Source organism: Dromiciops gliroides, chromosome 3 (genome assembly GCF_019393635.1).
Source record: "Dromiciops gliroides isolate mDroGli1 chromosome 3, mDroGli1.pri, whole genome shotgun sequence".
In the NCBI taxonomy this organism is placed as follows: Eukaryota; Metazoa; Chordata; class Mammalia; order Microbiotheria; family Microbiotheriidae; genus Dromiciops; species Dromiciops gliroides.
Window position 1 is genome coordinate 611,024,776 of NC_057863.1, and position 144,179 is coordinate 611,168,954.

The window sequence follows — 144,179 nt, forward strand, 5'->3', positions numbered from 1 at the left end:
TGATTATTATTATAATATTACTGTTGCTATGTAGTTTGTTCTGATTCTGCCCTGTTCCCTTTGTACCAGTTCATTTAAGTTTCCCCAGGTTTTTCTGAAATCAATCCCTTCATAGTTTCTTATATCAAAATAGTATTTTATCACATTCATAGACCAAAACTTGTTTTTACCATTCTCTAATTCATGAGCATCTCCTTAGTTCCCAATTCTTTGCTACCACAAAAAGAGCTGCTATAAATATCTTTGTACATTTGGGTCCCTTTCCTTTTTCTTTGATCTCTTTAGGATAGAGACCCAGCAGTAATATTGCTGGATCAAAGGGTATGCATAGTATTATAGCCCTTTGGGTATAGTTCCAAATTGTTCTCCAGAATAGTTGGAGTAGTTCACAAGTCCACCAACAGTTCATTAGTGACTCTATTTCCCTATATCTCCTTTAGGATTTGTCATTTTCTCTTTCCTTATGGTCATGAAGTGGTACCTGAGAGTTGTTTTAATTTGCATTTCCCAAATTATTAGTGATTTAGAACATTTTTCATATGATTATTGATATTGATAACTTTGATTTCTTTCTCTGAAAACTGGCTGTTCATATTCTTTGACAATCAATTGGTGAATGGCTTCTATTTTTTTCAGCTTGGTTCAGTTCTCTATATATTTGAGAAATGAGAACTTTATCAGATGAACTTGCTCAGTTTCCTGCTTTTTTTTCTAATTTGGGCTGTATTGATTTTATTTGTGCAAAACCTTTTTAATTTTATGTATTGACGATCTCTTAAGGTCCCTTGTACAATATCTCCTGAATCCTTCCCCTAGTTACTATTCACACAGCCACCCCTAGTCAGTCTCTTATCACCTCTTGACTGAACTATTGTAATAATATTTTTCTAGTTGTACTCCCAACTCAAGTCTCTCTCCACTCTAATCTAGTCTCCACACAGATGCTAAATTTATATTCCTGAAACATAAGACTTACCTATGTCACTTCCCCCACTCAAGTATTTTCAGTGGCTCTCTCTTGCCTCCAGGATCAAATACAAACTCCTTTGTTTGGCATTTAAAGTTCTTCACAGTCTCCTCCAAACTCTCTTTCTAGTCTGCTTTCACATTACTCTTCCTCCATGTCAGTCTCATGTGACCAAATTGGCTCACTGGCCATTCTCTATAAATGCCCAGGCTCTGTTCCATGTCTAGAATTCTTTCCCTCCTTATCTCAACCTTTTGGAATACCTAGCTCGCTTCAGATCTCAGCTCCCTCCCACAAGAGACCTCTTCTCATTCACCAGTTGTTAGTGTCATTCCTCACCCCCAATATCTTGGGTTTATTTTATATATTTTGCATTTGTCTGTGGACATGTTTCTCCACCCCACCCCCAATAGAATGTAAACTTCCTTGAGACCAGGTACTGTTGGGGGTTTGTCTCTATCTCCAGCACCTAGTACAGGGTAGCTGTTTAATCAATGCCAGTCAAATTGCTGAATCCCACAACATCAGAAGTAATGTGGTATAGTTAAATGAGTTCTCCATCTAGCAGGCAAAGAACCAGGATTTATATCCTGACTCTACTACTGGGTGACTTTGGGTAAGTCATTTAATTTCCCTGGAAGTCAGAAAGACCTGAGTTCGAATGTGGCCTCAGAGATTTCCAAGCTGTGTGACTTGGGTAAGTCACCTGACCACTGACTGCCTCAGTTTCCTTATCTGTAAAATGGGAAAGCTAATAACAACCTCTTTCTCCCAGGGTTTTTGTGAGGATTAAATGAGATGATATTTGTCAAGTGCTTTTGTAAACCTAAAAGCACTAATAAATGCTAGTTATTATTATTAATCTTATCATTATTATTATAACTCTGTAAAATAAGGGGGTTGGACTAGATAATCTTTAAGCTCCTTTCCACTTCCAAATCCTTTAGATTTAAGTGATTCTACATGATCCAACTCCAAACTCAGAGAGTCTTTGATTCCTTCTTTAATTTTTTCATTTTAATTTTTACTATTTCCTGCCTGGTCCGGTTAGAACACCCCATTATTTTCCCTAGCTTACTGCTATACCAAGGGTGAATTTTTTCTAGGACTAAAGTAATTAAGAAGAACAGGATGAAAAAAAAATCAGATCTACAGAAAAGATAGAATGACCAAGTAAGAGAATAGAAAAATCCTATCCCAAGACACCCCAGTGAAGATGTATCCTGAAATGTGGACCCCATACTGACCTCATCTCCCTGGGGGATCTGACCATTTGTAGATCTGTCCCAGAAGAATGGGTGGCTAGGTGACACCATAGTGCACAGAAGTACGGGGCCTGGAGTCAGGAAGAAGCTGTGTGACCCTGGGCAAGTCACTTTACCCTGTTTGCCTCAGTTTCCTCATCTGAAAAATGAACTAGAAAAGGAAATGGCAAACCCCTCCAGTATCTTATCTATCTATCTATCTATCTATCTATCTATCTATCTATCTATCTATCTATCTATCTATCTATCTATCTATCTATCTATTTATTTTTGTGGGGCAATGGGGGTTAAGTGACTTGCCCAAGGTCACATAGCTAGTAAGTGTCAAGTGTCTGAGGCCGGATTTGAACTCAGGAACTCCTGACTCCAGGGCTGATGCTTTATCCACTGCACCACCTAGCTGCCCCCTTATTTTTAATTTTTTTATTTATTCATTTATTCATTCATTCATTTATTTATTCATTCATTCATTCATTTGCTTGTTTGTTTGTTTATTTATTTCCAGTATCTTTACCAAGAAAACTCCGAAGGATTGGATACCCAACTGAAAAATGACTAAACAACTATGCTTGCTATGCTCTCTGCACTGTGGAAAGAGTCCTTGACCCCAAGGATCTTACATTCCATGGGGGAGATGCCATTTAAACAAATAGGAATGTCCAAGATTCACCTAGACTAGGTGGAAAGTAACTTAGAGGGGAATGATATAGCAGGTGGGAAAGAAAACTGGAAAGACTTCCTGTAAGAGGAGGCATTTGGGTTGACTCTTGAAGGAAGCCAGGAGTCAGAGGGGAAGAGGGAGAATACTGCAGGCCTGGGGGACACATATATCCATGGGTCGACAAGTATTTATTAAGTTCCTACTATGTTCTAGGCAAGGTGCCAAGTGCTGGGGGTATAAGGAAAAGTCAAATCAATTCCCCCCTCAAGAATCTCAGTCTAAAGTGGGTGGGGAGGAGAGAATATGCTAATAACATATACAAATAAGCTGTTTACAGGATAAATGGGAGCTGATCCACCGAGGGGAAAGCACCAGCAATAACAGGGAGGATCAAGATAGGCTTCTTACAGAAGGTGGGGTTTGAATTGAGACTGAAGGAAACCAGACGTGGGGAACAGTCCAGGAAAATGCTCAGATGCTGGGAGATGGAACAGCCAAGAGGCCAGTGTCTGGGGATGGAAGAGAACATCAGGGGCAGGGTGGTTATGAGGTGGAAGGTGACTGGAAATGTAGGTAGGAATCAAGACCTTACGTTGGTCTTAGAGTTTATCGAGCAAAGGGTAACATGATCTCCGTTTGGTCTCTGAGATACTCGGCTCCCAGAGTTCATAGACCTGCTACACCTTTTCCCCTCTATTGCAGCGACCAAATCAAGTCAGGTCAATGTGCAATTATTAAACACCTACTGTGTTTCAGGCACTGTGCTAAATGCCAAGGTTACAAATACAAGCAGAGGGGCAGCTAGGTGGTGCAGTGTATAAAGTGCCAGCCCTGGATTCAGGAGGACCTGAGTTCAAATCCGGCCTCAGACACTTGACACTTACTAGCTGTGTGACCCTGGGCAAGTCACTTAACCCTCATTGCCCCCACCAAAAAAAATTAAAATAAAAAATCCCCCCCAAAACCAAAAACAAAACAAATACAAGCAGAAAGAGATTTTCTTTCAAAACTATCCTTAGGGTCTTACTTCCTGTTTCTTTTCTTTTTCTAGGGTCCCACATTCCATACTGCAAAGGTAATTCCTCCTCACCCCAAACCTGAACTCTTTTTGTAAGGGGACAGAGAATACAAATTTAGAAATGATACAGAAAAATGAAGGTGCTGCCAACTGGGTAGGAAAGAAATGGACATATTTTGGGGGGACTTACAGCTCTTTTTCCCCCACCCCATGAGCTGACTCATCTATTCTATTCTCTCAAGCTAAGCATTCTTCCCTCTGCAGCCCCTTTCCCCTCCACCCCACCCCCTACATGAGTTACACTCCAGGGTGTTGCTCCTGCTTGGCCCTAAATGAAAATGATTTTATCTAATACTAAGCTTTACACTTAAAACCTCTCAAATAGGGAGGGCTTTCCCCTACCTTCTTTTCCAGAGGAGTCCCAGTCTAACCCACTTTTCCCAAGCCCTCTCAGACTCAGAAGCACAACTAATCAATAAGGTCTTACTCACGCTAGTCTTCATTTCTATGAGAATTCTTGAGTTCTGAGAGTTCCCAGACCTTCTCATTCACGAGGGTGAAGCCACAGTCTCTGACCCACCCACCACTGCAGCCAGTAAGAAAGAACAGGCCTTTGAAATCAAGTTCTTACTCATTACTACCTTGCTAAGCAGCCCCCATTCCCACCCCAAGCCAAAAGAAAGAAAAAGGAAATGGTAATGGGGGGACAGTGGACAGGTAAGGGTGACCTTTCACTCAAAGCCATGCAAATGCTCCCCAGAGACCGCAAAGAGACCCACTCTCTTTCCTTACAATCACTAAGCTGGCACAAATCCTTAAGTATCTTATTGGTCTAATGAACCCCCACCCTATCTATCTGACTCTGGTCTTTTCTTACTATAAAGCCTCACCATCTTGTTGAAAAAGAAACTCATGGTCCATTCCTAGGATCATAGATGGAGAGCTAAAAGGGAACTCAGAGGTCATCTATTTTACCCCCTCCCCATTTTAAAGAGGGGAAAACTGTTGGCCCAAGACCCCACAGGTAATACATGTCATAGGCAGTATTTGAACACAGTTTTATTTGATTCCAGAGCAAGGACCTTTCCATTGCACCAGACTGTGTTACAAGACACCTCAGCCGAGCTTTCTCTTCTTTTCTGTTTGAAAGCTAGTGCTTATTCCAGGCCCTTCCATCGGTTCCTGGAACCAGGACAATTGTTCACCTTGAGTCTTTCGCATGATCATATTTCTACCTGTTTCTGCTAAGTGATTGATTCATCCTTCTTTAGTACCAATGTTCAAATGAAAACCCCTCACAAGATTACCCTAGACACATGCAGGTACCATACAATGGCTGGGTGACTGCTTGTCAGAGATGTTGCTGAGGGCATTCTTGATCAAGGGTGAATTACCTCTGAGGTTCCTTTCCAAAGCTGAAGGTTGTGTAATCTATGAACCTCTGAATGCCCAAGGCTGGGTGACCTCTGACATAAACCCTCCCGAGAGAAGAGAGAAGGGCTCAGAAGGCTTTGTCAAAGATGGAGCTGTCAGTGACCTTGTGACACAGTCATCACCATCCAGACCTTTGGCATTTGTGTCTAAGGCCTCAGGCAGCTTGTAGCCTGGCCCAAGGCACAGTGACTTTCCCCAGGTTCATACACGACACACAGTAACATACACGGACATGCAGGGGAAGCTGGCCCCAGGTTATCAGATTCCCTAGAGCTCCACCGTTATGTGACAATAAAGGTTATTGGTGCTCTCCTTTCATTCTCCCTCCTTTCAACATATGCAGCTCAATCAACCAAGTATAATGGGCCAACCCAGAGAGCTGGGATTTCCCTGCCTTTGTCTGCTGTTCTTGGTCTGCCTTAGAATAGGAAAGAAGCTATTGCCCCCATTTGGGATTTTACCTTTCTGCATTTTCCTCCCTACTGGTAATAATAATACAATATCTGGAGGGGTCCATGTTTCATGGATTGCTTTCATCACCACCACCACCACCACCTTTACCATCACCACTCTCACCACCATCACCACCACCACCACCTTTACCATCACCACTCTCACCACCATCACCACCACCACCACCTTTACCATCACCACTCTCATCACCATCACCACCACCACCACCACCTTTACCATCACCACTATCACCACCATCACCACCACCACCACCTTTACCATCACCACTATCACCACCATCACCACCACCACCACCTTTACCATCACCACTATCACCACCATCACCACCACCACCACCTTTACCATCACCACTATCACCAAAACCACCATTATCATCACTAACATTTATATCGCACTTACTATGTGCCAGGCTCTGTGCCAAGTGCTTTATAATTATTATTTCATTTGATATATACCGTAATCTTGGGAGGTAGGTGCTATTGCAAGGGCAGCTACGTGGGGCAGTGGATATCAAACTCAGGTCAGTAAGACCTGAGTCAAATCTGACCTCAGACACTTACTAACTGTCTGACTCTGGGCAAGTCACCTAACCCTGTTTGCCTCAGTTTCCTTGTTTGTTAAATGAGCTGGAGAAGGAAATGGCAAAATCTCTCTAGTATCTTTGCTAAGAAAAACCCAAATGGGGTCACAAAGAGCTGGACATGAAGAAAAATGACTAAACAACAATAGGTACAATTATTATCTCTATTTTACAGATGAGGAAATTGAGGCAAAGAGAGTTTTAAGTGACTTGCCCAAGGTCACACAGCTATTAAGTGTCTGTAGCTGAATTTGAACTCAGGTCTTCCTGACTCCAGGTTCAGTGCTCCATCCGATGAATAAAAGGGGGAAAATCATTTCAAGGGGTATGAGGTAGATGACAGCATATTAATTACAATGACATGCTGGGGAAAGTGCATAATAGACACCACCGAGGACTCATATGACTGGGAAGGGAGGTGGACCAGTCATGTAGTAAGAATGAGAGACAATCAATGCATGATTTGAACGTTAGCCCTGAGTCTATATTTAAAGGGCCAGATCCCCCATGGAGGAATACTGTGAGTATGGGGGTGAAAATGACAGAGGAGCAGAAGGGATAGAGGAGGAGTTCCAAAATGTGCTCGCCCAGCATCAAAGTCCAGTAGCAAATGCATGCAGTTCCCAGCCACATTAAGGGAAAGGGGTTCAGTTTTTTTCTTCCCTTTCGTGCGTGCTGGGTCTATGTCCCCCGTGAGCAGTAGCAGATGCTGTCCTAGCTCTCTGACCTATCCCTCCCTATCCCCCATCATTCTCTGCTGCTTTCCAGCTTTAGCTTCATTGAGCAGCAGCCCAGAGGGGACCAACAGCCCAGGGAGGCCCTCCCTGATGGGCCACAACAGGAGCTGAGCAGGGATGGAGAAAGAAGGTCAGCTGGAAGAGTTCAGGGTGGAGTCCAAGAGCCCTCCATGTAGGGGGCCATGAAGCTGACTGGAGTCTGGGGTGGGGAAAATTGTCTTTAGTGGCAGCAGTCATGAGAAGCCTGAAACCACCAGAGAGTGATGGGAAGCCAAAGGACCGGTAATCATCAGCAGGCATTCGGCTACTGAGGTGGGGTAGGAGGGAAGGGAGGCATGCCAAAGGTCATTAATGCAAGGGCATAAGGACCTCCAAAGGCCATCCCATGGGGCACTTAATCCACTCTACTTTGGAACTCCTGCCCTGGGGCTTAGCCATCCACGGTGGTGAGTGAACAAATACAAATTCACACAACCTGCTGTTATGCACATAACCTGCAGGCCCTAGACCAGATCTTGCTTCCTATCCTCCTCCACAGTCACCACCCTCCCCAACCAATTCCTTCCCATCTGATCTGCTGCCTCATGGTGCTTAGCACATAGTAAGCGCTTAATAAATGCATCCATTGCTTCATCCAGATGAAGAAAAAAGATGAACAAATTGTCCTTTTGAAACTTATTAGCTCTGTGACTTGGATGAAGCAGTTTTAATCTCTTGGATCCCTATTTTCCTCATCTGTAAAAGTGGGGTAAAAACCAATCGGCAATCGATTGCACATGTATAACCTATATCAGATTGCTTACCATCTCAGGAAGGGGAGAAAAGAGGGAGGAAGGGAGGGATAGAATTTGGGAACTTAAAACTTAAAAAAAAACCCACTTCAAATTGTTTTGATGTGAATGGGGAAAAAATAAAATATTATATAAAAAATCAGCCAGCAAGTATTTACTACACACCTACTATGTGCTAGCCAATGTTTTAGGTACGGGGGCTACAAGCACAAAGGATGCAACAATCCCTGCTCGCAATGATCTCACCTCCCAACAGGGGAGACAAATGGATATAAACTATAGATGGCATAAATATCAAATTAATAGATGCATATACACACATAGTAGTTAAATACAAGGTAATTTGAGAGGGAAGGCGCCAGCATTGGGGGGATCAGGAAGGATTTATGCAGAAAATAGTGTTTGATCTGCATCTTAAAGGAAGAGGTCTCTGTGGGGTGGAGAGAGGGAAGGGAGTGCAGTTCAGTACAAAATAATATTTGCATGACCTCCCTCACAAGGTAGGGGGGAGGAAAGCATTTTTTCGAACCTTATAAGCCCTTCTGGAAGTGAGCATGGTTATGCCTATGCTCACGTTCAGGCAAGAGTCCAAGGGACTGGATATCTAAATGGAATAGAGATCCTAGGTGGTGGGGGTGTCGTGCTGTGGTGATTATTGAATCAGAGAACCTGAGTCTGAATCTTGGCTCTGCTACTCACCAGCTGTGACTTTGGGCAAGCCTCTCTGGACCCCAGCTTCCTCATCTGTAAAATGTGGGTACCATGCTTCAAGGGAGCTGCAATGTCCAGTCTTGGGGCCAATGAACAAATGATGAAACTCACTTCCTGCCTCTTAGCAGAGAGGATGGGCACCAAGGGTGTGGAATATCACATCAGTAGTCATAGTTGCTTTGTGGATTATTTTTGCTGTTTTGGGGAGAGTGGGGGTTCCAAGGGAAGATTCATTTGGGGGGAGGGTGGATAGGAGGAGATGATTATGACATAAAAACCAAAAGGGATCAGAGAACTTAATGCCAAATAGGTCTGAAGGGGTTGAGTTGGAGATCTCTCAGGTCCCTTCCATCTCTAAGGTTTTGATGATACGACTTGACAAAAAGGTGAATGTCATCATTCAATTCACTCCACATAGAGGCTATGATACATTCTTTTGAGCCAGAGCTTCTGATCCCCCTGGATCATCTGCATTAGGCTCAGTGTTGGACAGCTCCCTCCCGGGGCCAGGGATGCCTATGTTGGCAATGGCTGAGTCCAAGTGGTGGTGCACACATACAGGGAGCAAGCACCAGGGCAGGATCTCAAGCCCAAGAGTAATAGATGGCTGTCCGTATATAGAGTGACAATTTGTCCTTGGATTTTCAGAGACAGTTCTGATTTCAAGGATAGTAAGTGTACCTTTTAAAGAAGTTGGGGAGGGGCAGGGAGGATTTATCTTTTGTTAGCCCAGGAGTCCTGATCTTTGGGTTCAGATAATACGATCACCATATCAGTGTACAATGCATTAAAATAGGGTGCAGAGAAGGCTTCTCAGCACAAAACATCTCTGCATCTCAGGGGTCACAGTGCCTGAAATTCCCTTCATTTGATGACTGTAATTCTGACCTAGGAAGGCTCTGCAAGCCATAAAAACTTTCTCTCTCTCTCTCTCTCTCTCTCTCTCTCTCTCTCTCTCTCTCTCTCTCTCTCTCTTTTTCTCCCCTCTCTCTTCTCTCTCTCTCCCTTCCTTCCTTCCTTCCTTTCATTTTTCACTTAACAGTATTTCATTTTTTCCCAATTACATGTAAAGATAGTTTTCAACATTCATTTCTGTAAGATTTGGGGTTCCAAATTTTTCTTCCTCCCCTTGACTTTCCCAAGAAGACAGCAAGCAACCTCATATATGTTATGCAGAACAATCATGTTAAACATATTTCCACTTTAATCATGTTGTGAAAGAAAAATCAGAACAAAAGGAAAAAACCATGAAAACTTTCCCTTTTTCCTCTCTCTTTCTCGTTCCTTCTTTCTTTTCTTTCTCTCTTCCTTATCTCCTCCCTCCCTCCTTTCCTTTCATTCTTCCTTTCTTCCTACCTTCCTTTCTCCCACCTTCCTTTCTCCCTTCCTTCCTTTCCCTTTTCTTTCTTTCCATGTATTCATTTATTTACTTGCTTACTTGCTTGTTGTTATAGGCTGGGTTTTTCTATCTCATTGATCTGCAAGGGAGCTTTGATCTGCTCCATTTCCAACCCAGGCTGGTTGCTGCTCTCCTTGGTCAGCCTGGTGGGCTTCCACTCCCAGGGGCTCCCCGTAGTGATGTTGGACTTAATGAGGATACCAGATTGACTTTAGCTATACTGAGCCCAAAACTCCTGAGATCAAGCAGTCCACTGCCTCAGCCTTCCTAGTATCAAGGATTATAGTTAACTTAATTTAAATAATAATATACGGGTGAGGGAGGAGATAAAGGGAGGGAGAGAATTTGGAACTGAAAAAAATGTTTAAATTAACAAAAAAAAGGGTTTATAAATGCTTTAAAATTTTTTTATACCTCAGTCATTTCCTTCCTTAACACCCATTCCCACCTCTGTTTACAGACTGAATACTTTCCTGTAATGAAGAAAAAATAGTTAAGCTAAAGGAACAGATACAGTGATCCCTATAAATGGGAACATTCTGCCCCTATAGTGGGGCGGCATAAAGGAGAGGTTCATCTTCATCTGTTCTTTGGAGTCAAGATTAGTTATTACAGTCACTCAGCATCTGAATTCTTTTGCATGTTTTCTTCACTTATCTGCTTCTAATAATAACAATTGTTCTAACATTTCTACGGAACTTTAAGCATCATAAATCCAGAGATGGAAGGAACCTGAGAGGTCATCTAGTCCAGGGGTGTAGAAACTCAAACTAAAACAGATCCTTGCTGGCTGAACATCGACTTAGAAAACCACAAGTTACCATTATCTGTGTTGTATTTCAGCAGATAGAGTGCCAGGCTTGAAGTCAGGAAGACTCATCTTTTTTTAGTTCAAATTCAGCCTCGGACTTACTAGCTGGTCAAGTTGCTTAACTTCTGTTTGCCTCAGTTTCTTCCTTCATCCATAAAGTGGGGCTAATAATAGCATCTACCTCCTAGAGTTGTGAAGATCAAATGAGATAACAGTTGTAAAATACTTAGCACGGTGTTTGGCACATAGTAAGTGCTGTATAAATGTTAGTTATTATTATCCTTGTTGAATTGACTCATTTATTTTCTTAAACATGTTCCAATTGCATTTTAATGTGGTACAGATTGAACTTTGCTGGTCCACAAGTTTGACACCTCTGATCTAGTCTAACCCTCTCATTTTATAGATGAGGAAACTGAGGCAGACGGCGGTTAAGTGACTTGTTCAGGGTCACACAGATGGTAAGTGCCTGAGGCAGGATTTGAACACAGGTCTTACTGATTCCCACTCCAGCACTCTATCCAATATATCACACTGCCTCTCAAGATTTGCAAAAAGCTTTAGTAGTTGTTGGCAAATGTGAGGCAGCTAGGTGGTACCATGGATAGGGTATTGAATCTGGATTCAGAAGGACCTAAGTTCAAATACTATTTCAGACACATCAGCTGTGTGACTTTGGCCAAGTCAAAATCTGACTCAGTTTCCTCATCTGTTAAAGAAGAAAGAGAAAATAATAGTTTCAGGGTTGTTGTAAGGATCAAATGAGAGAACTTTTATGTTTCTTTATTATTTTTCTTTTTTTACATTTATTATTTTTACTCTTTTAGTTCTGATCGTTTTCCTCCATAGCATCTATGCATTTCACCTTTCCTGTTTCTCTTAATTTTTCACATTTGTTACTTTCACTGCACAAGAATATTTCATCATATTCAAATGCCAGTTTGTTCAGCCATTGTTCCTCCTGCCATCCCATTTTTAGTTCTTTGATACCACAGAAAAAGCTGCTATCCATATTTTGGTGTATATGGGACTGTTTTTTTTTCTGTCTTTGACATCCTTGGGGAATGTCAGGCAATGGACTTAGTGGATTAAACAGCATGAATACTTTAGTCACATTTCCCTCATAATTACAGATTGTTTTCCAAAACACTTGAATTAAGTCACAGTTTCAATAACAGTGTATGAGAGTGCCTGTCTCCCTACAGTCCCACCAACATAAGCCAGAGAAGTTTCCAATGTGCATAAAATCTGACTCCAGTCCACCTTTCTATCCTAATGGAGGAAGCTAGGTGATGCAGTGGGTAGAATGCTGAATCTGAGTTCAAATCTCTCCTCACTTCATTTTGGATTGCTTCAGTTTCCCTACCTATAAAGTAGGGATAATAATAGAACCTACTTCCCAGGGTTGTCGGGTGGATCAAATTGGAGGCTATTTATAAAGTGCACAGTGCCTTGCACATAGTAGGTGCTTAATAAATTATTCTCTCCTTCCTATTTTTCCTTGGAACCATTCTGGGGGCAGGGAGGGCAAGGATTATAGCTATCACCATCATCACTACCACCACCACCATACTCCTCCTCCTTCACACTTTATTGGTGAAGAAACAGTCTCAATGAGGTTGCCCATCGCTTATGAAGTTAGTAAGCACTAGAGCTAGGGCATGCATCCAAGGCCTGGCACACAGAATCACAGATTCTCAGAGTTGGCAGGGGCCTCAGTGGTCATCTAGCCCAAGCTATATCCCCAAATAGAAATCATACTCTAATATGGAAATATGGTTTTCATGATCTCACGTGTATAACGAGTATCATATTGCTTGTCTTTTCAGTGAGTGGGGGAGGGACTGAAGCCAGGGAGAGAATTTGGAACTCAAATTTTTAAAAAAGTGAATGTTAAAAATGAATGAAGGGGGGCAGCTAGATGGCGCAGTGGATAAAGCACTGGCCCTGGATTCAGGAGTACCTGAGTTCAAATCCAGCCTCAGACACTTAACACTCACTAGCTGTGTGACCCTGGGCAAGTCACTTAACCCCAATTGCCTCACTAAAAAAAAAAAAAACAAAGAAAAATGAATGAAGGGGCAGTTAAGTGGCTCAGTGGATAGATCACCAGCCTGGAAGTCAGGAAGACTGGAGTTTGAATCTCACCTTAAACACTTACTAGCTGTGGGACCCATAGCAAATCATTTAACCCTGATTACCTCCAAAAAAAATTTAAATGAATGAATAAATATTTTTGAAAATAGAAGCCAAACTGACATACCTAATAAGTGGTCCTTGAGACTTCTTTTTTTTTTGGGGGGGGGGTCCTCCTGAATCCAGGGTCAGTGCTTTATCCACTGTGCCACCTAGCTGCCCCCTCCTTGAGACTTCTGACTCCAAGACTAGGACTGTTTCTGCTTTATCACACTAAGTAAGCAGAGGAGGCAAATCAGGCTGGGAGAAGGAAGGTGACTGGCCCAAGGTCACACAGCAAGTTCATAGCAGGCCATATGCCCCTCAGATCCTGTCAGGTAAAAGAATTCTTTCTTCTGCCCATGGGCATGGCCAGCCCTGAGAGGGAGAGTCTGTAGTGGCATCAGCATTCTTGGGCTCAGACTGGCTGAGTATGGGCCAGGTCCTAGTGTGGCCTTTTGCACTGCAGCAACTCCCAGGGGTGCTGGCTGGGAAGGGCTGCAGCTCCCTGGCCTGTCAGGAGAGCCAGCCCTCTGCCTTCCCCACTGACAGCTTCCTGACAGGACTGCTTCCCATCCTCTGCCAGGTCAGCAGTGCCTGGCTGCTGGAGCAGACAGGGCCTCTGGCCTCCAGAGCTCTCTTGGGAGGCCCAGAGAGGTGGGGGCCTGACTGTTGCTGGAAGCCAGCTGCCTGTCAAGGGGCAAGGCCCTGTGGGCTGGAGAGATGCCACAGGCGGGGGCTGGGAGGGCTGTCAGGCTGAAGACAACAGAGCAGGATGGCAGCTGGAAGGGAAAGGTCCCCTGTGGGGGCTCTGTCTGACCACTGACCCTTATCAGCCTCAAGACAAGCCTAGGATATGCATGTGTGACCAGCTGGTTGAGAGTGGGACAGAAAGCCAGACCATCTCGTGGCTGGCCATTGGCTACATGGTATGAAGACCTCCCTGAGGTGCAGCATCCAAACAGAATGGAGATTGCCTGAGGATCTAGTAGCTTGGGGTTCTAGCAGGAATCCTGGGGGTCTAGGTAACTTGAGTCAAAGTGGCAGGGATGCCCAAGAAGGGCTTGGTAACTTCTGGCTTTGGGGCTGAAGTTGGCATTCAGATCTACTCAGGAGGCATGACGGTTGGCACCATGCCCTACTGCTCATGAGAAGGACCAGGTGGCTCCTGGGAGAGACTCATTTTTAGGTATTTCCCAGGGTTGTTGTGTTCTATATTTGAGGAAGTGGAAAAGTGAAATGAAAGGAGGGATGGATTTGAAGTCAGAAGGTCCTGGATTCATTTTCTGGTTCTGCCACTGTGTGACCTTAGGCAAGTCATTTCTTTACCCCTCTGGGGCTCTATGTCTTCATTAGTAACACAAGATAGATAGTTGGACTAGAAGATCCCAAAGGGATTTTTTCAATTCCAAATCCCATGAATTTAATTTTAGGTGATACTTCTCTCTTTTAGTTTGGGAGAGAAAAAGGGTGGTGGTGGAAAGGAAATGATTTAGTTAACCAAGAGGTTAATAGTGAGAGGGGTGAGCTTCCCCATGAATGGAAAGTCTGCTTGGGTTCTAGAAGGAGCAAATCAATCCAATCCAACTGATTCAGGTGGGCAAATCCCCAAACCTCCTGCAGATGTTCTGAGGTAGAAAGCCCCATTCTCTTCAGGTGGTGGGGGGAGGACCACAGACTTTCAGGCCTGGAGTCTTGAGGCTTACTAAGGCAGAGAACTTTACCTAGATAGAATGGCTTGGCAGTCCTGCTCAGACCAACACTGATCATAGAATCTCAGAGTCAAAAGAGACCTACCTAAGTGATCCCAACCCTAACATATTCCATCTGTAAAGAAATTCACCAGGTTAATCAACTCCTGGCTGACTCGCCAAAAACTGTGGGGACCAATTTTTAATTGGGAAGTGTTAGCTAAGCGGCTTGCTGCAATATTGGGGCAAGGAAGGAGACCGGCAGCCTCCCTCAAAACGGAGCAGGATTTTTTTGGGGGGCGGGGTTTGTGGGGCAATAAGGATTAAGTGACTTGCCTAGGGTCACACAGCTAGTAAGTGTCAAGTGTCTGAGGCTGGATTTGAACTCAGGTCCTCCTGAATCCAGGGCCGGTGCTTTATCCACTGTGCCATCTAGCTGCCCCCAGCAGGATTTATTTTAACAAGAACGAACTTAAAAAACAACAACAACAACACAAACAGGATCAATAGGATCAAGGGAAAGGAAATAAAATGGGGAAAGGAAAATTATACAACCTGAAAAAACACCACTTGCCGATGCCTACATGGGCCTGGCAAAATTATAATGATTGGAAGCCTAGTGAGGGCAGTCATGTGACTGTCAGAGTGGCCAGCCAATTGGCTGGGGGCTGTGTGGTAATGACATGAAGTGCCAGCGCCATGACAACTGCTACAACTAGTGGGTGGAGCACCGTGCAGTTAGTGGAGCCCCAGGCCAGTGCACACCAAGGTTTTTTAAAAAAATTCTAGCCAAAAGATGGGGTCATAAAAACCTCAAATAACAATTAATTCTTTACACATCTCATCTCCCATGTTTGTGTAGGATGCATGCTGGATTTACTCTCCCAACCCTGATTCATGCTAGCAGATGAGGTCTCGAGACAATTGTTCCTATGTGTCCCCCATAAGGTTCTAAGGGGAAACTAGGTGACAAAGTGGATACAGTGCTGGGCTTGGAGTCAGGAAGATTCATCTTTGTGAGTTAATATCCAGCCTCAGCCACTTACTAGCTGTGTGACCCTGAGCAAGTCACTTTACCCCATTTGCTTCAGTTTCCTCATCTGTAAAATGAGCCAGAGAAGAAAATGGCAAACCGTTCCAGTATATCTGCCAAAAGAACTGAAAATGGGATCACAGAGTGGGACATGACTGAGGCGACTGGACAACAACAACGACAACAAGGTTCTAAGGGTAGCTTTAAGGGTTGGGGTGGGGGACTGCATGGGATGTCTTTCTAGTACTAGAGCCTATAAAACCCCTCTAGTGTACTTCCCCCAATGCTTAGCAGCTAATATCAATTACTGAGCCATACTTTTAGTTAGCATCAGTTACTAAAGAGGCATGATAATATCTCCCCAAATCCCCCTAAAAGTCTGTGACTTGCTTTCTCACAAGTATGCACAGACTCTAGGAGAACGTGGGTTTAAGTGAGAGAATAGATGTAGCAAAGCATTAGCTCCTAGCTCCTAGTTGCTGGGTCCTTTTCAAGTCTCCTTTATGGAATACTCCCAAAGTTCCCCATAGCCATTAGGTAGCTTGTCTATTGGGTTCCTTGTAGAATCCTGAAACTGTCTTTCCTCAGTGTATCTAAGTTGTCATCTCCACATGCAGACATTCATTTCATCAATGCCAGGACTGAGATGCCAATGAAATAATTCAAGTCCTCTGGCTGTCTCAAGTTTACAAGTCAAGGATGGGGAAAATGAGATTAAGGCAAAGGCTCTTCTCCTTCCCTGGGGTCCTCACCAAGCAATTCCTTCTCAGGAGCGAGGTCAAGACTGTCCTTCCTGGTGGGCTGCTGGTTCTGATCCTAGATTCCAAATTAGTTGACTGGTCTTATAAATGTTCCACTGGGCATGATGGATTTTCTCACCCAATTCAAACAGACTTCCCCTAGTTACTGAGTTAGCCCCCTGGCTGATTGATTCAATTGAGGTGCGCTCTCATCGGACAAAGATAATAGACTAAGTGTAGTGGGACAATTGACTGAATTTTCTCTCCTCTGCCTCATAGAATCCATAGCTTATAACACACCTACTATGTTCAAAGTAATTGGGCGAGGGGCACTAAATAAATACTGTGGGAATCAGGAAAGGCATCTTGTAGGAGGTGGCTCATTGGAGCTAAGCCTTGAAGGGAGAATGGGGTTTCAAGAGGCAAAGGTGAGGGGAGGAAGATAGGATGTTATGCCACATAGGGGGACAGAAATTAGGCCAATCTGTCTGTGTCGCTAAGTCCTGAGGCACAGCCCAGAGGGGCAATGGAAGATCTGAGAAGGGAATAGGAATAAAGTGAAGATCTCACTTCTAGGCACAAGTAACCACAGTGGGCTTCAAGGAGGAGATGAGACTTGAAGGCTAGATCTTGAAAGATGGATATCTTCACCCTCAATACTAGCCAGGTGAGTTTAAAGTCCATTTTTTTCCAGGGCAATGAGGGTTAAGTGACTTGCCCAGGGTCACACAGCTAGTAAGTGTCAAGTGTCTGAGGCTGGATTTGAACTCAGGTCCTCCTGAATCCAGGGCCAGTGCTTTATCCACTGTGCCACCTAGCTGCCCCCTGGAATCCATTTTGATTTAGATAATGACTAAAAAGAAAGGAAGAGAAAAATGTCCAGAAAAAGAAGAGCTGAGAAGGGGGAAGCTGGAGGTACATGGAGAACATGGAAAGAGTGGTTCCTTTCACCTCCATTGAATCCCTGGGATTGTTGTGGGCTGGTTGTGGCAGAAGACACAGAGCATGAGCTGCCCTTGCATGGGATTCTTAGTTCTATTACAGAGAGCTTTCTAGGTTCTGAATCTTCCCTGCCTCCCATCCAAGAGAGCTGGGGAGGCTTTTGTTGTGGAAGAGGACAATGGGCTTTGTGAAAGGCGATTATCCCATGAAGCAAAGAGAGAGGAGGGAATGGAGAGAGAGCTGGGGACAGATCTACTAGGTCTGAACTTAGAGAGATGGGTCCGTTCAGGGACAAGTCTGGCCCCTATCTTTGGAAGGGAGCCCCAGACCTTAACCTGGGGTCCAGGGATACATTTAAAGGGGCCTGTGAATGTGGATAGGAAAAAATTACATTTCTCACTAATTTCTGATATTTAGCATTTCTTTCAGTGAATTAAAAAACCCCAACATTATGCTGAGAAGGGGTCCATAGGCTTCATCAAAGGAATACCCAAAACAAAAAAGGTAAGAACTCCCTGATCTACAGAAAGATTGGGATCCTTTGGAGAACTCCCTCATGGATAGCAGTGCAGAGCAAGACCTGGGCTGGAAGTTGGATGTCCTTGGGTGTCAATCCTAGCTTTTATAGATCACTTCCTGTCACATAATTTATGGTTTAACAAAGTGTGTGCAAGGGGGCGGGGGAGGGTTTCTGTTCCCCACATGTGCCATTCCATTTTGGACACTTACTGCCTGGGGGATCTGTGGCAAGTCACTTAATCTTGGGGCTCCATTTTCTCTCTTGTAAATGGAGGGTGATGGACTATATGACCTCTGAGTTCCATTTCCCTTCTAGATTTATGATCCTCTGATTGCCCATCTACATGCTATTCTTACATGAAATCTTTTTTCTTGATTCCCCCTCCACTCTTTCCCTACCAGTTGCTAGTGCCTTCTGACTAAAATCACCACGGATGTGCTTTGTGTGCATTTAGCATATGCTTATATGTATGTACGCCACATGTCTCCTCAATAGAATGGAAGCGACTTGAGGACAGAAGTTGTTTTTGTCTTTGTATCCATAGTAACCTAGCATAGGACTTGATACAGAGAACATTTGTTGATTTGTTGATCACTATGTGACAACCTAGGCAAGTCACTTCCTGGGCCTCCGTTTCTTCATCTGGGGAATGGGATAATAATATCTGCCCTGGCTCCTGAATAGGAGACCTGTGAAGATGGAATGAGGTAAATGGATGAGAAAGTGACTTTTGGAGAACGATTTTAGAAAGTGAATATTTTTACCCAAGAGACTAAACAGCTCTGCAGCTGGAAGTGTCAGCGGGATACCTGTAGCCACACTCTCTGGGTTGGTGAGATGTTGCATTTCAGTAGGAGGGATCTTATCTCTAGTCCAGAGATCCCTGGGTTTCTTCAGTCCTGGAGTTTGCACCTCTTCACAATTCTTCTGATTCTTAGCTCCCCGAGTTCCCATCAGATGCCAGCCTTGGGTCCATGAACCTCTTCTCTTGCTTGGCTGGTGACCTCTCATCATGATACAATCTAAGAGCCTTATTTCTGGGGCTTCTTTAAGTCTCACCACTCATAGCTGGTGGTCCTACCCTTGGGTCAGTCAACTCGGCTCTGACCTCTAGGGATCCTGACCTGAGCTCTGTAAATCTTACCTTGATCTCTGGGAATGCCTGATGTGATGTTGACCTCCTGGCTTGCTGACTTCATTTCCTATGGACTTCACCTGCCCTCTTCTCAATCCATCTTGCTGCGTTTCTGACCCTCCCACCCAACCTCTGCTGGGTAAACTTATTCCTTGGACTGATGGCTCCCTTTGTTGAATGGTTGGTTGCTGATACGACCCTGAGCTGTTCCAATTCGGACTACCATCTGCCCCCATTCCCCTGTTAGTCTCCCTCCCTGTCTTCCTTCCCGCCCTCCCCAGGGTGCTGAGGTTCTTTTCTTTCCCTCAGCTTGTCCCTTGACAGATCCCACATCTGTGTTCAAACCCTACGGCGGGGCTCCAGCTCCAGCCCCTCCTCTTCCCAGTACGCAGAGGGCCTGTGGAGTAGAGGATGAAGCTGTCTCTGACAGGGGAAACTAAAGATGTAAACGGGAGCATGAAATCCCGGGTGACAGCCGTGACCACTCTGGCACCAACCATTAAATAGGGAGTTTTAACTGCACAGAAAATACACCTGGGGCACTTGTATAAATCTTTCTTAACATCACACGCACATACGCTAAGGCGCACACACGTGCGCGCGTGCACACACACACACACACACACACACACACACACACACAGTCCTTCACAGATAGATTTGCAAGAATATGAAACCTGGAAGGGACCTGTGAGACCATCAAGTCCAATTCCCTCAATTTAAAAAGGGGGACCTGGAGAGGATAAGTCATTTCCTAGTGACTCAATGGCAAAGGATCATGGGATTTAGAATTGGAAGGGACTTTAGAGAGCATTCCGATCTTATTTCTTTTTTTGTAGAGGAAGAAACTGAGGGTCTGAGAGGTGATAAGATTTGACCAAGGAAGTTGGATTTGGATTTATGTCCTCTGATGACAAATCCAGCTGGATCTTAAGCCTTTTGACTCCCAATTAAGGATTCTTTCTAGATCAAAACTCTAGTATACATACATGTATACTATACATGTATGTAATCCATACATGTAATGTCCCATCACTCTTCTGGCTTATACATCATATGACCCCAGATTTCTTCATACCTTATATCTGAATTATAACTAAGGGACAACATGTCCTAGCAAAGACTGTGCTAGAAGATAATAGCTAGTGTTTATATGGCACTTTAAGGCATGCAAAGCACTTTACAAACATCTCATTTGAGCCTCACAACAATGCTGGTGCTATTACTATTATCATTTTTTTTTTGCAGGGCAGTGAGGGTTAAGTGACTTGCCCAGGGTCACACAGCTAGTGTCAAGTGTCTGAGGCTGTATTTGAACTCAGGTCCTCCTGAATCCAAGGTCAGTGCTTTATCTACTGCGCCACCCAGCTGCCCCACTATTATCATTTTTTAAGATGAGGAAAATGAGGCAAGCAGAGATTGAGTGACTTACCCAAGCTAAGATAGCTAGTTAGCTCCTGAGGCTGGGTTTGAACACAATTCTTCCTGACTCCAGGTCCAGGACTCTCTCTACTGAGCCACCACCTCATTACCAGGTTCAAATCCTGTCTCCAATACTGACAAGCTGTGTGATCATGGACAAATCTCTGTGCCTTAGTTTGTCCAGAAAATGGGAATAATGGGAATAATAATACAGCTAAGCACCTACCCCTGAAGGGTTGTTGTGGAAGCTCAAATGAGACAGCGGATATAAAGTGCTTTTCTATTTTAATTATTTTTTTGTTCATTCCACACCATCCTGAAGCCCTCAGAAATTTCAGCTCATGCCCCAGTTTGTCTGGGTCACTGTGGGTCATGTCAGGGGGAAAGGGTGCATGTCATGCCGATCTAACCTTGCCCATTTGCACTGAAGGACTTGTTTAGGGCCCATTTGGTGGTGGGGAATCAAACTGGCTTCAGAAGTTGGGAGCTATAAAATGAGGCATAGGAAGGTCAGCCCTTGGAATGCCCTCTCAGGACTTCCAAACTCTCCCATGTTTTGTGACCTCATGAAGGTGCAGAGGTTGCTGGCATTGTGGCTTTTACAGCAAGATGAACAATAATATGCTCCTTTTTCTACTTCTGGGATCCACAATTTTAACTGTTTCCTGCAATGGGACTTGCTGCACCAAGCCACCCCCCATCCTTTATAAAGAGGGTTGGGCATTCAGGGACAGTGTCTGTGACCCTGTTCCCTTAGCCTTTAAGTCTCACTTTCTCTTTGCTAGCCTCCTTAGCTACCTGTAGATGTTGCCTGATCTCAACTCTCTGTAACTGGATACGGATGAGTTGCTTGTGCTTCTAGCACCATGGACAGAACCCCGTGTTTGGTTGTTTTATTTTGTTTCATTTAATTTCGTTTTTATTTGGGGGGGGGGAGGATGGGGGTTGGGGTGGGAGGCTAGACATGCTCTTGCGTCCTGACTCTGTCACCAACTCCCCGAGTGACCTCAGGCGGATCATTTTTTTCCTTTCTGAGCCTCAGTTTCCTCATGTGTAAAATGACAGGGTTGGACTAGATGGCTCTCAGGTGCCTTTTGGCTTTGACATTCTTTGAATTTGATTGTTGGCAGGCAAGCAAACAGGGAGACCTGGTGCCCGCCCCTTGGGGTGCCTGTACGCTAAGACCCACCCTCCCCCACCCCCAGGCCTGCAATCTCCTTTCCACCAGGGACTCATTGAAAAGAAATGACCAGCTTGCCAGAGGACTTCAAAGATAGCGTTTGATGACTTTTTAGCAGCTTCAGCAAAACTCTCATTTGAATTTCAGGGGCTGCTATGTGATTTCTTTCCTCAGTGACAGCTCGGAGGGGCTGGCTCAGGCTGGGGCTGTCACTGAGCCATACCTCTCCCCTCTTTCTCTACACTCCCTCGTAGGAAAGGGAAAACATTGAAAGAAAATGTGGACCCAGTGAGGCACACACAAAGATGCCAGAAGCAACTTGAGTGGGAGGGACAGAGACCAAGAGATAGGAGAGGAGACCTCTGAGAAGGGGGCAGACACTCAGAGGAAGATACTGAGTAAGAGGGGGAAGGGAAACCAGACTAAGAAAGTGCCAGGACAGAAAATAGAGACACCCATACAAAAAGCCAGAGACTTCAAGCAAAGGAGAGACGGAAATACATCAGAGACAGTCAGTCAACAAGCATTTATTGATCACTTCTCATGTGTATGCCAGACACTGGATAGGCAAAAGGGTCTTTGGTCTGAGAGATATTTCCAATGACCATCCATTTATTTATGACCCACCAGCTTATTAATAAAATGATCAAATTATCCAGAAACTATGTCAAAGAAAGGCAAAAAACGAAGTCCCTGATTCCAGGGAGCTCACATTCTAGTGGGAACAGCAGTGTGTGTGTGTGTGTGTGTGTGTGTGTGTGTGTGTGTGTGTGTGTGTGTGTGTGTGTGTGTGTGTAAATCATACCCATAAGATAAATACAAATGAAAGGAGTCAGAGATGGAAACACACAGGAAGACTGAGAGTGAGGGAGACCAAGCAGGACAAATCACAGAGAAAAAAAAACACAAACTGAGAGAGACCAAGAAATACACCAAAAGAGGCAGGAAAAAGAGACAAGAAGGGACATAGAGATATCAAGAGAGACAGAGAAATCGGAAGAGATAGGGAGAGACAATGAGAGACCAGCAGATAGGAAGGAGTGAGAGAGCAGGGAAGAGGAAGAGGAAGTCTTGAGCTGCATGAAGAGGAGAAAAGAGAGACAGAAATGCTCCCTGCCCCCCCCCAAGAATTCTGCGCTCCAGTGATCAGAGGCAGTGATTGAAAGTCTGAAACTTGGGGCAGCAAGGTGGTGCAGTGGGTAGAGCACCAGCCCTGGAGTTAGGTAGACCTGAGTTCAAATTTGACCTTAGATACTTACTAGCTTTTGACCCTGGGGGAGTCACTTAACCCTGATTGCCTCCCCCCCAAAAATACACTCTAGAATTTTCCATATCAAATTGCTTGTCCTCTCAGGCAGGAAATGTTGAAAACTATTTTTACATGTAATTGGAAAAAAATGAAATACTGTTTATGAAAGTTTGAATGCCAAAGCTGAGGGGACTCTGGCCTGGTTGTTCTCACAGTCTAATCAGAACCAAAGGAGGGACCTTCTGGCCCCTCATCAGCCTGTCCTTCCATTCATAACTTGAAAACATTAGATGAGTTCTGGGCATGGTTTGGGTGCATGCTCTGTCAAAGCATCACCCCGCCCTGTATCTGTCTCCTTAAGAGGGAGTGGGAATAGAGGGATGAACAGAGAGAAGGAAAGAAGTTGGACACTAAAGTGCTTTCTCTCTCTTTGCTCGCTCCAAGATCTACCATAGAACAGACAACCTTGGTTTCTCCTGGCATCTCTTCCTAAGGTGGGAGGTGGGAGGTGGGGAGGAGGGTGCCAGGGCTGGAAGACCCATGCAGAAACAATTCTTGCCTCCTGATTGCCAAGCTGTTGGGCATCAAAGGAACACCAGAGTCTTATGCCCTCTGAGCCTGGTAGTTGGGGTCTATGGGTGCTGCCACCTATCAATCAGTAAATCAATAAACATATATTTAGTATCTGCTATGTGCCAGGCACTGACTGTACTAAGTACTGGAGATACAAAAAGAAGCAAAAGATAGTCCCAGCCCATAAGGAGTTCCAATTTTAATAGGGTAGACAAGAAGAAAACAAATACATACGAACAAGCCATATACAGGTGGTATGAGAATAGGAAATAATTAACAGTGAGAAGGCACTAGAATTAAGAAGGGGGGCAGCTAGGTGGCGCAGTGGATAGAGCCCTGGATTCAGCAGGACCTGAGTTCAAATCTGGCCTCAGACACAACACTTACTAGCTGTGTGACCCTGGGCAAGTCACTTAACCCTCATTACCCTGCCCCCCCAAAAAAAAAAGGGTTGGGAAAGGCTTCATGGGAAAGTAGGATTTTAGTTGGCCCTTGGAGGAAGCCAGGGAAAACAGGAGAGTGAGATGAGATGCAGAGGCATCGGGGACAGCCAGAGAAAATGCCCAGAGCCAAGAAATGGAGTGTCTTGTTCTTGGAACAGTCAGGAGGCCAGTGTCATTGGATGGAAGGGTACCTGGTGAGGAGCAAGATGTAAGAAGTCTGGAAATATAGGAGGGGACTACGTTAGGAAGGGCTTTGAATGCCAAGTAGAGCGTTTTGTATTTGATCCTGGAGGCAATAGGGAGCCAAGCTGATTGAAGAGGGTGTGTGTGTGTGTGTGTGTGTGTGTGTGTGTGTGTGTGTGTGTGTGTGTGTGTGTGTGTGTGTGATAGTCAGACCTGAGCTTTGGGAAAATCGCTTTGGTTGTTAAGTGGAGGATGGATTGGGGTGAGAAGAGACTTGAGGCAGGCAGGCCCACCAGCCATGGGGCTGTGCAATAACCCAGGTGTGAGGTGATAAGAGCCTGCACCAGGTGGCCGCTCAGAGGAGATCTGGGGACATATCTGAGAGATGTTGCAAAAGCAAGATCAACAGGCCTTGGCAACAGCTTAGAAATAAAAGGGGAAAGATTGTGAGGAGTCCAGGGTGACTGGATTCAGGGAGCCTGAGGGCCTGGGAGGATGGTGATGCCCCTAGCAATAACAGGGAAGGAGGGAAGGGGGCGGTGTGGAGGGGGGGAAAGATAACGACTCTGGTTTTGGACATATGGAGTTTGAGGTGTCTGTGAAGCGTCTCCTCGGAGGTGCCTGGAAGGCAGTTGGAGACGCATGACTGCAGGATAAATCAGCCTGAGAATCATCAGCATAGAGATGACAATGCAATCCACGAGACCAACTGAGCACACTAAGCGAAGTGGATGTGAAGCAGAAAGGGGCCCAGGACAGAGCCATGGGGGAACCTACAGTTACCAGGTGCGACTTGGATTAAGGATCCAGCAAAGGAGCCTGAGAAAGAGCAGCCCCACAGGGAGGAGGAGAAGCAGGACAGCGGCGTCCTGGAAATTCAGTGGGACAAGAGCATGGAGGAGGAGAGGGAGGACTCTTGGGTGTGAAGATATGGAGAGAGCCAGGAACCTGGTGGAGCACTCTCCAGCCTATGACCAGCCCCTCCCTCACAGCCAGGTGGGCAAGCCCCCTCCCCCAGCTCTTTCTATAAGACAGGGAGGAATGAGAAAGTGGAGATGAGAATCACTGAATGACAGGACCCAATGGACTCCTAGGGGATAGAATATCCAAACAGAGAATGTCAGTGTTTTCCAGGAACTCGGACATTTCTAGGCCTAACTCTTCACTCTACAAATGAGGTAATTGAAGTCCTAAAGAGTTTAACTCCTAGGAAATGGCAGAGATGGAATGCAGTCAATCAACAAAGCATTCATTAGGCACCTACTATATGCCAGACACAGTGCTGGGATGGAGAACACAAAGACAAAGAAATGAAACAGCCCCTGACTTCAGGGGACTTACATTCTATTTGTGGGAAACAGCATGAAGTAAACATAGTTGACATATGTAAATGAAAGGTGTATTGAGTGCAGGGTGGGGGGAGAGCACTAGAAATTGAGAGAATCAGGAAAGAGGTCCCATAGAGGAAGTGATGCTTAATCTGAGGTCTGAGAGAAAATGAGATTCTAAGAGATCCAAGGACACAGGGCTTGTGCCAAGTGACAAAGATGGGAGATTAGGGATTACAAGTAGGTCAGTTTGGCCAGAAGAAAGCATGTGAGAGAGAGAGAGGGAGGGAAGAAGGCATGTGTGACAAGGCTGGAAAGGTAGGCTGTGATGGGGTTTTAAATGCTAAAGAAGAGAATTTGTATTAGATCCTAGAGGCAATAGGAGCTCTTTGGAATAGGGGAGTGTCATGGTCAGATTTGCACAGGGATGTCAACCTGATATCTGTGTGGAAGATGGATTGAAGAGGGGAAGAGACTCAAGGCAGGGAGACCCAAGTCCAGGTGAGAAGTGGTGATTATGGCAGGTGAGAGTGGAGAAGAGAGGCATGTGAGATGTGCGGAGGTAGAATTGGAAAGACTTGGCCAATGACTGGATAAGACAAGTGAGGGGGGAGTGAGGAGTAGACAATGACAGAAGTTAGGAATGGATGATTGGAAGGATTGGTGGCACCCTCATCAGTAATAGGGAAGTTTGGAAGAGGAGCGGGTAGGAGGACATTGGTGATGGAGAATCAGACTTAGGAGAGAAACCAGAGATGGGTATATAGATTGGGGAGTTGTCACCTAGATTTGTTCTTGTATTCATGTGTCATCTACTTCTTCTTGTTGAGTCATTTCAATTCCGTACAACTCTGTGACTCCATTTGGGGTTTTCTTAGCAAAGATCCTGGAGTGGTTTGCCATTTCTTCCTCCAGCACATTTTGCAGATGAAGACCTGAGGCAAACAGGGTCACACAGCTAGCAAATGTCTGAGGCTAGATTTGAACTCATCAAGTTGAATCTTCCTTACTCCAAGCCGAGTGCTCTATCTATCCATTGCACCACTTAGCTGCCCCATCATTTCCTCAACACCCCTCTAATCTATGTGTTATTGTGTTATGCGATGGCCCCTTGGTCTCCCTATTGGTGCCCATAGGTCTCCCTTGGTCACTCATAGGTGTTCCACTTCTATCATCAAGACTTCTAACCTGGGGCAGCTAGGTGGCACAGTGGATAGAGCACCAGCCCTGGAATCAGGAGGACCTGAGTTCAAATGTGACCTCAGACACTTAACACTTACTAGTTGTGTGACCCTGGGCAAGTCATTTAACCCCAATTGCCTCACCAAAAAAAAAAAGACTTCTAACCTTCATTATATCACAACATCCTATTCTTTCTTCTCTCCCTATGCCTTCTCCTGCCTCCAAGATCTCCATTTCATCCTCACTATGACCTTTCCCTCTCAATCTTTTATCTCTCCAGGCTGAAACCCCTCCTCTGCTTCACTTTCCCCTGCTTAGCTATTGTGACCCTATAGTTAACCACTTCAGTGTTGCAGTGCCTGCTACTCTCAAATACCTCCTCATCCAGCAGCCCCTCCCATGCCCCACCAGTGAAAGCCCCTGCCCTTGCTGGCATTTAGAGCTCCTCTAGACCAAAGCTGAACCCCTTCAACCCACTCCTGCCAAATCTACACCGGGGGGCGGGCTAGATGAATCACAGGGTTACAGATGATTAGAACCTTGGTGATTACCTATTCCTACCATTTAATAGATGAGCAAACTGACACCCAGAGGAAGTGGTTTTTCCAAAGCCATACAGTAAAACCCAGGATCCTACCAGATCCTGTGACTCCCACACCACCGTACCCTGCAGACCCCGGCATATTCTCTTCTTCAAGGTCACAGGTAAGTGAAGGCCTGGTCACATTCATGCCTGCGTCCGGCTAATCCCTGCATCAGGGGCCGACTCCCTTCAAGGTTGTAGCTGGACAAATATAGCTGTGGATTCGTGTGGCCGCCTTCCTTTCATTGAGTCCCTTTGCCCTTCTTTCTCCCGTCACAGTTCACTTGTTTGTAACCCTTTTAAAATTTTTGTTGATGACTTTAAAAAAATATATTCATTTCCAAATATATTCCTTCCCCATAGTTCTATTCCTTGTGATAAAGATTAAAAGGGGAAAAGGCATTTCAGCAGAACCAGCACATGACAGCATATGCAACATCCCATGCTCTTAATGTCCCCTCCCCCTTAATGAAGACAGGGAGGTGTATTTTCTCAGTCGTTGCAATTACACTGCCTCGAGTTTCCAGGATCCTTGTCCTAGGCATTACACAGAGTTTTCCTGGTTCTCCTTGTTTTGCTGTGCATCCCATCTCCCCTTCTTTGAAATCTTTATTCAGTTTTTTCTTACAGCACGATTATGTCCAGTTATTTTGTGCATCCCAGTTTTAGCCATTTCCCAACCCACCGGCATCTACTTTGCTTCTGGTGTGCTGCTCTGAATACACTGGGCATCATTGAGCTTGCTTAGGTGCTGGACAGAGCCCAGATGGAGATCCACCATCTCTTGCTCCCACCTGCTCCCCAGCATCTAACCCTTCCATTCTAATCCTTACTGTTTCTCAACTAGGATTTCTCCCAAGATTCCAACTCATTTGCTCCAATGTGGCCTTCTTTCTCCCATTATCAGCTGCAAGTATCCCCCACCCCTGCCCCAGTCTCCACCAGTCAATCATCTCTTGTCAGTTGTTCCTCCACAGTCCACTTTCCCTCCCTCTTGCAGCTGCTGTGGACCTTTGGAGTGAGGGGCAAAACTTACATGGGAAGCTATTTCAGAGCAGTCTAAAGGGGACAGTCCCTGAAGGCGCCTTCCCTAAGGTGGTGAGTGGTGGCAAATATGTTGGGGTGAGGGGAAGCTGCCCTTGGACTCAGATCAAAGCTGCAGGGAGGCCTCAAAGGACGCCAACGGTTCTCTTTGATGTTCTCCTCACCACCTGTGCTGGGATCGGCGCCACTACTGGGCACATTCCCCTCCCCTCTCAGGTACTCTGGGCTCTCCAAATAGCTCTGACTGAACATAATGGCAGTGGACCAACTGCACACAAACGGGTGCCTTCCTGGAAAGCAGCGTGCAAATCAAAGGAGGTCGATTTGGGAATCTTATTTTCCTACTGACTTCTACCCAATTTTGCAGATGTGTTCCTGCGTTTTAAAAAGACTGTTGGGCCCAAGACAAAATAAAGATCACATTTGAGAGCTTTAAAAAATGGAGGTTTAATTAAGGCAAACCATTGTCCGATAAAATATTCATCACAATAAGTCATAGATGAATACAGGAGCTGAGGATGATGGTGAGACCCAACAGCTACAGCTGCTCAGGCCACGGATTTGCATTTGAGCAATACTTGGAGTAAAAGAGGCATTTTAAAAGACTGGAAGAGAGGAGGAGCCAGGTATAGGTTCCATTGTTACCTCTTAAATCCCCAATTCCTTGTTTTAAGTCTAGCCCCAGAGGCTGGCAAAGACAAGGTAAAGATGCTTTCCTCGACCCTTCCAACCAAAGGTGCTGTCTCAATCTTGGCTCATAGCATATCTCTCTGTACTAGAATCCACTTTGTGACCTGTATTTGTGGAGGAAGCCGATAGTTTGGATGAACTGGGTTCTGGGCCTTAAGTCAGAATGTGGAGGCCTTGAATGTCAGGCAGAGTTTCGGCAAGGCAGTTGGCAAAAGGGAATATGGCTCTTGAGCTGGGGAGTAACAGAGTGAAAGTGTCATGTTAGGAAAAAAATTAGTCTGGCTAAGGATGGGGGACAGATGGGAGGGAAGAAAGATGGAAAGCAGAGGGATTAGCTAGAAGGTGGTCCCAGTAAACCAGGCACATGACAGCGAGGGTCTGGGCTAACTGGAATGTTCAAGGAACAGGGAACTGTGGTGAGCTGAATTTTCGGATTAACTGAGGATTAAAGCTGAAAATCCTTTTTGCCTCAGCCTTTGTTGAAAATCTTTCTAAAATGTGGTAGTAATTTCTTGACTTGAGTTGGGAGTGTGGTACGGTGGAAAAGGCAGTGTGGGTTTGGAGTCAAGAGCATCTACATTAAAGTCTCCCTTCTGATCTCTGTGGGCCTCGGTTTCTTCACCTGTGAAATGAGGGTACTGGGTTCGCCAGAGGGGTCAAACCTGTGCCCCCAGATTGGAATGTCATCGGGAAATGTTTTAACAAAAAAAATTACAAGTAGGGGAGGTTTAATTTGTGGTTTTCTGAGTTAATTATTTCTTTTTTGAGTTTGGCAGTTATGGGGCTAGCCAATTTTTAATGCTAGGTGCAGGTTACACTTTCTTTCTTTTCTTTTCTTTTTTTTTTTGTGGGGCAATGGGGGTTAAGTGACTTGCCCAGAGTCACACAGCTAGTATGTGTCAAGTGTCCGAGGCCGGATTTGAACTCAGGTGCTCCTAAATCCAGGGCCGGTGCTTTATCCACTCCGCCACCTAGCTGCCCCCTTTATCTTTCTTTTAAGTCCGTACAAGGCCATAAAGGTTCACTGACTCTCCTGTACATCTCTGGGGATGTCTCCTCACCTCAATGGACCAGAGCCCCATTGTTCAGCTTTGCCATTTCCAATCCATTTTTCTGAGGATCCCCTAATGATAGAACTCTCCAAATGCGGGAGCCAGAAGGGACTCTAGGGAATAGCTAATCCAATCTAATTTTACAGAATTAGGACCCAGGGAGAAGGGACTTGTCCAAGGTCATATTGTTAAGTGTTCTTTCCAGCACTGCTCCATGCTGCCTCCTCTTCACAGACAGATGAGAAATGCCTTCAGGGGGGCAGTGCCTCTTATTCTCAAGTGGCCCTCAGTATCGTGCTTGGACTCATGTTCTCTGGTACAGAATGGATACCTTACACACCCGCACTTCCTTGAAATGCTTCTCTCCTTCAGGGCTTAACTCAGGTGCACCTCCCTCCTTCCCTCCCTCCTCCCCTGGTCCTCTTTGCTGAAAACATTCTCTACTGACCTGGGGATTCCCGAAGCACTATGATGTCCAGGCCTCTTCTTTGCCCCATCACCTTTTACCTTGTTATCCCACTTATTCCTCCATGTGTCATACCCTCCCAGGAGACGGACCAGAAGCTCTCTGAAGGCAGAGGCTGGGGCTGGTTCTTTGTTTTGTTCTCCCCCTGCATCCTCACACCTAGCATAGTGCCTTGAACCAAGCAGGAACCTAATAACTGTTTGCTCAGTTGAATGAGCACCCGTCAATGGGCCATGGAGCCCAAGTCTCATAGTCCCCTTCATACTACAGCTGCTTTTATTCATTTCACCTGACTTCTTTATGTCGAGAAAGGCAGCTCTGAAGCCAGCTCTTTCTAATGGGAATGTTTGATTCTGCCTGGCTCCTGCATGGGGCGCAAAGGTGGGGAGGTCTCTCTTCTTCTCGGCACCAGAGCCCCCCTGCTCAGCTTTGCCACTTCCAATCCATTTTTCTCAGGACCCCCTAATGCTAGACCTGTGTCATCTTCCCTGGAGGGGCACAGTGGGTTTCTGCAGTGACCTTGTCCTGATATGTTCAATCCAATGTTCTCTGGCATCACCAGGGAGTAGGTGGTGTGAAAAAAAGCCAGCAGGAAGGGCTTGTTATGAGACCAAGCAAACAGCATTTGATGGGGATAGTAGGGGGAGCTCCCTGCTCCATGTGCATTGCTCTGAGCCTCCCGCTCATCTCTTTACAGGGGAGAGAAAAAGAACAAGCCAAGCTTCTGATAGAACCAGCACCGGTCGTCATGGTGCCACATGGTCAAGAAGCAGTAACGTTCGATTCCACAAACCTCTTTAAAGAGCCTACTGTGTGAAAGCTCCCCATCTCGGCTATCCTGGTACAGCAGCCACTTGGGCGGGGACATCAATGTCAGAAAACACTCCATCAACTAACGAGCACATGGCTGATGCCAAGAGTGAAGATGAAGCAAACGAGTGTAGGTACCTTCCTCATGACCACTGTCCATCACCTCCCCCAGCATGCTGGGAGCTCAGCTTTGTTCAGTTCCCGCTCCCTCCCCCCCTCCCCCCCAGTGCTTTTCTGCAATATATTGTTCTTGTGGAAGCAGTCCTGCAGTTAGGCAGGTTCTGCCTGTATGTGCCCCACCTTCTCTGCCCTCACAGAGCTTCCCGTCAGCTTTACACATGAAACAAGGAGCCGCCAATAGGAAGCCTCTAAATAATGAAGAGTTGTTGGGCTGTGTGGTCACCTATGCAGAGGCAAGGACGGACTAGAGAACGGTGGAGTTTGGGAATCTATCAGTCTCATGAAAAGTCGGACAACGATGGCCAGGGGTTCAATTAGTCTGTGCCATCTTGGCAGCACAGCTCTGGATGTGGCCCAGCTCTACCTCAACCCCAGGCTCTTCTGCCCTGTCTGCTGACCACCACCTTATGATGAACCAGACCAAAGCCACCAGGCCTGTCCAGTGGGAATCCTTTTGTGAGGAGAAATGACAAGGCAGAGCAGAGCCATGGGAGCAGAACAGAGCTGAGAGCAATGCTTACTTTCCAATGGCTATACTTTGGTTCTTTCGTCTCAACCAATGCAGGTCTCACACAAGGAAGAAGCTGCAATCAAGCCTATGCAGAATTTACCTTGTCCACCATATGGCTCTTCCAGGAACAACTGGTAGGTAGGTAAGCTGTGCAGTTCCCTTGGTGCAGGGCCTGCCGATCTTACATTTGGACAATTTAGGAGCAATCTGACTTGGCTTTGGGAACTGCCCTGGCCCACACCGCCACCTGAGGCGTGGATGGCCTCTTTCTTCCCTGAGCACTAAGCCTCACACAGAGGCAATGTCTGCAGCTTGTTCCCTTTCTCTCTCTCTCTCTCTGAGCCTGGCCCAAGTCTGACCAGCTTGGGGATATTCTATCACAATATGACAGATAATTAACCACCTCACTCTCTGACAAGTCCCTAAATCCCAAATCCTGCTAATGCCTCCCCCTATGCCAAACCCGCCCTTTTCCTGAGTATTCTGGGGACACGAATGGAGCTGAGCAGATCTCTGGAGCAGGTGCGGCAGTAAAGCAGGAGCCAGTCCCGGAGCCTTCCCCTGCCCCTTCCCTCCCCTCCCCCTCATTGTTAGCAGAGGTGTGCTCTCCCACAACCACCTGGTTCTACCAGAGGAGCTGGCTGGCAGCTCCCTTCACCTGAGAAAGGACCACACATGGCCCTCAGTGGATGAATGATGAAGTCTCCCTTTCCAAGGTCTTGCCGCTGGCTTCCTGGGGAGGTGACAGCAGCAAGGGTAGCAAGGGGGAAAAGCAGCTCATCAGAGGCCCCTTCTCCTCCTTCAGTGCTTACACCTGACTGAGGGCAGGGACCACATATGACCTCCTGTCATCTAGAGCACCCAGCCCTGCTCCATTGCCCGATCATTAGCCTTCCATTCTCCATAAGCCAGAAGCCGCCGGGGGTGCTCCATGAAGGAAAGCACTGTATTCCTCAGAGAGGATTTTAATCACCATGGGAACACAACATCCACATTCCAGCCTCTGGTCCATGCAGAGCCGGAAGCTTTAAGAAGGTTGTTGAATCTGGGGCTTCTGAGGCAGATGAGACAGACTATTCTAAAGAAGAGAAAAAAGACTTCTTAGTCTCCTGGCTGCTCTGCCGCCCTCCTGGTCCCACTTCCATGTGCGCCGTGCTTAGAAGCAATGCCTCACCCTCCCACGGCAATCCTTGCTACCTGATCGTCTAATTGCCTTCTCCCTGAAGTAGTTCTGTATGACGGCCAAACCCCGACCCACAAGAGCTCCCTAATTGAGCCCCGTTACTTCCCCTTGAATTAGATCCTGCACTGCCTTCTCACGGCTGCTTTTCCATCAATGATCAGACCTAGCATGGGAGTCCGGAGTAGACAAATCTCTGATTCTCTTTCCTGAAATGCCACATGTTCTTCAGAAAATGCCCAGTCCCTCCCTAAGCTGGGGGGGATGGATTATTTAGAATAACATCCAAGGAGGACAGGAGGAAGGGTGGAGTTGAGGGGAAAGGGCAACCCTCAGTGGGGCAATGTGTATTCAGACTCAGCATCCTCTGTAGAACCAGGGCTTCTACCACCCCTGCTCAGCAAAGTCACTCAGTTTCAGAATGAAACAGAATATAGACAGAGGCCCAATAGTAGGTTTTGCAGCTACCATTTGCTGCTGCCAGATCGGTAAGGGCTCCTGAGGCAGGCCAGATGAAGGACCGAGCCTCTCAGTCTGCACTTGCTCAACCCGCCACAGGCCCAATGATTCTGCTGAAGGCTACCAGGCTCCTGTCTGAAAGTCTCTCTCTGCCAGGACTCCAGCAAGGTCTTTTCCAAAGGCTCACGTGGAACCCAAATTTACGTCTGAAATGCACAAGCGACTCATGTCGCCCCCTTTCTCATCACCTCAACTATGCACCTTTTCCTTTGTTCTATCCCCCTTCAGCCAGTCAGAGGCAGCACTCCATGGCCTGTGTGCTGCTGCTTGCACAAAGTGGCTGGTGTGGGTTCTCTGGGCTCGGTACCAGGCTCCTCAATGCATGTCACTCCATGACGCTGATGTTCCAGGTCACTCTCGGCTGCTCAAGGACTTTCCAAGCCTGGGAGCTCTGGGACTGGGGAAGCCTCGGTGGGGCCTTCCCACCAAAGCCACTGCTAAGTCTTAAAGGCTTGAGCACCACCTTCTGGCCATCATCAGTTTTGAAGGCTGGATCCTTTGGAGACTTCACCTGTTTGCTGATCCGAGTGGGCCATTCAATCCCCCTCAGCACCAGCACAGGGAGAAGCATCGGAGGCGCTGCCCCCAGGGGCAGGGCCACTCTGATAACTTCCCTCCCCAGAGCCAACCAGTCAGCCCACGGACAGGTGTGCAGCATTCACAGCCACACACTGAGCAGCAGCCGCAAAAAGAGCTTCACGTCTAAGCAAAAGAGGCTCCTGCTTCTGCGCACAGCTGGGCACAACGGCTCTATCTCCTGCTGGAGTTGGTGCCAGGAAGAGGGATGAAGTGGACATCGCTCTCTGGAGGGAAGTGAGACCTGGGCTGGAGCAGGGATCACGGCTCAGCGTGTAAACACTGCACGGGCAGAGTCCAACCTTTCGGCACAAGGAATGGAAGATAAATGCTAGGCGCTCCCTCCAAACTGCAGGAGCCTACATCCATCTAATTGCACTTCATAATGGAGTCAACAAACCATTAATTATCAGATTATATTTTAGGAAACGGCAGATAAAAGGCTTTGGGAAATGTAGTCGTAGAGGGGCCATGGCCCCAGCAACAAGAGAGGCATACCAAATGGGCTCTGGCAGCAGCCCGAGCCCCAAGGCTTTGAGAACCCTTCCCAAGGAGGTGAGGAGCCGTGGGCCCATGGGCGGCCACAGCTGCCACTCACATGACAGTGGGGCAAGAAGGATCCTACTCCCTCCAATTCAGCAGCCAACATCTTATCAGATGCCTACAAGGAAGGAACCTGGCACTCCAGTGATTTCCCCGTCCTCCACTGGGGAGGGGGGAAGATGGCACAAATGAAAGGGACAACTTGAAGGGCTACTGTGACCCAGGACACATTCCAAGGAAGGTTCCAAAGGCTCAGGAGAGAGCCAGCTGGGGCTGCCTCTGCAGCTGGTATAGCCCAATAGAAAACACTCCACACCCTTTGTTCTGGGAGGGAGAGAGAGATTACTGCACCAAGCGAGGAAAGAGAGCCCATTACTGGATGGTTGGCTGTAGTCATCACCATGAGCTCTGGGCTAAGGAAAGGTGCCCAAGGCCCAGGTCAAAGGGGAGTGCAGTTGAGTGAGGGGGGCGGGATGCAGATGGCCTCCTGATCCCCACTTACCAAGGCAGGAACAGAGAAACAAGCAGCAGAAGGAGACACTGGACAGGTGGGATCAGCAAGGATGGGCAGGGTAGAACAGGCCCGGGCTGGAGGTGCCTGATGCCTTGCTAAGGAATTTCATACAAAGATCTTTTAAAAAAATCTGTCTGGCCATGTCCATTCTGTCTATTGGGGGCTGCCTGTAATCACAATGCTCATTGGGCATGGGTTGTGGAAGCAACACTTGATTTTAGGCCGAAAGCAGTTGGGGAGAGGCCAGGCTGGGGTCGGCGTCACCGCCCGAGACACTGAGTGTTTCAGAACATTCTGGGCTCTGTGGCACAACCTCCTAAGCCTGCACAGCTCAGAACTCTACCTAAAGGCTGTCACTGCATGGTGACATCTCACAGAGGCTCCTGAGCAGTTTTTACTTGGCCTCTCCACAGATGAGGGTCACGGTTCCATCCAGTAAGTCCTCCACTGTCACTGCCACCAGCTCCGAGCTGGCCTGAGGAGTCTGGGAGTCCGGCAACGTCACAAACACCTGGGATCCAGCCAGAGGGGTCTCCTCCAATGTGATCACCTGCTCGGCCGCCGCTCCGGGCTCCGGAGCCTGGATCACCTGTAAAGGAGATGACAGACTGGGGCTCTGGGAAAGGCTGCGGGCAGCCTTTCTCAGCCATTTCTTAAGCTCCATCTCATTTCAGCCTCACGCTGTAATGATCATATTTGTTCTCTCACCTGAGGAGAGCAATTACAAAATGCATGTGCCTAATGGGAAACTCCAAGCCTAATATGCTAGTGATGCAACCAGGAAGGCAGACAAACAATTTAAATACCTCTGCACATCAAATTGCTATAATTTGGCTCTGTGTGCCATCTCAGAGCACACAGACTCTGTGATTACATGCTAGTGAGTACCCGTACACAGGCTGTTTTGTGTCTCAAGGGCCAGACCACAGTTATTTCTGCCACATGAAAGGCAGACAGTCAACAGTGGTCGGCCTCCCCAACTCATCTGCTTAAAACCATGGACACGTGGATCACTTTCCTGGATTTTCCAAAACGGTGGTGGTCTACACAATGATTGCTACTGAAAAAGGGTACACTAAGCCAACCTTGAGGGAAGTAAGGTGGTGCCATAGTGCATAGAGCCCAGGCCTGGAATCCCAAAGATTCTTCTTTGTGAGTTCAAATCCAGCCTCAGATACTTACAAGCTGTGTGACCCTGGGCAAGTCACTTAACAACATCTCCCTCAGTTTCCTCATCTGTAAAATGAGCTGGAGAAGGACATGGTAAACCGCTTCAGTATCTCTTCCAAGAAAACTCTAAATGGGGCCACAGAGAGTCAGACATGACTGAAAATGAGTGAACAACAACTACAAAAACCAACCTTGAAGGCTCAGATGATCGGGACACTCATGTCATAGAAAGTGGGACTATAGAAATCAACCCGTCCAACTCCCTCACCTCATAAAGGAGGAAACTGAGCCCCAGAGAAGGGGAGTGACTTGTCCAGTGTTTCATTGGTAGTGAACAAGTGTTCTTCCTCCAAAACCAGAGCCTGTTGGGGGTAGGCATACAGGCAATACTATTTCTTATAAGCCAGGAGACAGACACAGGGAACCGGAGAGAGGAAAGCACAGCACACATTGTGCAGTGTCTCTGTCTGGGGAATGTGATGCGCGGAGCGTCCCCTGATAAGCAGGGGCTGCCTCGGTCCTGCCTCAGTGCAATGTTCATCTTGTCAAGAAATGTTCAAAGCCGTACAGGTGGTGAACATGATTCCGCCTCCTTCTGGACTCTTGGTTATCTACCACAAAGATCGAGCCTGACTGAAAGCCACAGGGAAAACAAGGAGAGAAGACGTGAAAACCCAACAGACGGAGGAAACAGTCCTTGAAAAGCGCTGAAGCCCATCGCTCTTAGAGTGCCAAGCTAAAATAGAAGCAGCCCAAGGCCTTCCAACTCTGTGCCCCACCCTGCTCATATGTGTGGAGCTGGAGGGGCAGTGGGAGAGGGACAGAAGTCAGGGAGGCTGGGTTCCACAGGCCACAGCCACATCTGAGCTTCCGAAGCCAAAATATGAATATCGGGGAACCTGCTTCACCGGGAGGTTCAAATGAAGTAAGATAACAAAGCACTCGACAGATCATGAACCACTTCAGAAATGCCATGATTACAACAACAAATCACGCCGTCCCTTGGGAGTTGGCAAGGCCCTTTCCTTACGTGCATTCTCCTTCTTGTTGGAGCTTTATAACAAGCCCGTGAAGCAGGTGTTATTATCATCCACTATTATACACTGGAGGGGTCACCCAGCCAGGCCAGTAAGTGTCAGAGGTGGGCTCTGATCCAAGGTTTTCCTCACTGTAAATCAAACGCTCTAACTATGTACTATGCTATACCACCCCCGAACCTCAAGAATGGTGGGATCTCGGGGGCAGCGAGGTGGCGAAGTGGATAAAGCACGGGCCTTGGATTCAGGAGGACCTGAGTTCAAATCTGGCCTCAGACACTTGACACTTACTAGCTGTGTGACCCTGGGCAAGTCACTTAACCCTCATTGCCCCGCCCCCCCCCCCAAAAAGCATGAAGAATGGTGGGATCTCGATAAGCTGAAGATATGCCCAGGACTCCAAGATCCAATCACATCCCTTCCAAGGTGGAAGGACTTCAGCGGTCATCTAGTCCAGCCAGCACAGGAATCTCTTCTGGAATTTTCCCAACAAGTGGCCCCTGAGCCTCCAATACCTGCTAAGTTGGGCTATTCTCCTTTTGGGCCCCACAAGACATTACAAAGGTTTTCCTTCCATCAAGCTAAAGTCTGGGCTGCCCGCCCCCCCTGCCCTGGTCTTGCCCTCTGGGACCAAGCGGGAGAGGTCCTTTGGACACAGGCATCAGCTACAGTCCAAGTTCCTTCAGCCCAGTCACATGTGAGGTGGTCTGCAGTCCTCTCACTCCCGGCTTGTCCTATGACCCTACTCCAGTTGGTCACTGTCCTAAAATAGGGAGCCCAGAGTTGGACACCCTGTGTGACTCTCCTCTGCCCTCCTCCCCTCCCACCTCGCTCCCAAGCTCCAGCCCACAGTTCATTGTCGCTAGATGCTCTGACTCAGTCAGTATGAACGTCCTGGGCTCAAGGAGTCCAGGAGTCACCCACCTGTGTAGCTTCTGACATTCCTTGACAAGCAGGAACAATGTGCTAAGGCAGGGGGGGAAGAAATGCTCATTCACTTGTACAGGACCCTCTGGGGTCCAAGTTCTAGCATCCGAGAGCAGGATACGAAGGCACAGGAGCTCCTCGGCCTCGCGTGTAAGGATCTCCACATTTGGGTAATGGAAAGAGACATCATGGTACGGTGGGAATAGAGGCCGGATGTGGAGTCAGGGAGGCCTGGTCTGATCCTGGTTCTGGGGCCTACTTGGCTACAGTACCCCAGGAAGTAGCTTAGCCATCACAAGCCAACTGGGTCTTGTGTAAAGCGAGGATAAACCGCATAAGCCGCAGCCATTCACATAGGGCCCGAATGAGATCCTGGTCACAAAGAGCCTTGTGGGTGCTCTAGACACACTTGCTGTGACTATTCCAGCCTCCTTTCCCCTCCACTCTGCCTTTGAAAAGTCTCTCTTTCCAGGCTGGGGCGCCACATTCCCTGTTCCTCGCAGACGAGTGATTTTTCTCTCCCTCTTCAGAGGGGTTTTCCCAGGACACTCTTCCCAGATCCCCCTCTATCTCCTCAATCATCATATGAACAAGACAACATAAAATGCTCATTCTTGATCTTGTCAAGCCCCACTAGGCTGCAGTGGGACAGACGACTGTGAGGACAGAGGATGTGCTGCTGTTGGTCCTTATCTGCCAACCACCCATTGACCCTTAACTAGCTTGGAATAAGAGAACCTGAAGTATAGGAAGAAACACGGGGGGTCAGGTCCAAGAAGCTCTTGAAGGTGCCCAGTGTTGTTCTCCCTCACTGTGCCAACCCTTGGCACTCTGGCTTCCAAGTCAATGCTCCTCTGACTGCCATTTTCAAAGTCCCCTGGTCCTCCGGGCCTCTAGGAAGCATGTGACCTTGCTGACCCTTCACTCTCCTGAGTCCTCTCCCGGTTCTCTTTCTACTTCATCAGCTCCAGAGGCTTTCTTCCTCACTTTGGCCATTAAAACCCTCCACAACCTGGTACCAACCTAGCTTTGCAGACCTACAAGACGTTTCTCCCCTGTCATCTGTGACCCTCTCTATTCCTCACTCGTGCCCTCCTACCTTTGGTGTCTGGGCTTTCACACGGGCTGTGGTACATGGAGAACACACTGCCACCCCAGCACCGCCACCTCCACACACCCCCATCGTGGCTGCCGCTGTGCAAACCCCATTCTCCATCTTATTCCCATCCTCCTCCATACGAGTGCCCTTGGGAGCGGTGCTCTCTGCAGTCCCTGATGCAGAGGTAACTAGCAAACTTCCATCTAATGCCTTTTCTTGCTCCCTCTACATTCCTGTACTCAGGGAGTAGCTTCCTCCTGACGACAGAGCTTCCCTGGCCACCCGGGCCACCTTCCGGGCCCTGGCCGCTCACACTCCCTGAAGAATGGTCAGTAGCGCTCCTAATCTCCCCCCAGCCTGCCACCATCACACAATAATCTCTCCTCCTTTGAGAGCCACTCGATCCATATCCATCACCCAGTCAAGATTCTGGTGTTGGTTGTCTGCTGACCTCTAGGACATTGTCCTTCCTTAGTGAGTTCAGTGCCTCTCTCCTCATTTTATTAGACTTCAACATACATATTCATAGTCCCTCAACTTCCCACTTCCTCAATCTACTCATTTTCCATGACTTATTTCTACCCTCCACTCCAGTCCATAGGATGCTTATACTTAGGATCTTGCAAATCTACACAAGTTCTACTTCCACGCTCATGAACTCTGGTTACTTTTTCTGATTATAATCTTTTTTCATTCCACCTTTCCCTCTGCCTTGAATTCCCTAACCCTGTTCTTTGGCCTCACTGTGACCTTCAATCCTGCATCTGAGGGTGGTCCGCCCCTGAGGTCTTGCTAGGCCATCACCCCTGCACTAACTACACTCTCCTCCCTGCCCACCTCAACCCCTTGGTGAACCGCTCAGCTATGTACCACACTCTTCTTAAGTCTCTGTCCCCTTGTGCTGCCAAAGGTCCTGCCCTGCCCAACCTCAGCCTTGGATCACTCCCCCATCTACTGCCTTTGCTCCTACTCCCACACTGCTGACCAAAGCAGGAGAAAATCACGAAGCTGTGTTGACCAGGTCCATGGAGAGAGAGGCACAGAGCTCCCTGATTTCAAAGCCCTCTTGTTTGGCTTTTAAAGCCCTTGCCCCTTCTCATCCCTACCCTCCCAGGAGCTCCTCACACACAACATACCATCTCCGACTCCAAGCACTCTCACTGGTATCCCTGGGTGTGGGACAATGTTCCCCCTCCTCTCCCCCACGGCAGGCCTGTCTTCCAAGTCTGTGAGAAGCCTTTCCCAGTCCTCCTCTGTGGATCCCCTAATTCATCCAGCCTGTCGCTTGTCTGTCTGTAGCTGTTTACACGTGGTCTCCCCCATGAGGCCGTGAGCTCCTCCAGGGCAGGGACTGCTCTGTACCTTTCTTTGTCTCCACAGAATTTAGCCCAGTGGTTGGCACACAGTAGGTGCTTCATAAATGCTTGTTGACTCAATGTGCTTGGAATGCCTCAAGAGTCTCCCTTTTCCTTTCAGCGGCAGCTCAAGTTGCTCACGATGCCCCAAGCTACCTTGTCCTGACCTCTGTGTATTTGTCTTGCCTCGGTTTATGTTCACGTGGCACGTGTATGCATGCCCTTCTCTCCCTCTCAGAACGTAAGCACCCTGAGGGTAGGGGCCCTGCCATTCTTTGCCCTTTCATGTCCAGCACTGAGCAGCATGCAGCACACCGGAGGCCCTACTGCCTCAGGCTGACGCCTCACTGGCTCCCTCTGTTCAGTCACCACTGTGCAGGTGCTCTTGGATGCAGGATCCCCAGTGCCAGGCCTGCACTACCAACCAGACCCTTCAAACTGAGTATCTCACAGACGTCTCAAACTCAACACACTCAGAACAGAAACCATGATCTTTCCCCGCCAAAGACTGGCCGGCTTCTGCTAAGGGTCCTGTCCTTCCAGTCTTGTGAGTCAGCCACCGTGGGGCTTACTTGACCTCTTACACCTTACCTTATACCTTGACCTCTTACTCTCCCTCCACCTCACGTATCTGGTCTATCCCGTCATGTTGTGCCTGCACAGCAGCCCTAGCGCATGCCCCTTCTCTCTGCTCGCAGGGCCAGCTCTGGCCTCATCACCCCTCCCCTGCCTGTACCCCTGTTGCCAAAGGGACTCCGTGCTTGTGTCACCGCCAGGTCCAACAACCCCGTGGCTCCCTCTTCCCTCTGGATAGAGATGAACTGCTCTCTTGTTTCTAAGCCCTGCAGACCCGCTGCCTTGCCTTTCCAGCCTCATTCTACACAAATCCCCTTCTCACACTTAACAATGGCCAAAACGAGCCCCATCTCCCATTTCTGTGGCCTTGCTCCGCCTGCCCCAGGTCTATAATGCACGGCCTCCTCACCAAATGCCAGCCCCCCGCACGATGCCTCTGCTGCTTCCCCAGCCAGTGCCCTTCCCCGCCGCACATTATCTATTTTTAATTTCTTCTGCAGGTGCTAAGAGATGTGTGTATAGTCTCCCCCATGGGCCACAAGCTACTAGAGATCAAGGGCTGCTGCACGTTTGCCTTCATGTCCCCGCCCCTGAGCACACAGCAGGTGTTTAATAAATACTTGTTGGTTGTATTTTCTTGAACAATCTGCTTGTGTTCTTTCCTTCACTGTCCTCTGTGGACCCACATGGTTTGATATGACTCTGGGAATTACCTGCACCATCTGGGTGGCAGCGGTTGCGACCTGGGCTTCAGTGACCACGACGTTCCCATGTTCAGACTCAAAGTGCGCTTCTAGCTGGGTCTGGGAGGTGAAGAGCTCTCCACACATCTCGCAAGGGAACGTGTTCTCAGTCTGCCGGAAGTGCTCAGTGGCCACGTGGTGCTGCAGGGCTCCGGGGAAGCGGAAAGACGCTGTACAGTACAGGCACCTGAACGGCTGGGAACCTGGAGGACAAGGAGGGACGAGAGGTTGAGCGGAAAGGTAGAAGCGACGGCCACCACGGAGCAAGTTCTCCCAAAGAGGCATCATTTCACACCAGAGACAAAGGAAGAGGAGGAAAAAGAAAGTCTGAAAGGGGAGGAATGGACAGACGGGTCTCTACTTGAGACTGAGGCATGCTTCACGAGAGCAACACTGACCTGAATGCCGGCACTTGGCATGAACTTGAAGCAAAGCCAGTGTGGGAAAGAGCTCCTGGCAGGTCTCACACTCGTGGAACTTCACGTCTGGGAAGGAGACGAGAGAACAAGAAGTAGGCATGCAGAATGACAGAAGGAACCCCAAGGGCACCCAGCAGTCCAGGGCAGGATGCCTGAAATCTGCCGGGATCTTCCTGTGACCCCTGGGTGGACAAGAATGGAGGCGTAATCAGCTCAGGCAGTCTCCCAGTGGGTCCCCTGGGCCAGCCTCCCCACCCCTCCCCAAGCCCTCACCTGCATGCTCTGCCTTGACATGCTTCTTGTGAGCAGCTGTGCTGGCAAAGGTCTTGTCGCAGGAGCTGCACTGCAGTGAAGAGAACTTAGAGGACCTGTGGTTCTGGGCGGCAAACACATCTGGGTGGTGGGTCCGATTGTGATACCACAAACCAGACAATTGCTGTGAATAAGTGAGGGAAGGGTCAGCCTGAAAATGTGTTAGGAGGAGAGGGTCCCAGGTCTTGGGCAGAAATCCACTCACGGCACTTTCCCCAGTGGGTCGGAGAGGGGAGTCGGGGTGGGCTCTGAAGTCTCTTCGCCTGACCCTGTAATTGTGGGGTGGGGGTGGGGGGATAGCAAAGGGGCCCTCGCTGGGCAGATGCTCACCTGCCCAGCTCCCACTGCAGCTTCCTGAGCAGCCCTTCTCCAAGCCCTGAAAAGCCTGCCCACCATAACGAGGCCCGTGTTCTCTTTTTCCAGGTTGAGTGTTTAAAGGGCATGTTTTTTTTTTTAAGGTTTGCAAAGTACTTTTAAAAATTGTTTTTAAATTTTTCTCAATTACATGTAAAGACATTTTTGAGTTCCAAATTTTTCTCCCACCTTCCCTTCCCTCCCCTCTCCCAAGGCCAGCAAGTAATTTGATACATCACTATCATGGGCTAAAGGGGATCTTAATTCAGATTAACAGGCTATTTTATATGATTAAAAAGGCAGATTCACAACTGAGCTAACCTCATAATAGTTCTAGATCATTTGAAATTCCCCTAATCAAATTTGGCTTTAATCACTTATTTGCCATGTGACCCTGGGCAAGTCACTAGACAGGTTTCCCCTCACTTTCCTCTTCTGTAAAATGGAGATAACAGCACCCCACCCCCACCCCAGAGCATTGTGAGCTCAAATGAGATAATAGTGCTGCATCTGGCGTATAGTAGGTGCTACATAAATGCTAGTTCCCTTCCCTTCCTAAGTTCTGACACTGATCTTGGCCTTAGTCCAAAGGCATCTAGACTCCTTCCCTCAGTTGCACATGTATAACCCATATCTGATAGCTCACTACCTCAGGGAGGGGGGAGGGGAAGTGGAGGGGAGGAAGGAGGAAAAGAGAGAGGGATAAAATCTGGAACTCAAAACTTTAAATAAATAAATAAAAGACTCCTTCCCTCCCCTAGTCTCAAAACTCCATACAGCCATTATATTCTAGAGCACATGTACATCCAGGCAAGAAAGCAGATCTTGCCATTATTTCACAGTGGAAAAGCTGGGCTGAATTCTCAGAGACAGGGGAGCAGCAGAACTGTCTCATTTTCTGCCCCTTTTAAGTATAGCTCCAGTCCCCTGTCCTGCACTTGCTCTCCTCAGAGTAGCTGAGCCTCAGCCTCCAGGAGGATGAGGCTGGAGCCCACAAACCACAGGGCAAAGGCAGCCGGGGCTGGCGCACTTACCTGGTAGGCCTTGTCGCAGATGCCACAGCTGAAAGGCTTCCCTCCCACATGGGTCACCATATGTCGCTCCAGCAGGGACGGGGCGCTGAAGATTTTCCCACACGTTTGGCAGGGATGGTACTCCTTGGAATGGACCTCATGAATGTGATTGCGATGATCTTGCAGGGTGGGAAAACTCATTCTACACTTCTTGCAATCATAGGGATCATCTATATCTGATGCCCAAAAACAAGGCATAGAAAAGGAATGGGAGACAGTGACTGAAGAAGAAAAGCTGCAGGTACCGAACGGCGAGAAAACAAGGAGACAAAACTTGCAGCAATCCTGTCACTACACAATCAAAAACCCATGTTCAAGCATCTCCTGCAAACCCAAATCCCAGCACTGCAGAGTGAACAGAGATCCCCACATTTGCTCCCCTGCTCCCAGGTCCTCCCACAAGGTGATCCAACACTCCCACTCTTTCAAAGATGACCACCCAAAGGTGTTTCCACAACATCTGGGGATGGCCTATTTTCTACTGGACAACAACTCTGCAGGTGTGAAAACAGCTGATCTCAATTCCTCAGGCCTGGTCCTCCTATTCCATGTGACCATGGCTTCCCAAGCAGTTGCCAGCCCTGCTGGCCCCTCTCTGCCCTCCATGGGCTTCCAAGTCCACTGTGCTTACATTCCGAGTCCATGCCCTTGAGAAGGCCTCTCTGACTAGGGGAAGGGAATGTCCAGCTACCACAGCTAACTTGGCAAAGGTGCCTTTCCCCTTCTTCTGTATGGACCAATATTCAAATCAATCAATCAATAAGCATTTCCTAAATACTTCCCATGAGCCAGGCTCTGTGCCTGATTACTGGAGGTAAAGAAATTCGTTCTAAGAATCAATGAAGCAGTCAAGAGGCCTTTTAAAAACATAACTTGAAAAAGTACATCGTGGAGTAAGAAGCACGGGTTTGAGCCCCAGCCCTGACATTTAGGAGGTACACGGCCCTGGCAGAGACCCCTACCTTCTCAGACTAGGATTCCTCACCCCTTATAAGCCTTAGAAAGTCCAGGAAACATGGGCCTGTGGAGGAGTAGATTACTCTTGCTTCTCTTCCATCGGCCTATTGCTCACAGCACTTCACCGGGAGCCCCTGTGCACTGTCTCACACCCTCCTGTCCCATAGTTATTTGTCTATTGTCCTGGCCCCACTAGACTCCTAGCTCCCTGAGAGGACGGCCCAGGCTGTGTGTCCTGTTCATCTCCACTGCTTGCAGCAGAGCCTGGTACCTAGTAGGCCTTTGACAAGTGCTTGCTGAATTCAAATGACCGAGGGAGGTTTGCTTCCCCCTGAAGCAAAAAGGGGGCAACAACCGTTCCTTCCTTTTTCTATAGTGAATGAAATGCAGGCTGGATCTCCTTTGAAGTGTCTGGGGGCCCAGGCCCCCAGCACAGTCCTCCTCCAACTCTTCCTTCTGGGGGCCCTTGGGCTCCAGAGGCTCCCACAAGGCTCAGCAGGCTGGCAAGGCCCAGGGACAGAGCTGGAGCACCCTGAAGACCACTGGCTCATCACCAAAAGGAGGGCCATTAGAGGATAAGTGACTGGAGGGATAAGGGTCCTCCTCCATGCAGGTCTTAAGTAAAGGCTGGTGGGTCATTTGTCAGGGTATAGTATGCAAGGATTTCTCATTCAGGTAGCGGTGGGACCAGATGCTAACCTCTGACCTTCTGTGAAAGATGAGAAGGTCAAGCAAGAAGCTGTGAAAAGCATTTGGAGGCTTGTGACTGCAAAGGGACAGCATGGGGAGTATAAATACTTGGTCCCCTTGGCTGTACCCACACAAGGAACAACCAAAGGTCCATGAGACCCAGAATGAAAACCTTTCGCCTAGAGGGAAGGGTGCAGATGTGTGTGCTACAGATGTATCTTTTGCTTTCTCTGGCTGGGCTGAAGACCCATGTGGAAGCCTCCCTTGGGAGAAGGTTAGTCTGGGGCTTAGGGGAACCTCAGACTTTAGGCACTCTCTCACCAGGGTGAGCACTCCATCCACCAGGGGAGATCGAAGCCAATCCACACCCTCTCAACCTGCCACCCTGGTCCATGTTTTCCTATAAGTGTCCCACAGAGGATTGATTTACCCACTTCCCCAAAGGACCTGCTCTGGTTTTCTTCATACTTTGGGGTCCTAAGAGCCATCTCAGGCCTTTTCCAGGCCAGCAGATGAGACTGGCTGAACCCTTGTTGGTTCACCTCCTTTTCTGAATGTCTGTTCTGTGATTTCTTTAGCTTACATCATCATTGGTAATATGCTGCAGATGACATACACTAACCCGAGGCCCAGAGCAACCGTATGGCAGAGACATTCAAGAACAGTTATTATTGTACCAAAAAGATCTCCCCTTGGCCAGTGGACTGATGACCATAAATGAGCAGGGGCCTGTGAGAAGGGACAAACAAAACTCCTATCTAGGTCAACCAACAACAGCTGGTATTTACATGACGCCCTGCCCACGGGAAGGAAGGACTGTGGAGATGATCCTTATTTTTTAGCAGATGAAGAATCTGAGCCCGAGATGAGGCACTTTGTTCATGGGTACAGAGCTATTAAGCATTAAAAGTGGGATATGAACTTGGGTTTTCCTGATTCTGAGTGCAGACCTTCTCCTCATCCTAGGCTTGAGCTGTCAGACATGGAATTAGCCTCAGTCTCTAGAGACAAGCATCACAAGGCAATTGATTTTATCTATAACATGGAGATGAACCCTGAGCTTCTCTTAGGAGACCAGGATGACAGACCCTAGTGATGTGGCCTGATTCCCCGGGCCCCACCCTAGGCTGCAGGGCCATTAACATACATACTATGGAAGGTTCGAAGGTGGATGGAGAGGCCGTTGGCCTGTCGGAAGCCTTTGCCACACTCTCGGCAGACGTATGGCTTATCTCCGGTGTGGGTCCGCACGTGCCGAGACAGCTCAATTGACTGGGCAAACACAGCGTCGCAGTACTGACAGGCGTACATCTTTCCTGGAGAGAGTAGGAAGATGTTACAAGCTAAATATTGTGGAGCACATGACATCTAGTAAAGTCACAATCTTGGGTAATAGGCTAATGTCAGACTTAACCCAGGTCATGGGCAATCCACTTAAATGTCTTGAAGATGGCACTTACAAGCTCTAGAGCCTTCCTACTCTCATCTACCCTGACAAATAAAAGCTAAGACATTGATTCCATCATATAACCTGTAGGTGAGTTACCACTGATAAAGCACAGTTGCAGGTGAAGTGGCATCTCATTTTTTTATCCTGTCACACCAGAAAACATTTGAGGAGGCAGCTAGGTAGCGCAGTGGATAAAGAACTGGCCTTGAATTCAGGAGGACCTGAGTTCAAATCCAGCCTCAGACATTTGACACTAGCTGTGCGACCTTGGGCAAGTCACTTAACCCTCACTGCCCCTAAAAAAAAAAAGAAAAGAAAAAAAACAAAACATTTGAGGAACCTGCCATGAACTATACAAAGTCAGCCTGTGGTACAATCTTAGCATGTCAATGCTAGAAGGGATCTTAGTGCACAGACTATCAGAGGCAGTAGGAACCACCCCCTTCCCAGACAGAGACTATGACTGGCCCAAGGTCACATGGCTGTTTGGCAGCTGAAGAAGGACTAGCACAAATGGATGCTGCCTTTAGGGACAATCTTGTTCAAGGGTGGGAAACCAGAACCTTGGCGGGAGCAAATAACACCTCTGGGGTCTTTTGGAAACTCATGACACAATTTAGGCAAGTTGGCTTTAAAATATCACTAACAAAGCAAATGGTTGTTAAGAAAAAGGAGCTGCATATAAAAGTTCTTGGAGAAAATAGCACATGATTGAAATGCTAGATTACGGAGGAGTAAAGATGGGAAGGGTATCATTACCCAGACAAACGCTACAGAGATTATTGCAAATTGTAGCAGTAAATCACAATGACCCACGGCAGTTCTGAAATACGGTATAAAACAAAATGCTGCGAGAATCAGGACATTGTTTAATCTCCAAGTGCTTCGTAACTAGCCTGCTTGGCCCTGCCCTTCCACCCACACATGTCCGCATTCCCCTTCTTCAGACAAGCCTGTGCCAAGGAGCTGCTATTATTAAGAACCGAGAAGAGTGGAGGTGGAAGGTGCCTCGGAGGCCTTCCATTCATTCACACTCTGCTGCTCGCTGCCCAGCCAGGGAATCTTGGGCAAGTCACGTTACTTTTCCAAGACTCAGCTTCCTCACCTACAAAATGAGTGGGCTGGGCTGTGACCCTCCAACCGCTTCATCTTGCAGATAATGACCTGAGGGCGCCAAGAAGGGGCATGAGCTGGCCCCGGCCCCTCCCTCTGCAGCAGTGGAGTTGGGACTCGGCCCTAGATCGCAGCTCCTTCTCCGGAGGAGGCCTTACCTTCGGCATGCTTCTTCTTGGTGTGGTAAGCCAGGGCGGATGCCTGTGTGAACGTCATGAGGCAGTGCTTGCACATGAAAGGGCGATCCCCAGTGTGAAGGCGGAGGTGGTTCTTCAGGGTCGAGTTGGCTGCAAATTTGGCCCCGCATTCTTCACATGAAAAAGGCTTCTCGTCGAAATGTTCCGTCAGCTTGTGGTACTGCATTCCTAGGAGAGCGACGCCAGGGACCAAGAGAGACAAAAAGGATCCTGTAAATGGCTGCCCTGGCCAAAGCCATGCCAATGCCAGCAGTGCAGGCTTGGAAAATGGCTCCAGAGCACTCCAAGCCACTGGCCTCTACGCACCCACTGGTCTGTGCCCCACTGGACACTGGCCACCCCAGGGTCTACTACAGCTCTCCTACCTGCCTTGGATTCTCTGGTCACCAGAGTGCATGAAGCCCACAAGGCCACCGCCACCAAATTGCTAGTTAGAGAGCCCAGTATGGCCCGTGTCAGGTCCTGCCCCTAAGGTCCAGGATCAAACCAAACTCCTGTTTGGCACCCAAAGCCTTCAGCCTCCCTTTCCCACTCCCAGCACGACTCACCTTCTTGGTGCCATACAGCCAAAGGGGTCACTCACTCTTCCTGCCCTTGTCCCCACCAGGCTGGGTGAAGCCTCTCCCCAGCACTATTGCTCTGGATCCCCGCCATCCTTCAAAGCCTCAGCTCCTTCCCTCCTCAAGGCCTTTCCCGAGTCCTCCCTTGTTAATCACCCCCAAAATATTACTTTGTCCTTGCTGTTTTTGTTTATTCCTCTATCAAAGGTAGCATGGCATAGAGAAAAAGAATACCCCTCAGAATGAGGACATGGGTTCAAGGCTCACCTCGGCCACAAATTGGTCATGTGATCTTGGCTAAGTCCCTTCACGTAGACCCTCCCAGTTAGAAAGAACACCTGGTGTTTGCAGGCTCTGTGGAATGCTGTCAGCTGGGGAACCCAGGCCCATTCCCTCTTCCTATCCTAGCTCTTGTTGTCTGTCCCCTGCCCCTGGCCTGAGGTCAGGCCTTGTTTTTGCCTTTTTTTTAATATCTTCATCTTTGTTTCATGGAAGCTGGTTGCCACCGTGGCTAGAGTGATGGACCTGAAGTCAGGGAAACCCGAGTTCAAATCCAGTCTGACACTTGCCAGCTTTGTCTCCTCAAGTATCCAATAGAAGTACCCCGGCACCTCCCTCACAGGCGTGTTGTGACGCTCAAATGAGATAATCTAGGCAAAGCCTTCTATATACCTTAAAGCACTACACAGGGCAAGCCTTTACCATCCTAGCTATCTCCACTGCCTTGACTGATGCATGGCAGCTGCTTCAAAATCACCGACATCCCTCTTTGTAGGTAACCTCTGGGAAGTCCTTGTATGCATGCAGGGGCCGTGCCTGAGTCCCGCAGAGGGGAAGCCACTTGTCCGGGCTCCCTGGGCTAGCAAACCCTGCCCCTGGGGTTGAGCTATAAAGGACAATGAGAAGGCCCCTCCCCAAGGTGTCACATGACCTGCCCCCTAGAGACAAGACCCCATCTCGGGGAGGCTTTGGGGCTGACCCTACCGGAGGCGTGAGCGAACTCTCTCCCGCAGATGTCGCAGGTCACCGGGAGCCTCTTCTTCTTCTTCTTCGGGGTGCCCAGCACCCCGGCCCCACCATGGGCCTCCTGCAGGTGCTTCTCCAGCTCCTTCTTGGAGGCCTTCGTCTCGCCACACTCTCGGCATGGCACCTGTTTGCCCTGGGCCGCGCGGCAGCGCTTTGCGTGCACCTTGAGGCGGCAGTAGAAATGGAAGCTCTTGTCACAGGCCGTGCAGACAAAGCTCTTCTTGGGAGAGGGGGCGGCGCTGCTCTCCGGATCCTCAGCCACGGCCGCCTGCTTCTCCTGGTCACTCCCTTCCATGGGCTCAGCAGGACTCTCAGCCGAGGCTTCCCCCAGCTCCTCGGGCACCTTCCACCGCTCGGGACCGCCCTGCTCCTTGTCCTTGGCGAGGAGGCCTGCATGGGAGGAAAGGGTCATAGTTTGGGGCACTCTTCAGACTTCTCAGTGGAGACTACTCGGTGCCTAATAAAATTCTGTCATAATGTCATCATTAGTTTTATTTTCTCATAAACATGAATTGGATCCTTTTCTATCCATGCTCCAAGCCTCCTTCAGGTATCAAGAGCATATTAATATGAGTAGATAACTTCAGGAAGCAGTCGGCCCATCTCTGGGATGCCGACTCCTGTCTCCAACAAGGATACAGGCCAAGGGTGTGGGTAGGAGCCCCGTCTCCCCTCAGGATAGCCCCTGCCCATGGTCTCTTACCCAGGCCCCCCAGCTCTCGCAGGACGGCCTGCAGGCCTGGAAAGACCTCCTGAAGACTGCAGAGAAGGCGGCAGATCTCCATGGTGGGGAGCGGCTTTTCCTGGGCTCTGCTGAGAGCGGCTTTCAGGGAGGCTTCAGGGCTGGCTGGCTCACAGGAAACACTCAGAATCTAAATGAGCACCAAGGGACAGAGGTTCTTGGTGAGCACTGAGGGGTTCTGTCCTCTGCTTTCAGTTTGGTTTTTACTGTCTCTTGGGAAGGCAGGCTAAGCTCCATGTGATTAGCATAGCACAGTCCTTTATGTCTTTCAGGAGGGTTGAGAGAAAGGAAGCCAGTGATGGAGAGGGGCCAGCATGCTCTCCTGGTGCTTGGAAGTGAGCAAGCTAACGTTAGGAGCCCTCCAGGAGGGACCTTTCCAAGGACCCGCAGCCCAAAGAGACCCCTCAGATCTCTGCTCCAAAGCCTCTGAAAGGCGGCTCAAGGCTTAGGCTCTGAATTGCTGCCCCTGTCCAGAAGATCAAGTAACTTCAGGGCAGCTTTGTCTCCATGGCATTAAGCTCTAACTCCACAAAACTGGGGGCAGCTTCTCATCTTTAGCCACTTTCTAAAGAAGAATGCACTGGTGTAAACGTTCTTAGAAGAAGCCCAGGATACTTAAGGTTTAAACTGGGGCCAACACCATTACTCCAAAGCCTCCCTACTGCAGACGTCAGGGCTGGGAGCAGAAGAGCCAGCGAGCTAAGGGAAGCAGGGCAAATCACCTACACGTGACCAAGTGAAGTTTCATTTGGAGGGGTTCCTGCTTTTTTCAAGCCTGTCAAAATGAACCCGATGACCCTGGAGACAGGCAAGAGACCAATCCATGAGGAGAAAACCGAGCACCTCAGACAGCCGTATAGGTCTGAAGGAGGTGGAGTTTCCTCCTTCTCGAAATCACCAGAGAAATCTGTGCCCCCCACACATTCCCCTCCTCATTCAGAGGTGAACGTGATGATGGCAAACACAGAAACCAGAGGGTTGCCCACAGCCTCTCGAATGCAAATGAATTACAGGGGACTCTGCATTCTAGCTCTGGGTCTCTGTGAAGGCTTTCCATCCAGGACATATGTGGGCCTGGGCCGGACCCCCATGAAGTGCCCCTTCCCCACCTGGTTTTTCTGGGAGGCTGGCCATGTTGTGGCTGGCACTGCATGCCATCCCATATGGGTACCCAACATCTGTTCAGTCTCCGGCTAACCTAGCTCTTGCTAGAAGCCAGAAGAGAGCACATCATTTGCCCGAGATACCACATACAATGTGACCCTCCTTCTGCTGAAAGGAGCTGGCTGTGTAGATCACGCCAGGCCCCAGCCTCGAGGCTGCCTTTTCCTCCCCAGGACCCAAGGGCGAGGCTGATTTGGGCTCCCTTTGTTCTCCAGCCCCCCATTACCTCCTTCACGGCCTCGGCCGGTCTCTCATCTCCTGGAGTGAGGCACTTTAGCTCAGCTCTCGGCTGAATGGCCTCGGTGATTAGCTTGCCATGTCTCAAGATGATTTCTATAGTAGCGCTTTCTAGGGTGGCCACTAAAGAAAGTAAAGGGGATTAAGAAAATCAATAGCACAACCATGAACACCGTATTTACCCTTCACCTTTTCTAAAATCTACTCTTCGCACTGAGAACAAGCCTCCATCTCCCGCCTCAAACTGGAAGCTTGGAACGTGACAAACTGCACTAATCAAGAGAATAACAGAGAGCTCAAGTCTATAGGGCATTCAGATGCCTAAGCCACAGGGGTCATTCCCATTCTCAGAACCCCACTGGGCAGCATCCCCATCATGGGGCAGCAGAGCTGAGGGTTATTACCTGCTTGGAAGAAATAGTCAGCGCCAGGCTCCTTCTGCATCTCCTCCATGAGCAGGTTCAATGGGCACGGCTCAGCCGTCTGTGCCCCCAGCAGCACCTTCCAAACGGCCCTCCCCAGCCGAGCTCGTCCTTCCAGCACCGCAGAGACCAGGGAGCCAAAGCCACCACGGCCACTGCTGCCGCCTTTCACAAGCTGTTCCATGGCCTTCAAAAACAGGCACCAAGAACACAATCAGGGGCCCGTTCTGTCTAGCAATACATCCACAACGGGGCATTTGACAAGCATTTATTTATGAAGTGCCGACTCTTAGGGGCACTGTTCTAAGCGCAGTGACACCAGGGCACACTGATCATGGGAGCCAAAGTGACCCTTTCCTTCCAGGACCTCCTAGGGGGACATGACACATCCACACAATACACAAATACAATATGCAAATACACACGAGCTAATCTGAGCAGGGGAGAGGGCCCTGATGAACAGAGGCACTGGGACGAGTCCCAAGGAGAAGAGGTTGTGAGCAGGATGCGGCAGGAAGCCAGGGAGCCTGAGGGCAGTGGTGAAGGGGCAGCATCGGGGCTACCCAGGCCTTTATCCACTAGTCCCCCATCAGGAATTTCTCAGGAGGTGATGCAAAGGCAGAAGGGCACTGTGCAAAGGGGGCACCTCTTCCTTCTGTCCCTTTCCCTGACTGCTACTGGGTACCTGTGAGACACTGAGCAAGTCATTTGCTTTCTCTGGGTCTTCACCTGAAAACTGGCAGGGCTGGAATAAAGACAGGGACTCTTGGACTTGCTTTGTGTCACAGACCCTCGCTTTGGGAGTTAGGCCGGTTTAGCTTGTGGACTCCTCAGAATGATAAATGCATAAAATAAAGTCCACAGGATTACAAAGGGAACCAGTTATACTGAAATATAGTTCTAGAAGACATGTTCACAGTCCTCAGGGGAAGAAGCCTGGGACACAGTGACCTTTAAAGCTGCATCCAGCCCTATATCCTCTGACCTGTGACGCCCCACGCAGCACCGCGGAGCCCTCCCCACCACCAACATCCAATGCAGTGAACGCTTGAGTCACCTGGGGAGGGAGGGGGGACCTTATTCCTCTGATCTCCATGGACCCTGTTCCCAGAATGTTCTACTGCCTGTGTTTATAACTGAAGGAAATGCTAAATTTCAGTTAAAGGTGAGTGAAAAAAAGATGTCATTTTTCCCCCATCCAAATTCAGGTACTCTGGGGGTGGAGGGGGGCATCTATTGACCCCAGGTTAAGAACCCCTACTCTAAATGACCACCAATACTTCTTTTTGCCTTCTACCTCTTCATTATCCCTGTGAAAACCTCTACCATCCCATCTTCCTTGGCTGGGCCGGGAGGCAGGAAGACCCAAGTTCAAATCTAGCTTCAGATCCTTGTTAGCTGTGTGACCCTTGGCAAGTCACTTAACCTATTTGTCTCAGTTTCTTCAACTGTAAAATCGGGACGATCACAACACCCACCTCCCAGGGCTGTTGTGAGGATGAAATGAGATCATTTTAAAAGTGCTTTGCACATTATAGGTGCTCCATGAATGCTCATTCCCTTCCTTTCCCTTCTCTTCCCTCCTCATTCCCTGGTTTGGAAACTCAGAATCTCCCCTTCCTTCCCCGTCTCTCCTTCTGCATCTGTCAGTTACTGAGGCAAGCCAATCAACATAAGCAGCGACCGCGTGCCCCGCACCGAGCTGTCAGTGTTCTTGCTGCTCCATATTCTGCGTCTCGGTGCCTTTGCACAGCCCCGCCTGGAATGAACACTCTCTCCTTGCCTTCGCCTCCTGATTTTCTTCAGTCTCCAAGCATCATTGGCTCAAAGGCCGCCCTCTGCTGGTCTCCCCCACCCTGCTGCCTGCTGAGACCACCTCCCACTTGTACTGTCTAAATCTGGCATGTACCTAGCTGTACGCATGGGATGGGAGCTTTGTGAGGGCTGCAATCCACAGTGATCGTGCTGTGCCCAGCACATAGTAGGTCCTTAACAAATGCTCAAGCACAGAGACAGGCACCGCCACCCTCTCCCCCTTACCTCTCTTTCTCCAGAAGTTAGATTGTTTGCAGATGAGATAACCTTTAGGAACATCTCATTGTCGGTGAACATTTCAGAGAGGTTTTCGTGGTACCGTCTCAAGAGCTCAGTCCCATAATCATCAGGGCTTGGTTGGACTGTAAGGATAGTATCAAAACAATCATGTTTGATGCAACATGACCTCCTTAAGGGTTTCTCCTGCAGAGACTGAGGGGGATTACAAATGAGAGGAGGGAGAGGGAGGCAATGCAGAAGCTTCATCATCTTCTGAGCTGGGTTCCACTCTCATCTTGGGACAGAGTGAAAACATTGGCTCTTGGCCAAATCTCCCTGGGTCCATATTTCTCCAACCTCTGCAGGACTTCAGAGCCCACTAAAAATCGTCCATGCACACACTGGACTTGAGGGTCTACTGAGGGTCTTCCCCCAACAACCTAGGAAGTAGAGAGCCAGGATGAGCAACACCTCCTCCCTCCTATGGGAGAAGGAAATGAGACAGACATTAAATGACTTCTGCACGGTGATATAGCTAGGGACAGGATTCCAAGCCAGCTCTGCTAATAATGGGTCCAGAGCTCTTACCATTATCCCACATGGCCTCTCAGAGAGGAACTAACACTTTCAAAGCTGGTTCCTGACATCTACACCTCAGAGGGGTGAAGGTTTAAAGCTGACACAGGGCTAGTCTGTTTATGCTCCTCATTTAAACTGTATTATTGCCCCCCTCACTCTCAAGAGCATTATAAGTTTGGACAGAATTTTAAAAATTAAGATAAAGCAAAAACATGTTTGACTCAAACTTATGTCTTTATCATTGCCATGGGGGAAGCTAGGTGGTGCAGTGGATAAAGCACCGGCCCTGAATTCAGGAGGACCTGAGTTCAAATCTGGATTCAGACACTTGATACTTATTAGCTGTGACCCTGGGCAAGTCATTTAAACCTCATTGCCCCCCAAAAAGAAGGTACACCAAAAACATCTCTCCTAAAAAAAATTGCCTGCTAATAAATCTAAATATTTATAAAAGTTTAAAATAGGCTGAACCATTCTGGGTCAAGAACCAGGATCAGTTTTGTTTCAAAGGTACAAGTATTTTAGCTGTGGAATTCTTGAGCTTGAGAAGAAGGTAGCCAAACTGGGAATAGCAATTTGGAAGCCATGCTGTTGTGTCAAAGTTATCTCCAAGGGAGAATAAAAAGAGCCAGGGCTAGAAGTCACAACACTTGGATGTGACCTCTATTGCCGCCACCAACTAGTTGTGGGCCTGAAGCAACCAAGGCCATTACCCTTTGAATGCTTGAGATGAGTTTTTTTTTTGGGGGGGGGCGGGCAATGACAGTTAAGTGACTTGCCCAGGGTCACACAGCTAGTAAGTGTCAGGTTTCTGAGGCTGGATTTGAACTCAGGTCCTCCTGAATCCAGGGTTGGTGCTTTATCTAATGTGCCACCTAACTGCCCTAACCTTTGAATTCTTGACTCATTTCAAGTGCCACCTCCTCCCAGAGGCCTTTCTTGACTTTTCTAGGTATTACTGCTCTCCCTCCATATCACCGGGCATTTATTCTGTATCTATTTATTAAGTTCCTGTATTTACTTATCTCTGAGCTCCCTGAAGGCAGGACTAATGCTTAGCACCTTACCCAGCCCACAGTAAGTGCTTAGTCCATGCTTGCTGATTAATTGCTAGAACTACCCTGTACTTAGATGAAGGGGGCAGAGGGAAGAGAAGGGGTTGGGCTTCTGATGGTGTTTCATCAGCCATAGTTGGCCAAAAATCATGTCTTATTTTGCCAGTCATAGACCAACATGCTCCAGAGGCTAAAGCAAGGGGACAGCTGGCATCTCTGTGGTGGCTGCACCCTAAAATACACTCTATTTACACACACACTGAACTCTGTAGGTAGATTATGAAGAAACTTGGGAGGGGGAGATGAATTCAGATGAAGGAAGTGCCACTTCTTCTGGTTCCTGTCCCCAGCCCATGCACACACACCCCTCTCCAAAGATACTGCATGGAACATAGTTGAATCTATCAGGGCTCTGGTCCCAAGATTTGACTCTTCGATGATACCTGTGGTGCTCGGCACACTTGCTCGTTTCTGTAAATCCTGTAGCACAAGGTCCAAGCCGGGGAATGTGAGCTTCACAGCCTGGAGGAGTTTAACCAGACTCTCAGCAGTCAATGTTTTCTCTTCAGTCACTCGGTGCAACAAATTTTCTATTGTCTCCTTGGGTGTTCCGCCCTCGCAGCAATTCAAGATCACCTGCAGTGGCGAGCAATCAAGCAGACACCAGTCACCCACAATGCTAAATTGATCTGACACACAACTGCAAACCCAGCAAGGCTGCACTACAATCTTGCATTACGAGACACCTCCATCTTCTGCTGCTTCTCCTGGACTCCACTTCCTTCCTCGCCTCTTTCCTTATCCCTTAGTCTGTCCAAAGAGAAACAAAATACTTTCTCCCCTCTGTGGAAAAGAGATGGAAGAATCTGATTACAGAAATCTAAGAGGAATTCTATAAAGGAACAGACACATAGATAACTGAGGAGGGAAAAAAGGAAAAAATATTGGCGGGGAGGGGAGTTTGCAGCAAATCTATCCTATTAAGACCCAATATCAAAAGCTGACAAGAAACCGAAAGATTAATAGCATGGCCCATCATGGATAAATTGTCAAAGGACACGAATAGACCATTTACAAAAGTAGATACACAAACTGCATATAATTACACCCAATGATCAAGGAAATACAAATGAGAACATCATGGAATTGGCAGCAAAACTTAACCCTGATGCAGATTTGGGGAACTAGGGATGTTCGTCATATATAAGGCACTGTCAATTGGTGGAATTGTTTCTGGAAAGCAATCTAGTAGCATGCTGTCAAGATTAACTGTGAACTATGAATATAATACAATGTTTTAATGTAATTAAGAATATAAGTCACATAAGGAAATATGGAAAGGAGAATCATTGTTGTAGTGAACAGAGCACTGAACCTGGAATTCAGGAAGCTTTATGCTTAAATCTTGCTTCTGACATTGGCTGTGTGACAATGGGGAGGAAACAATGTCTCTGAATCTTAGGCAGCTCTCTAAGACAATCAAACACATTCTCACGTTGATGAAATGACAGATCCCTAAACTATCAAAATGGGAAAAGACTTATACAAAAGTTAATTTAAGTTAGAATTAAAGAGAACAAGGCTAGGCAAACAATCATCTTTGGCTTTAGTTGCATTAAAGGGAAAATAGTCTATATGAATATAAGAGATGAAAGACAATAATTAGGATACAGAAGGAGTAAATATATCCTTTGTTCATTAGAGGGTCCATGGTCTACATTATTTTATATGTTGAAATTACTATGTAATATATGTGCATGTACACACACATATCTTTCAGATAAACTATTATCTAGCCAAGTCTCTCTATCTTGTACTTCGCAAAACTGATTTTTTAACCTAAGCATAAGACTTTAAATTTAGACTGTTAATATATATTCTATATAGTTTTAAATGTAAATATAATCAGACTGATGTTTATATTTCTTAATAAACTATTTTGAAACAACCAATACCATAAAATCTTTCTTTCACCCTAAGTATGTGAATGCAATGAATCCTTCTTTCACCATTAGCTAGCATTTGGGGAGGATGTGTTGACTTGAGGCTGATATATAACCTCTCAGACGTAAATTCCCCGACATGAACCCTTTCACTCCAAGCTGCACGGAGCTTAGAACATGACAAAGACTGGTCTATCACAAACAAAGTGACGAGCTCTGCACCAGTTATACAGAGGGGGACTCTCTGGCATAGATTATAAGGCAGGATTGACTTTATCATCCCGCCTCTTTTCATTTCCTTTCGACCATGATATTTATGCATTATTCTATAGGCCTGACATCAGTGCCCTTCTCTTCAATGCGCTGTTCTTTCTTCCATGTTCCTTCTTGTCCCCTATTCTCATCCCTGGAATGACAGACACAGCAGTCTCTTTAGTCACCGGATCACAGGACTTAGAACTGGAAGAGAGCCTACAGATCATCTATTTCTACCTCCCTCGTTTTACAGATGAGGAAACTGAGGCCCAGAGAGAGACAGTGACCGGAAAGAGTTACGAGGCTAATGAGCAGCAGTGTTGAGAAGGCTTTTTGTTCACTGGCTGATAATACGCTAAAGACCTGTGGTCACCTCCTTAATCCTGGATTCTATGCACCTCTACATGTATCTTAAAATTCTATTCGCTTTCTTGGGTGCCGTATCACACCACTGATTCACAATGGGTTTAGTGTCCAGATATCTTTCAGATAAACTATTATCTAGTCGAGTTTCTGCATCTTGTACTTGGTGAAACTGATTGTTTTAACCTAAGCCAAAGTCTTTACATTTAGACTATTAAGTATGTTATTAGATTTAACCCAATGTTCTAGGCCTATTGGAAAGTTTTTCAATCCTGATTTAGTCATCCAATCTGTTAACTTAACATCTGTAAATCTGATGAGCATGTCATCTATGCCTTTAACCAGGTCATTGATGAAGATGTTAACTAGCACACAAGGCCAAGGTCAGGCATTAACCCCCAAAGGACTGCTTCAAGAGCTGGTCACTTATCCAGTTCCAAATGCACCTCATTCCATACTATTATTTATCCCATATTTCTCTTTGTTAACAAGAAAAGCATGACAGATGATATCAAATGCTTTCCTAAAATCTAGGTAAAACCTCTTTATGACATTCCTTAAACTGACCATTCTAATAACCCTATTGAAAAAGGAGGGGCAGCTACCTGGCGCAGTGGATAGAGCATTGGCCCTGGATTCAGGAGGTCCTGAGTTCAAATCCGGCATCAGGCACTTGAAACTTACTAGCTGTATGACCCTGGGCAAGTCACTTAATCCCAATTGTCTCACCAAAAAAAAGAAAAAGAAAAAAGAAAAGAAAAAGAAAAAGAAAATGACTTTTACCCTGTTAATTTTATTTTTAAAGTTTTGTTGAAACCTCTTGTGTTTATATCATAGTCACTTTCAGGCATACCCCTCCCTCATCTCCCTCTTCAACTTGAAAACAGTGAAGCAAAACCACCCCAAACATTGACTATACCTGCCAGTGCATACAATGTTCCACCCCCTTATGTCCCCACTCCTCCAATGAAAGAAGGGAGGTATACTGCCCTGCTCACTTTCCAGAGCAAAAGCTGAACATTGCAGTCACACAGCCTTCCCTTTCCTTGGGGTTTTTATGATGCTTGGCCACTTCTGATCACACCTCTTTGTCGGGATGCTCCCTAACCCCTCCTTTCCTAACACCTTTTAGGCTTTAGACAGGAACCATGGGGAAGCTCACTGGCCTGTTGTTGTTGTCAGAGTCCACTCCCCTCCATTTAAACAATAAAATCTCCTGACAAACAGCCAGCACAAAACCAAACCCCTGTAAATTTCCCTTGACCTTTCTTGCCAGCTTTTCCCCCCAGGAGTCCTTCCAGCACTGCTTTTATCCTGAACTCAATCCCCTCAAAAGAGCATGTGCACAGCACACACAGCAGCCCCCAAATGAGGATCCCCCGTGAAACCACGAGTCTCCATGTCACGCTGCCTGCCCTTTAAACATATAAATAAAAAACTTAATAGGTTATACTTTCAAAACTCTCCTGCTTGTCTGTGCTTCCTTCTGGCTTCTTCAGTTAAAGAAATAAGAAACAAAACCAAGTCTTGTAACAAACATGCTCTGCCAAGCAAAAGGAATGTGGATGATGGCCATGACCCTTCCTGCACCTTGTGTCCACCCCTCTGTCAAGAGGCTCCTCTGGAGACCCAGCTGTCACCGCGCTGATCAGCGCTCTCAGGCCTTTCCTGGGTCTGCTCAGGAAGTCTGTTGTGCTCATAACGATTCCCTCCCTGCAGTTTTCCTCCCTCTTCACATGCTGTCCTTCCCTGATGTTTTCTTGTTGAGTTCCATGTCATTCTACACCAAGTTCTGAAGGTCCCTTTCCAATAAGAATGCGGTCCATCGCTCCCTCCACCCGTTCCCCCAGGTTGGCATGCTCTTCTCATGTTTCCCAATGATGCAGACTAGCCAGCTCTACCCCCTTCCTCCTCCTTTCTGTGCCAATATAGTCCCTTTATCCTCCTTTCTCTTTTGACTCTTAGGGCTCCCAGAACAGAACCAATTTACCAGAGGACCGTTTGGTGCTTAATGTTTTTGAAGCTGGGCCTGTGTACTTGTCTAGGTTCTCTGCGGGCTTCAGAGCTCCTCCAAAGCCCTTCAAACACTTGGGCACAGTATTTTATACCCGGTGAATACTCCAAAGTCAAATTGAGGGCCTAGCGTTTACTACCAATCCAGGGTATTATTATGCATTAAGGAAAAGATTTCCCAAATTTCTCTCTCAGACATGTTGAATAGGTTTATTATAATTTGATGGACTGACACTCAAAAAAGTCTCATCAATATTCTGATTCTTTCCTTTCAGAAATAAAAATCCCCATCCAGGTGCAAATAGGTAAAATCAATAATTTCTCTGAAATTTGGTCAGCCTATTAAGTCATGCCAAGAGTTCTACTCTTCCTTTTGGCAGGAGGAGGAGGGAGAAAATGCTGAGGGAAGCATCCTATGGCTAAGATGCCTTTAAAAGAGCTGCTGGCAAAAAACAAAACAAAAAAACAAACTTTTTTGTAAGAACCAAATACTCCACATACACCACCCCCCTTAATTCCGTATCTATTCCAATCTAAAAATCTTCATTTTAAATTCATTTATGAAAAGACCCTCAAGGTGCCGGGTAAAGTCAGTCCGAGCAGGGTCCTCATCTCTCATCTCCAAGGGTCCCCACCTGCCCCACCCACTTGCCTCCTTTTCCACTCCGGTCAGGAGCTCCCCCGGGGCCGTCTCCAGGAACTCCCTGATGGGTCTCAGCTGGGTTATGCTCTCTATCAGCTCCTCTTTGTGTTCCAGTAAAAGGATGGACAAGGTCTTTCCCTCCTCTGTGCTCCCTGGGGGAGAGAAAGTGTTAGAAACACACAAGAGAGACTAGTCAATTTGAAGAAAAATGACAGCTTGGTTTGTCGAGAGAGATCTAACAGAATAGGAAAGCAATCCACGGCTTATTCTGAGCACTGGAATGCAGATCCTCTTTTAGCAAAGGAAAACACTTTATTATTCTGTTTAAACTTTATGAAAGGAAAACGTTTCATTTATCTGATGGATCACAAAGCTGCAAAGCCAGCCAGAGGTTAACTTCGAGTTGGCAAGGCCAATGCTTTGTGTCTAACCCAAATGAGGAAGAAACTCTAGCCCTTCAGTTCAGTTAGAGAGCCAATTCACCTTGGACACCCCACCCATCGATCTGGTAGGCCTTTTTTTTTTTCCTGAAGGGCATAAGAACACTGACAGTATTCTCCCAGTTTAAGGTGTGAGACTAGTTATCCTAGCGATGGAAAAGCTAATTTTGCTTTTATAGCTACATCATACAGCCATGAGAATTGTACATAGCAGGACTCGAGTGAAAATCCTATGAACAGATAACCAGGCCTATGGGGATAATTAGAGGTGAACTCTGGAAGCCCCTCCAACGAACACAACAGACAAGCTCTCCTACCTCTTAGAGGCATGTTTTCTCCATCTTCTGGATCTGGTTTTTGCAGAGCTGCTTTTATTGCAGGATGGGTGTCCTGGAACATTCCCAACAAAGACACCACAGTCTCAACATTGAGGAACTCCCCATTTCCTACTTTGCTGAGAATTCTTTTGAAGGCTGAGATTCCTTCTTTAGCTTCAAGACACTCCAAGATAGCCTTTCGAATAAAAGATTCCAGGGAGAGTAATCAGCAGCCCTGTTAAATTCCCCTGTGTTCTGCCTTTTGGTTTACTGCCCCCTCCGGATTGTGAACCTGAGGCCCAGACCTCCACCTCCAGGGCTTCCACAATGCATGCTCCTGGTCTCTGGAGAAGTGAATCCATTCATTATTAGAACTCCAGCCCTAGGGCCCCACCTTGCCAACTGCCTGCTATACGTCTACTGGCTGACCCAATACACCAGACCAAGATTCAGCTCACTATCCCCGCTAGCCTTCTACGTACACAGCCCATTCCAACATCTGTCTGCAGACATGGAAAGCCTCACGCTTTTCCTCCTGCACTGTCCTCTTCCCATTAACAGTTAGACATAACAAAAACACACTGACATTAGAATGATTTAAACAGCTCTCAGCTAGTTGTGTCTAGTCTTCTAAACCAAAGCTCCTTAAACTGTGGGTCATGACCTATAATTGAATGTGGTGGTTGCAAAAAATTTGGCAAGAAAGGTTATATATACCTATTTTATATACCTATATGCCCGGGGTCATGTAAAAATTTCTCAGGTAAAAAGAGGTCATGAGTGGAAAAAGTTTAAGAAGCCCATCTCTAAACAACAGAAGGGGCCATATTTTGTATCTTGAATACAAGTCAAGCCTTTCTCATTTGGACTTCCTTAGGGGAGCAAGTAAATTTGAATCAGTGAAATTCTAAATGACAGGCTATTTCAAAAGAAATCCAATTTTATTCTTCTCAGATCTTGCATAGTACAGTGGAAAGAGTCCTGGGTTTGGAGGCAGAAGAGCTTAGCTGAAGTGCCAGTTTCTGCTACTTTTACTGTATCTTAACTTCACTGGGACCCAAGTGTTTTCATTGAAAAAATGAGGGAGACTGGACTAGAAAATCTCTAAGTTTCCTTCTAGCTTTAAATTTATTATCTTTAACATATCACCTAATCATAGAGTATTTTTGGTTTTTTTTGCAGGGCAATGGGGGTTAAGTGACTTGCCCAGGGTCACACAGCTAGTAAGTGTCAAGTGTCTGAGGCTGGATTTGAACTCAGGTCCTCCTGAATCCAGGGCCTGTGCTTTATCCACTGTGCTACCTAGCTGCCCCTATAATCATAGAGTATTAATACTAGAAAGGACCTTAGAAATAATTTAACCCAAGCCATTAATTAAAAGAAAAACCATGCAAAAATACTCACAAGTTTTATTGATGCCTTAAAAAACAACAACAACAAAAACCCCCCATCCATTTCTAGATGGAGCACTAGGAATTCTAAGGAATTCTAACCCCAAATCTTTCCCTTGTTAACAAAGAAAAATAGTTCCAAACAAAACCCACTGATGGAAGGAGTGTGCCACATTCCACACCCATGATCTTCCACCTCTCCAGTGAAGGGGAGAGGTAGGTTCCCTCAGCTCATCCAGGGCCACAATTAGTCATCATCATTATGTAACATTTGGCTTCATTTGAGTGATTGTGTCTATTATTCTAGTTCTGCTAAATTCATTCTGCAACAGTGTATAAAAAGACTTCTACATTTCTGTGAATTTCTCACATCTGTTGTTGTGCTAACATTCTCCAGCATTCATATCACGTCTATCCCCCAATCAATAAGCACCCACCATTTCTCCAGCTTCAAAAATGTCCGTGTATACACGACCTTTGTGTAGGTACATATATATATATATATATGAGTGTGAGTGTATGTGTGTGAGAATGAGTGTGAGTGGGTGAGTGTAGGATCTCTGGGTTAAGGACAAAGGAAAGCATCAGTAAAATGGAAATAGCCTAACAACTTCCACTTGTTTTCTGATTTGCCCTGCACCAATTTTCAGCTTCACCCATAGTGTCTTGTTCTAGGTCATTCATTTTACTGCAACAAAACCTATAGAGGAAAAGTGACTTGGCCCGGGTCACCTAGCTGGTTAGTGGCAGAACTACAACTCCAAGTAAGCAGATAGTCCCTGATCAGAAAGCAGAAATCCTGGGACACCACTCTCTCAGTTCTCCTCCCACCTCTCTGTCTCTTTTACTGGATCCTCCTCTTGATCACATCCCCTAACCACAGGTGTTCCTCTCTGGGTTCTGTCTCTTCTCTTCTCCCTCTTTATCATGTCACTTGGTGGTTTCATCGGCACCCAGGGATTTAATTAGTATCTCTACACTGATGATTCTCAAATCTCCCTATCCTGCCCCAACCTCTCTGCTCACCTCCAGTCTCACATCTCCAACTGCCCTTCAGACATCTTGAACCAGATGCTTCTGAGAAATCTGAAATTCAACATGGCCCAAATGAGACTCACTATCTTCCCTAAATCCTCTGACCTTCTCTATTACTTCCCAGGGCACCACCATCCTCCCCTGTGTTCCCAGGCTTACAACCTAGGAGTCCCCCTGGACCCCTCCCTATCTCTCACACTCCCCTCCCATATCCAAACTCTCGCACCATCTCTTGAATACACCCCATTCTCTCCTCTGACACTGCCATTACTCCAGTGCAGGCACCATCGCCTCATGTCTGGATTACTACAATAGCCCGCTGGTGGGTGGGTCTGCCTGCCTCAGGTCTCACCCTACTCCAATCCATTTTTCATTCAGTCACTAAAGTGGTTTTCCTAAAATTCAGGTCCAATCATGTCATTGTCCATTTAGTGAAGTCCAGCGGGTCCATTCTGCCTCCAAGAGCAAATTACAAATACTCCATTTGGCCTTCAAAGCCCTTCATAACCCAGCCTCCTCCTACCACCCCTTACTCCCCAATATAGATTACTCCATCCAGAGATATTGGTCCCCCGGCTGTGCCACAAAGTAAGATCCTCCATCTCTTGGCTCCAGGCACTTTCTCTGGTTGTCATCTATGCCTAGAATGTTCTCCCTCCCTCACTCTGACTACTGACCTCCATGGCTTCCCTTAAATCCCAACTGAAACCCCACCTTCTACAGGAAACCTTCCCCACCCCCTCTTAATTCCAGTGCCTTCCTTCTGTGAATGATTTCCTATTTATCTTGTATCTATTGATTTGCGTGATGTCTCCCCTCTTAGATTATAAGCTCCTTGAGAGCAGGGGTTGTGCAGTACTTGCCACAGTATTTATTGATCGGTTGATTGATATGTAATTCACATATTAATCATTTGGCTCTTCAGGTATACCTGCTATAACATACATTATATATGTATAATGCACACACATACACTCTATATCTGTGTGTGTATAGTGTGCATGTGCGTGACCCACACAAACATGTATAAGCTTAGAAATCAAGACAAGGATCCCAGGGTTACAAGATGAGTGTGAAACCCTGTGTGTTAATGTATCTACCACTATCTACCACCCAAACAAACGAACCTTTCCGCTTCACGCTCTTCTCTCCATTTGTGCAGCCATTCTCACAGTTCAGAGCTCTCCTTGCTTCTTGCCTAGACTACTGGGCCCATTACTTCCTCTCTCTGCACTCTGATCCGTCGTCCTCCACCAAATTTCCGAAACAATATTCCTAAAACAGAGATCCTACTATATCACTCCCCTGCTCAGTAAGCTCCCATGGCTCCCTATTACTTCAAAGATCTAAGATATGTTCCCCTATTTTCATTTAAAACCCTTTACAACCTGGCCCCAGTCTACTTCTCTGGCCCTATTACACATCCACCCTCCTCATACTCTACAGTACGACAAGACCAGCCTTCTTGAGGGACACAACCCTGCCCCTTCTGTCTGCCCTTGCACTGATATCTCCTGTGCCTGGACTGTATTCCTCCTTGCCTCCAGCCTCAAGGCTTAGTTCAAAGGCTACCTGAATTTCATCCCTGCCCCTCAAACAATTATAGGATCATGGATCAGAGGCCCTTATTTTATAGATGAGGAAAGGAAGAGCTAAGGAAGTTAAGTGATTTGCCCAAAGTGACAGAGGTTGTGCCGGGGGTAGGATTTGAACCCAGGTACAGTGCTCTTTTCCATGGTACTAGACTGTCTCCCTTTACCTTGTGCTCCATTTTGCCTCCAGTTGTCTGTGTACATTTTGCCTCCCTGGGTCAGACTCTGTTTCACTTTTGTTTTTGTATTCTCAGCACTTATCGCAGTGCCTGGGACAGCCTGCCACAACAGTTGTAAAATGCTGCTAAAATATTATTTGGCCAACTTGCATTTATGAAATGGTTCCTCTGTATCCACCTGTCCCTGACCCCTGTTCTGGCCATTAATGACCTTCTGTGGAGCTGCCAGTCAGTCAATGATGGCCCCAAGGGAGCCCCGCTTAATGCAACTGTCCCAGTGGTCTTGGTCACACTACAGACAATCATGTTTACCCCAAATATTTGCATAAGCTACAAATAAGAGCAGTTTGGTGGCACCATAGTGCATAGAACACTGGACTCCCAAGTCAGAAAGATTCATCTTCCTGAGTTCAAATCCAGCCTCAGACAGTTAGTAGCTCTGTGACCCTGGGCAAGTCACTTAATCCTCTTTGCCTCATTTTCTTCATCTATAAAATGAGCTGGAGAAGGAAATGGCCAATCACTCCTTGTATCTTTCCCAAGAAAACCCCAAATGGGGTCATGAAGAGTTGACACAACTGAAATAACTCAACGACAATAACAAATAAAAAACTGGCTGAGCAAGAGTAAATTTTCAGCGCACTCTCTGTAAGGATTATCTCAATTTCTGCCTTACTGGAGTCCTGATTAATGAGATTTGACTGCTAAACTACACTAAATCCTAGAGCACCTTTCTTCCTGTAAGTTCAGAATGCCCGACAGCCATTATCTCGTTTTAACCAAAACTCCCTCATGAGACCAGCTGAGAGAGGGGGAACATGTATTCCCAATATCAAACAACAAACATTTCTGAAGTGCCTGTCCTATGCGGAGCCTGGTGCTTGGGGCTGAGAGAAATGCCAAGAACCAATTCAAGGGCTCACTGAAAGTGGAGCAAAAACCACCGTGGAATTTCTACTGCCACATTTCTGTGATCAAATAATATCTAGCCTGTAAGTAGGATGCATGTAAATACCCCAAGGTGCCTAACAAGGGAGTCTCTTGTATACACTGAAGGTGGTTTTAATGCTAGTGAAATAATTTTAATAACAATGTTAATTCATGCCATTTGGCAGGGAATTTAAAAAGAGAAAAAAAAACAACTCAGCAATCTGGCCAGATTTAACTTAAGCATGACTGAAGTATACACACACACACACACACACACACACACACACACACACACACACACACACACACATAAATATAAGTTTTAGATAATCTTTCCTCTCCTCAAGGTTACACAAGACAACAAATGAAACTCTAATTATTTGTTTTATCCTAACCTGACAAACTGAACTTGCTTTATATAAGTGGTTGGCTTTGCAGGCCTTGTTTATAATTTGTTTCAGCACTTTATTAGAGAGAGAAATGATATGGGAAGAATTTTGTGACCAAAGGCCGATTCTCCAAGCATGGAAATGGAAGTCACCTTTCACAGCCATGTGAAGGACCACGAGTGGTCACTGCTAACTCCAGCTGACCAAGGTTCAATTCGGGTTCAGAAACTCAAGATAAACAATCTGGGTCAGTGTTTTCTTGAGTTGGACACCAGGGCGTTCTCTGAACGATTCAGAAAGACCCTCTGTACGAGGGACTGTGGGCTACATTTCTGCAGTGTCCCTCTTGCTTTCGGGCTCTTCAGGCTTTACTTGATCTTCAAATGAAGCCCAGTTCGAGTCCCATCTCGTTTGCAATATGTGTTCAGTTTTAATATCCCAGTGTGTGGGTGGGTGTAAGCTTCCTTCAGGCAAGGGCTGGGCTTTATCCTTCTGGACTCCCATGGAAAACCAATGTGTGTAGAATAAAAGCGTGACTTCCGTATATGATGGAGTCCATACTGTAACCCCTGACACTTATCACACACTGGGTTTTGATAATTAGTCACTTCCAATAGTATGTCTTCTTTCAATTGAAAAAGGAAAACCAATCGGATGTGAAATAAGAAGACCTGGGTTTGCAGCTCTGCTCTGCCACTAACTCTCTATGTGACTTTGAGCAGATTCCTTCCCCTTGTGGGACCCTGGTTTCCTCATCAGTATAAAGAAGGAGGTACAAGTGGACAATTCCCTAAGGTTCCTCCTTCTCCCAGCTCCAAACCTGTGCTCCCAGGATCCTTGTAGGCAGAGGCAGGATTGGGCTCAGTGTTCAATGAATACTTGTGGGGTAGGTGGCTTTCTCCCTGACAAAATCCTACAATCCTTCTAGGTTAATTCTTTTTTTCCCCCTAGGTTAATTCTAAGGGCTGTCTTGGACAGGTTTCAGATTAATACAATGATTGAACCCCAAGTCCAGAGGACTGAGGATAAATCACCTCACTCACCTCCTGACACAGAGAGTCAAACTCCAGAATGAAACAAGCATCTTTGGGCGTGGCCAAAGTGGGAATTTGTTTCCTGGACTCATTGGAAGGTTTGGTTTTGTTGGGGGAAGGGCAGTGGAAGGGAGAAATAAATGCTTGTCAGTTCACTATGAAGGGAAAGGGTGTAAATCTGAAATAACTGTCTCTTCATATTAACAAAAATAAGTAAATCATTTCAAAACTTCATCCTTTTTAACAAGTTCATTTTAATAGCTTTGTACCCTTTTGTAGAAAAGACCATAGTCCCAATGCCAACTCTAACATGTGTAGTTAGATGAGGAAGAGCAAGTTACTTAACTTCTGTGGGCTTCAGGCAATTCTCTAATCCCCTCAATTAAGCCAGGATCTCTAGGGGAGAGGTCCAGTCCTGTCCTGGTCCTAGACCCAGTCAGGGTGATGGGATCCACGTGCTTGCTCATTGCCAATATCCCCAGCTAACCATTTGTGCTAGTTTTCCTTCCATTTTCTTTCATCTGGGTCTCATAAGTGAAGCAGGTCCGGCTGTCTGCTTCTATCCTGCCTTTCTCTTGCTTTGTTGGTAATATATGCCAGACTCTTTTTTTTCCCCTTATGCTCTTAGGCTTCTGGAAATCTAGCTTTCCTCACATTGTCCTAACTCCCTCTGGCTTTCTGATTTGAGCTGGTGGGTAAGAGAAGCTTTTATCAGCAATGGCATCTGACTCAGCTCATTATCCTCCCTCTTTCCTCTCTCTTTGCAGAGCTACTCAGCAGTGAAATTAAAACATTTGTTAACTTCATTGCTCAGCAGTGAAGACAAGGTGGCCATCTGGGGAGAGTAGCAGGGGCAGACTCAGGGAAGAGCCGGAAGGCAGGAGCCAGCTGCCTGGACAGCCTGCTCCTGGCTTTTCCCACTAATCCCCAGTGAGAAGCTGCACCACTGAAAGCCAGTTATGGTTGGGGCTCCATCCGCCATGAAAGCTGCTCAGGGTTCTCCAGCCCAAATAAACTGGGCTAGGATTGTCTACTGGCCAACCCTCTTCTGAAATAGCTGGTCTGCCTACTATGGAGGCTGTCTTTCACATGCTGAAATGTGCCAGGGGCCCAAGGGTTAAATACCACATGATAACCCAACATGAAGAGGTACTACAAATGAGTTAAGGGCTTTAAATGTACATTTACTTGTATATGAAAAATGATACAAACAACAGATTTGCCCTTTCATAAAGGTAATGTATTAAACCAATGGGCACTGAGCTGATAGCCATCCCTGGGCCCTGGCCCTTTATATAAAAAAAGGCTGACTTCTCCATGTTCTCTTCCCACTCGATCACATGAAAAGTCACTTTAATTTCCCCTCATCATCTGGGACTCAACCAGCATAACTTCCTTCCCCAAATCAGCCCTTCTGCCTGCCCTCTCTCTGGAATTTTAATAGGTTGTGGTCACATACTTGTCTTCGTTTTCCTCTTTCTCCCTTGGTGCTCTAAAGAGCCATTGACCTCCCAATGTAGGACACCTTACCCTTTTTCTAGGTTCTGCCTCCCCAGTACCAAGTGTGACTAGGAATCGGATGATCTCAGCCTCTGCCGACCTTTCTTTCTAGGACAATCTGTCTCCAATCACTTGATAGATATCATTAAGCCTATCTATCCTTCCTTTCTAGACTACCAATACCCCCAATGGTCCTTCTAGCTGTATTTCTCATCCTGGCTATGTAGTGACTCAGAAAGAGCTTTTTTTCCCCTCATCCTTCCAAAACTCAAACAAGTAATCTTGATCCTTGTATTCATTTCACAACAAAGTTGACTCTGCACTGTCACACAAGAGGGAATCGACCACAAGTGGGCTACTCACTGTAGAACACATCAGATTTATATAGGAGAAGAGAAAACTTATCTACCTTTTAAACAAAATCATACAAGGGAAACTCTGAAGCTTTGAACTTCCAGCCTTAAACCCATGATGCTATGACCTTGTGATGACCATAGCATTGTGAGAAAAGTAGGAAAAATGCAAAAGCTAGTAAATCAACAGCAAGGAAAAAAAGGAAAGCTCTCTCTTAACTCTAGTCAAAGACCCCCATATTACTGTATATCTAATTCACTAAGAAAATTAAAATGGTCAGAAAAAAGAATGAAAAATTTAATATAAACAATAACATAAAAACAACAGAAACATATGAATGTGTTCCCAGAAGAAATGCTATAAAACAGTCCCTATCTGTCTAAGTGGCAGCTGATAGTATCCTGAGATAAAGACACCTTTCAATTCAAGGCCCCAGAGACTTCTTAATCACTCTGGGGTTGGGCTCCCACCATCTTCAGCAAAGCAGCCTTTGCTCATGTTGCTGCAATCATTGCTTGGAGAATAGATTTGCCACTTTTCATCATCTATCCCTAGGAAATAAAATCAGGAGGACATCAGTGCACAGTGTCCTCCTCAAACCAAGCACAGGGGTGTTTCACAAACTAATTTTAGGGAAGAAATACACAAAACAGTAACAACCAGCTCAGACATCAAGCCTCTAGTCCCTCTCCTTCAGAACAATGTGTCAAAATGCAAGCCTCAAAAAGAGTAAGATTATATTTAGAAAGGCACTGAAACGTTTCAAGTTCAATAAACACTTTGACAAATAAGATAACAATGAAATGATCTAACTTCTTTGGAAGATAAACAGAAGCTAGGAATATAAAGTAAAAATAAACAATCATCTAATAATCGTCCCATGACACCGCCAATGCTCTGGAATCCACTCCACCAAAAAGAACATGTAAACGAAGAGGCAATATTTCTATACTCTTGAGAAAGACAGACAATAGTGATGTTAAAAAGAAACAGGGGCTCAAATTTTCTCCTGAAATAGCTAGAGGGATTAGTGAAGAAGACATGGTGATATCTATCATCTTTGAATATAGATGAATGTACAGGGCATGGCCTCCCTAAATCTGGTCCTCCCCCTCCCCGCTCCCCAAGCATTATGCTTCTACTCTGCTGAGTTAGCCATATCAAGCAATCAAGAATCTAGTTCCTGGTCTGGGGACACTCCCCTATGGTTAAACATGTAAATAGGGAAGAGGCCTCAAGGGGATTTATTTTTTAAGATCAAAACATTTAAAAAGAAAAAAAGACTGTATACCATTAAGTCAACATAAGAGTGGTATTGGACTAACCAGCTGAGGAGAAAGAACGACTCGAAGGTTCTTCTGCAAAACAGGGGCCCCCAAAGAGTCCTAGTAAAGGGCTGCCTTTCTATGGAGATTCCCTTTAATAAGGAAGCCATCAAGCTTAGCTATTTTTCCAGTGAAAGCAATAATTTATATTCAGGGGAATAAAAAATAAAGCTGACGCCACTGATTTAATTACCTGCATTGTCCCAGGAATGAAAACACACATTTTTCATCACTTGAGATTTATCTGTTGATATACCATCAGTCAAATCATAAGCAAGCCTTGGGTTTCTCTCAAAATCTGGTTTATATAGAACCTGAGTATAGTCTATAACAATGAAAGCACTGGCTTTAAAAAATTAAAAATCTCTATCTGAAATGAAAGAGGTTTTTTTAAAAAAAAAAACCTTTTAAATGGTAAATTAATACAGTAATTTTATGGAATTTTTTTCATCGTATACCTCTATTCTTTTTTTCCTTTCAAAGAGCCCACACATTAGGAGTACCGCCAATCTTTAGATCAATATGATATAAAGAACCCTGTTATGATCCTATCAGAATAAAAGCTAAGACAAATCCGCACTATCAGAATACTCTGCACATCCATTGTGCTAGGCTGAATGGCAAGCTGACAGAAGATTGTCAAGTAGAGTTTAAGTTCCTCGAAGGCAGGGGCCATTGTTTTTTCTTCGGTTTTCCACCCCAAGCATGTGGGACAGCACCTTGCACTTGGTCTACACTGCTTGCTTCCTGGATGGGCTACAATGTGCTAGGAATACGGCAGGACATACCTCCTTATGGGGACTTGTAATGTCTCTACACTCATGGAGTCTTTTCATTACATCCTGGGCATCAGAGAGCGCTTTCGAGAAGATGCTTTCATTTTGCAGAAGGAAATCCAGCTTATACGTTTTCCTCTCATGCTCTGCATGTGAGAAACAAGATCAGTTAGTCATTAATTGAAGGGATTAAATGAAAGTTGAAGCTGCCTGCAAGTCTCTAGGTCAGGCTCATCTTTTAACTGCTCTCTGGTATGTCAGGTATAATAAGGACCAGAATGGCACTCACAGCTTCCTCCTTTGGGCCATGCTCAGCATGGCTAAAACAATGAGCATCAATCCAAAACAGCCCATTGTTGTTGGTCTTCCTAATGTTTCTGTTCTCCTGTTTGTCTTTTGTCTTCAGACCACTGACAGGCCTTCCTCCTATAGAGTGGGCATGGCTGCTTCTATTAGATGCAGACTGTGACAATGGGACAAATCTAGGAATCTCACAGAAGTCTGCCAAGAGCAAGAGAGCTCAGCCTGGCACACAAACCCTTCACACTTTACACTGAATGAAACTGATGCCAATCATTCCAACCTAACTAGGCCGCACCTCCACAAGGCTGCTAGCAGACTAGAGTATATTGAAAACCAGCAGCTGCTCTACTTCGGCACCTTGGAGGCACCACGGCGTCACTGGGGTGGGTGTTTTTCCACCAAGCCAAACTGCAGTCACTCCCTCTGGGGCTGTGGTGGGGGTCTCCAGGAGCTGTCATGGCCTAAAAACTTCTTTGGTTGGACGTCACCCTTCTGGTGAGGTGTCTCTAATGAGGAGACACTATGAACACCTCAGAAAGGCATTTGCTGAGAAGAGAGACCACCATGTAACCACTTCACTTCTCTCCCACTGCTAGGAGGCAACACCTTCTATGTATGTACACAAAAGGCAAAAATGCAAGCATATGGCAGGAGAGATGGGCTCTTGTAAAACTCTGGGCCATCATAAAGCTTAGGTTTCAAAGGAGATTCTAAAAATATGAAGAAAAAATAGCAAGGAATCATTAAGTAATAGGAAGGCCAGACTTCATGGCGGCCTTGACAGACAATTACCTGCCTCTGTGGTGTTCTCTGTTACTTCCTGAGGTGTACATGCCGCCACCACCTCCTCCCCATCCTCATTTATAGTTTCTTTCCCAGGAGAAAGAGAATGCATTTGGGGGACGGTGGAAGTCTCTCTCGGTGAAGCTGTGCTCTTCATTTCCATTTCCAGAACTTCTTCCTGGGCGGCGGCAGAATCCATATCAAGCTCCTGCTGCTCCATGGTGGGGTCCACTTCACCAGTCTCTTGTGTCACAGCACTAACCACCACCACAGTGTCTGCCTTCAGGGCCTCGGGAGGGCAGGGAACCTCTCCAGAATGGGGAGATACGATCACGTTCTTCAGGGAAGGGTTCTCGACCGGCAGTCCATCGGTGTCTTTGAGGCACAGCTCCATCGTCTGAGGGGAAGCGTCTCTTATTACTTGACTTGAACCAGAGCAGCTCACGAGGCTGGTAAGCAGGTTCTTACAGCTAACTGCCACGTCAAACATCTGTAGGCTGTCAGCTAGGGAGATAATCTTGGAGAAGTTGTGTTTGCCCACAGGGAGCTTCCCAGTGTACATCATTTCTAACAGGAGAGCAAACTCGTCTGGACTCACGACAGAGGCATCGATAGAGATTGTATCTGTACTATCCAGTAATGTTTTAAAGAGGAGGCTGGCGGCAGCCAAGACCAGCTTATGGGCCCTGAAATAAACGGTCCCAATGGAAATGGTGCAGTCACAGAACTGTCTCTCCTTGCAGAGCGTATACAGCTGCTGCAGTAACTGGCGGCTATAGTTGGGAAGTTCCATTGCTCCAGCCAGGGGCAACAACAGCACCGTTCAGTCCTTCTGCCAAAATGCCTCTCTTGATGATCAGCACCGGCTGCAAAGAACCAGAGAAATATTAAGTTAGTATTTTAGCAGGATTGAATGTTTCACAGTTGCTGCAAGCCATAAGTAAACCACCACCACCACTACTGTATAAAGAGCGCTTTGAGGTTTGCACAGCACTGAGCATGTTAACACATGTCAGAGCTGTGATGGGTGAAATCTGAAGTAACTGAGGAAACAAAGGTTCAAGCTTCCAAGCATATGAATTTATTAAGCAATGCGTGCCCATCACATAACAAATTGGGACCAGACCTCCTCAGCTTGGCACTGGACCCTGACTACAGGGGGAGACAGATTTTTATGCATTAAAAGAAAACAATTAACGGGATATAAAGCAGGATACAAGATTAGGGCGTCTGATTTCTAACTGGAGGGGACATTAGGGAAGGGCATTGGGAGGAGGAAAGAGGCATCCCACTGTCCCCACAAGTGTCTGTATTCAATCAAAGGAACAAGGAAACAGTAACTGATTGACCCAGTTTTCAGATAAGACATATGGGTTGCTTAGGATGTATAACTGTGAGAAAACTCCTTGTATCAATTTTCAGGTCAGACTGGGTTTCTAGTCAGCATAACCTAGGTCCTTAGTTAAGAGCGTCCAAGCAAAAGGTAGGGGTAGTACAAATTCCTAGCCATGCAAGGCTAGGTTGAAACAATGCAATAAAGTTTTCTCACAAGACAGAAATTGGACTAGGCCCACAATTGAATAGAAAGGGAACTGAGCCAGATCCAGAATTGAGTCACAAGATGGAATCAGTGTGGTTCACTCACTTCCCACAATTCCCACACAACGACCCTACAAGGTAGACACTATTATTATCTGCATTTTACAAATGAAGAAACTGATGCAGACAGCAGTTAAGTGATCTGCCCAGGGTTACACAGCTAGCAAGTGTCTGAGGCGGGATTCAAATTGAGGTCTTCCTGATTCCCGGTCCAGCACTCAATCTACCGAGCCATCTGCTGCCTCAATCAATAAAGTACCTAGTATATTAAGAAACTTTCAGAACTTAGACTTTTTTTTACTTGGAAAGGACCTTAAATATCATCTAGTTCAGGGGTGGCTAGGTGGCGCAGTGGATAAAGTGCCGGCCCTGGATTCAGGAGTACCTGAGTTCAAATCCGGCCTCAGACACTTGACACTTACTAGCTGTGTGACCCTGGGAAAGTCACTTAACCCCCACTGCCCTGCCCCCCCCCCCCAAAAATCATCTAGTTCAATCCCCTCAGTTTACAAATGAGAGGATAAAGGTGCTAAGAAGTTAGGTGCACAAAGATAGTGGGGTAGAGTTAGGCCCTGAAATCTATGTTCCCCAATCTCAGTCCAATATTCATGGGGGACAAAAGAAATGCCAAAAAATGATAAATGGGTCAAAACGATGACTCTCCTTAATAAGACACACACACACACACACACACACACACACACACACACAGAAACAACTTTAAAATGTAAACTTTGGTCACTTTAATGGTTTAGGAAAGCATCACTTTGATATATTGAAGCTTGGGCAACTATCAGTCAAGCATCTGGTATTCAAAAGGCAAACACCTGGAAGAATATGACAGTGACTAGATATGCACCAACAAGGTTTAAGAACAAACTGTGTTAGCCTAATTTAATTGCCTTCTGAGACAAGAACATGGACCTTGAGATAAAGGAGAAGTAACATACATAATACATTTGGATTTGTATCACACTTGTGATTTTAACCCATTAAAACCAGGAACATATGGTCTGTACTCTGCTTTCAAGTGAGTTAGCAGATGACCACAAAACCATCTGCCCAAAGCATAGTCATCACCAGCTCACCATTAGTCTGGGGGGCAGATGGATGAACTACAGGTCTTGAATCTAATACCATGTAACATTTATATTAAATGACCTTAGAGTTAAAATAGAAAACCAGGCTTAACCAGTCCAGAGAATTCAGTTAAACAAGTTTACTACCAAAATGCAATTACAATAGGAACAGAATTTAAAGTGAGGTAAACAAACAAGAAGGAACAAAGGTCAGCATATGGGGAAAACATCATCAAGCAGAGGCTGGAGCATGACTATGTCCAGAAACAGAAAAGGCTCAGACTGTCTTTTTTTTTTCCTAGCCTGTCTTTTAATAAGTTCCTGGGAAGGAAGGATTTATTAATGGCAACAACACATTGAAGACATAGGAAGGACTCCTATGTCCTTATTCAAATAGTAAAAACTAATGCTAATGTAAGGATTTATATACATCATCTTTTTACATGTTGATCCTTTAAATAGTCCTGTGAAGTAGGTACTAGTATTATACTCCTTTATACATTAGCAAACTTGATCTCAGAGAGCTACAATGACTTACCCAGAGTCATACATCTAGTAAATCTGAGGCAGGATTCTTGAACCCAGGTCTTCCTGGCTCTAAAACCAACATTTCGTCCCCTGTGAAGCATTATCTCTCTTAGAATTATGTGCTAAGAAAGAACTTCTGATCACTGTGTCTAATTTGTGAGATTCTAAAAAGGGTCTGGTATAGAACAGCAACTAATAAAACCACTGGGAATGCATTGTTGTCATTTAGTCAATTAGTCATGTCTGACTCTTCGTGACCCCATTTGGGGTTTTCTTGGCAAAGATACTGGAGTGACTTGCTATTTCCTTCTCCAGCTCATTCTGCAGATGAGAAAACTGAGGCAAAGAGGTTAATAGACTTGCCCAGGGTCACACAACTAGTAAGTGTGTGAGGTGAGATTTTAATTCAGGAAGAGGAGTCTTCTTGACTCTAGCTAGGCCCAGCACCCTATCCACTGCATCAACACTCTATGGCTGAAAATCACGGAACCCAAGATGCATCAAAAGTAAAGTACACACTTGACACTTACTAGCTGTGTGACCCTGGGCAAGTCACTTAACCCTCATTGCCCTGCAAAAACAACAAGAACAACAAAAAATGGCCTGGTGATGTAGAGAGTGTGAGGTACAACAATGGACTGCCAACGTGCTAACATCAGTGAAGGAACAAAGACTTCTCAGACACTGTATAGGCAATCATGTGGAGAGAGCACACAGAAGAACCGCACAGGAAGAGAAGGATGACTGTCTGCACTGCTGGAGGAGTGCCTCCAACTAGTGTGGGGACCCCCTGAAACTCTGCAGTCCTATCAGTGATCTTGGATCTTTTGTTTCTACTCCAAAGGACACTTAAGCAGGTTTTCTAAAGGTACGGTGTAGTCTAAACTGCTGGTTTCACTACACATCTCCTTGCTAAGATAAATAAAAGCAGTCATGTCTTCTTCCTTGTTCTCTTGTGGGGAGGTCATGGGCTTCATGTAATGAGTGACTGAAGTGAACTTTCTAGAGAAGCAAAAAACCCGAGGAACACTGACTACATGTTGGGATCTCTGAGTGGAGTCCTAGAGGTGCCTGTATAGAAGCAACTGAAATTACGTTATTAAGCATTTACTGAAATTGCTAGGCTTGGGGAAATTGTCGAGGGTCCCACGGGAAGAACATTTAAGCAACAAAAGAGCATAGGAAATCCGGATGTTCCTCAAAGGAACAATATTAAAGGCATAAGAAAAGACTGTCCCGATATAGAATCAAGATAGGAGGGGTGAGACACTTAATTGGTAGAACCAAGTGCAGCATAAAGCCCTGAAATGCGAATGGGAATTGTATACCAAGTGGAAACTAGGCCAACTCGATGAAGAGAAGTACAAAGAAATAGCAGGTGCTTAGAGGGGTAAACTCAGAAAAACACAAGTGAGAAGCAAGATACAATTTACAAGAGACACGAGGTCTCTTTAATGGATAGGGAAGAAAATGACACTGAAAACACAGACTTCAAATACTCCTCCTCCTTCTCCTCCTGCCATCTCCCCCCACACCCCCCATGGACTTCTACAAAAGGAAAAAGGTCAGCTGGAGTGACGAATGCCTTGGCTGGAAGGGCAAGATGCCACACTAGAAAAATGGAAAGGTCTACCTGAAGACACTGGTGTGTAATTGAATAAACTGAATGTTTTCACATTTACAAACCCAGGTGTGAGGCAGGACAGCCAGCTGGCTGCTAACTCTCTACATTGGCTGTCACCACAGGAGAGGGGAGGGGGAAGGTTCTTTCTGTAGTTCTTACTCCCAGACCTCTACCCAAACCCTGCCCCTCCCTATCCCCCCCCCACTCCCAGCAAAACACTGTTATCTCTCTGTCCAGGCCCCCCATTCTTGGTCCCAAGCCCTTTGGTGTGCTTTCCCAAACACTAAGCATCTTCTTCTGAATGTCTTTCAAGTTTACGTCACATTTCTCTCCCAGGCTGTGCAGATCTGAACCCCCTTCCTAGAGACACCAGACATCTTTCTTTTTGTTAGCCGCAGGCTCCTTCCGAAGTAATATCTTTATTCTTTACTTCCTAATGTTTAAGTTCCGTAGGAGCTGGAATCTCACTTTTCAAATGAAGAAACTGAGTCTCTGAGAGACAAAAATTTTATAGAGTAGAGCGGTGGATAGAGACAGAGAAGCCCAAAGCTTCCTAGGAAGAATGCTGAAAGGGAAGGCTCTCTTGGGGCAGCTAGGTGGCACGGTGGATAGAGCACCGGCCTTGGAGTCAGGAGTACCTGAGTTCAAATCCAGCCTCAGACACTTAACACTTACTAGCTGTGTGACCCTGGGCAAGTCACTTAACCCCAATTGCCTCACCAAAAAAAAAAAAAAAAAAGAAAGGGAAGGCTCTCAGAGTAAAAGCAGGATGGCATAACGGGGAAAGGCATATGATCTGGTATCAGAGGACCGGGATTGGAACACCATGCTATCTAATAGATGAATGACTCTGTACCTCGATTTTCTCAGCTGTAAAATAGGAACAGAAGCTGATCTTTGTAGTCAACATCTCATTTGATCATCACGACAATATGAGTATGGTGCTACTTTCTCATCCTACAGATGAGGAAATCAAGGCTCAGAAAAGTAATGTTATCACTACTACCTACTGCACAGGTTGTTGGAGGATCAAACAGGATAATCAAGGGAGCTTACAAGGAATAAAAGCATTATATAAGTTTAAGGAGGGGAGGGGTCAACTGAATCAATCTCCTTAACTACCTTAACCAGGGGAGGAGTTGAATCAATCTAACAAAGGTATTAAACTAGGTGCAACAAGTCCTTGGCTAGGTCAAAGGATATGAACAGGCAGTTTGCAGATGAAGAAATCAAAGCTATCCATTGCCAAATGAAAAAATGCTTTAAATCACTACTGATCAGAGAAATGCCAATTAAAACTACTCTGAGGCACCACCTCACACCTATCAGACTGGCTAATATGACAAAAAAGGAAAGTAATAAATGTTGAAGGAGCTGTGGGAAAATTGGAATACTAATGCACTGTTGGTGGAGCTGTGAACTGATCCAACCGTTCTGGAGAGCAATTTGGTGCCCAAAGGGCTATAAAGCTGTGCATACCCTTTGACCCAGCCATACCACTATTAGGTCTTTATCCCAAAGAGATCATAAAAAGGGAAAAGGACCCACATGTAAACAAATATTTATAGCTGCTCTTTTTATTGTGGAAAAGAATTGGAAATTGAGGGAATGCCCATCACTTGGGGAATGGCTGACTAAGTTGTGGCATATGAATGTAAGGGAATAATATTGTGCTATAAGAAATGATGAGTGGAAGGAGTTCAGAGAAACCTGGAAAAACTTATAGGAGATGATGCTGAGTGAAATGAGCAGAACCAAGAGAAGATTGTACACAGTATCAACAACATTGTGTGAGGATCAACTGTGATAGACTTATGTCTTCTCAGCAATACAATGATCCAAGATAATTCCAAAGGACTCATGATGGAAAATGCTCTCCACATACAGAAAAAAAGAACTATGGAATCTGGATGCAGATTGAACCAGACTGTTTTTACTTTTTTTGTTTTCATTTTTTCTTTTTTGAGGTTTTCCCCCTTTGTTCTGATTCTTCTTTTACAACATGACTAATGCAGAAATATATGCTTAATGTGATTGTACATATATAACCTATATCAGATTGCCTGCTGTCTTGGGGAAGAGGGAGGTAAGGGAGGGAAAGAGAAAAATTTGGAACTAGAAATCTTATAAAAACAAATATTGAAAACTATCTCTACATGTAACTAGAAAATAATAAAATACTTTAGTGATAAAAAAAGTCCTTGCTCAGTTTGGAAGCATTGAAATACACTGAATAAAATGAAAATGATGCTCTGTGGAAGTATAATTGGTTGAGGAGACTCAGCAATGCTCACTGGACTTGTATAAAATAGCAAGCTAATTTGGACATTGCTCAAGAAAAGGGGAGGGGGTCAATAAGAAGAGTCTTGGTCTCCTCCCTTGCCCCCTTTACCAAAGGATGACCTTGTGAACTTTGAGGGGTCAGAAGGTTTGGACTTCTCTTCAGCATCCTAGCACTGGCCCCAGAGCAGCAGTGCTTAACAATAGTGTCTGTATTAGAAGCCAAGGCAAAATCAGACATACTGAGGAAAAACAATTTCAAGACTAGAGTCAAGGAGCCCAACAGGAAGCTATAACATTCCTAGTGGGAACTTCTTGAGGGCTTCATGAAAGGAAAAGAGGGACTTCCAGGTAAAGGACTCCCAAGTATGCTCTTTGCCACATGTGCTAAGTTTGAGTCCACTCTTTCCTGACCTTGTACTTGTGCTTGTGGGAGAGTGTGTCCTGGTTTGGGGAAATGTTTGTCCCAATTATTCCCACTGTACGACTTTAGTCAATATTCATCTCTCTAAAAGCTTGTTAGGTCTGGCTGGCTAACTGATATAATCTGATGATCAACTGAAGAAGCACACCAGTGGGGACTGCAGCATTAGAGGGAAAAGTGGCTATTCAAGACCTGAGCACCCGACCTGCTAGTTGGCATGTAGGTAGAGCGATTGAGGAGCCCAAGGGATACACTGCACGACATGTTTCAGCTCTTCTTTTTCCATCCTCCATTCAGCCTACAGTCATTTAGTTTCCTACAATCAATTTCTATGGCCAACTAAAAGAAAAAACTTCTTACTACAACAAAGATGACACTCAGACACAAACAGCTGAGGCACCTGCTCCAAAAAGATAGCTTAAAGGTAAGGTCCCTATGGAATTGGGCTCAAGTTGGTATGGAATCACTGGGAATTATTTCAGAAAACTCAGGAAAGAAGACTGGTGAGGTTAGGAAAGGATATATATTGGGTTTTGGCATGACAGATTTCCCTGATTCTAAAAAAAAAGTCAATTGGCCCCACTAACCCCTCCTAATTCTGATTGTGCTGAATAAATGGATGCATGCATGGATGGATGTTTTGCTGTATTCTAAAGGCCAGTATGGCTCTGCCCAAATCCCTGGAATTCAAAGACTAGGGCAATCTGGGGCTGCCCTGAAATCTATGCCAGTCAAGGTATGGTTCTAAGATCAAAGTAGCCTCTGAAGACCTAACAATCAGGGAATTTCCCAATTACTGAAAAAGAACCAAACTGCCAACAAAAAGCACCGATCAACTTGGACTCAATCAACTCAGACTCCACAGTCTCACCCTTGGGAGGTCTGGGTCCAATTTTTTCTCACAGTTGTACTACCTTTCACTTCACTCTGGGGAGTTTATTCATTTATTGATCACTTAACACATCATTTGAAACAGTTCGAAAGGACATTAGAACTCATCTAGTTTAAGCTCCTCATTTTACAGATGTAGAAACTGAGGCACAGAGATGTTAAATTACTCATCCAGGGTCACATAGGTTGTAGATGGCACAGCCAAAGTTTGAACCCAGGCCCTGACTCCTACTACTCTTTCTAAGGTAGAACCCAGACAAAGCCCTGTCCTTTTTAGTCCTCTTTTACTAACTGATAATACAGAACGAGAAATAACAAGGATCACAGGAGATAGAATGAATAATTTTGATTACATTAAATTTAAAAGGTTTTGCACAAACAAAACCAAGGTAGCTAAAATTATAAGGAAGGCAAGAAACTGGGGGGAAATTTTTTTATAACCAAATTTCTCTGATTAAGGGTCTCATTTCTCAAATATATAGGGAATTGAGCAAAACTTCTCATAGTAATTAAGAAATTGATAGTCAAAAGATGTAAATTGGCAGTTTTAAGACGAAGAAATCAAAATTATCAATAGTCATATGAAAACAAGTCATTTCAAATGAGACCTGGAAAAGACCTTAGCTTAAAAAGGCCAAGGTTTTCCCACTGCACTGAGGCCATCTCCACTTGTCCTATAGCTTGCACTAGAGAAAATGCAAATTAAAACACTTCCAAGGTACCACTTCACACCCATCGGATTGGTTAATATGACAGAAAAGTAAAATGGCAAATGCTGTAGAGGTTGCAGGAAAAAAGGTACATTGATACATTGTTCGTAAAGTTGTGAACTAGTCCAACCATTCTGGAGAACAATTTGGAATTCTCAAAAAGCTATTAAACTGTACATACCCTTTAACCCAGAAATACCACTACTAGGTCTATACCCCAAGGCCATCAAACAAAAAGGGAAAAGGACCCACATGTGCAAACATTTATAGCAGCTCTTTTTGTGGTGGCAAAGAATTGGAAACTGAGGAGATGCCCATCAATGGGGAAATGGCTTAATAAGTTATATGATTATAATGGAATACTGTTGTTCCTAAGGAATGATTAAGGGGATGGTTTCAGAAAAACCTAGGGAGACTTATTTGAACTGATGCAAAGTGAAATGAATGGAACTAGGAGAACAGTGTACACTGTAACAGCAATATTATAATTGTAATGAACTGTGAAAGATTCAGCAACTCTGTTCAATACACGAATCCACAACAATTCAAAAAAACTCATGATGCAAAATGCTACTCATCTCCAGGTAGAGAACTAATGGATTCTTGCATATTGAAATACTTTTTTCTTTCTTTTTTGCAACATGGCTAATTTGGAAATATTTCTTGCCTTTTCAATGGGTGGGGGAGGGGCAGAGGTAGGGAGAGAATTTGGAACTGAAAATAAAAATATATAATAAAATAAGGTAATTCCGAGAATGAGTCCAGTCTTTACCAGACTACCAAAGGGATCCATGACAAAAAGTTTTTTAAAAATAACAATAAAAAAAAAAAGGTTAAGAACCCTTGCTTTAGCTGAACAGGAAATCAATGAGCCTTCGCATATACCTTGAATACTGTGATATAATTTACTTACCATGGGAATATAACCCAAAAGAATTGGAATACACAGTCACAGGCCTAGAAGCCCAATTTGGTTCAGTTCCCCAAGGTTTTCTGACATGATCCGATCTCCTGAGGATTTTGAATTGGTCTGCTCTGTATGAAACCACAGACCAGGAATGACTCTGCAGTCCAACCTCCTAAAATTCTTGACATTGTGATGACTGGTTGTCAATGGGCTGCCCCCTTACCTCAAGTCAAAATGGTCCTGATCCAAACCAAAAGAATTAGCTGAAACTACCCTTGAAAATGCAATGAGTTAATGAACAAGCAGTTGGTCCCCATCAGAGCATTAGTGTAAATTTCTTAAGCACAGTGTGGTTTTTGCATTCCAGCACCTAGGAAAGTATCATGTGTGGTAGACACTGAACTGAATTAACACTTGCCAAACCACCTCTACAATGGATTGTCTCTCTACCATCTATCTCTGCTATCTATTGTCTACCAAAGGCTAAACTCCTCAGAGCCTAGCAACTAAGTCTTTCCAGGACACAAATCCAGTCGGTTCCCAACCTTATCTCCCAGCGTACCCCTATGCATACTCAACACTTCAGCCAAACTGGAACGCCACTGGTCACCTACACCTATGCTGTACTCCTTCAAGGTAGAACTTACATAAAAAGGGAGGCAAATGATGAGGATGCAGTGTGCTTATTGAGCCCAACCCTGCCTGCCTGGGACATTTTCTCAATACTCAATACTCTTCCCTAGCCCCTGGAAGCTCAGCCCTTCCCATTTAGGGCTCCCTCAAAGGCTGCTTTCTTTCCTGGTTCCTTTGAGCTTTTATGTAACACCCAATGTGAGCTAAACACCACTAAAGAAATAGCTAGCAGGTCTGTACCTCCGGCTTTCCAGTTTGTCCCAGCATAGGGAGGATGCCTCTCTTGTTATATGAGCAGAGGTCAGTTCATTCCAACCTTCTCCTAACTCCAAGCTTTCCTCAAGACTAGCTTCTCTATTCTTCTTTTGGTTTAACTAAATAGATCCTCATCCTTCTTTTCTCCCTATTTCTTGATTCATCCCTTTGTCACCACATACCTTTCACTCATTTTTCTGCCCCCTCCTAGCCCCATCACAAATGATTATTTCCAATTGTTATGGCCCTGACTGCCCCTTTTGAATGCCCCTGGATACCCCAGAAGTTTTGTGGGGTAAATCAAAAGAACCTTCTCCTTGAAAAACTAAACCAAAGGACAGACACACCTAACCAGTCTCCCCCACCCCTCAGGGAGATAAGATTGTGTGTGGCTGCTGCCTTTGTGGCATGAGGAGCAGAGAGATGGCTTGAGACATCCAGAGATGGCTTGAGACACCCAGAGCCACCCCTCACCCAACTTCTCCCAGCCACCACCAGTGGGGGGATGGTCCTTCCCCAATAGGGAAACTTTCTAGTCAGATGGTCACCTCATCGGACCACCAGCCACTGAGTCCAATTCATTCCTCTTGAGAAGTCAATAAGAATTTCTATAAAGTGGGGGAAACTGCTCCATATTCAGACCATATATTACAAAAATTAACAATTGTGTAAGGCTTAAGAACTCTGATCAATAAAAGGATCAGAAATGATAGCAGAAATTGATAAAGAAGACAAAATGAGAGATGTAGTTTTGTACCTCTATAAAAGTATCTGCCTGTCTCCTGCTCGAGGACATAGGTATCTCAGAGCCACATTCTATGCCATGGCTCCTCCCCATGAGAAGTCCAAGGATTTCTCTCTTGGTTTCCTTTCCCTAGCACCTTAAATAAACTATTATTTCATTCTAATTGGATTTGTGTGCAAGAGGGTGTCATTCTTTAAAGAGGAATTGAGATTCTTAGTCAATATCCAATTAATTCCCTTGAACCCATGATAGTCCATAGAAATGTTAAGGGAGCCAATAAGGTGTGGTAGGAAGAATCCTTGAATAGGGATCTGGAAACTTGGGTTTTAGTCCTGGCTCTACTGCGACTATTCTGTGCGGGCAAGTCACTTCCATCTCTGGGCTTGGGTCCCTTGTGAAATGAGAGGGCTCTGAGGTCAGTCAGTCAATAAACATTTATTAAGTGCCTATTTACACTTAGCACAAGTGCTGTGCTAAGCGGTGTGGCTATAAAGAAAGGTTTGAGAGTCTCTTTGGGGGCAGGTAGGTGGTGCAGTGAATAGAGCACCAGGCCTGGAGTCAGGAAGACCTGAGTTCAAACGTGGCCTCAGATACTTAATAGCTGTGTGACCCTGGGCAAGTCACTTAACCCTTATTTGCCTCAGTTCCTCATCTGTAAAATGAGGATACACTGGAAAGGGAAATGGCAAACCACTCCAGTATCTTTACCAAGAAAACCTTATGGACAAAGTCCATGGAGCCACATAGTGGGACCCCACTGAACAACAGAGAGTCTGCTCTCAAGGAGCTCAGAGTTTAGCAGGGGAGAGAACATGGAAACAATTATGTATAAACAAGAGACATACAAGATAAATTGGAGGTAATCAACAGAGTGAAGACACTAGACTTAAGGGGGATTGGGAAAGGCTTCTTGTAGAAGCTGGAATTTTACTTGGGACTCAAAGGAAGTCAGGGAGGTCAGTAGTGAGAGGAGGGAGTGCATTCCAGGCATGGGGGACAGTCAGAGAAAATGCCCAGAGTCAGGAGATGGAGTGTCTTGTTTAAGGAACAGCAAGGAGGCCAATGCAACCAGGCCACAGAATACACGGGCAGAGTAAGATGTTAGAAGATTGCAAGTGGCAGATTATGAAGGTCTTTGAATGCTAAATTGAGAATTTTACAATTGCAACTGGAGGTTATAGGGAGCCAGGTCCAAACTCATTGAGGAAAGCAGGGAGTATTCCAGAGGCTGGTAGACAATAGCTCCCAGAATTTTGACTGAGCAGCAGATAGGGACTGAGTGAACTTCAGAGGAGAAAAAGTTACTGAGTGATGGTGGATGAGGGAGAATATGGAAGTGACAATGGGGAGCAAGGATTATTCCAACTCCTCCACTCCATCATTGTGTGTGTGTGTGTGTGTGTGTGTGTGTGTGAAGGTTGAGGGAAATGGGAATAAGGGACTTGGCAGTGAGGGATAGGGAATGGGATTTGAATGATGGGGAGGTTATGACCAGTATAAGTTTGTCAATCCCTGAGGAATGAGTTCAGGAAGATTTGCATTGTCCAAAGGAGTTGGCTCTCATAGTAGTGTCCTCTTAAGGCAGTTTAAGTGAAGGAACAGGTACTTGGAGCTGAAAAAATGGTGTTGTGCAGCATCCCCCAAGGCAGAAGAACAAGCAGATTGGATAGAATGGCCTTTCTCCTGCTCCCAAGAAGGGAGGAGAGTATGAAGTTCAATGGAATGGTGTTCCTCCTCCCCTGGGAGGCTGGAGAGCAGGGAGGAGTCTCAGCTCAATGGGTGGCATTTTCTCAAAGATAAGAAACTGCTTTTCTAAATTTTAGGATTCCAAGACCCACAGGCAGTAATTGAACCAACTATAAATGGCCCAGGACATTTATAAATGGGTAGAATCACAGCTAAACAAGTGAAATAACATTTGAAAACTATTTAAATACTATTTAAAACTGGGTTCAAATGAATGAAAACTCTTTCAATAAATAAGCATTTTTTTAAAAGCTCATAAATTTTTTTTAAAGTCAGTGAATATCTTTTATTGGCCTCATCTTGAAAAAAAAAAATGCCTCACCATTTCTTAAACTTCAATCAAGCTTTCTACCAGCAAGGGCAGCTGCAGGTGGTCCACCCCATTTGTAAATAGGTCAGTAGCTGCCTAAGCACCCTAATGTGAGCATGAATGCCCAGTTGTGGAAGAAACACTGAAATCACAGAACAGAGCAATAAAAATGTGTCAGTATCACCAAGCATTCTCCCTACAAATTCAAAAGTTCTTCTCTTATAAACACTAATTATCAAAAGCTTCCAATTCCTTTTATAGAAAGACAACACTCCAGTCCCAGCTTTAGAAATGAAAAAAGTCGAGCTGCCTCCCCCATACACCAAGCATGTGGTGGAGCCAAGAATCCAGGAGCTGCCATCTATGTTACCTCTGCTCCTGCTACCCCCCACACTGGTAACCTCTACCCTAAAATGATCCAAAGCTTAGTATCTACAGATAAATTCCCCTCGTTCATAACTATTTCCTTACTAACCCTTCACCTAAGAGAAGGCAACACGTCTTAAAATAACATTCCTAATAGGTCAGTAAATACCATCGGAGCCAACTGAATTCTTTTTTTCCAAGCACTCTATTTCTACCGTAAATGCTCCTCTCAGAACAGCTATGTGATACCAATATTTTCAACATGATAAACCTCTTGTAGTTCTCTTGCTTTCTGGCTAATTCATAGAGCCTCACAACTTTTAAAGATTGTTAGAATGGAAGATTTTAGGATGAGCATCATTTCCTGCCTTTTACTCGGTGGGCTGACACATGATACAGCTCAGGAGGATTTCCAAGAACTATATATCTTGAAATGAAAATGAAAAGTCTTGCAAAATGTCCACCCCATAAGCACCTCAAAATTGCTATTAAATTTCACTTAATTCCACCCTTACATCTGACACAATGGAGAATTTCAAAAACCAATAACGACTTCACCATCCCCAACTAAAACTCAACCCCAAATATTTTTCAAATTCCTTGGTTTTGTCAGTAGCAAGGATAGATGATTCCAGCCACAAACATGTGAATCATTTTCCAGCGTGATTTCCTGGGCTTGCCATCCTCATAAATGAAAACTTAACAGCATGAGCAGGGCTCCAAACTGCTTGTTCAAAGTTACCCATCTAATAAAAAAGGTAATAAGGCCAGAGAACTAGAAGAGAAACTTAGGCCACTACAAACCGCAACTTCTGAAACAAACCACTCTTCTTTTTAATTATTTTTTTTTACAATTGACAAAAATCCATGTTCTCTCTGTGAGAAAATAATGGAATTTGGCAGACGCCCAGGGGCCCATTAGATTTAAATGTCACATCACCCATCCATGCCCCAACCTCGCCCCAGCCACTGGGGATAGGAAGAAACCTTTAGAACAAACATTGTCAAGCAAAACAGATTCCCATCTTGGCCATGTTCAAACACCATAAGTCTTCTTCTGCACTCAAAATCCATCAGCATGCTTTGAGAAAAGCTCTTCTTAAAAATGACTAAGGGGAAAGAGGAGACAGGAGGGGTGAGGCCAGTCAAACCAAGATCATTTTGATACTGAAAAACTGTAGCATAGTGGATAAAGTGTTGGACCTGTAGTCAGAAAGATCTGATTTCCAATCCTGCCTCAGATACCAGCAGAGTGACCTTGGACATGTCACTTCACCTGTCTATCTCAGCTTCCTCATCTATTAAATGGGGATAATAATAGCCCTTATCTCACAGGGTTGCTGTGAAGGCCAAAGAGATAACTTATCTAATTTGTTAGCATGCTGAAAATGACAAATGCTAGTTATTATTATTGTGTAGATAGCAAGAAATGGGGCAGAGTGAGGTTTCAACTTTGAGAAGTGGGAAAAGGAGACTATGAAATTTTCAGGGACCAGGATAACAACTCCCCAGAGGATTTGCTCACAACAACTCCAGGAGGTATGCAGTACAGGGATTAGGTAACTAAGTCTCAGAAGTGAAGGGACTTACTCAAGGTCACACAGCTAGCAAGTGCTTAGAGGTGGGATTCCTACCCAGGAGTCCAGCACTCTACTCCACCCTGCTGGTGAGGAAGTAGCCTAGAAAAGCCTCTAGGATGGAGGGGCCAGCCGTATTTCTTACCATGGACTCTTTTCAGACACCCAGCAGAGGAAGTAGTCTTTCTCCCTATGGGGGGATCACTTGCTAGTGGCATCACAGACCTGGGACATGAACAACTCAACCCTTTTCAAGCTTTTTCTAGCCCAGCACCAAGCACACTATTCTTCTTCTGCATACCTGACAGTCTGAGCTATCCCCACTCTTCTCACTTTCTACACTATAATATTTTGCAATCGTTTTGTCTTTGAACATTTGAGGATTATTTTGATCTACATATTTCTCTAGTCCCCATCACTGGGGAATCTGACAAGGGGTTAGATTAAACACACACACATACACACGCACTACAAAGGCAGAGGTGCTGAGGAACTTCTATTGCCTTAAACTTCAGGACCAAGCCTCTGGGATTCCATATGATTTGCTCAAAACTACTCAAAGACAGACATGGAAAAATCTGTCAAGAATTTTTTCAACATTTTGTTGCTCAGAAATAGCCAGAACTCCAGGGGCCAATTATTCTACTGTCATGGACCCTGACCTTGGAAAGCTCTCCCTAGAGTTTTAACCAGATTTTTAAAAATAATAACAAAACTAGGGACATGTTGGCAGATATATGCTGGCGGAGTGCTTATGTCTAGGGTGGCCAAACTTACTGTCAGAGTTGTATGTGATAATCTTCATAAGCTGAAGAGCTAGTCTGGGGTTAGTGTTGGGGAGGAGATTTTAAAAAACTACATTCTGAAGCATTTCTTTGGGGTTCTCACTTCAATTTGTGAATGCCTCTGAGAGTAGGTGGTATGAATGAGCAAGATTCTAGATCTTCCACAGGCTCCTAAATCATCAAACTCTCAATATACAATAACCCTTACTGATCTTTTTTTAAATTGCTATCTCTGAGCCATCCACTCTCCCTTGGCTAAAATGAAAGCTACTGCTTCCTAAGCCACTAGAACCATTTGGCTTCTGGGGCAGAAGGGAATAGGGAGATGGGAGAAGCTGAAAGCCCAGAGTTGGGAGATATAAAGCTGGCTCTTTTAGCACCTCCTGCAATTGTTTTAGTGAATCAGAACCAGAATTAGAATTCGTAGTATCACTACCAAGCTATGTTTCTGTCAGTGAGAAAAAAGGACCACTCCACAGTAGGTTCCGCAAAGGATAAATAAGCCCATTTTCTCTACTTCTAGCCTTGTCTTCTCCACTCTTTCCCTCATTGTTCTCCATCCTCTCTAGCAGCTCATTCCACATATTTCACTTCTACAGTATCATTATTTTTCCATAAGCATGGATTCTACCCACACACCAGAGAGTGACTTGGGATTTTTTAATCAGAAGGCCAGGGTTCAAGTCTAAGTTCAGCTACTTACCTTCTATGAGCCTCTGTTTCCTTATTTAGAGATTGAGGGAGTTAGCTAATCTCAAATCTTGACCAAATTGGTTCCTAAAATAATCCTTTTCAGTAGCAGCCCCATTTGGGTAACATGACCCTATGATAAAAGATTTTTGAAAATGTCCCTCCTTCTTGCTTTCTTTCCCACTACTACTACAACCAGAAATGGCTATGCATGAATTTGATTGTTTTGTGGGCTCCACAGCCAGACAGTTCTGATGTCAAAGTGAAGGCACCTTTGAATGTCCAAAGCCAGCACTGGCCTCTACTCCCCTCTAGTCTCTGTTCCCAGTCTAGTTTCCCTCACTCCCTCCATCTCTCCATTCTCTTCACCTAACCAGTCTTCTTCCCCTGACTACTTCAGTCCTAACCATCTTCCTGTCAGCAGTTTATGTTCCTCTGAGGCATAGGTTATCTACAAGTCAATAGGCATCTATTCAGAACGCACGCACTAGGTGCTAGACACTGTGCTAAGGGCTGGGGAATGCAAAAAAAGGGAAATAAAGTCCCTGCCCTTGGCCACAATCTAGTGGTGGAGACACCTTGCAAACTAGGGACCAACATGATAGAAGCAGGAAGAGTTCTAGGGCCTGGCACTGGAATGTTACTGGAGTGGCAAGTGCATCATCTCTCCTTCAGGAGACAGGACTGGTGTGTTGCACAGCAGCTACACACCATAGCCTCCAATTGCCTTTCTTAGTCTCCTATTAAGCCTAAACAAAGTAATGAACATTTCCTCTTCTCCAGTCCTGTGGCACCACTCCCTTTCTCTACTGTTTTTTTTTGGGGGGGGTGAGGGGGGGGCAATGAGGGTTAAGTGACTTGCCCAGGGTCACACAGCTAGTAAGTGTCAAGTGTCTGAGGCCGGATTTGAATTTAGGTCCTCCTGAATCCAAGGCTGGTGCTTTATCCACTGCGCCACCTAGCTGCCCCCTCTACTGTCTTTCTTATTAAATATACAGCTACCTTTAGTTGCCTAGGTTTCCCCCAATACCTCATTCCACAGCAATAAAGCCCTCGGCTGGAGTCAGGAAGTTCTTAGTTCAAATCCAACTCCAGACATTTATTAGCTGTATGACCCTGGACTAGCCACTTAATCTCTCTCAGCCTCAGTTTCCTCCTCTGTAAAATGAGGGTAATAACAGAACCTGCCTCCCAGGATTGCTATGAAGATCAAATGAGATCATATTTGAAAAGTGCTTGGCATAGTGCCTGGCACACAGCTGGCACTTAATAAATAATGGTTCCTTGCCCACCTCCCCTTTCAGACCCTCTCCTAGGGAACCAAACCCTTATAACAAAGATTTTTTTAAAGAGGAAAAAGAATTTAAAAATCAGCTAAACCAATCAAGCCAATAAACTCCCCTGTCTTTCAAAGATGACTGATAGTGGCTGAGCATCCATCTTTGCTAGCTCTTTCACTTTCAGCTGGGTCAGATAACCTAAAGTCACCAAAGGAAGCTAACTAGGTGCTCTCAACTCTGAGTTCAAATCCCAGTTGTGCCCACTGGCAAGCTCGGGCAAGCCATAACTTCTCTGCACTTCAATTTTCTCATCTATAACATAAGGAGGTTGCTCTAGGTGACCTCTGAGGTCCCATACAGCTCTATATTTGTGATTCTACAGTATGAGTCTTGGAAGAATTAAAATTACCAACGACCCAAAGGGGAATGAAAAGATGCATGGCTGGTATTGGCAGGGTATAGCATGTAACCAAAGATCTGAATGCCAGAGTGGACTTTATGTATATATGTATGTGTATGTGTATGTATATGTGTGTATGTGTATACACATACAGATGGAAAATGAAAGACAAGGATAGTAAACAAGAGGAGTGGGGATAGTCAAATGTATCAGTGGACAAAGTGCTCCCTCTGACTCAGGGAATCATGGAGCCTCTGCCCTATCAGCATCAAGGACACTAGAAAGAAATTCAGCACCTTGTGCATGGAGTCTGACCTCAGGCAAGTCACAACTGCTCTGGGCCTCAGTTTCCTCAATTGTAAAATGAGAGGTTTGAAAGAAGTGATTTCTTAGGTCTTTCAGAGTTCTAAATCCAATAATCCTATGAACTACAAGAATTCAGCTCCAGCCACATTTCTGTGAGAACAAATTCCATCTGCAGGGATGTCGATGCATAAGTTACATCAAGAAGATACTAAAATTCTATTAATCTTATTAAATGATGTGCTTGGTGTCCTGATTTGGACTTAAATCACAAATAAGAGGGAAATGGAGTGAAGTTAGTTTTCTCCAATTTAGCCTCTCTCCCCTTAAGGGCCAGAGGAGAGCTGAGACCGAGCATGATCCTTCACATTCATTGCTGAACCAATCCACCAAGTTAGAGAAAGTGACAATCTTATCTGTGAATTTAAATGCCCTTAACATTATTTTAATACTTTTCTCAATGTGCTTAGCAGCTTGCTTTTCTCCTCATTATCCAAGATGATGCCTTTGAAAAGCAGGTTATTGGAGATCCAGGAAACCATATATCCCAATTCAATTTCCTTCCCCCAAATCAAAGTGCTTACTCTCTTGAAGAGTTGAGAGAGGCCAAGAGGTCCTTGCCTTCCCCCAGGGTGCTGCTGGTACAGGCAGTGTTCCAGAAGCATAATGTAAATACTCAGCGTGAAGCACCAGGGCATACCAATTTGTTTTTCAATCTATTTTATTTCAGTTCAAAGCATCACTGCAGACAGAGAGCCCGAGAAAACAAGCCACATTCTGGTTATACCCAATTCTCCTCAATCTCCAAAAGCAGAGCATTGCCAAAGTGTGGCTTGTTTTCCTGGGCTGTCCGTTTGCAATGTCGCTTTGAACTGAAATAAAATAGATTGAAAAACACATTGGCTGCCCTGGCTCTTCCTCCAGGGCTTTCCATCATCCTGCCAAGCAAGGGTCATCACCTACTTTCTGGCTCAAAACCCAGCCGACCCAAATCACCTAGTAACACTGTACTGATGTGAATGGGCAGGGCCCACCCAAACCCAAAATAGCAAGGAAATTCAAGGCTTGCTTTTACTTTGTGTTAACAGGCCACTTTGTGTTCGGTTTCTTGGCTCCATTTGCTAGGTTGGATTATAGCTTCTGATGACATTTGCAAGATGGTTTCCAGATACAGTTTCAAGTCAAAACTTTACATTTCTGTTCTTTCTATAGGACACTCCATCTATTACTGCTTCAGCATAATTTTTCACATTGACTTATAAAAAAACCTCCAACAACCCAGCATCCCATTTTGGACAGTTCAAAAAACCTGTTACTTTCTCTGCCTACATACAATTACAGAATCATAAATTTGGAGTTATGAAGGACCTTAGAGGTTACCTAGGGATGACAGCTTAGTACCAGGAAAAGGCAATTGCCTTTGCTGAGGGACTGGGTTCAAATCCCTTCTCTGATATTCACTATGTGACCTTGGAAAAGTCACTTAACCGCCATGGGCCTTAGTTTCTTCATCTGTAAAATGAAAGGGTTGGATCAGATAACTTCTAAAGTCCCCTCCAGCTCTGGATCAATGGATGGATGAATGGGTGGATAGATGGAATGAGAGAAAGAGACAGAGAGAAGGGAAAGAGACTGTAAGTAAGTAAGCAAAAGGCAGGACTAGAATTCAAACCCAGACTCTCTGATTCCACATCTAGCACTACAGTAGCTGATGCTACCTCTGAAAATGTTCTTTAAATTATTCAACACTCAGCCTCAGACACTTGACACTTACTAGCTGTGTGACCCTGGGCAAGTCACTTAACCCTCGATGACCTGCAAAAAAGAAAAATTATTCAACACTCTTTTTAAATTCTGGGGGGCAGAGGCTAAAGACCCGTAATATCTATCACCAATAGAACTTTCTCAAGATAAGGAAGCTCCCTCTATTGATGTAGGTCAGCACCTACTCTACAATTTATTTCTATGCTTAGAGAGCTGCTTAGGGCATGGAGGAATTAACTGCCTTGCCCAGGATGTTTCAGAGGTAGGACTTGAACCCAGATCATCTCAATGAAGCTGGATCTCTCTCCCCGTGGTGCTGCCTCTGCTACCATTATCCTAACACAATAATAAGAGCTGGTACTTACAGAGCACTTTGCAAATATTCTCTCTCTTTATCCCAACCATGATCCTGGGACATGCCATTATCATTATGATGTGCCCATTCAGCACAAAGCCCAGGAAGAAACCATTTCCAGCATAAACTCCTGCCTCTGGCATTCAATGCCCTCCATAATCTGACTGAAACTGAATGTGTGTAGTCTTAGCTCCCACTGTGGGCACACACACTTTTACAGTCAAACAGCTGCTTTCCATGACTGTGTCTCCATCCATTCCCATCTCAGACCTTTTGCTCCTACCATCTCTCATTTCCACAATGGCAACTGTCACCCCACACATGTCTGATGAACTGCCTCACTTCCTCCAAAGCATGGAAAAATTCCAAAACCAGAGAGCCTCCAGAGGAAACAGACAAGGATGGCAAAGGGCCTCAAACTCATGCCCCATGAGGCCTAGCCAAAAGGACAGGGGGAGTCTGGCCTGGAAAAGAGGAACCTCAGGAGATAGGATGCTGTCTTTACATATTTGAAGGGTCATTATGTAGAAAAGGGGTCAGATTTGTTCTCCCTGGGCCCAAGGGGCCAAGTAAGAGGCAGATTTGGGCTGGATCTAAGGAAGACCCTGTAAGTGCTAAATTACTGAAGTAAGAAGAGTGAGGGTGTGGCCAGAAAGATCCAAGAACTAGCTTTGGGGTCTTCTGACACACACTGGCCATCTGACCCGAGGCGAGTCCTGCATCTTTCACTGCCCCATGGGACTCTTGGAGACTGTAACACAAAGCAAAAGTCAAGGCTTGGATGTCTGTTATTTTAGGTTTGGCTGGGCCCTTTCTATTTATATGAGCATAGTTTTACTTGGTAATTTTGCAATATCAGTTTGCACTGGCATCAAGAGTTTCCTTACCAGAAGTCTCCCTATACCAGTGAAGCCCTAGGCCTGGCCCTCCTCCCCACCAAATCCAGCCATCCAGAGGTGGAAAGCTGCATGGTGGTTCTCCCTTAGCAGGAGAGGCAATGCTTTCAACAGAGGCAAGAGGACCACTTGTCAGGGTTTTAAAAAAAATAATCCTGAACTTGGCAAATACCATATGATGTAAGGATTTCCCTATACAAAGTCTAACAGGAAAAAGATTACACATGAAACTATGAATATCTATTATATATAGTTTGCTTTTCCTCAATAGTAAAGAACAAATTCAACATGTAACTTTCAAAGCTGTCCCACTGGTCCATGTTTCCTTCTGGTCTCTTCTGCCTATTTTCTTAAAATGTTTTAAAGACCCTCTTTTCTTTCTTTTCTTTTTCCTTTTTTGCCAGGTCTTTTGAAAAGGGAATTATTGTCAGCTTGATGATCTCTGAAGTTCCTTCAAAACCAGAAATTCTGTGTAATCCTAAAGAGACTCAAGTTCCAGAACCAGTTCTGAACCTTTATCGGTTTTTCAGCCATAATAAGCAAGGCACTATGCAGTTAGCATGGTACAGTGTGAGATTTGGAATCAGATTAGCTCTTAGTAGCCTTGGGTAGTCATCTACCTTCTTTGAGCCTCAGTTTCCTCATTTGTAAGATAGGAGCTAGACTGGATGCCCCTTTTCTATTTCTAAAGCTATATTCCTAAGACCTCATTTCTTCATCTGTTAAATGGGAATAAGATTTTGGTTACTCAGTTCACCCAGGTCTTGTGAGGCAAGTATTTTGCAAACTTGGTCTAGCCATTTGCAATCTGACCTAGAGATCCCACTGCAAGGCATAAAACCCAAGGAGGTCAAAGGTTAAAAAGGTCCCATAGACACTAAAACGCTTATAGAAACACTTTGTGGAGCTAAGAACTGGAAAGAAGTCCAATGCCCATCAACTGAGGAATGGCAAAACAAATTGTGGTTAATGAACTTAAAGGGAGATTACTGCATTCTAACGAGACTTCAGAGGAGCAAAGAACAACATGAACTGATAAAAAAAAAAGTGACTGTAACCAGAACAATATGCACAATAACAACAATGTAAATTGGAAGGAAAAAATTAAAACTGACCTCTGTGCAATTATAATGATCATGCCTGACCTCAAAGAAGAGCTACAGGATGCACTCCTCTCTCTTCTTTGCAGAGGGGAAGTACACTGGTTGTAGAACACTGGGAGGGATCTCAGAAGTCATCCAGGCCAACCCCTTTGTTTGACAGATGAAGAAACTGAGTCCTCCCAGAGATTTTTTGACTTGCCCAAAGTCATACTGCAAGTATCAGAAGTAGATGTGGGCCCAGGTCCCTTGCTTTCTCTCCTACATGGTCTGCCATGGCTGAGGTATTAGTTTCTTTTTCTTTTTTTTTTTTGGTGGGGCAATGAGGGTTAAGTGACTTGCCCAAGGTCACACAGCCAGTAAGTGTCAAGTGTCTGAGGCCAAATTTGAACTCAGGACCTCCTGAATCCAGGGCTGGTGCTTTATCCACTGCGCAACCTTGCTGCCTCCTGAGACATTAATTTTGCTGAATATTTTTCCTTTGCTTTTAACCCACTGTCATAAAGGATGGTATAGGAGGGAAATATTGGGAAATGGGATAGGAACAGGGACCAGACCTGTGATTTCCTTGATATTGAGAATTCCCTCTACCAATATAGGTGAGCACCTTCTCTGTAGCTTACAGTCCTAAGAGTTGCCTAGAGCACAGAGATGTTAGGTGTCTTGCCAAAGGTCAGAGGTAGAACCTGAACCTGGTTCTGGTTTCCAGGCCAGCTCTCTGTCTAGTACAACCTGTTTCTCACTAAGTGCTGAAGTGAGAAACTATGACTCCACAAACATTAAGCACCAAGTTAGTGTAGGCCACTGTGCAAAATGGGATGAAGGTTCAAAGATCTTGCCTCAATTTCCCACACCATTTTGCTGGATCTCTTCCTTGCACTTCTCTTGTATCACAGCTACTGGTGTCCCTGTCACTCCCACCCATGAGACTATGAGCTTCCAGGAGAGTCTGTGTCATGTCTGTTTTTCTCACCATTTCCAAGCACATGGCCTTGTGAACAGAAGCTTAGGGCTTCACTGGCTACAATCGTCAAAAATGCTTGGGCTGGAGGGTTCTACAATTAGAAGAAAATTAAATTATCTTTGGAAGAGTTTCTCTCTAAAATGGGAGTGTCAATAAAATTACTTTAAAAGAAATGGAGGGGGGGGGGGAGTCCAGCTCTATAGAGCTTCATTCCGCTTCTATAGAAAGAACTATATGCCTCATCTTTGGCCAGTTGTTAACACTCAGCATTCCAGATGACCTACAATCAGGGCCCAGATTTGGCCAGTTTTCTCTAGTAAGCAATACAAAAGTATTTAAATAATAAAAATTGAGTAGAATGCCAAAGCAGCCCCACACAACTAACTCCCCCCCACCCAGGTTTCCCTTTGACTTCACATAGCACTTTATTCATTCAATATACAGTGCGGGACACTGTACTAAGTGATGGGGACACAAAAAGAGGCAAAAGACAGCCCTGCCCTCAAGGAGCTTACAGTCTAATGGAGGAGACAACATGCATACAAATACATTTGTTGTTGGGTCATTGTTCAGTCAATCTGAGTCTTCATGACCCCCTTTGGGGTTTTCTTGGGAAAGATACCAGAGCAGTTTGCCATTTTCTTCTTCCAATTATTTTACAGATGAGGAAATTGAGGCAAATAGGGTGAAGTGACTTGCCCAGGGTCACACAGCTAGTAAGTGTCTGAGGCCAAATTTGAACTCAGGTCTTCCTGACTCCAGGTCTGGTGCTTTATCCACTGCACCAGCTAGCTGCCCCTAAAACAAGTTTATACAAAGGAGCTATATACAACAAAGGCACTGGAATTAAGAGGGATTGGGGAAAGCTTCTTGTAGAAGGTAGGATTTTAGTTAGGACTCAGAAAAAGCCAGAAAGGTCAATAGTTGGAGTGGAGGAGGAAGGAGATTATTCCAGGCATGGGGAACAGTCAGAGAAAATGCCCAGAGCCAAGAGAAGGAGCAGCTTGTTTGAGGAGCAGCCAGGAAACCAGTGTCACTGAAGGGAAGAGTGAGTACATGGTAGGGAGTAAGGTATAAGAAAACTGGAGAGGTAGGAGGGGGGCAGCTTAGGAAGGGCCTTGAATGTCAAACATAGCATTTTCTATTTGCTCCTGGAGGTATATGTGTAGCATCTCCCTAACTCCTTAAGGAGGAAGAATCCTTTTGGTTCTTGTTTTCAACATTTAACCAATATTTGTAAGTTAATGGAATGTGCCAAACAGGGAAGCTAGGTGGCACAGTGGATAGAGCCCCAGACCTGGGGTCAGGAAGACTCATCTTCCTGAGTTCAAATCTGGCCTCAGACCCTCAATTGCTGTGTGACCTTGGGCAAGTCACTTTACCCTGTTTGCCTCAGTTTCCACATCAGTAAAATGAGCTGGAGAAGGAAATGGCAAAGCACTCCAGTATCTGTGCCAAGGAAACTCCAATTGGGGTCACAAAGAGTCAGAAACGACTGAAAGCACAGTGCTAGGAATACAAAGTCAAAAATGGAAATCTCTGGCCTTGAGGTCATATTCTACCGAAGAGAGGCAGGGACAGGAAACAGTCAATATAACGTATTTACAGATAAACACAGGACCCCGAGAACTGAGGAATGAGGAGCACTCACTATGAGCTGGCAAGGTGGTGAAGGCAGGACTCAATGGAGCCTTAAAAGACTCCACCCATTCTGAGACGCCTTGAGAAGGGACTGTGTTCTAGGCAGAGAGAGCCACTTGCTTTTGCACATAGTAGATACTTAATATGTTTCAATGTTTCATCAGTTTATTTTATGACCTACTATGAAACGAAGCACTCCATGAGCATAGGAAATGTGTCATTCATACATACTTTGTGTCTCCTCCTTTGCCTTGCACAGTTACATAGTAGCGGCTTAATAAATGACTAAATTGTTGAATCACGGTATACCAATAGCTTTTAAAGCCAAATAAATAGGCCTATACCTGTGTGTTGGTGTATATTTTTGTGGAGAAGGGGAGGGATCCTGGAAGAAACTTGAAGCCCTAAGAATGAAAGCATCTATGGTGTGGTGAAAGGGCTGAGGGGTTAGAGTCGGAGAATCTGGGTTCAAAGTTCAACTTTTCGACTTTCTGTTTGTGTGGCCCAGGGCAAGGCACTGACCGCGTTGGCCATGTTTCCCCTCTGAGGGCACTGGACTAGATGAACATCTCAAGCTTTCTGGGCCCCACCCAAACAAGACCTTTGTTTAGGTGGGTTCCATCCGACAGTATTTACCATATTAGAAATGAAAACATTCTCATTATTGTTATGAATATTGTTTTCCCCTCGAGGACCCCTGAAAGGGTGTTAGGGACCCCCAGGAGTCCCCTGCCACTCTGAGAAGCGCTAGACTAGAGCGATGGCTAAGATCCCTTCCAGCGATAAATTTATGGTGCTGTGAACTTAGAAGCCTCCAAGATGTGTTCAGCCACTTCCAGCTTCATCCATCTTCCCTTCTCCTTGGGGTGACCTATTTTGTCCTTGTTCTGTGTAACAGATCTCCCTCTCCTGCTTCCCACCCTGCTGCTCTCCTCCTAGCTCTGCTCCCCATGCTTCTAGACCTCTTCTTCAGACCCTGCCTGCTTTACAAGGCTACAATTAATAAACCCATTGTACTAATGAGCTAATGAAAGAAGACTTCCATTGAATATTCCATCCAGGTCCAAGGCCAAACATGTGCATTCAAATAAGGGTCTTCTGTAGATGACAAATAATTATTTGGTTTCTACTGTATTACTTTATGGAAATTTATAATAAGATTTATAAACCTGTTCAAATGAGGTATCTGTAAGCAAGTATTAAGTGTTTACTATGTGGCAGTCACTGTGCAAATCTGGGGAGCGTGAAAACATTAAATCTCTCTGGTATGAACAAAAAATATGTGTTTGTATGACCACAGTTCATTCAATACCACAACCTCAGAAGAATCAACATTACAAGGAAGCCAAAAGACAATGACAAAGAAAGCCACAGAGTGATAACCTCAGGCAAAAATCATTTTACCTGTCTAAGCCTATAGCCACATCTGTAAAAATGAGGAGGGTCAGCCAAAGCGACCTCCAACCCTTTCAGCTCGAAACCATATGCATGGGTAAGAAAGGCAAATACTAAGAATAAGAAACTGGCTGATGAACAACCAGAGGTCCAAATACTACAAGGACCAGAATAAAACATCCAATCATGATGGCCCATGATTCTCTGGAAGGGTTATGGAAAGACAGGCACAAGAAGAAAAGGCCCAGAGAGGCCATGAGGTACATGGGCTGAAGAAGACTCATAGAGAAAACCATGGGAAGAAAGTAAATAGGTATGTAAAAACAATAATGTGGCTCTCTAAAAAATTATATTCTAATAGTACTACCAAAAATGGTTCATCTTCCCTGAAAGAAAAAAGGTTGCAATCCCTGCTTAAGAATTCAAGAACTGGAAGGGCAGGGCAGAGCTAGATAGGGCTTTAAAGAATGTGACCTGCCTAATGCATTGTTGGAGCTGTGAACTGATCCAACCATTCTGGAGAACAATTTGGAATTATGCCCAAAGGGCTATAAAGCTATGCATACCCTTTGACCCAGCAATACCACTATTGGGTCTTTTCCCCAAAGAGATCATAAAAAAGGGAAAAGGACCTACATGTACAAAAATATTTATAGCTGCTCTTTTTGTGGTGGCAAGGAATTGGAAAGTGAGGAGCTGCCCATCAATTGGGGAATGGCTGAACAAGTTGTGATATACGAATGTAATGGAATTCTATTGTGCTGTAAGAAACGATGAGCAGGCAGATTTCAGAGAAACCTGGAAAGACTTGCATGAACTGATGATGAGTGAGATGAGCAGAACCAGGAGAACATTGTACACAGTATCATCATTATGTATTGATCAACTGTGATAGACTTGATTCTTCTCAGCAATACAAGATAGTTCCAAAGGACTCATGATGGAAAATGCTCTCCAAATCCAGAAAAAAAAAAAAAGAACTGTGGAATACGGATGCAGATCGAACCATACTATTTCTTTTGTTTTTGGTGCTGTTTTTTTTTTTTGAGGTTTTTCCTTTTTGCTCTGATTCTTCTCTTATAACATGACTAATGCAGAATTATGTTTAATGTTATTGTACATATATAACCTATATCAGATTACTTGCTGTCTTGGAGAGGAGGAGAGTGAGGGGAAAAATTTGAAACTAGAAATCTTATAAAAACAAATGTTGAAAACTATCTCTACATGTAACTGGAAAATAATAAAATACTTTTTATAATTAAAAAAAGAGAGAATGTGACCTGCTCCATCAGAGCAGACAATTTTTTAACCTTTCTTTGTATTCCTAGGGCTTAGCACTGTGTCTGGCACATAGCGGATGCTCAATAAATGTTTACTGATCATGTCTCTCATCTTACAAAGCAGGAAACTGAGGTCCAAGCAGGCAGGAATGGTGGAAAGAGTCCTAGACTAACTTAAAGTCAGGGGTCACTATAATTTGAATTCCTACAGCTGACACCTCAAGATATTTGACCCTGGGCATGTCACTTTCCTCCAAGTCTTAAAACAAGAGACATTACAACCCTATTATCTACCTTACAGGTGAAGGAGATAATGTATGTAAAATTCTTTGTAAACTTCATAGCTACATAAATAATGATAGCTGGCATTTTTACAGGCTTTAGACCTTTGGCAAAGGGTTTACCTTCGAGATCTCATTTGAACCTCACAATATCCCACCTCCCCAGGTAGGTTCTACATGAATTAGTCTTATTTTACAGATGAGGAAACAGAGCCTCCTCGAGGTGACGTGATTCCGATAGGTCTAAGGGCTCTCTCTCTTCCAGAGCTAAATCTCCGATCCCAGGATCCGGAAGCTAGATGGAATTTGGACTTCCATCCCTACCCCCACCCCCACACCGGCTCCAGCTCTCCAGGCTTCCCCACCAAGCCTCAGCAGCCTCCTGACTCAATTCCTGCTTGCCCTTTCTCCCATTGGTGAATTCTTCCCAGGACGTCCATTTTGAGCTCATTCCCAAGCCTTGTCCACCTGGGCTGGAATGCCTTTTGCCCCTTCCCCGTCCCCCCACCCCCTTTTTCTGTGTGTAATTCCTCCTATTAAAAAGTAAACTGGAATGCAGCCACTGCCTGGCTTGCTCGTATTGTCTCCAGTACCTAGCACAGTGCTCGGCACATCGTATGCATTCCATACACGCTTGTTGACTGATCCAGGTCTTCCCAAGCCCCAGTTCTGGGGATCCACTAAGAGTCTGAACGCTTCAACGTTTACAAAGTGCTTTCCACACCACCACTACCTCTGTTATCACCCACCCCCATTGGGGTGAACTAGGGCTCAGAGGTCAAGGTACCAGCCTGTTTCAACACAGCCGGTCACTGTCCGCGGATTCTTTCCCCTGCTTCTCCCTGCTTCCCTGACCGGCCCCTCCATTCCCTGCACCCCACCCCGCAGCTCCGAGGATCTCTGCAAGGAGCCCCGCGATCTGGGAGTCGGAGGATCTTTCTTGTTCAGTGTGTAAAAGAAATGCGTGAGACTCTCGGGTCCACGTTCCATTGCCTGGAATCTCCCAGAGCCTCATAGGGAACTGCCTGCCTCAGTTTCCTCAACTGTAAAATGGGGGTGGTAATAGGACAGGCCTCCCAGGGCTGTTGTGGAGATCAAATGAAAGAGCATTCGTAAGGCGCTAAATAAATGCTTGTCCCTCTCCCGGTCCGGGTGGGGCACAGAGAGAGCAAGGGGCTGGCCCGGGGTGGCACAGCCGAGGGTCCGAGGCCGGGCTTCCCTAAGTGCCGTTGGAGTACTTCAGTAGGGGCGCACGGAAAGGGCCCGGGCCGGGGGCTGGGCGTCCAGCTCGGAGGCTCAGGCCCAGGCCCGGGCCGCCCGCTGGAGAGACCTCCGAAGGCCGGGCCCCAGGGCCCTGCTCCGCCTCTGGGCCCCAGCCCTCTGGGGTGGTCAAGGCGGCTGAGCCCCAGCCCCGCGTCACTATGGTTACCTGCTCGGAGCCGCCGATTCAAACTGTATGTTCTTTATTGACAGCGGCTTGGAGGACACGCGAACACTCGGGCTCCAGGAGGTGATGGGGATGGTGGCGGCGGCAGGGGGAACAATAAAGCTTTCTCCATTCAACAGCGCCCCAGACACCAGAGCGACGCCATCTTGAGGCTCGCGAGGCGGGGGCCGCGTGGGCGCCTGCGAGTTCCAGCGTCACGTGCCGGGGGCGCTAGCGGACACGGTGCTGAACAGTGGGGGCAGAACCGAGTAAAGAGTGGTGGGACTTTGACGCTCTTTTAAAGGTCCCCAGCCCCACCCTCTGCGGGCTTTGTGCCCAGTTATAGAAAGAACCTGGAGTGGGAGGGTGGGTCGGGGGCGGGGGGAGGACTGGGCAGGAAGGGCGGGGTGGAGACAAATGGCGGTTTAACTTAAACGATTTCTCCTAACCTACGGGACACCCGGAATCGTAAGGGGTCATCCGGGGTCTGTAAGCAATAGAACGCTCCATTGGTGGAGCGGCTCGGCCTTCATTCACATGTGATTGGCTGAACGATTGATTCGCATCCAATCACTCCTGAGCACAGAAATTCCGATCCCCGCCCCCAGGTTCTCGGGCGTCTTAGGCGAAAACAAACAGCCGACTAGCGCGCGGATCTTCAAATGGGACCGAGCCTGGTATCATTGCGCATGCGCGCCTCCTCTGGCCGACCCAGTACTGCCAGACTTCCTGCTGCGTCTAGTCCTGCCATCTGTCAGTCAGTCAGTCAGTCACTGGCTTGCGAATCTAGTTACTGTACAGCTTGAGCTCCTGCTGTATGCATGGGTGTCCCTGTCAGCCCAACCCTGTCACTTGTCACCCATTCAGTCCCTGTGACATATGTCGGGCACAGTATTAAGTGAGCTCCTGCTGTGTGCACAGCTGTCCCTGTCACCCCATTCCTATTATCTGTCCCTTGTCACCTCCTCAGTCCCTGTGACTTATTCAGTACAGTATTTTAGTTAGCTACACTATTAATACACAGTATCGTGTGTACAGCTGCCCCTGTCAGTCACCCCATTACTGCCACTTGTCATTTGTCACCTGCTCAGTTACATAAATGCAGCACAGCATTCAGTGGACTCCTACTGTGTGCACAGCTATCCCCGCCACCCCTTTCCTATCACCTGTCACTTGTCACTCGCTCAGTTTATGTGATATAAATATAATACAATATTTAGGGAAGAAGGGAAAGAAATGAGCAACTATATACTGTGCACAAGGCAGCATGCTGCACTTTTATAAATATCTTATTTGACCCTAACGACAACGCTGGAAGGTGGATGCTATTATTATCATCCTTACTTTACAGTTAAAGAAACGAAGGCAATCAGAGTTTGTGACTTTCCCAGGGTCACAGAGCTTAAGAAGTGTCCAAGGCTAGTTTTGAACTCAGGTCTTCCTGACTCCAGGCGTAAGGAGCTTCTATTGTGTGTAATGCTGTCCCATCACCCATTCAGTTGCAGCTAAATCTAACATGAGCTGCTGTGTGCAGCTTGTCACCACATCCTTATCACCTGTCTCTATCATAGATTCATCAAAGCATTTCATGGCCTCCTCTTGTGTGTGATTGTTTCACTCCATTCTAACACCTACCTACCATTCAGTCCCACATTCAGGACAATATTTTCTGAACTCTTCCACAACTGTCCCAGTTCATCTTGTCACTGACCATACACTCAGCTACTGTCACACAAAACCAGTACAGTATCCACCTAGCTCTTACTGTGTTTATGGCTGTCCCATCCCATGCTAGTTACCTATGACCTTGCTCAGTCACTATCACATAAGCTCAGTACATTATTTACTAAGTTTCTACTGGGTACATGGTTGTACCATCCACAGTCAATAGAATTTACTGATCTCCTAATGTGTTTTTGCCCAGCATACTTTGTTCTGATCACCTATCACCTGCATCATCACCATTATACACTGCCATTTTTCTTCCTCAGATATTCAGTGAGATATTACCGAAGTTCTTAATGTACTGTCACACTCCATTCTGGTCATCAGGCATTAGCTTAGTCACTGCCAACCCGGCCTCTTGAATTGACATACAAGCTCACTGCAGGATTGTTTGGGTTCCCATCGTGTAGACAGTCATCTACTTTGCTACTTTCAATGACACATGGCTACTGTTACAGCAGCATTCATTGTGTCAAATTCAGATGAGTCCCTGTTGTGTGTGTGTTCCTAATTCACACTCTCAGACTAATACTAATGCTTGTGGAGCTCATCAAACAACTTAGATTATAAATGGAATGACAGGCAGGAGAGTATAAATATAAAGATGTGGTCCTGTAAATGTGAGGAGTGTTAAAACTCACAAGAAACTGAGACTTGTGAAGAAAACTAAAGACAATAAAAAAAGGAGAGGGTGTGTTGAACTATACTGGGGAAAATAAAGAAGAGCAAAGAAGGCATGGAGATAGTGTTTCAAACTCTCCTGTCACCTGGGGACACCTTCAAAGAAAAAAATTGGTAAGTTCTCTCATCAAGGTAAGGAACACTCAAAAAGAATCAGTAGAAGAGGCATGTTCTTGTTAAAGCCAGAAGTCTGACATAGCCCCTGGGTCTAGGTTCCAAGGAGAGACAAAACAACATCTGGAGTGGGGAAACCTGGAAAAGGTGGGCAGAAGCCCACAGGAAGGTGCCCTGAGGGTAGCTGACCCCAGGCAGAGTTCTGACTAGGGATGTTAAAGGCTGCCAGGACTCTTAATGCAGTTGCATCAGAAGTGGAAACCAGCAGCAAAAACAAACACCACCCAAGGAATTGGAAGTTGAGGGGATGCCCATCAATTGGGGAATGGCTGGACAAGTTGTGGTATATGAATACAATGGAATACTATTGTGCTGTAAGAAATGATGAGCAGGAGGAGTTCAGAGAAACCTGGAGGGTCTTGCGTGGGCTGATGATGAGTGAGATGAGCAGAACCAGAAGAACATTGTACACAGTATCATCAACATTGAGTGTTGTTCTACTGTGATGGACTATATTCTTCTCACCAATGCAATGCTACAGAAGAGTTTCAGGGAACTCATGATAGAAGAGGATCTCCAAATCCAAGAAAAAAAAAAAAGAACTGCAGAGTATAGATGCTGAATGAACCATACTATTTCTTTTGTTTTTGGTGCTGTTGTTTTTTTTCTATTTTGAGGTTTTTCATCATTGCTCTGATTTTTTCTCCTATAACATGACTAATGCAGAAATAGGATTAATGTTATTATGTATGTATATATGTATGTGTGTGTGTATATATATATATATAACCTATATCAGATTACCTGCTGTCTAGGGGAGGGGGAGGGAGGGGAGGGAGGGGAGGGAGGGAGAAAAATCTGAAATTGTAAAGCTTGCATAAACAAAAGCTGAGAACTATCTTTACATGTAACAGAAAAAAAATACTTTATTAATTAAAAAAAAAACAAACACCATCCCTCAAAACAAACAAAAACAACTCCCTCCTCCCAAGAAATCAAGGTCAGGACCAAAAAGAGTCTGACCATTCCATTTGAGAATATGGGAAGAGACAGAGCCTGGCAAAACCCAAATCAGTAAAACAAAAGACAGAAAGAGAAGACACTGACCATGATGAATAAATATTATGGATTGAGACACCCAAGAGGTAAACCCAGAAGAAGACAGTAATTCTGCAGTAACTACAAGCAGAGCCCAAGAGGAAAATGAAAAACCAAACCAACCATGGCTTGGCCACAAGGAGTAGAAGAATACCTGGAAGGAATGAAGCAAGAGTTAAACAGTATAAGTGAAATAAAAGTGATAAAGGAAAGCACAAAAAGAAGAAGAAATAGGGGGCAGCTAGGTGGCACAGTGGATAAAGCACTGGCCCTGGATTCAGGAGGACCTGAGTTCAAATTTGACCTTAGACACTTGACTCTTACTAGCTGTGTGACTCTGGGCAAGTCACTTAACCCTCATTGCCCTGTAAAAAAAAAAAAAATTTTTAATTAAATAAATAAATAACCTAGAACAATAAGTAGAAAATCTTACAAGTAATGGACTTCCTGAAAATTAGAATAAGCTAAACAGAATTCAGCAATCCTGTGAGACATTAATATTAGAACAAAAATCAGAAGTTTTTTAATTGAAGAAAATGGAGAAAGAACCAAGATGGCATAGTAGCAAGAAACCTTACAGTTGAGCTCCCCTCCATAAATCCTTCAAAGAGAAATAGAAAATGCATGAGGCAAAATCTTGATGAGGAACTCAGAAAAAGTCACAGTACATCATTTGTCCAGTCCAGGTTGGCATAGGGAGACAAAGAGACTTACAGACACTAGGGATGGGGTCAGGCTCCTGTGAGAGAACACACTACATATAGAGTACCCTGGTACCGAGATAGATGCTATGTATCATGAAAGGAAAAGGTCCCAGAGCCATATTAAGGCACTACTAGATGCATAACAAGGCACCTCGATGGGGAGAGGTGCCAGCTAAAAGTTTTGTCACTCACTACCAATTTCTGGGTCACAGATCCAGGGCGGACTTGTAAAGGGAACCTGTTTCAGGGGTGGCATTCCAAATTGGGAGTCCCTGGCTTATATACTGAGAAAGAAGAAAGTTCTGAAGCTAGTAGCAGCAGTGTGAATCAGTCCAGAAGAGCACAGTGGGCCCCCAGTTCCAGCATCTAGCCCAGCCTACAACAGACTAATGAGAGAGCAAGAATCCTGTACCAAAGGGGAGTCTACAGTTCTGTTACTGAATTGACAGAACTTTTCAGCTGGCTGATAGGGGCTGAGTCAATAAGATACCCAATATATCAATTCTAATACTAGAAATATATTTGAATGCTATGGCATGAAATGAAACGACAATGGATGGAAGGTCTGATCCAGTTGAGTGAGAGATTTGTGTCACACTCTCTAGGTCCTGTATAAAAGCATCAAGCTAGTTAGAATCAGGGATAGAGATGGTAGTAAAGAGTAAATGAGTTGGAATACATTCCAGCTAACCCCCTTGAAAAGCAATCTCTTGTGGAGGGGCAGGGGAAGTGGAGAGCAAAGTACTTTGACCTCACCTTGGTGCCTTGTCCATTCCTTACCCCAACCCCAGTCCCCACTTTGGCCAGAGGAGGATCCTGTGAATTTTGAAGAGTCAAGAGGATGTTGGACTTCCCATCTTTCCATTTGTGTTCTAGTAGATTAGCTGATGTCAGTATCTGCATTGGGAGTCATGGGCATATTGGACACAGATTCATGGGAGCCCAGGAAACAAAGTACACCTTGCCTAAGAGGAACTTTCTAAGGAGAAAAGGACTTCCAGTAACCAGGAATTGTGAGTCTCCCATTCCTCCCATGTGCCTTCTCTAAGCTCGAGTCCACTTTTTCCTAGACTCTGTATGTACTTGTAGGAGAGTGTCATAGTCCTTTGGAAGAGGGAAGGGGATGCTTTGCGCCACATGTCCTTACTGTAGCACCTTATTAAATATCCCTTTCTAAAGCTACTGAAGACTGGCTGACTGGTTGATAATCAACTAACAAATCTTGGGGGTTGAACCAATGGCATTAGAGAATTACTCCTGACTTCTCAGAGATACCCCTAGAACCTAGATGGAGAAAAGAATCTTGTTCTGGGACCCAAGACTTTTCTCTGAGAACAAGAGTTGGGATAAGTATCCTTAGAGCTTATATGACCGTTATCTAAAGTTAAAGAGGTTTGACTAGAGATCCCAAGTCCCTTCCAGCTCTGAATCTGATTTTATGATCTCATAACTACATTAGAGAGGTTCAAACAATGTCTTATATGAGATCCAAGGGTCATTACTAACTTGGAGAATAAGGAAAGCTTATTGGAGGTAACATTGGAATTGAGCTTTGGGTAAATGGGGAGAGGATCAGCATCGAATGCATAGGGGAGCAAAGGTGCTTTGCATGAGCAAAAGTGCAGGCAAAAGAACTTAGTATAAGGCACACATGCAATCATCGATTCAGTCACACACAAACATACACCCACAGAAATTGTTCCCCCATTCTTAAGATCAGCAGAGTCGAGGGCAGAGCCAAGATGGCGGAGGAAAGACATTAAGCTCACGGGGCTCCTGATACAATAACCCCCAAAATAGCAATAAAAGAACCCTTGGGGCAGAAAAACACACAAAATACGGGCTGAGAGTTTTCTCCAGCTATAGATAGATTTCAGGGGGCCGTGCTGGGCCATGAATAAAGCCTAACCCCACAATCAGGCCGACAAGCCAGATACCCGCCAGAGGAATTTGCCCCAGTGCCTCTGAATTGACTGCAGCACCGGTGTCTTCTGGAACTGAGCTCCCCGGTCGGACTGAACGGCTGGCCTGGGGGCCGGGGGGGGGGGTCCCCAGTGGATTGGGGGGAAGGATTCGACTGTCCCACCACAGCGGGCAACCAGGAAGAAATCCTGAGCGGCAGGAGACCCAGGTGGGGGAGGGGAGCAGTCTCACTCATCTGAAGCTGAGAACCACACCACAGAAAGCTTTGCTGGTTGGTTTCTTAGTAAATAGGCCTGAGGTTATCTCCGGACCTGAGAACAGGCCAGGTGAGATTAAAGCCTGCCCCCCCTCAACCCAAAACACCTGGGACCCTCCGAAGCTGAGAACAGGAGTGGAGCCGAGAAGCAGCCCCCCCACCCCCAGACTGAGAAGAAGCCCAACCATCCCCCAGGTCACGCTGTAGCTTGAACAGTGTGTCCTGGAAGCAGCGCCACACTTAAAGAAGGAGTTAAAAGCCAAGAAATAGTAGGCCAGGATGAGCAGGCAGAGAAAGCAGAAGACCATCGAAAACTTCTTTGGCAGTAAGGTAGACCACAATACAACCTCAGAGGAAGAAGATAATAACAGGGTCAGAGCTCCAACATCCAAAGCTTCCAAGAAAAATATGAACTGGTCTCAGGCCATAGAAGCTCTCAAAAGGGACTTTGAAGAGAAAGTAGGAGAGTAGAAAGATGTAGAGAAAAGGAGGAAAGAATGGAAAGGGAAATGAGAGCGATGAAGGAGAGTCATGAGAAAAAAGTCAACAGTTTGAAAAGCCAAATGGAAAAGGAGATTAAAAAACTGTCTGATGAAAATAACTGCCTAAGAATTAGGATTGAACAAATGGAAGCTAGTGACTTTATGAGAAACCAAGACACAGTAAAGCAAATCCAATTGAATGAAAAAATAGAGGGCAGTGTGAAATATCTCCTTGGAAAAACAGCTGACCTAGAAAATTAATCTAGGAGAGATAATTTGAAAATCATTGGACTACCTGAAAACCATGACCAAAACAAAAGCTTAGACACCATCCTCCAAGAGATTGTAAGGGAAAATTGCCCTGATATTCTAGAAGCAGAAGCTAAAATAGAAATTGAAAGAATCCACTGATCACCTCCTGAAAGAGATCCCAAAAGGAAAACCTCCAGGAATATTATAGCCAAATTCCAGAACTCCCAGGTCAAGGAGAAAATACTGCAAGCAGCTAGAAAAAAGGAATTCAAATACTGTGGAACTCCAATAAGGATAAAGCAAGATCTAGCAGCTTCTACATTAAAGGACCGAAGGGCATGGAATATGATATTCCAGAGGGCAAAAGAACTGGGACTTCAGCTAAAAATCACATACCCAGCAAAACTGAGTATAATTTTTCAGAGGCAAAAATGGGATTTCAATGAGAAAGAGGTCTTTCAAGCATTTGTGATGAAAAGACCTGAACTGAATAGAAAATTTGACTTTCAAATACAAGATCCTGGAGAAGCATAAAAAGGTAAACAGGAAAAAGACTTCATGAGGGATATTAAAAGATCAAACTGTTTACATTCCTACATGGGAAGATAATACTTTGAAATCATAAGAACTATCTCAGTAAGAAATTCAGGGGCAGCTAGGTGGTGCAGTGGATGGAGCGCGGGCCCTGGACTCAAGAGAACCTGAGTTCAGGTGTGACCTCAGACACTTGACAATTGATAGCTGTGTGACCCTGGGTAGGTCACTTGGCCCTGGTTGCCTCACCAAAAAACAAAACAAAACAAAACAAAACAAAAATTCTTCACAAGAAATTCACAGAAGATCGGGCTGAACTGAATATGAAGGGATGATATCTATAAAGCATTTATGTTTTATTCTTTGTGGGGCAGACGGGGAGGGGTGTCTTATGTTTGGGGCTGGATTTGAGCTTGGGGGGCCTCCTGGGTCCAGGGTTGGTGCTTTGTCCACTGTGCCACCTAGCTAATCCATGATGACATCATTAAAATAGGGTTGAGGTGTAGGAGGAATAAACTGGGGGAGGGAGAAGGGGAGAGATGGTCTGGGGAGAGGTATTTCACATGAAGGAAACAAGAAGAAAGCTTATGGAGGAGAGTAGAATAGGGGGAAGGAGTTGGGGAGTGAGTGAACCTTAATATCATCAGAATTGAGCCAAAGAAGAACTAACATACATACTCAAGTAGGTATAGTAATATATTTTTGCCCTGAGGGAGTGGAGGGAGAAAACGGGGTGGGTGGTGAGAAGGGAAGGAGGAAAGGGCAGATTGGGGGAGAGAGCAGTAAAAAGCAAAATACTTTCAAGGAAGATGAAGATGTTCTGCAGTACTGCACCAGGATGACATATTGAATTGCTTGATCTCATAGGGAGGGTTGAGGAGGGAGGGAGGAAGAAAAATTTAGAACATAGAATTAGCTCAGGGACCTTGATCTCATTGGAGTGGGCTCATGGAGGGAATAGCTTTCATACCCAATTGGGAGGAGCAATCTATTTAACCCTGCAGGAAAATAGGAGGGGAAGAGGACAAGGAAGGAAGGGTAAAAAAAAGGGAGTGCAGAGCAAGGGAGAGGATAGTCAGAAGTAAGGCACCTCTGAGGAGAAATAGGTAAAAAGAAGATAGAGTAAATGTCATGGGAAGGCAGTGGGATGGAGGGAAATAGTTATGATGATTGACTATAATGGCAAAATGTATGGTACCTACTTTGCTGGGCTTTTGCGAAGAAGATTCTCTGTCAAGCTTAAGGTTGATATAGAGGTTGTGATGAACAGGATGCTATGGGGAAAACCTGGAGAGACCTACATGAGCTGAAGCAGACCGAAATGTACCGTATACAAAATAATAGCAATAGTGGGGGATGATCTGCTGGGAAGCATGTGGTTGTTTTCAGCAAGGCAATGATCCAATGTAACCCTGAGGGACTTATGAAGATTGCAGCCCATCTTCAGAGAAAGAACTGATAGTATCTGAAAACAGATGGAAACACATGTTAAAATTTTTTTTTCATTTCCTCTTTGACAATTCCTTAATCTGAAGTTCTGGGTTTTTTGACTGTTTAATCTCACAACTAGCTAATATGGGAATGTTTCCATGACTACTCATGTATAACTTATTTTGAATTGATTGAGTTCTTGTGGGTGAGGGATGGAAATAGAGGCGGGAAGAGAAGTTGGAACACAAAGTTTTTTTACAAATTGATGTTAAAATTTTGTTTTTACATATATTTTGGAAAATAAAATTCTATTCAGATTTTTAAAAAAAAAGAAAAGAAAAGAGGAAAAAAAAAAGATCAGCAGAGTCACACTAAGCTCCAGTCATGTCATGATAAAGGTGACAGATGGGAATGAAAGGGGGCATTAAAGTAGCTAAAACTGTGGAAATGAGTATGGGCGAATGTGGCAGGGGACAGGTGGTCCAATGGGACAATGAAAGTCACTGATCTGTGGCTAAATTCTAATGATTGGTGATGGGAACTAATATGATTTCAGTTAAAAAACAAGACTAATTAATAACTGACTTGTTAATTATGGGAATTGAGTGAACCATGCTGACTCCATCTTATGCCTCAATTCTGGATGCCGCTCAGTTCCCTTTCTATTCAACCATGGGCCTAGTCCAATTTTTGTCTTAATTGTGAGAAAACTTTATTTCATTGTTTGAACCCAGCTTGGCATGGCTGAGAAGCTGGACTACCCCTACCTGTTGCTTAGATACCCTTCACGAAGAAGCCAGGCAGATCTGCAGATTGATACCAGGAGTTTTCTCACAATTATATATCCTAAGCAACCCATATGTCTTATCTGAAAACTGGCGCCATACTGGTCAATCAGTTACTGTTTCCTTGTTCCTTTAATTGAATATAGACACTTGTGGGGGGAGTGGGACACCTCTTTTTCTGATTTCAGGGAATTGCACCTGTTAGCTTCCCTTCCAATTTGGAAAGCCCCTGATCTTTCCTCCAATTAGCAATCAGATGCCCTAATCTTGTATCCTGGTTTATATCCTGTTAATTGTTTTCTTTTAATGCATAAAAATCTGTCTCCCCCTGTATTCAGGGTCTAGTGCCAAGCTGAGAAGGCCTGGTCCCAATTTGTCACACAATTGGCATGCATTGTTTTAAAAAATCAATACTCTTAGAAGCTTGAACCTTTGTTTTCTCAGTTATTTCTTATTTCACCCATCACAGTTGTGACATATGTTCACATGTTCAGCACTATGCAAATTCACTCAATGGCTCTGTCCTCAGTTTCCTCATCTGTAAAAAGGGAGAGAATGGCATCAGTCCTACCTACCCCAGTAGAGTAGCTGTGAGGACCTAGTGAGATAATAAACGTGAATAATTTTGTACATTTGAAAGTGCTACATAAATAGCAGCTATTTTGTAAGTAAGGGTAATGGTATTCCTACTGACCTCATATAACACTTTATTCCTCTTTTGGACTTTTGGCTTTTATGTCACATCATAGAGCTAGAGTTGAAAGGGATTTCAGAGGCTAGCTAGTCCAATTGCCTCATTTTACAGATGAAGAAACTGAGGCCCATGGGAGTTAAGTGACTCATGCAAAGGTACACAGGTAGTCAGCATCTGAAGCAAGATTTGAACCCAGGTCTCCCAACTCCAAATCTTTTTCTGCTGTGCTAGACTGCCTCCATATAATATTGTGTATCTCAGCCACCTGTATACGTTACCTTATTCTCTGCTAAAACGTAAACTCCCAAATGAGAGGTACTGTACCTTATCTAAAGCCCCAGAGCACATTATTCTGTACCTAGTCGGCATCTAATAAATGTTTGTTGAGTTTGAATACAATGGCATGAGTGGGACAGTGAAAGTGACTGAATGGGTGATATCTGTTTACACCTTGGAAGCTCCCAAAATGCTGAATTTGAATCATGGGCTGGATAGAGCGTCTGTGTGTGACAGGCAAGCAGGAATGATTGGGACAGCTGCGTACATAGTGGGCTCTAGGAAAATATGCTGATAGAAGTTGGATAACACTGGGAGCCTGACAGTGAACTGAAAGTGACAGGAGGGTGGGGGGAAGACCTGCATAGTCGTGCAACCAGTGGTCACTGAATAACTTCACTGACTTTATGTGTCAATGGAAAGCGGCTATCTCAACAGTGACAGCCATACCTGCATACAGTAGGAACTCTATCATTCCCAACCACCATTTTCTGGGAGAGCAAAAGTGGTTATTTGTGACTGATCAATCGCAGAACCATGGGATCCCTGAGCTGGAAGGGCCCTTATGTTCCTTAACTAAGTCATAGATCAAATAGCCAAGGACTTAGCACAGAGGCCAAGTTAGAATTCAACCATTAACATTCATTCCTTGGATCTGGCTATTCAATCTGCTCTGAATCTACTTAACTTCTCTGGGGTCTGGTCCTGATCTTTCTATTTTATCCACAAGAACGGCACGAAAAGTTTTTGTTGAATGCTTTGCTAACATACCTACAATTTTTTCTTTTTTAAAAAAATATTTATTTATTTTAATTTTTCTCACATGTAAAGATACTTTTTGAGTTCCAAATTTTTCTCCCACCCTCCCTTCCCTCCCCACTGCCAAAGCCAGTAAGCAATTTGATATAGGTTATACATACAATCATACAACTTTCTCTTGACAATAATAATAGCTTAAAATAAAATAAAATAGGGGGCAGCTAGGTGGTGCTGTGGATAGAGCAATGGCCCTGGATCCAGGGGGACCTGAGTTCAAATCCAACCTCCGACACTTGACACTTACTAGCTGTGTGACCCTGGGCAAGTCATTTAACCCTCATTACCCCAGGAAAAAAAGAAGAAATTTCTTAATCATTTCACACATTATCTCCTTAGAGCCTTGTTGGTGGGGGTGGGGAAGGGTGGAACCCAGTTAAGTAGGTAGTACAAATATTATTAATTCTATTTTACAGATAAGGAAATTAAGGCTTTGGTAGATGAAGTGATTTTTTTTCAGCATCACAGAGCTGGTAAGGATTGGATATTGGATTTCAATCCAGATATTCTCAAATTCTAATCTAGTGCCCTATCCACTATACTACACTGTCTTTTGATCTAGAAGCCTTGTCAAAAGAGATCATTGGGTTAAAGTGACATGACTTGAGCTATGTTAGCTGTTGGTGATCACTGCTTCTTTTTCTAGACTTTTATTACTCTGATACAAGTGGCAGAAAGAACAGATTCTTGGCCTGGAGTTGGGAAGACCTGAGTTCAAATCCTGGATCTAATAGAACTGTGTGACTCTGGGCAAGTCATTTAAATTCTGTCTGCCTTAGTTTCTTTGACTGCAAGATAGGGATAATGGTGGTACCCACCTCCAATGGTGATTCTGAGGATCAAATAAGATAAACTATGTAAACTGCTTTGCAAGCCCTAAATAATATAAATGCTGGTTGTTGTTATTATTATTACTACCATCACTATTGCTTCAATGGATCTTTGTTCTCACAATGATGGGAACACAGCCTGTCCCTGCTTTTTGTCTCTGGGTGACTCTTTCACAAGCCTACATTGAATATGGGACTGTCTTTCTTTTTGTTGTATTCATATCCCCAACACTTAGAACAAGGCACACAATAAGTGTTTAATAAATGCTTGTTACATCCTTACCATTAATAATCTTCCTGTGATGCTTTATGACTACCAATGTACAACATATGCCCTGAAGAGGAAGGGGTAAGGGGCCCTACTAGGAACTGGACCTCTATTGTGAGCCTTACTGGAAAGTATGGACAAGAGGAAAATCCTGCCTTAAGTAAATCATCCTGAAAGTTAAATTTTCTCTAAGGTCCCTTCCAGCTAATTTCTTTTCTACCCATTTTATATACAAGGAAAATAAGTGATTTGTCTAAACTCATACAACTCATGAATACACAGAATCATAGACTTGAAGAATGGAAAGGACCTTAGAGACCACACCTGGTTGGATGCAGGAGTGAATGAAAAAGCCACAGGGAGTGCTGGAGACACACAGATGACCTTGGAAGACCTGGGCTCATGTCCTAGCCCAGATGCATATGGTGGTGTGACTTTGGCCACTGTCTCCTCATCCTTCACTGCTATCACTTAGGTACCTCCTAGAGATGAGATATCATAGAAAATGGGGTGACTTGTGTTGGAGGAGACTTCCTCTTCCTGAAGTTCCCAATATCAGCAAACTCACAAGACTGGTCCCTAATCCTGTTGTCTGTGCTCCTCATTGTATGGAGCACCAAGGATGGAAAACCAAAAGGGAGACACATCTCTGCTCTCAATGAGCTTATATTCTAATAGGCGACCACATATATTGGGGAGTAGGGGTCAGGAAGGGGTCTTTTGGTTTGGGAAGTCACTGGAATGGTATATGGAGTTTTGGGAGAACGTATATTATACTATAATTCTATGTTCAACTGTTATATTTACATGTATATAAGTATGTAATATAACATACACGATGTATATAATAGAGTATAATCTATTACATGCAGGTATGTATCATGTCGTTATATATGCATACATATAATTATTACATATATATGCATGTATATTGTACATGTGTGCAGATAATTATATAAGGTATATGGTATATAATATAATTATATTATATGTGTGCACATGCATATATATATATCCAAGTCTATATATGCATGCATGTGTCTATATATACTCAGTCTATGTGAGACATTATATACACATGTACATATACACATATATACATGGCTGTATTATATATACACACATATATACATATACACACATACATACACATACATACACATACGCACATACATACACATACATACACATACATACATACATACACACACTCCCTTTTCAGGACCTATGTAAATATTGATTTGATTATGTTTTCAGAAATGGAAAGGGAGGTGGAGGGTGGGAGTCTGTGACAGGTGCACTTTGGCAGGATAATATAGAAGGTGAAGGAACCATGACAGCAAGTGTCATGTGAGGTCCTCCCAAAGTATGACCTGTGGGAATTCCTTGACCTGAAAGGATTAAGTTTTCCAGGATCTTTGGGAGGGGATACAGTAAAAGGAAATAAGCATTAAACGCCTGCTACGTTAATAACTCTGGGAGGTAGATACTATTATGATCTCCAGTTTTACAGATGAGGAAACTGAGGCACCCAGAATTTAAGCATCTTGCTCAGGGTCACACAGTTAGTAAGTGTCTGAGGCTGGATTTTAACTCAGGTTCTTTAGCCACCACACCACCAGGGGCAGCTGGTAAGGAGATGGCTGGGATGGTCTTTCAGTTCCACTCCTTTCTCTTGGAGCAGGAAGCTGAGGCCCAGAAAGTAGAAGGACCTTGCCCAAGTCGGTGGTAGAGCCCAATTGGACCCCAATCCTTCTGATTCCTTGTCCAGCCAAGCCTGGGGCCCAGGTCTTGCGGCTCTGAGTCCAGTGCCCCTCCTAGTTCTGGCACTGTCTGTTCTCAGAGAGCTTCTGGTCCCTAGAGAATCTCTACATACACTTGGAAAGCTTTGGCTTTCTCACATCCTGGGCTGCTTCCCCCACTCCAATCCAGCACATCACTGCACGTCAGAGTACTTACTAGGGTAATCTGCTGCAGCCTTCTCCCACTGGGAACCCAGACTACATCACTTCACACTCCCTGCCCAAGGTTCTTTAGCCCTGATTCTGCCTGCTCTGTGTACTTACAAGAGCCTTTCTTCAGCTCAGCATGAACAGAGAGCAATTGCTTCAATTTCCTGCTGTCATCCATACTCCTCACTAGGGAGTGAAAGGTAATAATAGATAGGAATAGACTGCAGGAGAGGGAGAGCTGTAGTCAGTCAAAGAATGTCAGAGCTCAGAGGGTTCTGCTCTAAGATTCATGTTCTAAGGGCCCTCCCAACTCTGACATTCTGTGTTCTAAGGGCTCTTCCTGCTCTGACATCCTATGTTCTAAGGGCCCTCCCAACTCTGACATCCCAGAAGCTCTAACATTCTGTGTTCTAAGGCTCCTCCCAGCTGTTGCATTTCTGTGTTCTAAGGACCCTCCCAGCTCTGAGATTTCTGTGTTCCATTTAGGTCTGACATCCTGCATTCTAAGGTCCCTTTGACTTTTTATAATCTTTAATTATAAAGAAAATTTTAAAACCCCTTCTAGTTCTAACCCTATTAGTGGAAACTCTTATTATTACTATCTCCTTTTCTTTGTCTCTGTCTCCATCTCCCCTGGACCCTGCTTCCTGCTAAACCCTCAATCCTATGTTCTCATACTATTTCGTTAGGCAGTAGTTGTGCTATTCTTCCTGTGCTGTTTTCCCTGGGAAATCTGGTCCTCCCTTTGAGTGGCTTTTTTGTTTTCCCCTTTGTGTTTCCTTCTCTTCTCCTCTTCCCCTTCCCCCATCATAAAGATCATTTCCAGGATCTCTATCAGCTTAGCTGACTTCTGTAAATAGCACCTTCTGCAGGGACTGCTGACTGGTCAAATGTTCCTGTAATTCCCTGTGTCGCTGGTGTCATTTGTAGGGAGCCAAAGTCGGGTTTGCCGTGCGCACACCATATGCCACATATTTATCAGAGCTGGCGTCTGGGCCTTGGCGCCCCATTCCCTGATATTCTAATTATGAGACCAGCTCGGTGCTTTTCCGTTGGCCAAGGGAATTGGGGCCGGTATTGCTTTCTTCAGAGCCTGCTTGGCAGAGACCGGGAAATCTCATCGGTAGAGGCTGTAGGAATTTGCTAAATGAGGCAGAAAGGTCAGTAGGCTTCTCATCCATTTCAGGTGCAAAAAGAATTGGGATGAGAGCAGCTGCCAGCCTAAGATTGTCGAGACTGACGCTCTCTGATAGCCAAGCTGGACTTCTTTTAGAAATCAGAGACCTTCAGAGCTAGGAAGGGTCTGATAGGGATTCAAGGGAAAAGACCCTCATTCTGAAAAGGAGGATCTCAAAGCCCAGGGAATGAAGCCAGTTGCCCAAGGTCACACAAGAGGTTTCATGGCAGATCTGGCTCGAGAACCCAGGTCTCCTGACTTCTAATCCAGCTTGCTTTTCACTAGAGCATGATAAAAACCTTAATGGGTTTCCCCCATGATGCCTCACTGCAGTGTGAAGGTGACCTTGCTTTCTCAATGGTCAAACTATGGCAGGTTTTACCAAGTTACAAAAGTCTTTGAGCACAAGCTCAGACTCATGCCTGTTGCATACAGAACTTCCTAGCTGAGGTCAAAGAGACTTATTATCCAATTGGTGCCTAGGATGATGTGTTTTTTGAACCACAATGACTCAAGAAGTTTATTCATGGAAGGAAGGAAGGAAGGAAGGAAGGAAGGAAGGAAGGAAGGAAGGAAGGAAGGAAGGAAGGAAGGAAGGAAGGAAGGGAGGAAGGGAGGAAGGGAGGAAGGGAGGGAGGGAGGGAGGGAGGGAGGAAGGAAGGGAGGGAAGGAAAAAGGAAAGGAAAGATTAGAAGAAAGAAGGAAGGAAAGGAAGAAGGAAGGAAACAAGCATTTTTAAAGTAGCTTCTATGTGTCAGGCAGTGTGCTAAGCATTTTGCAAATATTGTCTTATTGTATTGCTATTGTACATGCTATTTGGCAAATATCATCTAATTGTACTGCTGGGAGCTATGTGCTATTGTTATCCCCATTTTATAGTTGAGGAAACTGAGGCAGGCAGAGGTACAGCTAGGAAGTATCTGAAATTGGCTATCTCAGATATATTTTTAAAAAACGTCTTTTATCTGTTGAATTGAAACCTGCCTCCCTTGACTTTTTCCCATTGGTCTTAGTTGTATGCTCTGGGGTACTTTGAGGAGGACTGATGATTTCTCTGCTGTGGGTCTTCCTGCCATGGATATATGTTATAGCCTTGCTTTGCCTTTGGAGACAGTCCTTGGGGTTGCTATGCCTGAAAGACTCATCAGGGGCAGCTAGGTGGCGCAGTGGATAGAGCACCGGCCCTGGAGTCAGGAATACCTGAGTTCAAATCCGGCCTCAGACACTTAACACTTACTAGCTGTGTGACCCTGGGCAAGTCACTTAACCCCAATTGCCTCACTAAAAAAAAAAAAAAAAAATTAAAAAAAAAAAAAAAGACTCATCACCCTGTGGTCAATTTGATAATGAACTTCTTGGAACTGAGCTAGGCTTGTCCTCAGACAACATACTATCCATCAGGAGGCAGACTTCAACTCAACAGAAGTAATTGCCCCTCTGTTTCTTAGCCCTTGTCTGATGATATCCAGTCTTGTCAAGGTCAGTATTCCAGGCACTGACACAAGGTGCCAACCAGGAAGAATGGGAAAGAACTCTGAGGGTATTTTCAAGGATGTAATCTGAGTCATTGACATTGGAGAAGAAAGTTACCATTGCCCTGCCTTTTGGCGTACTATGTACCCAAGATCTTGGGCAATATAGAGCATGGGCCAATCCATGTGTGTGTGTGTGTGTGTGTGTGTGTGTGTGTGTGTGTGTGTGTGTGTGTACCCAAGATCTTAGGCAATATATACAGCATGGTCCAATGCACAAGCCTTTCCCCAGGGACACACACAACACAGGAAAATACAAATAGAAACACATAGAGCAAGCCACCCAAGCAATCATACTCCCCAGGGCCCTAGGGTTCTGCCACAAGAAGACTCACCATGTTTAGAATGCAGCTAGGTTGTGCACTGGATAGAACACTGAGCCTGGCATCAGAAAGATCTGAGTTCAAATATGACCTAGCTGTGTGACCCAGGCAAGTCTTTCAAACTTCAGTTTCCTCAACTGGAAAATGGGGGTAATAACAGCATCTACCTCCCAGAGTTATTGTGATGATCAAATGAAATATCTGTTAAGTGTTTAGCACAATGCCTGACACAGAGCAGGAGATATGGAAATGCTTCTTCCCCTCCCTTTTCTTGCCTTCTCTCACCAACACACTCAGTTCCATCAAAGTAGTTTTGAAGGGTCCAGTTATGTATAGCAGCCCAGAGGTGGGGCTCCTCCAAGATCCTTCATGCTTCTTATAGGTAGCCTTAGAAGGGGAGAGGGGCTGATGGCCTCATTAGGCTTATTGACTCAGCTGCTACCTTCCTGCTTCATACAAAGCCCAACTCATCTGTTCCCCTGATTGTGTTAACAAGTATTCTGTTCAATTCTGGAAACCACATTTTAGGAAGGACATTGACAAACTGGAAAACAGCCAGAGGAGGGTGAATAGGGTGAGGAGAGAACTGGGAATTTTGCCATACATGGATCAATTGAAAGAACGAGGGATGTTTAACCTAGAAACATGGGAGGGAATATTTGAAGGCTGTCATGTGAAAGAGAGAAGACTGTTTCTACTTGGCCCCAGAGGGCAGAAACAGAACCAATGGGTAGAAATTGCAGCTAGGAAGATTTCAGCTCTGTGTGTGGAAAAACTTGCTGATTTTGTTGTTATTCTTCAGCCATTTTAGTTGTTTCCGACCCCATTTGGGGTTTTCTTGGCAAAGACACTGGAAAGATTTGCCATTTTCTTCTCTAGCTTATTCTACAGATGAGGGAACTGAGACAAACAGGGTGAAGTGACTTGCCCAGGGTCACCCAGCTAGTAAGTGTCTGAGGTCAAATTTGAACTCACAAAAATTAGTCTTCCTGACTTCAGACCTAGTGCTCTGTGCCAAGGCTTTTTAAACTATTTCTACTTTTGCCCCCTTTTTGCCCAAGAAATTTCTATACAACCCCAGGTATGTAGGTATATAAAATAGGTATACATAACCTTTTACTTTTCCCCAATTTTTGCAACCCCGACATTCAACATGTGACCCCATATGGGGTCCCCGACCCACAGTTTAAGAAGCTTTTCTCTATCCACTTATCCACTTAGCCTCCCTTCCACTAAAAGTGAGATGGCCTTCCCACCACTTGTCCAGGATATCAGAGAGAGGATTTCTGCTCAGATCAGTTTTGGACTAGCTGTCTCCTGAGGTTCCTTTCAGACCTAACTATGACTCTAGGACCTGTAAGAGGCCACTTCCTCAAAGATGGGAGCCTACCACCAAGTCCCTGAACCACTAGAAACCCCAGGCCAACACAGAGACTCCTGACCTTACCCGGAGCCTTCTCCATGTATGGAGAAGCATTCTCCATGTATGGGCTGTCTTCTGGATAGACATCATCTAAGATTTGATGCTGAATGTGAACCCAGTGAGCCAGGCACCTTATCACCAATTGTTAACTGGCCCGGCCTGTGGACCATCTGTGCACGACCTGTGGTAGAGTCTTCCAAGCTTGTATTGGTTTGATCAAAGACAGTGGGACACTGTGACTCCATCATAGTGATGTCATTTGGGTCCCCTCTGAGAATGAAGGACAAGAACCAACCAACCAACCAACCGGCCTGCACACCTAACCTACTCCCTGCTCTATCACCTCCATCCCTAGCCCCCTGAGGGTTGGATAAGGAAGGCATAGAACTATTGCCCTCATGTTTTCCAATTTATCCTCTCACTTATTTGCACATCATTCTTGTTTTTTGTTGTCTTCCCCATTAGATTGTGAGCTCCTGAAGGGCAGGGACTGTCTTGCTTCTTTTTGGATCTCCCAGACTTGGCACATATTGGATGCTTGGTAAGTGACTGACTGATTGAGAGCACCCTCAGTCATGACAAGACCCCATCATGTTGCAACTCTGATGATTTAGTTCATCTGGGGATAGAAGGCAAACTGGCACTTCCTGCTGCCACCCTAATTTCTGTGATTCAGAGTTGTCTTGTGTTGAGGCAAACCTTTTCTCCCTGCTACTCATTCCCATCCAGCGCTGTGTTAAGTTGAATCCCCAATGATTTGAATTAAATAATCCCAATTGAATCTGGTCCTGATATTGTCCACTGATCACATCAGGTCATAGGATCCTGGTGCTAGAGCCAGAAGGAGTTCAAGTCCAACCCCTTCATTTTATAGGTGAGGAAACTGAGCCTCAGAGAAGGGAAGGCATTTGCTAAGGGTCACACAGCTGGTACCTGTCTGAAGTGGGACTCAAACCTAGGTCACCCTTGACCCCAAGTCTTGTGCTCTATGCACTGTGCCACACTGCCCCCTCATTTCTTGAGGAGGCCAGCTGGTTCACACCTTCCCTTCTACCTCATCATTTGCCATTCCCCTCACACTCTGTTCTCTCTGGTCATTGACTTTGACTCTCCCAATGTCTTCGCTTCACCATCCACAAGGACAACCATAGCTTAAATCGTACCATCCACCATAACTGCACCACCTCCATGATCCGGAACCGACTGCCCCTTCCCTGATCATATTTCCCTGCTTTTTCAGTCCTCCCTTTGCCTCACTATTTTCTCCCCTCTTCATCATGAGCTCCAGTCCTTCCACTCTTCCTTGTTCTCCTAATCCACCTCCCTTGCTTTGGCTTCTCTTCTAAATCTTTGCTCCTGTCCCCAAGGATGAGGTGGCCTTTCACCCGGCCAGAGCCAGCCTCTTTGCCTGTGGGGGCCCTTGATCCCTTTCCCCTCCCCTCTCCTCCCCTCCTGTCTCCTCTGGTAGCTCAGCCCTTTGATCATTCCTTCTCTCTCATCTTCAGGTTTTTTCATTTTTACTGACACCTTCCCTGCTGTCTCCAAGCACGTCCAGTTCTCCCCATGCTTTAAAACACACACACACATACACACACATACACACACATGCACACGCACACCCTTCACTTGTCCCTACTATCCCCTGAAGCCATTGTCCTATATTTTTCCTGCCTTTCACTGCCAAGCTTCTAGAAAAAAAAAAATGTCTCTCCTCACTGCCCTAATTTCCTCACTACTCACTCACTCACTTCTCAACTCCTTACAGCCTGGTGACTACATTCCTCTAATGAAATTGTATTTTTAATTCCTCCTTGACCTTCTTTTGACATAGCTGACCACTTCTTCTAACCCCTGACCTCTCCCTATCATTGGATGGCTCCTCTTAGAACCTCAGGTTAAAAGTGTACTTCCTGAGTTCAAATCTGGCCCCAGACATATACTAGCTGTGTGACCCTGGGCAAGTCACTTCACCCTGTTTGCCTCCGTTTCCTTGTCTATAAAATGAGCTGGAGAAGGAAATGGCAAACCACTTCAGTATCTTTGCCAAGAAAACCCCAGATGGGCTCATGAAGAGTCGAACGTGACTGAAAAACAACAGAAATTTCTTGGTGATCACAGTGGATCACATAGGTACAATAATGCAGATAACTACCAGATCTACACATCCAGCCCCAATCTCTAGCCTTGGTTCTAATCCTGCACCATCAAGCACTTCCCAGACATCTTCACCCAGATGTTGCAGCATCAGTATCTCAAATTCAAAATACTGAAAACAGAATTTATCATCTTCTCCCCAGATGTGCCAAACTTTCCCTTTATTGTTAAATTCACCACTATCCTGGTCACTCAGACTCATCACCTTGGCATCAACCTTGACTTTTCACTGTCTCATTTTCTCTCACCTCTGCCTCCCCCCTAGACAACCAATGGCCAAGTGCTATCAGTTCTATCTCCCCAGCATTTCAGGCACCAGCCTCCTTCTCTCTGATCACTTTGCCACCCCCCACGTTTAAATCATCATGGTCTCTCACACAAACTATTGTATCCAGCCTCCCAATTGGTCTCCCTACCTTGGATCTCTCCTCTTTCCAGTCTATCCTGAAAAAAAAAAAAAAAGCTCGAGGTGAAACAAAAAGAGCTTTGAACTGGATTCATCTTCCAATTCTACCACTAAATAGCTTTGTGTCCCTAGGCAAATACCTGTCGTTTCCCCTAATAGAGTGAAGGCTCCCCCAGGGCAGGGCCTGTTTCATTCTGTTTCTGTATTATCCTCCGTAGGGACTAGGGACTGAGCAGATGCTTGATTAACTCTTACTGAGTGAAGTCTTGGGATGGTAGATTTAGAGCTAGTAGGGACCTTAGAGAGCATCCACCTCAATCTCTTCAATTTACAGATAAGGAAATTGAGAGTCAGAGGAAAAGGCTAGTGACTTGTTCAAAGTCATACAGGGGATACGTAGCAAGCAGATCTTCCTTCTCCAGCCCATTTCTGCATCTTCCCTGACCCCTTCCCCCCACAAATTGCTTGATATTTCTTTTATAACTAGATCCTAATTAAATTAGTGCGAATAATGAATGCCCTCAGGTGGTCACAGGCAGGTAGGTGGTGCAGTGGATAGAGCACCAGGTCTCAAATCAGGAAGACCTAAGTTCAAATCTGGCCTCAGATACTTATTAGCTGTATGACCCTGGGCAAATCATTTAATGCTGTTTGCTTCAGTTTCCCCATTTATAAAATGAGCTGGAGAAGAGACACTACAGTATCTCTGCCAAGAAAACACCAAACAGGGTCATGAAGAGTCTGACATGACTGAAAGAAATGAACAATGAGAAGGCCCTTCACCATGGTGGTTACCCTTGCTCTAGTCACTCTCTGGTTTCTCAATGTGTTTCCTAAAATGTGGCCTCCGGTCTAGACACACCAGACCACAAACTCTCAGGATGACAGCTACATCTTTTGTGCCCCAATTTCTATGGAAAAACTTAATTCCGATGCCCCTTAAGCACCCGATTCCTTCCTTCTCGCCATACTACCACAAGATTCTCAACTGTCTTTGGGCTAAAAAGAGCCTAGATTTCTCTAATTAAGCACAAATTATTGAGTAACACTTCAGAGAGGAGTTTGGGCTAGGGGTTAGGCCCAGACTGTTGGCGACAGAAAAGGTCAAGGACTATGGATGGCTTCCTAGGCACTCCCAAATCCTTCTGGCCACCAAAAGAAGCTCAAAGAACTGGATGACAGGGGGCAGCTAGGTGGCGCAGTGGATAAAGCACCAGCCCTGGATTCAGGAGTACCTGAGTTCAAATCCAGCCTCAGATACTTGATACTTAGCAGCTGTGTGACCCTGGGCAAGTCACTTAACCCTCATTGCCCTGAAAAAAAAAGAAGAAACCTTTAAAAAGCCGGGTGACACGTGGATATGGTACTCTTTTGCAACCAAAAATAGCAGAGCTGGGCTGGGACCGGGAAGGAGCCAAAGTTCTGTAATGAAAGCATTGTCTGACTTGGAGCCCAAAGACCTGGGTTCAACAATCTTTTTCAGTGACTATGGACACTTTACCTTCCTTGATTGACTTACTTGTCACCATATTTGACTTAAAGTGATAAGGTACCCTCTTAACTTAGCAAGATAAAGACAAATCTACTAGCTGTGTGACCTTGGGCAAGTCACTTAACCCTCATTGCCCTGGGGGGGGGGGGAAGATAAGGGCAAATCTCAACCCATCCCAGTTATAGGCTTTAGTTTCAATTAATCACAGACTTTTAAAAAAATTATTTATTTATTTTGAACATTCTTTCCTCCCCTTAAATTTCGAGTTCCAAATTCTTTTCTTCCCTTTAGCCCCTCCCCCATCCATTGAGAAGGCAAGCACTATGATATTAATCATACATGTGAAATTATGCAAAATACTTCCATATTGGCCATGTTGCAGAAATAAAGGCAAGAAAAGTAAAAATGAAAGAATTATACTTCAATTCGCACTCAGAGTTCATCAGTTCTCTCTCTGGAGGTGGATAGCATTTTTCATCATGAGTCTTTTGGAGTAATCATAGGCTTTAGATTAAATATAAAAAGTCTTTGGAACATTACAGAGGAAATATAAAAAGTATTTGGAACATTACATGGGGCTGAGAGGAAGAAACTTGATCACGCCTGAACAAGAACAGAGATTGTTGCAGAGTTTGGAGCAAATGCAATATTCCAGCTAAGCTCACTGAGGAAGAGAGGCTGAGGGTCCAGCCTCAGCCGGGGCCTCCTTTGATGTTCCAGTCCATTTTGGCCAGATGGGACCCCCCTGAGCCTCAAAGGGTCCAGAGGAGTTCTGCCTTCCTGCCTTCCTATCAGAGTCCTAGTATCTTCCAAGGTCAGCTGAAAACAGTAGCTGCGATGGGAGCCAAGGATAGACTGGGCTAGCAGTGTGCGGCTCCAGAAAGAAATGATGCCAAGCCTAAGAAGGGGAGAACAATACCAATAATAAACAATGAACATTTATAGAACTCTCACGGGGCTAAGAACTTTATAATTATTATATCATTTGATCCTCACAGCAACCCTGGGAGGTAGGTGCTGTTATTATCCCCATTTCACAGATGAGGAAACTGAGGTGAAGAGAGATTAAGTGACTTGCTGGTAAAGGTCCAAACTCAGGGTTTCTTGACTCAAGGTTTAGTGCTTTCGGCACTATGGCGCCACCTAGTGCCTGAAGGGATTCTAGTAACCAGGAGCCGACCCCTTTGTACATGTATACTAAGCTTAAACTTGCTGTTGCTCTGGATTCTAGAGCTTTGAGGAAGAGAATGTTCTTATTGTACCACGTTTGTAAATACCCCTTTCTAAAACAGAAACAGGGAAGCTAGGTGATGTCACAGTGCACAGAGCACCAGGCCTGGAATAAGGAAGACTAATTGATCTGGCCTCAGACACTTACTAGCTGTGTGACCTTGGGCAAGTCACTTAACACTGTTTGCCTCAGTTTTTTCATCTGTAAAATGAGCTGGAGAAGGAAATGGCAAACCACTGAAGTATCTTTGCCAAGAAAACCCCAAATGGGGTCAAGAAGAGTCAGACGCAACAGAAAATGACTGAACAACACCACATGGCTGACTAAATGATAACCATAATCATGGGAGCTCGAGGCAATATCATTGTCCCACACTTAGGAGTACACCTTGAAGCCCAGGAGGGAGATGTAGCCAACCCCACTTCTACAAGAGTGAGTCGAATGGGGGCAGCTAGGTGGCGTAGTGGATAGAGCACCGGCCCTGGATTTAGGAGTACCTGAGTTCAAACCCGGCCTCAGACATTTGACACTTACTAGCTGTGTGACCCTGGGCAAGTCACTTAACCCCAATTTTCCTCACTAAAAAAAAAAAAAAAAAAAAAGAGTGAGTCAAATGAGTCCAGAGAGTGGCTCGACTTTGAAGAGTGGATGATTGGATGTGTGTGAGCATCCCCTCCCCCTGCCCAGGCAGTGGCCGAATCCTTCCAAGCCTTAGGAGTTCATTTTCTGAGGGACTCTGGTTCTTTTGAACCAGTCACCTGTTGTCTCTCTCTCTGGTGAGCCTCTCCACATTTAAAATAGTTTGCCTTGTCCTCAGATGACAATGAGGTGGCCCCTGGTGGGATGTGGGAAGGGCAGAAATTGCTTTTTTCCTAAACAAAGATCTAGGCAGGGTTGACCATACCAGAGATAGATTAGGCAATTTAAGTGACACAGAGAGGCAGTATAGTATAAGGAAAAGTAAATGGACCTGGAGCCAGGACACCTGGATCTCAATAATAAAATAACTCTCATATATATGTATATATATATACACATATATATCACTTTAAGGTTTTAGAAGCACTTTACAAATATTATCTTATTTAATCCTCACATTTAGTGTAGATATACTTGTATATGTATCTGAAAGAACCATATTAATGTGAGCTATTAAAAAAAAAACAAACTTTAACTTCCCAACTCAGCTTATTCCACTTATGGACAGATTTAATTGTTAGGAAACTTTTCCTTGCATCAGGCAGGAACTGCCTTTGAGGTTTCCACACTTACTTCCTCCTAGGTCTATGCTAGTTCTGCCAAGCAGAATGAGTCTATTCCCTATTCCTGCATGACAATCTTTCAAATACTTGATGGTAGATTTCATGTGCTTCCTAAGGCTTCCTCTCTCTCGGTTACATATCTCCATTTCCTTCAGCCGGTTTTGAGGCTAATCACCATCTTGGTCTTCCCCCTCTGGATGGAGTCTAGTTTTTCTATGATCTTCCTAAAATGCAGCACTCCAAAAATGAACCCAAGACTCTTCATGCAGTCTGACAAGGGCAGAGTATAAGATGGTCATCTTCCTAGTACTGGTTGCACTGGGACCCCAGAAGATTTGTGATCTTCTCAATGTGGGTATTCCCTCCAATGATGTAGATTGCAATCCACATTGCCTGCCCATCCTATTTAATTCCTAGCCATATCTTCCCATAAGGTTGCCACAGGAATGCCACCCAAGATGGTTGTGGGGGGAGTCTCTTCCTCTTATTCTCTTGACACTGTGAGGATACCAGCAGAACACATGGACTTTCCAAGGATAATACCTCACTATCACTATATGACCTGGCCCCATTCTTGTTCATTCATTTGCTTCTTTTGATGGCATGACTTATCTGTAAGGCTGTGTGTGTGTGTTACCCATGTAGGTTCTGTGTGTCCAGAGGGGCAGGCTAATTGTGGCTTGAAGGGAGGCATGAATCAATTTCTCTAGAGTCTCCTCCACTCATCCTTCTCCTTTTATTGTGGGGGGAGGGCTCCTGAGCAACATATCCAAATTACATAACAAATTGGGACCATGCCTATTCTGGTTGGCACTGGTCCCCGAATACAGTCCATCCACCTTTCTTAAAGGGACACTTAGATTTCTATCCAGAGGAGAATCAGGAGCTTGATATAGGCTGGCCACTCTATTCTCCTCAGATTAGAATTATATCATCTTCCCCCTTCCTCTCCCCAAATATTGTTAGTCTCAGGGAAATAAAAGGCATCTAGATGACTCAATGAATAGAATACTGGGCCTGGATTCAGGAAGACCTGAGTTCAAATCCAGACTTAGACATGTACTAGCTATGTGACCCTGAACAAGTCACTTACCCCTGCTTGCCTCAGTTTCCTCATCTGTCAAATAAGCTGAAGAAGAAAATGGCAAACCACTCCAGTATTTTTACCAAGAAAACCCCAAATGGGGTCATGAAGAATCAGACATGACTGAAATGACTGAACCACAACAACAGCCTTCTCACACCCACAGGTGTCTCTCTGTTGCCTTTTGGGTAATCTTTCATTCCACTTTTATGGGAGACTATGGTGCTCTCTTCACTCTGGGCCATACAATATTGCTAGAAGAATATTGGGACTGAAAGGATGGGTTTTCATTTCTTGGAGAATTTGGAAGTGATTTTTAAAAATGTCCCAAAGTCAAGCCAGCCTCATCTCCTCTTTCTGTTTAGTTCTGGACCTAGCTCATTATCCATTAACAGCATTTGTCAAAGATTTAAATACTAATGGGTGAGGCAGCTAGGTGGCACAGTGGATAAATCACTGGCCCTGGATTCAGGAGGACCTGAGTTCAAATCCAGCCTCAAACACTTGACGCTTACTAGCCGTGTGACCCTGGGCAAGTCACTTAACTCTCATTGCCCTGCAAAAAAATTTTTTAAAAAATAAAATAAAATACTAATGGGTAAACTATATGGGTTGTCCTTCTAACTGCTGGAATAACTGAACAACAGGCATTCTTTATCCCCTTGAATTTTGCAGTATGGATGGTTAGGCCAAGCTCTTCTGAGTGATTATCAATCTCACTTGGGAGGCTTTGCAGTATATTGGGCCTGATGCAACTAATACAATGTCATGTGCAAAAAGAAGCATCTGGAATTGTGTGTGTGTGTGTTACCCATGTCTGACTGTCTATCTTCAACTAAGCTTCTGGGCTAGATCTCCTCCATGACAGTGGGTATTACCTTTTGTGTCCCAGAAATCATATTAGTTTGGGGGGAACTGGAATATGACTTTATTCAAGTTGAGCTTGTGGTCCACTAAAACCCTGGTTTTCAGGCCAAAATGCTATCTGGTCATACATTTCTTGTTTCTTATTTGTGAAGCTGACTTTTTGGACCCCTATCAAACTTTACATTTATCCCTATTAAAATTCATCTTTTTAGATATGTTCTTTAAAATGCAAATGTTTTTGAAAGGGGCAACACATGGAATCTCTAAGGCCCTGGAGTAAATTACTTTGTTCAGATAAGATGTTTTTCCCCCCAGCAGAACCCTAGGAACCTAGGAGATGTTGGGGATGGGGGCCAGCTAGGTCCTTGGCTCAGAAATATCTAGTTTTGAGTCTAGTGGAAATTGACTGTATTTCCAAGCAGGAATTGAGAGAAATGAGCTTTTGCTCTGGCTCTGCTGCTAACTTATTGGGTAACAGGGGGCATGTTGCTTCATTCCTCTGGGTTTCAGTTCCCTTTGTAATGATAGGGTTGGAATATATAACCTCCAAGGTCCTTTCCAGCACTTATATTTTATCCTTCCCTTTCAGCTCTGACATTCTTTGTTCTCTAATTTCCACATGTTGAGGACTTAGCAGCATTGTGTTATGATGGGGAAAACAAGTCTGGTTTGGCTATTGCCTTGCATACATTTGCCGGGGTATGGATCGGGATGAAGGGAGTTCGACACAGAGAAAGGCTCACTGTGGCAATAACTCTCTAGGTAGCTGGTCTCCTTCCATATGCTTCTCCCCAATGTTACCTTTTTTATGTGCTGACTGTCAGCCAGGAGGCCTTGGCTTGGCAACTGTGCAGTTGGGAACTGGGCAGAAACACTAGTCTATTCTTCCAGGAGTGGTGGTGGGATGGATAAGTGTAGGATCTATGAACAGGATAAAGGGTTTTTTCCCCTCCCCTCTCATTCTCTGAGAAAGTATGGATAGGTCATTCAACCCAGGGAGCTGGAGTCCTGTGGCCATCTTACAGAGGCTACAATGTGAAGAAAAATCAACCTTCACAACTGTACACTTTCTCCTCCATGACTACTAATCATTTGGTTAACAACTTGTGGTTTTTAAATTTTATTTGATTTTGCTTCATTTTAATTTAATTTTTATAAATATTTATTTTCTCTATTTCCCTCTCTCCCTACCCCAACTGAACCTAATGAAAAAGAAAACAAAAACTCTCATAGCAAATTTACATAGCCTAGCAAAACAAACTCCCACATTGGCAGTGACCAAAAGTGCATGTCTCTTTCTTCATCTGAAGAGCATCACCTCTCTAGCAGGAGGTGGTCAGGGCACAGTATCTTCAGTCCCCTGGAATTGATCATTGATCATTGCATTGATCAGAATTCTAAAGTCTCTCCAAGTTGTTACCTTTTGTTGTTATTATTGCATAAATTGTTCTCTTGGTTCTTTTTCTTTCACTGCGTCAGGTCATAGATGCCTCCCATTTCCTCTGGTAGACCCTGTATTCAAGACCATGGATTCAGCCTGCCCCACAACTCAGAAGGGCCTAGAATTCTAGGAAAAGAGCTAGGAGACTCTCAGAATTACTTCTGCTGGAACACACATTCCCTCAGGGATGGTCATGCAAAAGAATAATGTCCCACGAGCTGCATGAAGAACCCAGTGAAGGTATATGACACCAGACCAGTTAATTAACTCAGCTTTGGGACTCTTCCAGTCCTGATTAAAATGTATTAGAGTGAAGACTCAATCTGGGCGGGGGAGGTGGAGCGGAACCAAGATGGCGGAGAGAAGCCAGGAAGTTGCTTGAACTCCCCCGTGTTTCCTTCAAAAACAGCATTAAATCAAGCCTCTAAATGGATTCCAGAACTACAGAACCTTCTTACTTGAGATAATTTAGAAGACTTCAGGAAAGGTCTGTCTCACTTGGGCGAAAGGGGAGAGTAGCTCAGCACAGCTGAGAGTGGCACAGCTGAGAGCAGTAAGAAGCTTGCAACAGTGACCCCTGTGCCCCAGGAGCAGACTTCAACTTTGCAAGTTTTAAAATAGGCTACAATATGAGAAAGAAACAAAAAAGGACCCTTACCATTGACAGCTTCTATGGTGAAAGGGAAGATCAAAACACAAACTCAGATGAGTTTGTCAAAATGCCCACAACTGAAGACTCAAGTGGGAAGATGATCTTGTCTCAAGACCAAAAGCCTTCTTTGAAGAGCTCAAAAAGACTTTTAAAAATCAAATGAGTTGGGGGCAGCTAGGTGGCACAGTGGATAAAGCACCGGCTCTTGATTCAGGAAACACCTGAGTTCAAATCCGGTCCCAGACACTTCACATTTACTAGTTGTGTGACCCTGGGCAAGTCATTTAACCCTCATTGCCCTACCAAAAAAACAAACAAACAAACAAAAAAATCAAATGAGAGAGGTAGAAGAAAAAATAGGAAAAGAAATGAGAGAAATGAGAGTTACACTGGTAAAAAACACAAAAATTGTCTGAAGAAAACAATTTCTTAAAAAAATACAATTGGCCAAATGGGAGAAAAAAATTGGTCAAATGGAAAAGGAGATGCAAAAGCTTACTGAGGAAAAGAATGCATTATAAATTAAATTTGGGTAAATGGAAGCTAATGACTCCATGAGACACCAAGAATCTGTCAAGCAGAATCAAAAGGCTGAAAAAATAGAAGAAAATGTGAAATACCTCATTGGAAAAACAACTGACCTGGAAAATAGATCCAGGAAAGATAATCTAAGAATTACTGGACTACCTGAAAGCCATGATCAAGAAAAGAGTCTAGACACCATATTCCAGGAAATTATAAAGGAGAACTGCCCTGATATTGTAGAATCAGAGGATAAAACCATCATTGAAAGAATCCAGTGATCACCTCCTGAAAGAAACCCCAAAAGGAAAACTCCAAGGAATATTGTAGCCAAATTCCAGAATTATCAGGTGAAGGAGAAAATACTCCAAGCAGCCAGAAAGAAACAATTTGAATATCATGGAGCCACAGTCAGGATTACACAGGACCTGGCAGCTTCAACATTAAAGGATTGCAAGGCTTGGAATATGACATTCTGGAAGGCAAAGGAGCTTGGATAACAACCAAGAATCAACTGCCCAGCAAAATTGAGCATTATCTTTCATGGGAAAAGATGGACATTCAATAAAATAGGGGACTTATAAGGTTTACTGAAAAAAAGACCAGAACTGAACAGAAAATTTGATCTCCAAATACAAGACCAAGTGGCATAACATCCAAATTCTTAGAGGAGAAGTTAAATGAATTACAAGAGGAAATAGGAAAACTACTAGTGGGGGAAACTAAACTTTCACCTCTCAGATAAATATAACCACAAAATAAATAAGAAAGAAGTTAAAGAGGTGAATAGAATGTTAGAAAAGTTAGATGTGATAGATGTCTGGAGAAAATTGAATGGGCATAGAAAGGAATATACCTTTTTCTTTGTGGTACATGGCACATACTCAAAAATTGGCCATGTATTAGGGCACAAAAACCTCATAGTCAAATGTAGAAAGGCAGAAATAGCAAACGTATCCTTCTCAGATCATGATGAAATAAAAATTACATGTAATAAAGAGCCATGGAAAGGTAGACTGAAAATTAATTGGAAACTCAATAATCTCATCCTAAAGAATGAGTGGGTCAAACAACAAATCATATAAACAATCAATAACTTCATCCAAGAGAATGACAATAATGAGACAACATACCAAAACCTATGGGATGCAGCCAAAGCAGTGCTTAGGAGAAATTTTATATCTCTAAATACTTACATGAATAAAAAAAGAGAGTGAAGACTCACTTCAACCTATCACCTGAGGTGGCTTCACACACTGCTTCACATCCCATCTGATGATTCATCAGGGGACCGAGTTTATTACCATTAGGTACTTCCCCACAACTCTACCCTTTTTACTTTCTGCTCTTGTTCTCAGGAACAATAATCTGATCAAAATGGTACCTCTTCTGGAGGACTTCCTACTACTCAGCATATTACATTTCACCTCAGCTCCACACTGTCCAATTTCCTCCAGGCATATGCCAAGCCAAGGCAAGGTCTGAGCTCTTTTGTCTGTTGGTGGTTTTCTTTGATATAGAAACTCCTTCATGGTATTCATTCAGCTCTGATAATTGGACACAGGGTCTTCACATTTCTTGAACTCCTAAGTTTCCCTCCAAAGCTGGACATGTCCATCTTAGGGATTGCTGTTTAGTCACCTGTGCTCAGGAAAGAAATAATAATATTAATAACTATAGCCAGCACTTATGTAGCACCTACTATGTGCTATGCATTGTGCTAAATGCCTTCTCATATCTTCTCATATATCTTCTCATATATCTTCAAATATCTTCTCATTTTATCCTCACAACAATCCTTTTGGGGTAGGTGCTATTATTATCCCCTTTTTACAACTGGGAAAACTGAGGCAGACAAGTTAGGTGATTCCCCACCACCACCAAGGTCACATAGCTAGTAAATATCTAAGGTGGGATATGAACTCAGGTTTTCCTGACAATAGGTCCAGCACTCTATTCCCTGAGCCCCCTAGCTAGTGGCAGAGCTGGGGTTTGAACTCAGGTCTTTGGATCACTGGATCATAAATAGTGAGCTGGAACAAACTTCAAAGATCACCTCTCTATCTATATTTTTTACCACTCTTCAGTGCTTACCAGCCCTTTAACAGACATAAGAAACCAAGCTGTTTTGCAGACATGCAGTTGGGAGGTGAGTGAGGACTAAAGTTTTGAGTTGCCCTGTTTTCTTACCTGCCAAAAAAGGAAAGGATAGAATGATCTGAGATGCTGAGGGAGACAGGGCTTATCTTCAGAGCTTTGGAGGATTTGTGCACCGACAGAGTGAGGAGAAGTGTGTTTCTGGGGAAAGGATGAACCCAGATCAGAAACTAGGGTGTTTTTATCTTGTCTTATAAAAATGGTATATTGCTGACTCTGTGGAATTTTGTAATAGGCATGTAACCCACGGCCCAGCCTTTCCTTCTTCCCACCCTGCCTCTGCCTCTAGAATTCTGGGATTATCCATACTGGGTCTGGTCTTAGAAGCTGACCCCAAGAGACCCATTTTCTCTGTTTAGTTTATTTCCCTTATCTAGAGTTACTCTAGGAAAATCTCTACATCTATCCTATATTTGACTTATGTCTATTCCCTCAAATGTGGGTAACAGAGTCCCATTGTTCCCATACAGTCATTCATGATAGAAATGCACATGGATAGGGCAGCCTTTATTTCACTCCCAAGATAATGCAGAAAATGCAAAGGATTCTGAGGAGCCCATGAGCATACATAGGAACACACAGAATACTCAAATCATCCATCAGCCCCGCCCCCCCCCCACCTCCTTGGAAGGAAAATGAGCTTGGGGTTGCCATGGGGACAACCCTTTGACATTCTGGAGAAAGTCTGTGCTTCCCACAATATACTCTATGGTCCTTCCCAGACTTGTGGTGTCACTTTCTGGCTTGGATTTCCCACAGACACACTTTGGGTTTCTGAAAAAGCAATATCCTTCCCATTGAACCAGAACTGCCTGGAGAATTTACTGAGTTTGGTCTCTAGGTAGAACACTATTCATGAACCATCTCCCTCCGCGCCCCCCCCCCCCCCCCCGCCACTGCCAGCCCCTCCACTCCCTTCAACAACATACCACATCACCATTCTTTAGGTCTGATCTTTAAATTAGGATTATAGATTTTGAGCTGGAAGGCACCTTAGAAACTAGTATATCCAATTCCTCATTTTACATATGATGTAACAGAAGTACAGAGAGGTTAAACCCAATACTGAATATCAAGGAAGAGTCTACAGTGGGATTTGAACTCAGCTCGTCCTAACTACAAGACTAGTTTTATACCCTGCATGATGCTGCCTCTCAATTCTCAAACTTGGGAAATAAAGAACTTGGAGTTACCCACAAGGCAACTACCAAGATTGGTTCTATCCAGAAAATCAAAACCTCTTCCTCTGCACAAGGGTTTGGCTTCTGGAACACTGGATGGATGAGTAAAGGAATGAAATAAAATCAATGAAATGAAAAATAAATGAATGAAAAAGTATTTATTAAGCACTTACTACATGCAAAGAACGATGGATATAAGTAGAAAGCAAGAAAGTCCCTCCTCTTCTTTTTTTCTTCTTTCTTTCTTTCTTTCTTTTTTTTTGTGGGGCAATGAGGGCTAAGTGACTTGCCCAGGGTCACACAGCTAGTAAGTGTCAAGTGTCTGAGGCTGGATTTGAACTCAGGTCCTCCCAAATCCAGGGCTGATGCTTTCCACTGCACCACCTAGGTGCCCTGACAGTCCCTACTCTTAAGGTGGTCACATTCTAAAACAGGGAGAAAACACATGGGGGGTGGGGTTCAGTTGTATGTCAGAAGGAAAGTCTAGAGAGGCCCTTGGGGTCTAACAACAGCAAAGTAATTGGCAATGTATCTTCTTGATTTATTCTTCTGAAAGTTAGAAGGGACCTCAGCAGCCATCTAGTCCAATTTGGACTTCTTATATATGGAGGCTGTTAAGTGGGGCAGTGGATAGAGTGATAGGCCTGGAGTCAGAAAGACTTGAGTTCAAATCTGGCCTCAGACCCTCGCTAGCTATGTAACCCTGCATAAGTCACATAACCACAGCCTGCCTCAGCTTCCTCAACTGTAAAATGAGGATAATCAAAACGCCCAGGTCCCAAAGTTGTTTTGAGGATTGGATGAAATAATTGTTGTGATGTGCTTAGAACAGTGTCTGGTACACAGCAGGTGCCTAATGAATGCTTGTTTCCTTCTATCTCCCTATGGTATAGTGGGAATTCATTTTAGTTATGGGTTAGATTCAATGGCTGCCAAGGTACCTTCCAACTTTCAAATTCCGTGATTTTGTGATTATGAACTGAAGCTGTTTAGACAGGGATGTTATAGCAATGTTCAGGAATTTGTAGGGTTGTCATATGAAAAAAATATTAGACTTGTTCCATTTTGTCCTAGAGATCCTTATTTCCAGAACAAAAACAATTGGTGCAAGTTTCTAATAGGAAAATTTAGTTTGATGTAAGGGGCTGTATAAAAGTAGTATGGGCCACTAGGGGAGGCAATAGTTTCCCTTTCAATGGCAATCTTAAAAGCAGAGGTTGAAACCTGTTGAGAATAATCCAGAAGAGGTTTTTGGGCAGGTACCGGTTGCATGAGTTGACCTTTGAGGTTCCTTTTAATTCTTAGATCCTATGATTTATTTGACTGAGAATCAAAAGAAGGGAAAATAGAAATTATATTATTTTCTAAATATTATATAGACTGCCTGACCAGATGGAAGGTATGGATAATTCTTTCCTAATACCAGTCACAAAACTGATGCCAATGCACTAAGTACAAGGAAATTTCAGCTATCTCAACATCTATTGGGAGTCTTCTTTTGCTAAAAGCAGAGTATTTATAAATTTAGTCAGTCAGTAAGCTTTATAAAAAGATAAAATTTGTTAATCACTTATTATGTGGGTTGACACTGTGCTAAGTGGTAGGATACAAAGAGAGGCAAGAACCCTACACTCAAGGATTTCGCATTCTAATGAGGGAAACAACATGTAAAGAACTGTGTGCATTCAAGATATGTCCAGCATAAATGGGAGGTAAGCTCAAAGGGAGGGTACTAGGGAGGTGGAGAGAAGTAGGAAACAGGTTGAGAATGGTCTCTGGTAGAAGATGGGATTTAAACAATTTCAAAGGATGTCAGGGAAGCTGTTAAGTAAAGGTGAGGAGGAAGAACATTCCGGGCATGGGGGACAGTTGGTGAAAAGGGAGATGGACTATTATGTGTGAGAAAGAGTAAGAAGTCCAGTATGGCTTTATCATGGAATATGTGAAGAGAAGTAAAGTGTAACAAGACTGGAAGCGTAGGAACGGGCCAGGTTAGAAAGAACTTTAGAAGCCAAACAGGAATTTATATTTAAAGATTCGGGAGATCATAGGGAGCCACTGGAGTTTATTGAGTAGAAGTATGATATGGTCAGACCTGAACTTTAGGAAAATCACTTGGGCAGTTGAGTATAGGATGGACTGGAGTGGGGAGAGACTTGGGGCACAGAAATAAAACAAGAGGCTATTGTATTAGTATAGGCATGAATTGATGAGGGACTTTTCTCACTGACTTTCTTTTTTAAACTTTTATTGACATCTTTTATTTTTACACCATCTCTCTTTATAAATATATCCTTCTCCTCTTCCTTACCAAGGGAACCATCCTTTGTGAACAAAGGAAAAAGAAAGCCCCAAAAAACTAACAATACTAACCAACAAAGACTGACAGTATATGCAATGTTCTACACTCATAGTTCCTCCATCTCTGAAAAGAAGGGAGTGAGATGCTTTTTTTATCTCTTTCTAAGGCGAAGTTTCTTGTTCATTTTAATTATATAGTATTCAGTTTTGTTTCTTTAGCCTTTCCATTTCCATTGTCATGTGTGGAGTTTGTTTTGCTTCTGCTGAGCCTTCTTTCACATTATAGCTCTTTGAATACAGAATAATGGTTAGCATGTCCTTGCCTCTTCCTCCCAAGTCTTCCCTTCTCCAAGTTAAAACAAACATCCCTAGCTTATTTAATTGATCTCCATTTGGCAGGGTCTGTTAACCCCTTGCTCTTCTGGTCTCTCTCCATGGAGGTGTTCTAGCTCATCAATATCCTTTGCAAAATATGGCACCAAGAATGGAAACTTACCAGAGTCCATGTAAGAGTTCTTAACTTTTTTGGAGGGTGAGGGGGGGAACCATAGATATGGTGAAAACTGTGCATCCCTTCTCAGAATAAAGTTTTTAAATGCGTAAAATAAAATAGCATTACAAAGGAAACTATATTTAAATACAATTATCAATGGATATGTTTAAAAAGTTCATAGATCCCAGGTTAAGAACCTTTAATCTAGATGATTGAGAATATACTCCAATTTTCACTTCAAGGGTGGGATTTTTCTGAGCTAATAAAAATGGTTTATTCTAATTATCTGAGGCTTCCATAGAAGGATATTGGTTGTGTATGTGGGGGGAACCATTACTGTCCCCCAACTCACTTTTGCCTTCAATACCCCCTACTAAAAGTATGATACAATGTAGTGTGTTGGGGGCGGGGGCGAAGGAAAGCCTCAGAAAAAGTTCTCCAAGAAAATTTGAGAAGGGAGAGACCACTTTAGCCCAAGGAAGGCTTCATGGAAAAAGTAGTACTTGGATAGGTCCTTGAAGCAAGGGATGGAATTCAATGTATAGAGATAATCAGGGAGTATTTTCCAGGCACAGGGGGTGTCCTTTGCTAACTCATGCAGGCTGGAGAGGGTGGGCCAGTGCTAACATCTTTGGCTAGTTTGGGGTATCTTTGGACAAAATGTGTAGACTCTCTAACTTGACAAGCCCGGGCTCTGGAAATATAGCAAGAATTTGTGATTACATTGGCATAGAACCCTTCCCCAAACTCACCACCCAAACCACCTATGACATAGGAGATAAGAATAAGAAGTAAGAAGACTGGAAAGGTGGGTAAGAGCTAGGGTATGAAGGGCTTTGAATGCTAAACAGAGAATTTTGTATTTGATCCTGGAGGTAATAGGGAGCCATATGAGTTTATTGAGTAGGGGAGGAATGACATGGTCAGACTTATGCTTTAGGAAAATCATTTTGGTGGCTGATTGGATGATGTACTGGTCAAGTCAAGTCAATAACCATTCATTGAGCACCTACTATGTGCCAGACACTGGGATAAGTTCTGGGGATAAAAAAAAGACAGGTTCTACTTTTAAGATGCTCATAGTCTAAGTGTCTGAAGCCAGATTTGAACTCAGGTCTTCCTGATTCCAGGCCCAGTGCTCTGTCCATCATGCCACCTAGATGTCCCAAAATGGAACAGACTACCTTGGGAGGGGGTGGATTCTCTTTGTCAGAGGTCTTCAAACAGCAGCTAGATTGCCCCTTGTTGGGTATGTTGGCTTTTCAGCATGACTGATGAGGAAGAAGGAGAGCATTCCATGCATCAGGGACAACCAATGACTCTCTTTTCCAATGTTCCACCAAAAACTTGGGCATCTGCTTTAATGCTAAATACCCAAACAATTTAGCTCCTCTTCCTTTCTTTTTCTGGTGCCAGAAGATGGAAAGAAAACACTGAAGATAAGAAGAATTCCACTGAGTGGGGTGACAATGACATGGAGGACTCTTTAGCTTCTTGAAGCAGTTCTAGGAGGAATGCAAATTCTGACATGTATTTATTACCATGTTGGAAAAGCTTCCACAGGCAGAGCCAAAATGGCAGAGAGAAGCCAAGAAGTTGCTTGGGCTCTCCCAAATTTCCCTCAGAAACAACATTAAATTAAGCCTCTAAACAAATTCTGGAGCTATAGAACCTATAAAAAGACAGAGTGAAACAATCTTCCAGCTTAAGATAGCCTAGAAGGTCTTCAGAAAAGGTCTGTCTCACCTGGGTAAAAGGGGAGGGCAGCTCAGCACAGAGGGTGCCTGGGCAAGCCAGCAGAAGGCTCTTAGTCATAGCACAGATCAGCAGCTGAGGACTTCCAGTCCTAGCTCAGCAAGTGGTGGCACAGCAGGCCAGTTGTGAGGTCCCCAGCTTCAATGCAGAAGGTTATATGCCTACTACCCAACAGGTGCAACTAGGCTGGGCCACCCCAGTGCAGTGAGCAAGATGAAAACTGCTGAGGCATCAGGGCAGAAAGCCAATGACTGGGTCCCTGTCTCCCAGCAAAAGAAGCTTGGGACAGTTTGGGCTGTAACCCAGGAGCAGAGCTCAACTTTAATAGGTACGAAATAGGCTAAAATATGACTAAGAAACAGAAAAGAAATCTCAACATAGAAAATTACTATGGTGACAGAGAGGACCAAAACAAACTCAGAGAAGGACAACACTGTCAAAATGCCTACATGTGAAGCCTTAAAGGGGAAGAGAAATTGGTCTCAAGACCAAAAAGTCCTCTTGGATTTGGGAAAAGAAATGAGAGTTATGCAAGAGAGAGTCAATAGCTTGTAAAAAGAAAATAATACCTTAAAATACGATTGGACAACGGGGCAGCTAGGTGGCGCAGTGGATAGAGCACCGGCCCTGGAGTCAGGAGTACCTGAGTTCAAATCCGGCCTCAGACACTTAACACTTACTGGCTGTGTGACCCTGGGCAAGTCACTTAACCCCAATTGCCTCACTAAAAAAAAAAAAAAATACGATTGGACGGGGGCAGTTAGGTGGTGCAGTAGATAGAGCACCGGCTCTGGATTCAGGAGGATCTGAGTTCAAATCCGACCTCAGACACTTAACAATTACTAGCTGTGTGACCCTAGGCAAGTCACTTAACCCCAACTGCCTCACCAAAAAAAATATGATTGGACAGGGGCAGCTAGGTGGCACACTGGATAAAGCACCCACCCTGGATTCAGGAAGACCTGAGTTCAAATCTAGTCTCAGACACTTGATACTTACTAGCTGTGTGACCCTGGGCAAGTCACTTAACCCTCATTGCCCCGAAAAACAAACAAACAAAAAACACTTAAAAATACAATTGGACAAATGGAAAAGGAGGTGCCAAAGCTGACTGGGGAAAATAACTTCTTAAGCATTAGAATTGGGCAGATGGAAGCTAACGACTCAATGAGACAACAGGAGAAAGTAAAGTAGAATCAAAAGAATATAAAAGTAGAATAAAACATAAAATACCTCTTCAGAAAAGCTTCCAGTGGGAGTCTAGTGACAGACTGTCTGAATGGCATCTTTGGACCAACCCTATTCATGTCGATGAGGTCCATTCCCAGAGGGTGAGCTATGAGCAGATGGCTTGTTTTGGCCACAGCAACTCATCTAGTAAAGTGTGGAGAGATACTTGTCTGTGTTGGTAGATGAAGCACCCCTATTGATGAATTATGGAATTTTTGAGGTAATGAAAGTTATTAGAAACACAGAGCACCTGAGATCCAAGGGGTAAAC

General features: G+C 44.9%; 1 protein-coding gene and 1 long non-coding RNA gene across 2 annotated transcripts; one reads left to right on the forward strand and one right to left on the reverse strand.

Moving 5' to 3' along the window:
• Positions 1-34,657: 34,657 nt before the first annotated feature.
• On the reverse strand, positions 34,658-104,660 carry ZBTB40 (zinc finger and BTB domain containing 40). Its single transcript, XM_043996362.1, has 18 exons — positions 104,409-104,660; positions 74,178-75,034; positions 73,095-73,228; positions 62,578-62,773; positions 61,830-61,972; positions 57,047-57,239; positions 54,976-55,112; positions 52,918-53,122; positions 52,503-52,636; positions 51,074-51,242; positions 50,329-50,760; positions 48,746-48,952; positions 47,176-47,340; positions 44,339-44,553; positions 42,912-43,074; positions 42,618-42,704; positions 42,190-42,422; positions 34,658-35,901 (listed from the first exon to the last, which is right to left on the reverse strand). Exons 2-18 carry the CDS (start codon positions 74,959-74,961, stop codon positions 35,707-35,709), a joined length of 3,792 nt encoding a protein of 1,263 aa, XP_043852297.1. The 5' UTR covers positions 74,962-75,034; positions 104,409-104,660; the 3' UTR covers positions 34,658-35,706.
• A 15,645-nt stretch (positions 104,661-120,305) lies between these two features.
• On the forward strand, positions 120,306-133,789 carry LOC122746444. The gene is made up of 3 exons (XR_006355543.1): positions 120,306-120,386; positions 124,147-124,222; positions 133,657-133,789. It is a non-coding gene; the product is annotated as an uncharacterized LOC122746444 (long non-coding RNA).
• The last annotated feature ends 10,390 nt before the right edge of the window (positions 133,790-144,179 follow it).

Coding starts and splice junctions, on each gene's coding strand:
- ZBTB40 (XM_043996362.1), bottom strand. CDS start 74,961: ATGGAACTTCCCAACTATAGCCGCCAGTTACTGCAGCAGCTGTATACG. Junction 43,075..44,338: donor TCTGCGACAAGGCCTACCAG/GTAAGTGCGCCA, acceptor ACTTATTCACAG/CAATTGTCTGGTTTGTGGTA. Junction 35,902..42,189: donor CTGCCACCCAGATGGTGCAG/GTAATTCCCAGA, acceptor TCTCCTTTACAG/GTGATCCAGGCTCCGGAGCC.